This window comes from Cupressus sempervirens, chromosome 7, assembly GCF_028749045.1.
Source record: "Cupressus sempervirens isolate cs-2001-9-10 chromosome 7, ASM2874904v1, whole genome shotgun sequence".
In the NCBI taxonomy this organism is placed as follows: Eukaryota; Viridiplantae; Streptophyta; class Pinopsida; order Cupressales; family Cupressaceae; genus Cupressus; species Cupressus sempervirens.
The window spans coordinates 591603678-591747856 of record NC_143124.1 but is presented as its reverse complement, the minus strand read 5'-3'; positions in this window follow the sequence as shown (position 1 = coordinate 591747856).

The window sequence follows — 144179 nt, the reverse complement described above, 5'->3', positions numbered from 1 at the left end:
CCATAGAAAGGCCAGAAAACAAACAAACTAAAATAGACTACAGAAAGCCTATCCAAAAGCCAAAAGCCAGAAAGACAAAAATACAAAAGACAAGAAAACTAGTCTTCAGTAATCTTCTCCATTTCCTGCATAGTCTGAGCTACCTCGACTATCTTTTGTTGCTCCTTTGCCATTTGATCCTGGACCTTCTCCATGCCTTGATCCATACTAGTGAACGTACTGATTGTGGCCTTGTCATCATCCAGCCTAGCCTTCTCCCTATTCTGTCCTTCCTCCTCCACCAGGAAGCCCCTATCCTTAAGTTTACTAGCAAGGGATTGGATGTTGTGATTCATCGAACTCAGGAGAGAAATCATCTGACTTGCCAGGTTGTGGTTGTAGTTTTCAAGATTTCTAATTCTCCTTTCATTTAAGATTTCTCTATTATCCTGGTCCTCCTGGCTATTAATACCTATAAATTTTATATTGTTACCATACATCTTATGATAGAATGATGGTAAGAAGGTTTTAGGATCTAGGTATGTCATGATTGGCATTTTCCTTATCAATAATGAACATAAGATTTTATTGAGGCTGATATATATTTTAGTTATTGTTGTGCTAAGTACCCTATTTGAAATTACATTAGGTTGATAAGATGAGACCCTATGGAATAAAAGGCTCAAGATGTCATAAATTAGAAACTATATGGATGGGTTCGATATTTTATGGCCTATAAGGATAATTGAATTAGATGGTTATTATGGAAAGATGAATCAACATACCACTCTTGTGAATATTACTAATAGTCATAGATGAAAAACTGTTATCAAATTGGATAAGGGTCTACATGGTAGAACTCAGTACGATGTTATGTAATAAGTTAATTTTTGTGCAAATAATATTAGGTGGATATGCTAATGTTCACGAGGATAGATTTTATGGCCCAATAAAATGTAATTCATTTATTCTATGATTGATTTTAAAACTATGTGACATGACTATGCAAACATCTTGATTACTTGACATGATTGATAAAATTTATGATGTGTTGTGTCATAATGATAACAAGACATTGTTGGTAATCACACTATGTTTAATTGAAACAAAGGATACTATTTGTGATGCTTACATTTTGGTGATTTTCACCTAAGATATGCATCTAGAACTAATTTTCATGGTGTCTGATTTAACAGTTATAGATTTAGTATTTCATCATTATGATAGGAATTGGATAATGATGTGGTTTAGAATGTTTAATTTGATCATGTGATTATATATTAATGTTGATATACAGATTCTGATATTGTAATATTTTAGATGCTTATATCAAAATGATTAGAAAATAAAAGTTGATTATGATGTGAAGGTAAATTATTTAATATGAAATTGTCATGCACATATATACATACATTTTATATGATTTTTCATTGGGCTACTGATGTTCAGGTTTAGTGTGCAGGCAATTGAACCATGGAATTTAATCAAGAAATAAGGTCCAAATTTATGTGAACACAGTACAGCCAAGGTGAATCTTTGGAAGATTCATAGCCTCATTGTGATTTTTTAATTTTTTAAACATGAGTTACATGTGTGTAATCAATTTAAACTCATGAGTAAGTAGGGACATGTCATTGTGATGCGTAACATGTTTTAATGTGTCACTTAACACTTGTAATTATTTTTATGCGTTGATGACATGTCACCTAGGGTTTTGGCCATGGTTACACTTAACCTTAAACTAAGAACCTTTCATAAGATTAAGTAAATATAGTTGGAGAAAGGATAGGATGGGTTTCCATCAATGGAAACTCGAATTCAAACTTGAAAACGATTTTTAAGGGTCAATAAGTGGTCCCAAAGTGCCATTTTTGTAAAAATAAGCCACCCATATGTTAGCACAACATGTTAAGGGCTTAAATTTGACCATTTTAGTGCTTAGCTAGCCTAGGGGACCCCTTAACCAATGCTTTCTTCCACCAATTCGAAAATTTGGGTTTTCCCATGAGTGCACCCTCACAATTCCACTTGGTCAAAGTTTACATTTAGAAGGTACAACAATGTAAGAAATAGTGGGTTGGATGTTTCTACCAAAAAAGGGATAGTAGAGAGTCTTTTTAGAGGATTGGTGGAAAATTAGTGGAGTGTTCACCCACTCTCTAATTTTAGAGACAACTATAAATTTTGGAGGAGAAAGACTAAGGAGAAGGGAGCTCTTCATCAACTATCCTTTGCCTTTATCTTGTATCAAGGTTGGTACCATTGCCATGGCTTTCATTAAACTTGCTTAATGGTGTTGAATTCTTGTTCATATAGTGGTGGAAACATGTATTTTATGTGGTGTTGAGTGGATTGTTATGTGTTATTGTTGTGATGGATTTCTCTTGAAATTTTTTTTTCTTTGTTTTTGTTTGTATTAATTTTAATGGGTGTAAAGGCTACACTCACCCTTGGGAGGGTAGAGAGCCTTGGGTGAAGGGGTTAATTGAGCTCAACATTGAAGTTGAGAGATTTTTCCTCTTGGAGAGGGTTTTGTTGTTCGTGGAGTATGGGCTCCATTGAAGCCATATGCCTTGTTTATTATATGGGAGGTATAAGTGTATTGATGTGATAAAGAGGATGCATTTTGATAGCCTTGAAGAGGTATTATGCAATTGCATATGTATGTGTGTATATGGATATGATATTCTCCTATTTGGAGAGCCCACCTTCACCCATTCTTTCATGATTCTAATGGTAAATCATTGTGTTAAGCCTTGGAAGGGAGTTTATATGTGTTGTAATGATATGTGTATGCATTGTTGGTGCTTGAGTGTAACTTGTTTGAGCCTGGTTTCCCTAGCTTGGTGGGTGGCTTCTTAGAAGCCTAGGATGGGTGGTGAGCCTCCATGGTTCTTGTGTTTATTTTTTGCAAGTTTTGTGCTTTTGGATCCATAGAAAAAAGCTTGGATTGCTCATGGGTGCAAGTAACGTGGAAAAGAAACTTGTCATTTGTGTATTGCATTTTTAATGGAGAAATCTCCATCTTGTTCACTTGTTGTGATGTATGATTGCATGCTAACAATATAGGAATTTGTAGAGATGTAATTGTATCATTGTTAATGATGTGCATTTACAAGTAATCAATGAGGATTTGAATATCATTGGTGATATAGTTGGAATGTGGAGAGAAATCATTTCAAATAGAGAATCCATTGTATTTAATGATCATTGGAAAGCATCAAGTATATATAAAATGTAGTCATTTTCAAGCCATGAAATAATATAAGGAGATGGTATTTCAAATATATTGATCATGAAAAGAAATTTTCATAATGTAATTAGTTCAATGAGAAATATTGTTTAAATTCTCATTGTAGAAGAGATGATTAGAATAAGTAGATTTCAAATAGATTCAATTTGGTCTATTAGTTCATACTTGATATTGTTTCCAAATGCATCACATGTATTAAGACTATTCTTAGAGTGAATTTGATAGATTTTTGATTTGAACAAATACATTAGAATGTTGAGACCACACCAAACTATTGCCAAAACAAGACTAATGTCATAACCTTTGAATAGAGATAAATAGATAAGTAGAAATATAGAACCAAAGAAAATTCATAAGAAAACAAGCCTGTAAGTGGATATCGAATTCTCTAGATTTTTTATGAGGAGTAGTGAAAATAAACTATCTATTATAGGCCAATAAAATATGCAAAAGGATTATGCCTTGGATTTCATTATATAGAATATTCATAAAATAATATGCGCAACTAAGAAATAAGACTCAAAAATAATAAACAAATGCCTAGGAAACTAAGACATACCTACCACTCAAAGATAATAATCCCAATGAAATGTACTTAGTAATTCACATGCATAGAGGAGGGTTCAGTCATTTCATCCAAATATAAAACAAACTAAGATAACACCTTATATTTCCTTTCCCAAAGAAAATTGAACTACTTAAGTGAGAAGGAAACTAGTTTAAAAAATAAAAATAAAAATAATCTACTAAGGTCAATGTGGAAGAGACCACTTTGGGTTGGTGGCCACCTCTTTCCCCAACACTTCCAACCACCCACCTCACTAACATGGCAGGTCTAATGTGGGAAGGACCACCTCCATCATGCCATCTGATGTCTGAGTTGCTCATTATACCAATGGATCACACACTTTCCAAGCAAATCTTACCTCCCCGCCTTCTCATTCCAAGCATCGCCCTCTCCAAACATAATTACCACCCTCATCTCCTGTTGACGTCATGTGATATAATAGATAATCAGAAGGGGTGTAGGCTTAGTTGGATGTTGCACATGGATAGAGGAGAAGGGAGGATAATGGATCTAGGAAACATTGCTTAGGAAGTAGTGCATAGGGTATTAGGGAATGAGAAGGGGTCACAAGGGTAATAGGAATTAAGGCGTGGTTGGTAATAAATGAAATGACGTGTGGTAAAGGGGTTAAGGTTAGTAGTAGTTTGATTTCATAATTTTTTTTGTTGTTGTTGGATATTGTTAGTAGGTGGTTAGTATTAGATTTTAGTTGAAAATTAATTAGTGTTAGTTATGGGTTAGTACAAGTTAAAGGGTAATAGGCTAGTGAATTACTATTGTAAGTTAGCCTTGACTTCATAATTTAATGTGTATATATATACTTATATATAATATATTCTTATATGGGTATATATAAATAATAAATATAATATATAGTCATGAAATGTATATAAGGCTATGTGTAAGTGATTAAATAAAAATTGTAATTGTGCACAAGCATGCATATCAAAATAGATTAACTTAGTATTTGTTATTGGTAGGTATGTCACTTGGAAATTTGATTTAGTTTTATGTATGTTTATTTATGTTATATTAAGGGATTTGTTTTAAAATTAATTAGGTTGTTATTAATTCTTTGGTAGGAAAGTATTGAATCATTCAATTCAATTGACCAATCAACTCATAAATTTTAAAAGATTAAAAGAAACTTCAAATGTTTATATCTTTTTCTAATTTTTCATTATTTTATAAATCACATTTTTCATTCATTCAATTGGACCATACTATTTTTGGTAGGGAGAAAATTCAATTTTCTCCAACAAAAAAATACAAATATTTCTTAACAATTCTATAATAATGAATGCTTTAATTACAACTTTATCTTTTCCACATTTGTAACAAGTGAGTTAACTTTTCAAGTTTAACATTGATGTTTATTTTTTTCATTTGTAAGAAAATACAAATATTTTCTAACAAGTCTATCATGCATTAATTACAACTTTACCTTTTCCACATTTCTGACAAGTGGATTAACTTTTCAAAAAAAATTAATTTTATCTTCCACCTCACAAATGAATGTCTAATCAATATTAATTATCACTATCCACTTTTCTAAATATAGAGTTAGATATTTTATATTTCTTATTTTAAATATATTGATTAGTTTTACATTGATGTTTATTTTTGTCATTTCTAAAATGTCATTTCTTTAAGTTTACACTATATTTTACTAGTCACTATTTTATAATCATATTATAATTTTTTTATACCATTTTACAAATTGTAAAACTCAAGGTATTTTTAAGTGGGTAATATTCATTAAATGACTAATTTTAGAATTTTTTCTATTAATTTGGCTAATAATTTAAGATTTAATGCAACCTAAATCACCACTTTTTTTAATTAAATTTAGTTCTAAAATATTTAAAATCACTCAATAATTTATTTTATTAAAAAAATTAAACTCCAAGACTTGCCACAATATTCGATACATGATTAGATTTGATTAACCTAAATATTATATATTATCAGAGAAATTAAAATTAATTCACCAATAATTATCATAATTATTAGTTACTTTAGGAATATATCACCAATATTTAGTTTTCACTATTGATTTAAAATATAATGTAATCATCCTCATAATTTCACTGAGGTAAAACATGTTGAATTTTGATTTGTAATATTCCATGGTGATTAGCAAACTTCCTATTATTATTGAGATTCACCAATATTTTCTACTCAAAAATTATGATTCTAAAATAATCACCAATGTAAATAATATTTAAAATAAAAAAGTTGAGAGATTCATCAATAAAAATAATTTGATTTTTCAAAATAATGAAAGATTCGCCAATATTTTATATTTTTTTCTAGAGAGGGGTTTCTTAAAGTTTACCTCAATAAAACTAATGCTACCCCTCAAAGTAATTAGATATTTTGGTAGTTTGAATTAAGTAATCAACAATTTATTTATTTTTAAATCAAATATTTCAACTTATAACTGAATTGGTAGAAATGACTAGTTCATTCATATAATATAATTTTTATTGTTATTTATAGATTTCTTAAAATTTATATAATTATTAATATTTTGTAAATTTTCTTCAACTCTCTCTATCATTCTACCTGCTGTCTCTTCATATCCTTCCTTTCTACCTATAAATCTTAATTTCCCTTCTTTTCCAATTATTGGTAGGAATTTTGATGCATTATGTCTCTTGTTAAATAGTGAAGTTTTAGGTAAAATTATTTAGCACATAGAGTAGGGGTATCAATAGTTGGTCAATTTGTGTTTCTATTTATATGAATGGTGATAGGATATTATTCTCAAAAATTATATTATTTTAAGGATTAATTGGCAAGGGCTTAATGCAACATCATGTATTTATAAGTGGGGCCTTTCAAGTAGTGCGCACTTATGATAATGTTAGACATTGTTATGGGTTACAGTTGTATAGATAATTTGATAATAGTTAATGTTTTACTTAGTTCTAATAGGTTATATTAATAATTGGAATTAAGTAGGGTTAACTAAGCTAATATTTAATGTTAGACTTGAATGAGATAGTGTTGAAGTGGTGTCCCCATCCTCAAGTTAGAAGGTGAAACATGTGAACTGAACCTTATTGAGGTATACCCAACCAATCCAAATTAAATCTAAGAACTTGGAGAACACTAAATGCCTTTTGACTAATATAATATCTTGTAACCACAAACCTATAATTGGATCAATCAAACTAAATCAACCTATGTTGAGAGTTCCTATAGCACAATCACTAATGGGGTTGAACTAGTGTAGTAGGTTTCAATAACTAACTCTGCACCCTTATGAATGTAATCAAAAAACTTATTGTGTGCATGAATCTTGAAACAAGAATGAACTCTTTTAGGTGTACCTTAACTACACCTAGTTACCTTTACCTCCATTCAATGATGGCATGTATTAAAATTAGTTGTACTTACCTTTAAAAATTAAAAAAAAAAATTTTGGTGTGTTTTTGCCCCAAATTTTGAGCATGAAACTATAAAATTAGCTAGACCACTTAATTAGAAACAATATGACCACCTACACAAAATTATATCACCAAGCTTTAGTAAACTTTATTATTTCTTTCAAACCAATATATCTCATGGGCCAACACATATGTCTTCCATTCTTTTCTTATTTTAAAACACCTTTTGACTCTCATATATTCAAATTGAACTAAAATAGCTCTGCGAGCCGAACTCAATTAAAAAATAATATTAAACTTCAAATAGTTTTGTCATTTTAATATCCACCATATAATACTTGCAAATATTTTATTACTTAATGGGATTTTTTTGTTATTCAGGTAATCTCACGGCCTAGAAGAAGATAAAACATTTTGGATATTTTTTTATTTTATTTTTTCCCCCAAAACTCTCAAATAATTTTTAGAATGTGAATAAATAATAAAAGAGTCAATTGGAGGCCGACATTTGGTGAAAATATGAATTAATCAAGAAGTTTTGAAGATACAGATGTAGTCAATGATCAATTTAAATAAAGGGACCACATTAGTTATGATCTGATGGTGGAGATTCAATGATGAAAAGAGAAGCTCAAAGTTTAAGGAAAGATTGCATTAACTATCTATATTCAATGCATTTAAGCTAGAAGATGATCACATGGTTGTGATTAAGAGACAAAACATTGGAAAATCTAGTTAAGCAACAAGAATCTTATCTATTTAAGAGATGAATGAGATGTTTATAGATGCTAATTAGAGTTTTTTGTGAAGAAGAAGATAGAAATGGATAGTCTAGCATAATTGCATTACAAGATCATGTAAGTGAAGTGCGTAGTTAATGTTTGTGAGGGGATCAACCAAAGAGAATTAAATTGGGACAAAGTTTTAGTGAAATGGAGATCTAAAATAGAAAACGTAGTTGCATTTTTATCAAATCATTTCACTATTATTCTCTAGCAATTGTAACATAAAATATCTTAACTGAGTGGACTTAATAGTCTTATTTATACATCCTTTTTAAAGTGACATTCCTTTGAATGTTTTTAAGTCCTTTGGAGTAGGCCACTTAATTGAGGAGTGATAAGGTTAGGCCACTCAATTGAGAAGTGATAAGGTCTAGATGATCTTTGGTGTAAATCCACTAACAAGGTCACATTAAAAATGTGCATGTAACCTTTAAATGGGTTGGCTCCTAAGTAAGATCACTTTAGAAGAGTAAAAAAGTTTGGGTTGGCGGTACCAGGTAGTTTTTCCATCAACATGGTTTCAAAGTTAAAATCCGTGTCAAAATGTGTGGATGATTGTGTTGCATCTTATTCCATGTTTATTTGATGCTCATTGTTGAACATTACAAGCTTCTTTATGAAGAATAAAGTTCAGTCATTACAAGAAGTTGGTCTCACTTTTGGGAAAAAATGGAATTGTTATTCTTATTTTTAAAATCCCTTGTAAAAATATGTCATAATTTGAGGCACTTATAGTTTGAATGTCAAAAAGCTCCAGTAATAGAAATTGTAGTGCCCAGAGTCTACTTTTTGAATATATAATATATTTGAATATCCATATGACATTTTTTTTATATGAATCTCTAAAATCCACTTTGTCAAAATGTCTCTTTTAGGACCATACCACACTCATGTACAAATACCATAATTTGACACACATTAATGAATTTGTGTGAATCCTTTGAAAGAAAGTTACCCGATGCACCAAAGATTGATGAAAATATTTTTTCTTAAATTTTAATTGATTATTTTAGTGTATTAATTTATAATTGATGATAAAGTTAATTTTAAAACCTGTCCTATATGGACATCATAATTTGATTAAAATTTTACTATTTTTAATTTTTTAACTTAAAGGAATTGTATGCATATTGATGACATGTAAATTAAATTAAGATATATAATTTTTAAAAAAAAGTTATTAAAGTTTTAGTGAACCTCACTATTTTAAGTTTAGGTGACACTTTTGATTAATAATAATGTAAAATAGAAAATAAAATTAAAAAACTATAAAATATACATTTCTAAAATCAGGATAATAAGAGTTGTAATGAGTTTTTATTTTGTCAAAAAATTCAATCAGGAAGACCCTCTAAATTTTTTGGCCATGTCCAAAATCATCGAATAATTGCCTTAGTAACATTTTGATAGATCAAGGTACATGCTTGGTCCCACCAAGTCTATACCATACCCTTCTCCAAGGAAAAGCTCAATGTCAATAAAAAAATCTCACCCATGCCTTTAGAATCGGGTGCCCAATTATTTAAACAATTAGGCACCTCACTCATAAATTCAGCATCAGATTCTTAGATAGTTTTTGGGGCCCAAAAAATGGCCCACAAGAGAAAAATAAATCATTTCAATAATTATTTGACAATCATGAGCTACAACAACAGAATTCTAGCATATTATTTTGTTTTCTTGTCATGTTTTGCAATTCACAAGCTCTAATTGATTTGAATTCAAAATTGGTGCAAACATGGAATCAAAACAACAAAGAGAGAAGAAAATAAAAGTTCTAACGAATGAGGAGATTGTAGCAAACAAAGAGAAGGAAGCACAACATCAATGAAAGAGAAGGAAAAGAATTAGAGAGTTGAGCAATGTTGGGTCTTTAATTTCAAATATCATTTCAGAAGATAAGGACATTTAGGATATTATGATGGATGAAGAGGTAAAAGAAGAGAACCCAATATATGGAGATTATATTGCATATTTTAATCAAACATTCAATACAAACGTGTGTCCAAGACTTTGAGTTTATTCTCATAATGAATTTGGTAACTTTTTAGAAGTAGGTTACGATTTGAATGATTTAGGTTTCCTTCATGAGAATAGAATGAAAAATGATCATGCACAATAAAATCCAATCAAAATTTAAGCCACAAAATAAATGCAAATAAAAAATTAAAATGAGATTCAAATTCCAATTAACATTGAAAATCAAACACCAATTAAAAAAACAATATGAATGTAGACATGGAAACACCAAGTAATGAAGAAACATATTTGAATGATACTGAAGCACATGATTATTTTCATTTTTCTAATGATGTGCTAGATAATCTTCATGGATTGGTTTTGTGGAGACATATTACAACACATTTTAATAGATTACATAGATAATTTTTTGATAATTAAAAATTTGGGTTTCAATGTCAATTAATGTTGAAACTAATTAAAATGTCTAAAATTCAAAAAGTGATGAAAAGGTTAGGAATGTATGCAAACCAAAGAATAAATATGACTCCTTAAAACAAGTTGTATCTCCACTATTTCTAGTGCCTTTAATGTTATCAAAAAGAGAAGTCACTCTAAATATAAGAATGTGACACAACAAGCAATGGCAATATATTTATTTAACAAATCAACTTCTAACAAAAGATTTATTAGTAAAATAAGTGGATATCTTAATGTAGGTTGTAAAAATCTAGAAAGAATTCTAAAGAGATGGACTAGCTTTCAATTAGATCCAACAAATATTTTGTGGAGTTCTAGTGGTAGACTCTCGAGATCTTAATTTGGAACTTACTAGTGAAGTCAAAAGTTTTCTAGAAATGTTTTGGTATGATAATACAAGAGCATCACTTAACTCAAGAGATGTTCTTAAATTGAGAATTGAGTAAAAAATACATGATTGGCATCCTAAAAACCTTTTGGACATGACTCAAATTGAATTGTTCAAAAAAAAATTAGATGATAAGATGTTAACTATTAGCATTAGTCAAAGATATTTTGAAAAGAATAAACCATGGTATATAAGTATTAATAAGGAAAGAGTCATGTGTTGCTGTAAAACTTATGTTCATTTCATTAACATTATGATGTATTTTTATCTATACATAGTACAACACATACTAATGAAATGTTATAGGAATGTGATATAAATATACCACCTCAAACTATAAAGGATTTCATATTAGGGTTGTTTTGTAAGTCACCTAGTGAGAAATATTTTCTTTTCAATGCATGTATTTTTGGTACATGTGATATATGTGGCAATGTTGCTTTGTTAGATGAATGTTTATATGAAAATTCTTTGACTAATTTTGGACAACAATTAGTTGATGTAAAAAGATTCAAAGCTATTGAATATTTTGGAAACAATTCTTCAATTTTGGGTTGTCATTGATGTTTACATAAATGTTAGTATTAATCAAGAAATGTAGAGTTTGTAGTATTAACCTTGTGTATCTTAATATTAACTAAGTAGTTAGGTAATGAAAACTTTCTAGTATTGACTATACAGTTGATTAATGAATGGATTCCTACTTTTAGTATTGGTCGAGTGGTCGGGCATCGAAGGCTATGATCGAGTGGTCAAGCATTGAAGAGTGCAGTATTGATTGAGTGGTTAGGCACTGAAGAAATCATAATTTCAACCCAATGTTTAGTTTAGTCCTAGTGTTGAATGAGTGACAACATAATATAATTGTCAAATATTTAAATAATTGAGGCCAACTATTTGGATGTTTATTGATATTTTAGAAGTATTCAAGCTAACTTTTCTTACCTTATGATATATAAGTAAGGTCAAGTTACAAGGACAAATGTAAGAAGTGTAATATGAAAAATATGAATATGTGAACAAAATAAATGCAAAGGAAAGTGTAAAAGATAAGCTACAAAGAAACAACTGATCAAGAATGATCTAGAGATCAAGCCAGAACAAAGATATAAATCTGCAAAGAAAGTTGCTTCATAAATCATGTCAAATTGTTATGTCTTTCCAACCATCTTAGTAGTAAATAAATCTCTTAATAGAGTTGACTTAATAGTCATTTTGTAAATCCTCTAACAAGGTGACATTACAAGATTGAAGTGTTTGAAGACCTCTAACTAGGCCATTCCTAATAGGGTGATCTAAATCCTCTAATAGGGTGATACTTAATAGTATGTTTTGTAACCTTTTATATGGTTGGCTCCTAATAGGGCTCACTTTAGAAGAGTGAAAATTATTATGACTAGTTGCAAGGTGGTTCTTCCCAAATTGGGTTTCCATGTTAAATCTTTGGTGTCATCTATGTTCATGTTATTTTCTTATGCTTTATGTTTCTACAACTAAGTTACCAAAGGATAAACAAAATTAATAAATCTTAAGATTACTTTGTTAACTGAGTGATAGTAAAATTATAATGTTAATCGAGCTACATCATTAAATTACAATACATTTAAATCTCTAATTACAACCTTCTAAAACCCAAGTATTTCCTACACCTAACCACCTTCCAAAGAACTAGATAGAATACTGGAGTGCGTGAGTGATGCACAATGAGTAAGATCATACATGCAGTATAGATGTTTGTCTTTGGCATATGGTTTTTGTATCACTCGAGAGATCCTACTATTATATGGGGTAGCATTCACTTGTTGCTTTTGACACATCGCTAATGGTGTGGGAACAGTGATAAAGGAATCTACTAAGCCCCTAGTCCACTTGCATGGCTTTCCTATATGGCCTACATCTTCCACCATCTGAAAAAAATTAAAAAATAAATAAATTCCTAATCCTAAACTATCTTTCTCTAACTCCCAATCTACATGTGGGCTCTCTTTAACCTACATACTAACTCATTGTTTTAATCTAACTACCATCCCATCGATTTTGCATGCTCTCTAATTTCAACCAAAAACCCAAAGACTTCATTTAATGGTGGCATGTGTGAGATAAAATGAGAGGGTTGACCCATGTCCTTGGGTAGCTCCTTTGAGGCATCTTGGGAGAAGGAAAGAGGGAGTGTTGGGAGTCACATGACTCCTCTTTCCCTCTCCCCACCCAAATTTTTCATAGGCATATATATATATATATATATATATATATATATATATATATAAGGAGGGGGAACTTGCTCTGATTATTCTATTTATTATATATATTCATGTCTCCATTGGTAGTTAGGATGTCAAATGGGACATCAACTAGTGGCTAGACAATGGAACTTGGAAGTTGGGGTGGTCATCAATCCCAAGGTCCTTTCTCAAATAGGTATACTATATTATACTTTTACTTATAAAAAGACTCTTTCCCTCATCACGCATTGATTGGGTGCTTGATGAAGGTGTCTAGAAAATGGCGTAGGTCTTGGATGAGTAAGAGTGCCTAGGGAAGAGGTACAAGTTTGGAGGGGACCACTGACAATGATCTTCCATATGTTCCAAGGGTACCATCCTCCATATGAATGGATGAGGTAAGGTTTATAGTATATTTATTTTGAATGTGGCATATGTATGGAATGTTAGTCGCGGGAGGCTCATGATTTATACACAATTCCTATTTGTTTTGAACTTGGCAATCTTAAAGTCTCTTGCCTTCCTAGGACTAATGTTTATTTTTTATTTTTTATCTTCTTCTTCTTCTTCTTCTACATGTCACATTTGATTTGAATAGGTACACCTATATGTCTATTCTTTTTATAATAGGTTTTGGTTAGGGATGTTATTTTATTTATATTCTATAAGGAAGATTTTGGGAATATTCTTCATGAATATAATATTGGTCTATAATATAACTTGACTGAATCTTATTCTTCTCCACTCTCATACAAAATTCAAAGAGTGAAATGTGTATGGCCATGCCTAATTTATTGTGGGGGTATATCTATTTTCTCCATCCTCTTAAATCAATTATATTCCTAAGTATATGGGTTTGGTGGTAGTAAATGACATTATTTATTTGCATGATATTTGTTTTCAATGTATATACCTAATTAAGTGAATCTATTTTAAAATAACTTGAGAGATAAATTTAACTCATGATATACATTTAAAAAAAGATTGAATACAAACTAATAGGTTAAACTATTCTATTATTAATGTAACTTTATATGATATGTTCTATTGAACAATCCTTTGAAATACATTATCTTGATTTGTTTTTTGATTCACATTAACCAAATATAACAATATATGTACGTCACTCAAGTATCAAAATATGTGGCTATCCTTGAATTGAATCCTTTCCATAATTCAAACAATGATACAATAACCTCTCCTTTTTATTACACCTAAATGCATTATCTAGAATTTTGCAATGTAACCACATATGATCATGTCCCCAAAATTCTTCATTCCTTTAATGGATTCATTCTTCACAAAAATGTACATAAGATGATAATCTCACTTTACTATAGTACAATACACAAAAGACACAAGTGAAGGGTTCAACTTGTACAATGCAATATATCATAACATGAAGAAGTATTTCATCCTTTCAAATACATTACAAAATGACATATATCCCTTCTTTGATACCATGCAATCATTCATTGCAACAACATGAATAAGATGGAGAGAGATTCTCCAATACATGTACAATGTACAATGACAAGTCTTCTCCTTCAAGCAACATCTACAAGATGATCATTCCAAGCTTTTTGCATTGCTCCCTTGAGCGCAAAATCTATAAATACATAACAAAGAAAACAAAAAGAACCATGGAAACTCTCAACCTAACTATAGGCCTCCAAAGATACCATTCCCAAGCTAGGGGAACAAGGCTCAACTGGGTTTCATATCCAATCTTATAAATGCATATAGATTACATTACAATACTTGAACAATTCCATTCCAATGATATTTCACAATGGTTCACCAATGGAACTATGCACATAGGGTGAAGGTGTTCTTTTCCAATAGGAAAATTTCTATATCAAACAATATCTGCAATAAAAAATTTACATGCCCTTTCAGGGCTTTCGTAATCAACAATTTATATGCCCTTTCGAGGCTTTCACAACCAAAAAATTTCCATTCCCTTTCAGGGCTTTCACATCATCCTCCTCTTTACAATAAATTTCCAACACACTACCATCAACTATAGTTTTCTTGGATCCCATACTCCATAAACTTCCTCTAACCACCATACTTCCCTTATCTCTCCCAAAGCAAGATATGAATGATTATGGCATACAATGGAGCCCATACTCTAAGGTTCTCAACTACATCGTCAATTCTGACTAAGCCCTTCACCCTAGACTTCTCTTCCCTTCCCAAAGGGTGAGTGAAGTCCTCACACCAATAAACAAAATACATAGAAAAGTGGAGAAACAAGAGAAAATCAAATGCAACAACACATTTCATCTCAACACAACAATGTCATAATCTTCCCACAACATGATTCACCATTCAAACATTTACATTAATACTACATCACAATACAAAACCATGCAATCTACCTACAATATGAACTCACACTCATTCATGCTCATGAATGAAACACCATTATAAAACTTTGAAGAAAAATAATACACGGGAAAGGAAAAATCAACCTTGAATCCTTTTTCAAAATGGTAATGAAAGGTTGTAGAAGAGATCCATCCAAGCTATAAACCCTAAGAGTCTCTAAAGTTAGAGAGTGGGTAGACAACCCACTAATTTCATCCCAAGTCTTCTAAAATGGATCCTAAAACCATAAATATCTATAAATGGTCATAACATAACCATACTTTACTTACACCAGTGTCTCCTTCTAAAAATGTAGCCTTGACCAACTAAGAGGGTGTCTAAGGAGTCTTGAGGGTCTGCAAAGTCATCTAGACTCACTAAAGCTTAAATTTAGACCCCCAAATCATACTAATATCATGTGATCACTTATGTTTCACCAAAATGACCCCCCTAGAACCAATTTTTGATCCCCCTAAAGTTACTAGGAAGTCGAAATTCAAATTTCAATTGGATGGAGATTTCTCATAACGTATTTTTTTTCATGTGAGGTTAAATTGGGTACTACATTGGGGTTAGGTTTAGGTTAGGTTATTTCTTGAAAAACCACCCCTAAATGACATGTCATCTCCACATGAACAACACAAGTGTCAAGTGACACATTAAAATACATTACAATTCACAATGACAGATCTATAATTGATCATGAAATTAAATCCATTACAAACATACAATTCACATTTATGAAATAAAAATCATTACACTAGGTTCAAATATTTACATGGATTCAACCATGGCTATGTCATGTTCACATGGATTTGAGCCTTGATTCCCCAATTAATCCATGGTTAATTTCGTACACACTAACCTTGAGCATCAGTAGTCTAATGAAAATCATATAAAAATACATGTATATATGTTCATGACAATTAAATATTGCATAATTCACATTAATTAACATATTCACTTATCACATTTAACTTTCCTTTTTAAAATAATTTCATATAAAATATTCAAACTATTAAAATACCAAATTCTATACATCAACATTAATCTTTACTTAACATGACCGTATTAACATTTTGAATAACCTCATAATCTATTTTCTATTATACTGATGAAATATTGAATCCATGACTATTGAGTCACCATGCGTGTCAATTAGGTCATAGTGCATATCACAATCTATCCTTTACCACTAGTTTTCTAATTAATTATTGTAATTTGACAAATTTAAGTATTTCTACAATTCAGTTTCTATGGAATCATTAAATATATCAATTAGGTCCTAATGTGTAAACAAAAGGGAAAATCCTTAAAATGTAGATATTAAAATAATATAACCTTATAGTGTCAAAAGTGTATCAAAACATCGAATTAGAAGTATCATAATGCAATTATGCCATCTATGCTATGGTGGATTGGGTGAGGCCTTACACATGTACAACTGCCATAATTTGAGACATAGAAATAAATTTGTGTGAATCCTTTTAAAGGAAGTTACCTAGCACAAAAAAGATTGATGAGAATATTTTTTCTTATAATTTTTAAGGCCCCTTCCCTAGTACCTTAGTTATCTTAATAACATGAGTATGGTTAGGCCTAGGAGGAATAAAGGAGATAAGATGTTATGTGCTATCACTTATGAATGATAGACTATTACCACACACCTTATGATAGAAAAATGGTATGAAGGTCTTGGAATCTAAATCCTTGATTTATAATGAACATGGAATCTTATTGAGATTGATGCATATTATAGTCATTATTGTGCTAAGTATCATTATTTTAATTACATTAGGTTGACAAGCTAAGACGCTATGGAATAAATACTTGAGGTGCCATAACATAGAAAACTATGTTCATAGGTTCTTGGTATTTGATGGTCTATTAGGATAATTAAATTAGATGGCTAATATGGAGAGATGAATCGACACCCACTCTTGGGAATAATATTAATAGTCATAAGATAAAACTATCATCAAATTTTGGATAAAAGTCTACACAGAAGAGCTTGATATGATGTAATGTGATGAGTCAATTAGGTGGATGTCTTGGTATTCATAAGGAAAGATTTTATGAACCAATAAAATATAATCAATTTATTCTATGATTGGATCCTAAAACTACATGACATGGCTATGCAAACGTCCTATCTACCTGACATAATTGATACACTTTATAATTATCTCATAATGACAACAAGATATTGACAACAATCAAATGATATTTTACTAAATCAAAGGATATTATTTGAGATATTTTCATTTGGTGATTTTGACCTAAAATATATATTTGGAACTAATTTTTATGTTGACTGATTTAATAGTATAGATCCAACATTCCATCACTATGATAGGAAATGAATCTTGATTAGATATTAATGTTGATATGCAGATTTTGATATTTTAACATTTTGAATGTTTATATTGAGATGATTAAGTAAAGGAATTCTATTGAATTAGGTTAATATGGATTACATAACATTTAAATTCTTATGCATTTATGATATGTATTTTATATGACCTTGTTGGACTACTGATGCTCAAATTTAGTGTAGGAAGTGGAACCATGGAAATTTTTTGGGGAAGAAAGTTCCAAACCTATGTGAACATAGGTTGGCCAAGGAAAATCTTTGGAAGGTTCAAAAGCCTCATTATGATGTATTTTATTTCATAAATGTAATTTTTCTTGTATGAGGAAATGTTTAATCATAAAGATTCATTAGGGACATGTCATGGTGATGTGGAATGTGCTTTTATGTGTCACTTGATACTTGTGGATTTTGTGTGCAATGACATGTCATTTAGGGTTTTAGGTCTATTGGAAATATTCAAGACTGGCTAGGTTATTGAGAGGGGAGGGTTGAATCAGTAACCTCAAAGTTTTTGACAAATTCAGCACCAAATAACATAATCCAATTATCATTAATAGATCTAATCTATTGTATGCATAAAAACTAAAGCATATAACACTTTTAACACAATATTTGGTGACCCAGAAACCTTCCAAATAGAAAATAAAACTAGGGTGGGGATGATACCCACAAAACTTCAATACTGTAGTATAAAGTTGGCTTGTTAAGGTTACAATGACCACTTTTGATGATCTACCTTGTTAGGAGTAATGAGGACTGCTAGGTCCACCTTGTTAGAGGTTTTACAAACATATAATGAAGTATGCACTTGGTAAAGATATTTAAAGAAAAGACTATTAAGTCTAACCTATTAAAGGATTTGAAGTTGATTCACCTGTTAAGATGAAATAGTAGATCTCTTACTTACAACTGAATTGCTGATTGAGATCTTTGAAATACTAATCACCTCTATGTGATAGATGTAACTTGACTACTTCTAATATGGCCTTCCAATATACTTTTCTCTGCTACTGATTCACATTCGCATGCTTATCATTTTATTCGCATTGTCTCTTATCAAAAATATTACACTTGGGTATGATACAATCCATTAAATATGTATGAACCCAATTCACATAATTACAAGGTCGACCAATACACAAGTTAACGCTAATATTACTGAGTCAGCCCAAATGTAGAAACTCGGGTTCTAAAAATTGACTTGGTGAATTTTTGATACACAACATCCAATGTCATTACTCGACATCATATGCACTCAGTAGAAGTAGAGGCTTAGTCCATACTAATCACTTCAATGTAATTTGAACTTGGTATACACTAGTGACTCAATAGATACAGTGTCACTTGGTAGAAACCAAATTCCATGTTTACCATGCCTGCACTCAGTAAACACTAATCATCTCATCACTTGGTTAACACTATCTTCACTTCACATGAACTGACATCTTGGTAGACACTACAAAGCTTGGTAACCACTAAACTACTCGGTAAGAACTGTTGGACTTCACGCTTCCTGAATTCACTTGGTAACCACTGGAATGCTTGGTAGGAACTATGAAACTTGGTAACCATTGAATTACATGGAAATCATTGGAGACTGATCAAAGAGCTTGGTAACCATACAAAACTGAATAAGTCTTGTCACTACTAAAAAACTTGACTTAATGCCAACAATCTCTCCCTTTGGCATTAGTGACAAAAACACTTATCAGCTGAAACTTATATACAATGTAGTGTGATATTGACTTGATATGGCATGCTGATTTTTTTGAGATTTTTCAAAAATTTTCTTTGTAACTCTATTGTATATACATTTTGCATATATCTTCCCCATACAATATGCATATTGTGTCATACTAAGTATGGAATCTTTCTCTCATGATATATACAAATATCTCTCCTCCTTGTTTATATACAATTCCCTCCCCCTTTTTGACAATAATGCCAAAGATTTATACACAACGTACTTATATATAGACACCAAAATGTGAGAGAAATTCAAAATGTACCTTAAGAATATGAGTTAAGGTCTTGTGCTAGTTTTCTTGCAAAATTTTATAGGTTTGAAGTGCAACTTATACTTCTACAGAGAACTCAATCATATGATTTGTAATTGAAAAATTATTGTCATTGATGAATGTTTTAGAATAAGCAATGTTCTTCTGCATTGTATCCATGATAGGAAGGATCATATTTTGGATGTCTATGAGTGTAGACTAGATCCTTGCTTCCTCTCTCAATATTTTTTCCTGCGTATCTATTAAGAATTTGATCTTCATATGGTGTGCAAAACTTGAACCGGGGTCAAGCTACAACTTCTATGCATTAGTCTTCAGATCTTCATCAATCTTATTCAATTTTCTCTTTATTTCCTTGGTATGCTTGGTACAATGAGAGCCATAATGACATAGTGCATGATAGCCTATCATCCACTATCTATATAGATCACTCGGTGAAAGCTTGTAACTTAGAAACAAAACATAATCATGTTACTCTTGACTTCACTCGGTAGAGTCCATGACCCTAACCTTTCTTGGTAGAGAAGTCAATTCGATGATAACTATTGCCGATATTATAGATGATTCTTCTATATCTTGAATACCAATATGAATCTTTTCTTACATTCAATTGGAATTATTTAAGATGTAACCTTGAAAATATAGTTCTAGTTATTCTTTAAGAACTTAATTGGAAATGGTGGAGTCACCCACTTCTTGAGTGACATGACTATCATCACTTAAACTAGCTTGCTCGATAGATTTAGGAATCCACTACTGTCTCATCTACTTCTTCATGCTATCAACTTTTTCTTTCTTTTACTCTTCAACTCTACCTATATTTATGCAATTCTTAGGTTTATGACCAAGTTTAGTACATGTGTAACATCTTATGGCAGTATGTTTTTTTCTCATGTGATGTCTAACACAATTTATGCCAATGCATCCATATTCTCCATAGTATTGACATCTACACCAAGTATTGTAGTCCCAACCAAACATTTCCTTTACAAATTGTTCAGCTAGATTGGATGGTTTAGATTTGCATTCAGATGCCTCATGACCTTGTTTCTTGCATTTGTGACACTTGCCCTCAAACTTTGGTTTTTCTTTGCTTTCATTAGCTTCATGACCATGCTGACTACAACTGTAGCATTTTCCATTGAAATTCTTCTTTCCATTACTCCAACATTTTGTTTGATGTATGACCTATCTTACCACAGTAATTGCAAGTAGGTCTTTGATTCCTTTGAGCATGTTGTTTGGAGGATTCACCTTCTTCTTTATATCCAAGTCCTGCTTTACCCTTTTTCCTATAAAGATTTTGCTCATTTTGTTGATTCAATTGATCCATGTCTGCTTGGGATTTCATTATCCTTTCATTGAGTTGCTTTTCAAAATTTAGATCAACTTTCAACCTTTCATTGATTTTCCTTTTAGAGTTTAAGTCATTCCTTAACCTTTCATTTTTAGATCTTAGACTCATGATTTCTTCATTTGCGTTGGAAAGCTGATTGATAAGACTTTCTTGCTGAAGGGATTGATTTTTAATTTCATTGTTCCTTACCTCCAAGTCTTCTTTTGCCTTATTTCTCTGTTCTGAGATTTTACATAATCTTATTGACTAAACTTCTTGTTCTCTTTTCAATTTTCTTACTTCGTCTTGCAAGGAGCCATTCTTTTCTAGGAGTTCTTTGATTGCATCATTTGCTTCATCTGAATTTCTTAAGGGGAGAAAATCTTCAATCTTCTCTTCAACATGCTAATGGTCATTCATCTATTTTGCAAGTTTCTTCCTTCTTTTTAGGGATTGAGAAAGATTCTCTTTTTCTTTCTTGAGTTGAGCTATGGCCATCTCTAGATCTAGCTTTCCATTGTCAATAGCTTTGTCAAGTCTTATTATCTCCATTGTCCTTGATCTTTGTGCAAGTTGTCAAACTTTATCTTGAGAACCACAATGATCTGATACCAATTGTTAGAAATATTCAGGACTGGCTAGGTTACTAAGAGGGGAGGGGTGAATCAATAACCTCAAAACTTTTTGACAAATTAAACACCAAATAACATAATCCAATTATCATTAATAGATCTAATCTACTGCATGCATAAAAACTAAAAGCATATAAAACTTTGAACACAATATTTGGTGACCGAGAAACCTTCCAAATAGAAAGTAAAATTGGTGTGGGGATGATACCCACAAAACTTTAATACTACAATATAAAGTTGGTCTGTTAAGGCTTACAATGATCACTTCTGATGATCTACCCTGTTAGGAGAAATGAGGACTACTAGGTCCACCTTGTTAGAGGTTTTACAAACATACAATGAAGTATGCACTTGATAAAGAGATTTAAAGAAAAAATTGTTAAGCCTACCCTGTTAAAGGGTTTGAAGCTGATTCACCTATTAGGATGAAACAATAGATCTCTTACTTACAATTGAATTTTTGATTGAGATCCTTGAAATATTGATCACCACTATGTGATAGATGTAACTTGACTGCTCCTAATATGGCCTTCCAATATACTTTGCTTTGCTACTGATTCACATTCACATGCTTATCATTTCATTCACATTATCTCTTATCAAAAACATTACACTTAGGTATGATAAAATACATTAGATATGTACCAACCCAATTCACATAATTACAAGGTTGGCTAGTACACAAGTTAACACCAATATTACTAAGTTGGCCCAAATATAGAAAGTCAAGTTTGAAAAATAACTTGGTGAATTTATGATACACGATGTCCAGTGTCATTACTTGGCATCATCATGCACTTAGTAGAAGTAGAGGCTCGATCCATACTAATCACTTCAACATAGTTTTGAACTTGGTATACACTGGTGACTCAGTAGATACAGTGTCACTTGGTAGAAACTAAATTCCATGTTTATCATGCTTAGACTCGGTAAACACTAATCATCTCATCACTCAATTAACATCATCTTCACTTCACAAGAACTAATGACTCAATAGACACTATGAAGCTTGGTAACCACTGAATTGCTTGGTAAGAACTACTGGACTTCACATTTCTTGAGTTCACTTGGTAAGCACTAGAACACTTGATAGGAACTGTGAAACTTGGTAACCACTAAATTACATGGCAATCACTGGAGACTGATCAAAAAGCTTGGTAACCATATAGAATCTAAATAAGTCTTGTCACTGATAACTAACTTGACTTAATGCCAATAGGGTCATGGTGACATTTTACCCTAAAACTTATTACCTTGCTAATAAGTAAACCCACTTGACAAGGGGTAGGATGGGTCACAATCAAAGAAAATTAGAATTTGGACTTGGCTAGGGTTTTGAGGGGTCATTAGGTGATCCCAAAGTGTCTTTTATGTGAAAATTAGCTACCCATGTGATAGTCTAACATGTTAGGGACCTAATTTTGACCATGACAGTGACTAGATAGCCTAGGGGGCCCCTTTACCCATGCATTCTTCCTTCAATTCGAAAATAGACTTGTCACATGTGTTTTCTCCCATGTTTTCACTAAGTCAAATATAGAAAACTTAGAGGGAGACAAGTTTGTAAGAGGAAGTGGCTTGATATCTTTACTAAAATAGCTAGTGGGTGTACACTTGATTTGTGTCACACTCTAAACCCTTCTATCCAAACGATTCCACGAGTTTGGAATACTTGGATGCCAGCTTAGAGCTCCCTATCCATGGAGTGCAAGAGAGTATATTTCAAGAATAAGAAAGGTCTCATATGAGCCTTAGAGATACTCTTCTTGGTAGTAAACCATGCGATGGGAGGTTCCAAAGACAAGATGCAAGAATGCAAATGTCCTAGAGAGTTCCTCAAGAATGCAATGCAAATGAAGATTAAGCTAGAATGAGATGCAAAGTGGAGCTATGCTAAAACATGTATGAGAGTGTTGCAATCCAACTATTAGACTATATGATTTAAGTTACATGTAAAAATGAAAGCTAAGCTAAGCTAGAATGCCATGGATGAGAGAATGTAGACAAGAAAGAGAAGTTCTCCACAAAGCTCCAAAGAAACCTATTAAAAAACCTGCAGCATAACAATATTTAAAATGAGGATTCATTGAGGGGGAAAGCTCTCTCCCTTTTAAATATGTATGGATGGAATTCAAAAATAGGAGTGATCCATGTGCACACACAAGTCAACCAATAGAATATAAGTTGACTTGTCATATAAGGCAAAAGTCACAAAGCCTTTTCTTTTAATTGCAAAATAGAAAAAGGACTTTATGTGTGCACTTTAAGTGGGTTAGAAGAATGGGGTCTTTTATTTAATTAAAAGGGGACATGTTCTTTTAATCAAATAATGAACTTAGGATAGCATAGTCAAACTATAGGTTATAATCAAATAAATTGATTATTAGCAATTTGGTCTAGGTAAATGATTGAATTAATTTAGCCAAAATGCTAAGAAGGGGGCTAATAGTCTAGATGACCATTTTTAGGAGATTACAGTGGGAAAACCTTATTATGGAGTCTTGGTCAAATTAGTGGGTTGTTCAACCACTCTCCAAGGTTAGAGATAGTTAGGATTTGGAGAAGGACTAAGGGAGCTCTACAAAAAATATCATTGACTTAGTTTGGACCAAGGTTGGTGCTTTAAACCATGTGCATTTTCTTTCTTCTAGTATTGCATATTAAATCTCCAAGCATGGAACATTTGTTATGGGATCTTGCATTGTATTGTGAATCTTTGGATGGTAGATTTTGGTATTGTGTTGTGCCATTATGAATCTTTGTATTGTGTTGTGGTGTTATGAATGTGCATTATGTTTCATGAAATTTATTGTTTTTTTCTTTCTTGAATATCCTTGTTTTGGAATTGAATGTCAAGTGTTGTTATGGGTGTGAGAGCTTCACTCACCCTTTGGGAAGGGAAGAGAAGTCTAGGGTGAAGGGCTTAGTTGGGCTTGAAATATAGTTGAGAACCTTGGAGTATGGGCTTCATTTTATTCCATATTCATTCATATCTTGCTTTGGGGGTGATAAGGAAAAATGGTGTAGAAAGGAAGTTAATGGAGTATGGGCTTCAAGGAAGCTATAGTTATTGGAAGTATGTTCGGAGGATGTTTGTGGAAGCCCCAAAAGGGCATTAAATTTGTTGATTTGCGAAAAAACTCGAAAGGGCATGAATTTTTTATTATTATAGGTATGGTATGATAGGGTAAGTCTCCTTCTTGAAAGCACACCTTCACCCTATGTTCAAGGTTCTATTGGTGAACCTTTGTGAAATACCATTGGGATGGGATTGTCCAAGTTTGTAATGTGATGCTCATGTAGTTGTAAGGTTGGAATGAAACCCACTTTGGATCTTGTTTCCCTTGCTTGGTGGGTGGCTTCATGGAAGCCTAGGATGGGAGGTGAGCCTCCATGGTTCCTCGTTTGTGTGTGTGTGTGCAAGTTTTGTGAAGATGGATGTCTTGAAGATATTAGGGTTTCACCCTTGAAAAAGTTGAAAATCAAGTGTGTAAAGAGAGACCAATGTTCCATGTCATCTCAAATGTGTTGTGATGTTGTGTCTCCATGATATTTTCATTGTGATGTAAAGAGTGATATTCTTATTATTCTATCTTGTTGATATTGTGTAAGGGGAGATTGAGAAATTGTATATAGTTTATATTCATTGTGAGTTTTCACATTATATAAATTGGTGTAAGATGAAGAATCATGTGAAGGAGACACTTTCCCTTATAATTCAATTAGTGCAAATATTTCATAGTAGTTACAAATTTTTTGAAATAGTTGATTCAATTCAATACATAAGTGGTTGTATTGTAAATGTATATGCTACGCATTCAGTATAATGGAAGAAATATATCATATTTAATAATTCATTCCATGTGTATAAAAATTAGTTCCATTTGATTTTCCAAGTTCTAATAAATTCATAGGTTAGTATCACCATCACATCATCAACCATGTACACCAAAATACTATGGTAGGGATAAAAGAAAATCAACTCAAGAGAATGAATACATAGTCCAAAAGCATAAGAAAACAGTCCTGTAGGTGTATATTATGCCTCTGGAAAATCTATAGGGAAAGAAATTAATTCCTTTCCCAAGATTATAGACCAATAAAATATAAAGGAATATACTTGATACTCCTAGTAAGGACCTATAAGGTTTAGGGGTTATAATATAAAATGGCTAACACTAGTCTCCCAAGTCATCCTTAAAGTAACAACATTTCTAGAAGTGACAAAGAAATATACAAAACAAATATGGTAGAAAGAAAATGAAATAAAAGAAATTAAACATTCAACACACTTGAACCAAGACAAATAAAGAATATTATTTATATATCAATCTTAATGCAAAAAAAAAATTCACCAACCCTTACTACCTAGGCATCACCTTTTTGAGTGGAAAATGCCATATTTTAACAGGGGAGCAGGAGGCTCTAGTCCCACTAGGTGGCCATGCATTGTCACACTTGGAGGTTATGAGAAATGACAATGATGGACATTTGTTTGACATTGCATATGACCTGCATCTCTCCCTAGTTGCCTAATAGATTTGAACTTTGCAAAATATAAAATTTTAATTTCTTTCAACCCCATCATGCCTAGGAAAGAGGAGCCATGCATTTGTAGAGAAGGAAGGAGGGTTTAGGTGTTGGGAACATGACCCATGTCAGATTTATGACACCTTGGGATCCATGTTGCCTAGTCCTTGCTAATAGGTGATTTGGGAAAGATAAAATCATCATTGCCTAATCCTTTAGGAGGGAAAATAAGGGGGGAATGTGACTCTAGATTTGGAGAAGAATAAGTTTGGGAGGATGTGAGGTTTGTTTTTAAATAATGTTTAATTTTGTGGTGGGGTATGTGCAGTTATGTTAGAAGCATATGTTAGGACATAAGATCAGCTAGATTTTGAAACTAAGTCTTTAGAGTTGTGATTGGGTAATAATTAGATTAGTAATGTAATGTAATTTAAAAAAATTGGAATTAGGAGGATTGTTTATGTTGTAGGTTGAATTGAAACACTTTAGGGTTTGGGTTAATATTGAGGTCAAGAAAATATTAGATAGTAGGAATATAAATAAATTTTAGGGTTGAGGAATGTGAGGCACATTATCTTTATTTATTTTTATATATAATTATTTCAATAATTATACTTTATATAAATAATATATATTCAATTTTAGAAGGTAATGAGGGCTTTTGTTATTTTATATATTAAATAATGTATTTAACTTAATCTTTCCCTCAATCTATAACCTATGAGCGTGATATACTTAGATTTAGATGTGGCAGTAAAATAATATGACCTTGAAAAAAAAAAATGCTAGTTAAGCCAAGTAAAAATATTAAATAATTTGTATATCAATGTATGTAAAGGTATATATTGTTTGGAAATAGAAATGGGAAATGTATACTTCTAAGAAGGGGGGGGGGGGTGAATCAAAAGTACTAAACTCTAACCAATAAAAATTTCAATTTTAAAACAATGTATGCATAAAAATATTGAAATAACATGTAAAGTAAATGCATCCACATAAAAACTTGACACCAGATATGATTACCTAGAAACCCTCCAATGAGAAGGTAAAACTGGGGTGGGAATGACACCCATAATTCTTCACTACTGCAACAATAAAGTTCACCTGTTAAGGTTACATGTTTTGACCATTCTCATGATTTGCCTTATGAAAGGCCTACCTTGTTAAAGGCTTACAAAGGATTGTTAGATCCTACCCTATTAAAGGATTTTAACACCCTATTAGAAGTGTTCCTGGCTAAAGGACTTTAGTAACTCACTTAGAATGTCACCCTATTAAAGGATTTCTCAATGACTGTTAAATCAACCTTAATACAAAGGATTTCATCCTACTGATACAGTTTTTAAAAAGTATAGTATAATGTTTGATTTGATACACTCACAATCTGATATTGCTGATTTTAAATCCTAGTTCAATTCATCTCGATCCTCTTTGATCTGATATGAAATTGCTGTAACCTTGATCCTCTATTTTGATAACTGATTCTGCAATCCTATTCTTTTTCTAAGTCACCTTAAATTTTTTTCGATCAATTCACTCCTTTTACTGCTATCATCACCTTCTCGTATGCATTCTCTAATGCTCTCTCTCTCTCTCTCTCTCTCTCTCTCTCTCTCTCTCTCTCTCTCTCTCTCTCTCTCTCTCTCTCTCTCTCTCTCTCTCTCTCTCTCTCTCTCTCTCTCTCTCACATACATACTAAATTATGGGGCTTCATCTCTCTTTAAAAATATTTTGGTGGCTTAGGGTTAGGTATGAATCTATGATTGAGATTCATCCAACTTTCCTTCTCAATCCCTTCCATATTTTTGATTGGTTGTATGCTGATCACATAGGGAATCAAATAGATTCCATCTTATCTTCAAAGCTTCAAGATCTATCCATATGTCAGCTCAAAAATGGTTTACATAGTTGTTTGTTCCATCACAAACAACTAGGTCAATTCTGTGTTACTCGACACTTGTTGATACTGATGTTTGGAACATACTATAATTTTTTCTAGCTCAACACTTGAACTTTCTCAGCCATGTCTATTCACTCAACACATGAAACTTCCTCTGTGCTGTCTATTTTCCTAACACTTAATTGCAACTCGACATCTATACATATTATACTCAACATATGTTACTAGCTCGGCATGAACTTAGTAAATTTCTTAAGTGTGTTGACACTCAATTGTCAAAACCAATCAGAGATCAAAAATATCCCCCTTTGACATGAGTGGCAAAAACACTTACCTATACATGATGAATCTATTCTCCTCGAGTATAATATACATCCAATTTGGCATATATGGAAAACTTCAAAAAGGTGTTCAAAAGTTTGTAAAGAGCTATATACCTCAAAATTTGATAACTCCCCCCAAGTTAATGTATCTTTGCTATATTCATAATCTCTCTAAGTAGATTTTTCTTTGCTGATACTCTTTGTCTAATGTGTTCTAACATACCCTATTTCTGCTTGCCTATTGTGTGCTCCCCCTTTCTTTTCTCTATTTATTTTGTAACTCTCCCTTTCACATGTCTCTCCCTTGCATAGCTATTTCTCCCCCTTTTTGATAGTAATGTCAAAGGGTTTATACACTAAGTGTGTATTTATCCAAGAAGTTCTTGTTAACATCCATTACAATCTTGAGAGTAACATCCCAGTTGTCTATTACAACATCTAGTGATTTGATTTGGATGGCTGTCTCTACTGTAAGGTGAACTAAGCCATCTAAGGTTAAAAGATTAGGATCTTTCTTGAGTACTGTCTTAGCATGGGCTAATTCTTTTTGTAAGATTTCCACGTGTGGGGTTGAGGAAGCTTGAATTTGAACTAAGTTGGCTCGAGTATTAGCCTCTTGTACTATCAATACAACTAGTTCCTTCTATGTATGAAGTGTGGAATGAATTCACTTTGAGCTAGATTTTTTGGTAACTGCATATTATATATCTTCAAGTTTCTCTCAAGAATCATGATTCTTTGGCTTGTTTCTTGTGTGAAGAGTGTGGGGTCACACAATTTAGTGTACAGCGAGAATATATGCTCAAGTACCTTCTTCAATTTTTCTATTTTTGTAGCCAATTCCACTTATGATAGTGCTATTCCACTAGATATTTTCTCATTTACCCTACCTTGAAACTTCTTTTTAGACCATTCTATAAGTTTTGCATTAGTCACTTGGTCTTTATTTGCCACCTGTTCAACAATTTTTGACAATTGTTCCAATATTAGCTTGGTTTCATCAGGTGTTTGCAAGCTGAGTGCATCTAGAAAGATGTCTTTTATCTCATGTATTGATTTCCTTTTTTTATCCTCCTTTCTAAGTATCTCTTGGTTCTTTTTTATTCCAATGCCTCCTGCATCTCATTGATCTATTCAAGGTTCATGGTTGCATAATCATATTTTGGTATGAAAATTTCTTCATCTAATGTTGGGTCTCCATAGTGAAGTACCCTTGTAATGTTTATGGAGCTTGAGCCCGGTGCTGAAATTTAGAGTGGTATTGCATCACTTCTCAGCTTTCAAAGAACTTTTGTAGGAGTTCTAGTAGTTGGTAGATTAACCAATGTTTGAATTTCTTCTTGATCCTTTTCCTTTGGAATTTCCTTCTCTTCTTCTATTCTTCCTTGATCAATTATAATCATTTGTGGTGCACCTTGAGTTTGTGTAGTAGGAATAAATACCTCTGTTTGTCCTATTTGTTCCTTTGTTGGATCTTCTACAGTTTAAGTTTGTTGTTCAATCATGACAAATTTCATTGTGGTATCAACCTTAGCTAATGTATCTTTTGATACTTGCTCTTGAGGTTATACACTAATAGCCATAGGGATGGTAGAAGGTGGTTCTTGTGTTTTCACCTTATCCTTAGTTAGGTCAGCTACTACCTTCTATAACTCATCTATACTGACCAATACTAGATTGTCACACAACTTTTCTTGTAATGTTGATTGGTCAAGGATCTTCTTTATATCCTCTACAGTTAGTGGATTTATGTTCTAAATTGAGTTTTAAGGAACATCCTTTACTTTGATTGTCTCTTTAGGTGTGTTGGTGTCATGTAGAGGGCTTAATGGTGGCAATTGTGTGTCTTGCCCACTTTGATTTGTTTGCTGCTCCTTAGTAGTTGCCATTTCTTCTTCTTTTTGTGGTGCCTCCTCCACTGTTTTGCCTTCCTTTTCTCTCTGAAATTCTCCTTATTTATCATTCTCTTACTCTTCTTCATTGTTTCTTCCCTCAAAGGGATCCTCCTCTCCTTCCTTAATAGTGGTTAGCCCATATATTAGCTTACACATTTGAGTGGACTTCTTTACAAAATCTTCAATCTTTTTTTGAAGAATGTTGAATGCCATGTACTTGGGTGCAAACTTGCTTCCATATTTCTTGTTTGCCTTTGTTATTTTCCCCTTTAATAATTCTAGCATCACTTGTGCCAATGTGGATTCCATTATATCCTTTTCCATGTTAAGGAAATAATGCCATTTATTCTCAAAAATTGAATATAAATCCTTAGGCATAGTAGTGTCAAATTCAAGTGGAGTATTCTTGAATTTTTCCACCATGGGATACAGTGATTCCTCAATCTTATTTTTTTCTTCTCTACTTAATTTATTGAATTCAATGGTTTTCAAACTAGTCAAGTCTACATTATCCCTAATATTATCACAAATATTTTCCATATTGGACTTGGGTGCATGACTTACCACTCTGAACTGGCTATTGTCATCTGACTCGGTCCTCTCTTCATTAGATTCTAGTTGTGCAACATATTTCCTCCTTATTTTCTTCAGCATTAGACTTGGTTTCTCAGTAGCCTTCTTCTTCTCTTTTGTTTGCTCTTTAGCCTTCTGAGTGGTGGCCCTTGTAGTTGCTCTTGTGGCTAGAGCAGTAGGCTTGGCAGGTCCAGGTTTTGCAATATTTTTACCCTTGGGCTAAGCTGTAGGTTGTATCTTAGCCTTTCTCTTCTTTGGCTCATGTACTGTTGATGCTTCCTTAACTTGTTCCTCCTCATTAGCTTCTTCTTCATCTTCTCCCATACCTTGTATTAGGGCAAGAGGTCCTTGTCCCTATTCTTGTTCTTGTTCTTCTTCATCATCTCGTTCAACACTTTCACCAAATTTGGATTTCAACTTTTTCACCAATTTATCTTTCTTCTTTAGAATTGAGGCAGATTTCAACTCCTATTCAACTTTGGATTTTACAACATCATAGTTTCCAAAGATCTTTTATGACTTATCAATGTCCTTTGCAAGTAATATAATGATGGCTATTGATGCTTCATCTATATTAATTTCATATCCCAATAGCCTTCGCCATCTCACTCTAGGTACTCCAACTTGGATAAATGTGTAATCAATGTCTACTAAGAAACATATGTCATTGTAATACTTCTCCACCAAGGAAATTGGGATTCTCAATCTTTGTTTCATGATTTACTTGAAATCCTCAAAATAACTAGTCATTATAGATTCAAAAATGTCTCCCATTTGCTCTATGTACTCATTTATTTGTACAACCATAGACCTATTAGTCTTCCATCCTACCTTACCAAAAGAAGGAAACTCATTCTGAATATAGAAAATGGTACATATCAAAATTGAACCAAATTTGCATTGAGCACCTTTTGATCTCGTTATTGCTCCTAAATTCTCCATGATTTGTTGCATCTATAGCTCTGTTAGATCATAAGTGTGATCTTTCTTTACAATCTTGTACCCTACATCAACAACAATGCATGGCACACTATTTAGTCAGCTTGACTGATAGAATATTTGAGATATGACCCTCATTGCAAATTCCAAAAGTGGATATTTGATGGTATCAATAGTAATTCCCCTCTTATTCCACTTTACCCCTATATTCTTCTCAATTGCTTCTTTAGAATTGCTCCTTAGGGTTTTGGGCCATTCTAGGGTTGGAAATCCTATAATCCTATGCACAATCCTTTTTGAGAATTTGATGAGTCCTCCTTCTAACCATAGGAATCCATCATGGATTCTACTCAAAACAATTCTTATCCATTTAGTCTTAAAGAGGGTGGGGAAATCTAGGGCATGGGTTATGCCCTTCCTCTTAATGATTTGAATTTCTTCCTTCAACACTCCATTCTCACATAGTTTGCCATATGCTTGTCAAATTTCCATATCTCCTACCCCTCCAACCATGCAGTTGTAACATTTCCTTACATCCTAAACCATTACAAACCTGGGTGGAATAATTGATAATGCCCCTACCGGGTCATTCTTATATGCAACTTCAGGAATAATCCTAAAATTTGGTTGCTTAACCTCATTAATGACCAACTAAACTTCAAAAGGATCTTTATCCTTAGGATTTCTAGAGCTAGAGGCCATTTTGCAAAACTAGGGTTTCAATCCATATTAAGCTATGTAACTGCATAACTCAACATGTGAAGAATACCTTTGAATCAATGGAACAATGCTTTGTCTTTGTTGGAATCTATGCAAAAGCTTCAATTTTTGCTTGCCAATCACTTCTTCACTCTTCTCACTCTTGCTCTATGTTTCTAATGATGAAAAATGGGAAAAAAATCTACCTTATACCCTTTTAAAACATCACATTTAATGCATGGTGTATGTACAACTATAAACTCAGCTTCTATGCAATTTCTACTTTACTTGACATCCATTGATTTTCCATCACTTGGTAGCCACTAGAATTATCCTTACTTGGGTTCAATAGAAATTTACTTCATTGAGCAGATACTACTGACTTGACTTCAACTGGCTTTGGCTGTCAACTTGGCATGCACTAAAATTTACTTGGCAATTGAAGAGAACTTTTCACACTTGGAGGTAAGATGAAAACTTAAAGATTTTACTTTTGTTTTTCCTTGTTGACTTGCATCTTTATACATGCTAATTTTTCCTTTTTAGTACTAACTTTATCTTGGAATTGATGTATGATGAGGCATTTAAATACTAGTCCCAAATACCTCCTTTTTCTTACTTTGATGAAGTCTGACCACTTAACCCTTTAGGTGAAGTGATCCCTTCATTTGATGTGCTACATCCATCTTTCTTCTTCCATGTCTTGTTCATCTCTCCTTTGATGTGCTCAATATCTATCTTTCCTTTTTCCTTGTTTGACTCTGAGTTAGGTGCCTTTGTCCTTGTTGGGTAGTGTTGGGTAGTGCTTGCTAATATGACTAGTCTTCAAACAACTAAAAATGTAGTTTGACTTAACCATCTATTGTAGCTACCTCTAGAATGTGTTCTTATGCAATTATTAGGAATGTGTCCATACTCTTGAAAATAATGATAGCTATGTCTTGTATTGTATTCCCAATTATACGAATTTTCATGGCTTCTTCCCTTATTTGATGACCATGTGGACTTGGATTTGCATTCAAAGGATTAGTGTCCACACTTTTGACAATTGTAGCAATGTCCTTCAAATCTTGGTGCATGCATGGTCCTTGTTCTAAATTCATGTGTCTAATGACCTTGTTTGTTACACTTGTAACAATGTGTCATGTTCTTTGGCTTGGCATTCAGACTAACTTTCTTGCTCCTACAAAAATTAGTTGTACGTCCTTTCTTTTCACAATGATGACAAGTAGGTTTAGAGTTTTTAGCTTTATTGTTTCTTTCCTCAGTAGCTTTGGGTGATTCTCCTTCTTTAGTGCTTGTGTAGCCGAATCCTAATGTGTCTTTACTAGATCTAGGAGATTTTAGTAGCTGTGCTCAAAATACTTGATGGCTTCATTTGGCTTGTTGAAACTTTTAGAAAAATCCTTTTCTCTTTTCAAGTCATTCTATAGTTGCTCATTCTACAACTTTAAGGTGGTTATCTCAATGTCCTTGACATTCAACTCATGATGGGCATTCATCATTTGGCTTAGGGTGTCTAATTGCATGTTTGAGATCCTAGACAACTCTGCTGGTTTTTCTTCCAATCTATTTGCCAAAATTCTTTTGTCTTCTTGAATCATGGCCTTGTCTTTTATAGATTTCTTCTTTTGTTCAGTCACCTCACATAACAATATTGCTTGTGATTCTTGCTCCAACTTGAGATTTTTGATCTCCTTAGCTTGTGCTATATTCTTGTCCATGAGATCTACAATTGCTACATCAAATTCACAAGATTTACCATCTATAAATAGATTTTTGGTGTCAATCTCCTTGTATTGAGTGTCATTTTCATTTATAGAAATCTCTTTCCTTTTCTTTATCGAACTTCTCAAGGCATTTCTGGCTTCATCTAGTTGTTGTAGTAAGAGATGTATCTCAATCTCTTGATTCTCAATAGTCTCTCCCAACTTGTAAACTTCCATCTCAATATCTTTTCTCCAACCTCTAAGGCTTCCCCTGATGAGAACTTAGCTCTGATACCAATTGTTGGAAATACAAATGGGAAATGTATACTTTTGAGGGGGGGGGGGGAGGGTGAATCAGAAGTACTAAACTCTAACTAATAAAACTTTCAATTTTAAAATAATGCATGCATAAACATATTGAAATAACATTTAAAGTAAATGCATCCACATAAACACTTGACACCAGATATGATTACCCAGAAACCCTCCAATGAGAAGGTAAAACTAGGTGGGGATGACACCCACAATCTTCACTAGTGTAGCAATAAAGTTCACCTATTAAGGTTACATGTTTTGACTAGTCTCATGATCTAGCCTATTAAAGGCTTACAAAGGATTGTTAGATCCTACCCTATTAAAGGATTTTAACACCCTATTAGAAGTGTACCTGGCTAAAGGACTTTAGAACACTCACTTGGAATGTCACCCTATTAAAGAATTTCTCAATGACTACTAAATCAACCTCAATACAAAGGATTTCATCCTACTAATACAGTTGTTAGAAAGTACAATATAATGTTTGATTGATACACTCACAATTTGATATTGCTGATTTTAGATCCCAATTTAGTTCATCTCGATCCTCTCTAATCTGATATGAAATTGCTGTAACCCCTATGCTCTATTCTGATAACTAATTCTACAATTTTGTTCTTTTTCTAAATCACCTTGAATGAATGCTAATGAATTCACCCCTTTTATTGCTATCATCACCTTCTCACATACATTCTCTAATGCTCTCTCTCTCATACATACTGAACTATGGGGCTTCATCTCTCTTTAAAAAGACTTTGGTGGCTTGGGTTAGGTATGAATCTACAATTGATATTCATCCAATTTTCCTCCTCAATTCCTTCCATTTTTCTGATTGGTTAAATGTTGATCACATAGGGAATCAAACAGATTCAATCTTATCTTCAAAACTTTGAGAACTATCCATATGTAAGCTCAAAAATGGTTTACATAGTTGTTTGTGCCATCACAAACAACTAGGTCAATTCTGTGGTACTCGACACTTGTTGATACTGATGCTTGGCATATACTATAATTCTATCTGGCTTGACACTTGAACTTTCTCAGGATCATCTATTCACTCAGCACTTGAAACTTGCTCAGCTCTATCTATTTTCTTGACACTTACTATTTACTCAGCACTTATTGCAACTCAGCATCTATACATATTATACTCGACATATGTTACTAGCTCTATAGTGCCTCTTGTGTTTGCAGTCTGTACCTTGTTTATTTTGATTCGAGAGATACTTGATACTCTTATTATATGTACTTTGAGATGACCTAAGGGTTGGATGTTGTACTTTGATTTAGTACCATAGATGCTATACTGCTAAGCTATTTAGTTTATCATTTTTGCATGTTGATGCTATTCTGAGATGATAGTAGATCTATGATGATATCTAGTTATATGGGTTATTGGACATATTTATTGATTATGTTATGAGATGGATTCTATTCTATGGTTATTTACTTCATTCTTATTTTTTACGCTTTCTACGAACATGAGTGATGTAAATGGATTAATTAGTTAATTAATATTTTAATTGCTTTGGCTATTATATTATATGCAATTGCACTTGATCGTGTGTTTTAGTTTGCACAAATTATATCCCTAGTAGTGGCCTATGAAGTTAGTGATTTAGTTGTTCATATATTACCAATGTCATCCCTATATGGTCGACATAGCCTTATTTTAATTTTTTAAATTTAACCTTTTAGTGATTAGTGAATCCAAACTCATCGACATTATGTGATTAGACTAGTGAGTGTGTCTATGCATTTAGAAGTTCACATTTGTCGTGAAAGTGTTAAGTTATTTTCTATGATTTGGGGTTTTCAAATTTAATTTCTGGCAGCTTTGCCTTAGGTGAATTTCTATTATGGATAAGAACCTATTTTTTTTTGGGTTGATTCAAAGTTTAGCTACTCCAGCTAGCTATTTTTCATAATCTACTATTCACTTGAAAAGTGAATAAGTATTGGAAAAGTGAATTCATTATTCACCTCTCACATTTTATAAATAGAATTTTGAGAGCTAATTTGGAAATCCTCTTCTAAAGGATTGATTTTTTATTTATTCTACGAGCTATGAGTGTGGGATCTTTGTGAGGTTGGTCTCATTGGATTCGGCTTAGGTAGACCATGCTTTGTCATGAGTTTTGATAGATTCAATGGGTGATTTATTTTATTGTGCGAGTTACAGTTTATGCCCCTTTTGTTGTTAGCTAGGGCTTTCTCATTTTATTATTTTCGTTCTATTTCAGCTTTTGTTTCTTATAGCAGTATGTTAGGAGGTTTTGAACTAGTGTTCCCCTCTATTTCTATTTGCTAGTTCTGCCCGGTGGGTCGGGTATGAACATTTTCCTTATTTTTGAAATGAGGGTTTGGGTTTTTGAGCCATTATGCTAGCTATTTTTGCATATAGTGTCTGATTTCAATTACTTTTGGATTTTTGAGGATTTTTTCACCCTTGGCAAATGGGTTTTAATTTTGGAGAATTTTCAAAATTTGGGGTTTTTGCCTAGTTTTGCGTGCTACCTTATTCTCTCAAGCTTTCTTGGCACAATGTGGATCATGGACCTAGATGATTTGTTTGGATATCTGTCAGACCACTTTAGCACTTTATGTTGCATTGGGATACATGTTGCATCCATCCTCTCTATGTTGTTTATCGATTAAGTGACTTTTTGCTTTATTTTCTCACTCAGTCCTTTTTGTATGATCTTTGTGATGGTGGTGCACCACACATGAGTCCATATGTCGGGTGACCTACAGGGCTCGATCTTCTGTGATACTTTTGGAAGTTGTGATCATTTGGGATGGGTTGGGAATTTGCATTCCTACAAGCACTCATTGTTGGATTAGCATGGGTAGGGTAGGGTAGCATATGGAGGGGGCTTCTACCTTGCAGCCTAATGATCATTGTGCCTAGAGGGTTGGTGAAGGAAGTTTTAATTAAGTGATAATTAAATAAAATACTGGGTCGTAATAAACTAAGATAATAAAAGATGTGGGGTGTTAGAGCCTTTATGTTGAGGGATGTTGAATCTGCACAAGTCTGAGCTTGGGCTTTTCGATGCCAAGCGACTATCCATGATGTTAGCCCCTACTTAGTAGCCAATTGAGATGTCTAACCAAAACTTGTAGTTTTTACATTATCTATGTCTTGGATCTTGTCATCATACTACTTGGTGTGTGTGTTAGCCATGGATGTTTTTTTTGCATGTGTTTGAGGTTGGATCATTATCTCCATCAGCACGACAAGTGTGGACCTATGGGTTCCACATGGTTGAGAGGCATAGCTACCTTCACCACTACTATGGACTGGTGTATAGAGATGGTCTATTGTTCTAGTGTGACCGTGGTTGGATGTGTTCACTTGCTACTTTGGGTTCCAAAGTATGCTTCTTGTGATTTATGCTTTTATTGGGATGTTTATTTATCATGTTAGATGATCTTAGTTTTGATGCATTCCTTATTATGATGATTAGCATGTGATAGGTGATGTTATCTACTTGTAGGTTTATCTTATGCTTTACTACTAGCATGTTAGATTTCCTTATGCTTATGTTGTAGCATGTCATAGTAGTGATGTTCATATTACTATAGTACTGACGATTTGATCAGTGGCTTGGGATGTTATGCGTGGGGGATGGCTAGGGCCCATGATGGTCTTGTGATGCCATTGATAGTTGGGAGGTATTACATACTTAGTTTCATTGCATTGTACATTGTGATGTTATTTTAGTCACTGTCAATGTTTCCTTTTCGTACTTTTACTCTTATTTGTTAGATGTTTTTCTTTCCATATTTCCTACTCAGTTCAAGTATTCTTGCCTCAAAATATGGATTTACTAATCCCAGGTGTGGAAGTTTTATTCTCTTTTTTCTCCTTTTGTGTTCTCCTTAAGTGTTTCTTAAGTTTCCTGGTTGACCATTTATCAGCATGGTAAGATACAATATTGTATGGAACACCTATAGAAATTGTATCATGTGTTCCCTGATTCTATCGCATGCCTTTTGGAGAAATATCATGTGATACTTTCTAATATCACACCTCCTTGTAAGAAATATCATACACTACCCTTAAAGTATCACATGCCTTTCAGAGAAGTATTGCCCAGACCCTAAAAGTGTCATCCTCCTTTAGGAATGTCGCACGATACTTTCCAATGTTGTATTAAAGTATCACCTAGGTTTTGTAAAAACCTGTGTAGGCAGGTAGCAAGCACTTTTTGGTTTGATCCAAACTTTTTGGGAGTTGATTTAGATACCCTCTTTGGTGTTCTTCAACCCTATGGTGTTGCATTTTGAATTTGGGATGTGTTCGATTTGAATTTAGTTATGCATCTTTCATTATTGATCTTTTTGTTAGTAGTGACATTTGAAGATTCATTGGTTGTCAGGATGGTGGTTCAGCCTTCTATTATGATCTTTGTGATCTATGTATGTTTTTTTCATGTACATTTACACTTGTTAATTTTTTTAAAAAATCTTTCTTGCATTTCATCCTTGTTTCCAAGGATCTCCGGGTGAGGTGTTACATCTAGTATCAAAGCCCATGTTGCAACATTGGGATCTTTGTGTTATGTTTCCACTTTGGTTTTGTATCTATGGTGTATTTTTATATTATGTTGATTATTTGATATCTTGTTGGTTCATGTTTTCAACACATATGCTTGTGATCTGACTTTTCTGACATCACCTTGTTGTTCCCACAATGATGCCACCTGCACGTAGACCTAGTGGCCATGGTGGTACCCATAGTGGTAACCATGGAAATGAACACCATGAAGAGGAACATTAGGATGGAGAGGGAGAATGAGGTAATAATGCTAATCAAGATGGCATGGGGATATTGCTGCCAAGGCTCTAGGAGATTCTTCCTTAGTTGGGCCCTCATGTTGAGGAGTGCCAATAGGATCATAGTTAGGAAGAGAGATCTCATCATGGGGATTCCCATCACTCTGAGCATAGAGAGGAGGAACATGAATGTGAGCATTCTCTTACTCCACCAGGTGGTAGAGGGCATGGTCAGGGTGGTTGAGACTGTAATAGTGAGGATTCCATCAGATTGGACATCATGAAGTCCCTTCCGAATTCTAGACGACCACCATATGATGGCAAGGGAAGTGGCATCAAGGATGAGACTTGGTTTTTGGACATGTAGCACTACTTCACCTTGTATCCATATTCAACCAACATGAGGTCCTCTTATGCAATTATGTAGTTGAGGGACCATGCATCCATTTGGTGGAATATTGAGAGTTAGAAGATTCAGGTTAGTGTTGCAGATCTCACCTGGAAGATCTTGGAGGAGAGATTCTAAGAGTGATTTTTATCTCCTTAGCTTAGAGAGGCCCATGGTGATGAGTTCCATGCAATTCAACAAGGAAACATGACGATGAATTAGCATGAAATTTGATTCTTTGAACTTAGGCAGTATTCATGCTACAACAATGATGATTTACTATTAGCTCATCATTTCATCTGAGGCCTTAAGGACTCCCTCATTGGAGAAGTCTATATGCACTAGCCTAGGACCCTTGTTCTCACTATAGAGAAGGCACATATTGCAAAGGAAAATATGACTAGAGGTTTTAGTAGCAAATCTGGTTCTCAAAACTAAGGTGCTAGGAATTTGAGACAAGATGCACAGTTCACTTAGTATTCTAGAAAGGGCCAAGCCCAATTTGAACCCTCTTAGCGTGGTCCCTACCATAAGAATAAGAAGAATTTTTGGGGCAAGGGTGGACAAGATTTTGGTACCTTGAGAAAGAAATGGGATAATCAAAATTAAGGATAGATATCTCAACAAGATTGTCCTACTCAAAATGTTCATCAAAATTTCAGCAGGGGTAGTTCACCATTTTCCAATGCTACTCAAGGTGGTCATGGGATAGATGCTATCTTTTGGGGAAATTTCTACTCTTGTGGCTAGCCTACCCATAAATCTTATGATTGTATGATTAAACCATCCACAGGAGCTAGTAAGGGCACAGTGAGATTTGAGCCTATTGTAGGAGATGTGGGTCAGAATCATAGAGTCTTTGTAGTGGTTGACAACTATTAAGATGAGCATCAAGGTATGGTAGTTGAGGCTATAGGTACGTTGCATGGTATTTCAACTTTAGTTTTGTTTGACTCTAGTGCTTCATATTCTTTCATTTTTCCATCTCTTGTTTAGCGATGTGGACTAGTGGCACTGCATTAGATTGATAGGTGGCAGGTTGAAATAGCCATAGGTTCTAAGGTGGCCATTGAATCGTTGGTTAGGAGTTATTTTTTGAATTTGGGAACCTTCACCACCATAGTGGAGTTATGCATTCTACCTCTGGGATCATATGACATTGTGTTGGGCATGGATTGGCTAGCCACCCATTAGGAAAATATCAATTGCCATCATAAGGTGGTACAATGTGTTGATGACATAGGTGGGCAAGTGAAACTTTTGGGAGTCTAGAGACCAATCTCACTTCATATGATCTTAGCTCATTAGCAGAAGTAGAGTGTGCAAAAGGGTTGCTAGTTGTTTCTTTTTTCTATCAGTGATCTCGAGGAAGCCAAGAGCTGTATGATGACACTTATGATCACCCACTCCTTCATGAGTATACCGATGTGTTTCCTAATGAGATTCTAGGTATGCCACTGTAGCATGACATTGATTTCTAGATTGATCCTGTACTAGGAGTGGAGCCAATTTCTCAAGCTCCTTATCACATGACTACTCAGGAGCCGAGTGAGCTTAAATTATAGTTGGAGGAATTGTTGGCCAAGGGCTATATTCATTCTAGTGTATCCCTATGGGGTGCACCAATTATCATAATGAAGAAGAAGGATGGTTCATTATGTTTGTGCATCAATTACTAGCAGTTGAATAAGGTGATGGTGAAGAATTGTTATCCCTTGCTGAGGATAGATGACTTGTTTGATCAGATGAAGGGAGCATGAGTGTTCTCAAAGATTGACCTAAAGTTGGAATACCATAAACTTTGTATCCACGAGTTTGATATTCATTGAATAGATTTTTGTACATGGTATGGGCATTATGAGTTCATGGTTGTACCCTTTGGGTTAACCAATACACCATCAATGTTTATGAGTTTGATGAATGGCGTATTTCGCACTTACCTTGATTAGTGTTTCATTGTATTCCTAGATGACATATTGATCTATTCAAAAACTATGGAGGAGCATGAAGTCCATTTATGTTAGGTATTATAGTGCTTGAGAGACCATTAGTTGTATGGAAACCTGAGTAAATGTGGGTTCTTCCAGTCTGAGGTGAAGTATTTGGGACATATCATCACTAGTGATGGAATTGTAGTGGATCCAGAGAAGATTTGTGCTATCATGGATTGGCTAATACCCTTTAATGCCCCAGAAATTTGTAGTTTCATGGGATTGGCAGGTTACTACCATCGCTTTTTGAAGAATTTCTCACAAGTAGCTCATTCCATCACCTCTCTTCAGCATAAAGTGAAGAAGTATGTTTAGTTAGACCAGTGTGAGGCAACATTTAATTCTCTTAAGGAGTGTTTGACCAATGCATTAGTCCTTATAGTGCCTAATCTTGTAGGTGACATCATGGTTTGCATAGATGCTTCTTTGGAAGGCATGGGTGTGGTGTTAATGCAAGATGGTTGAGTGATTGTATTTGAGTCTAGAAAAATCAAGGACCATGAGCTTAACTACCCCACTCATGATTTGGAACTCATGGCTGTAGTGGATGCCCTTGTCTGTTGGAGGCATTTTCTTATGGGGCATAGGTTTGAGTTGCATAGTGATCATAGGAGCTTGTAGTATATCTTTACTCAGCCAAACTTGAATGTACAATAGCGTCATTGGATGGAGTTCTTGTGTGAGTATGACTTTGATGTTCATTACATTAAAAGGAAGTAGAATATCATCATGGATGCTTTGAGTAGAAGGCAACATGAGGTATTAGTGTTGTCATTGGGAGTGAATTTGTGAGGCCATATCTTGGAGGCTTTGCTTAATGAAACTTGGTATTAGGAGGTGAAGGCAGAGATCAAGTCCAAACATACCCTTGAGGAGAGAATTTTTGGTTATGTCCTAGAGTCTAATGAACTATTGTGTCACATGGGGCTTATCCATGTACTTGCATTGGGTGATCTTCATACCTTGGTTTTGTCTAAAGAACATCATGTACTATATTCTGCACATCTTGGTGTTAAGAAGATGCATGCTGATCTCAAACAACTATACTTTTGGGTAGGGATGAGGCATGATGTTATAGATTTTGTTGCTAGATGCCTCTAGTGCTAGAGAGTGAAGGCAGAGCATCAGCATCTTGCTGGTCTTTTGCAGCCACATACCATTCCAAAGTGGAAGTGGGATATGATATCTATTGATTTTTTCATAGGGTTGCCTATGTCATCACGGATACATGATTGCATCATGGTGACAGTGGACAAGTTGTCCAAGGTAGCACATTTTTCACTCATGAGAGCATCCTACATAGCTTCTTCAGTAGCACATATTTTCTTGGAAAATATTGTTCATTTGCATGGGATTCCTCATCAAATTATTTCAAATAGAGATCCAATGTTTGCTATTGCACTATGTACGTCTCTCCAGCATGCATTTGGTGTACAACTCAATTTTATTTCAGCCTATCACCCAGAGATTGATGGTCACTTCGAGAGAGTGAATCATGTTCTGGAGGATATGCTTCACATGTATGTTATGGATAGGTAGGTGAAGTGGGAGGACTATTTGTACCTTCTTGAGTTTGCATACAACAATGGGTATCATAGTTCTCTTGGCATGTCACCTTTTCAGGCCTTGTACAATAGGCCATGTCATACCCCTTTGAGTTGGGATCATTTGGAGGATTAAGTTCTTTTGGGTCCAGAGATGCTTTAGGAAATGGAGGAGTAGGTTATTTTCAGTAGGGAGCATTTGGTTGCTACTTAGGATAGGTAGAAGAAGTATGCAGATGCCCATAGGTTGGATTGTCAATTTTTTGTTGGTGATAGGGTGTTTTTGAGAGTGCATCTGAGGAAGAGCCCCATCCATTATGGGAAAGGCTCTAAGTTGGTGCCACATTTTGTCAAACCTTTTGAGATCCTTGAGAGGATTGGTCCTATTTCTTATCAACTAGCATTTCCACCTAGCCTATTGGACATCCATGATATTTTTCATGTTTCTATTTTGCGACAGTATATTCTAGATGTGACCCATATTCTTGATTGGGATGCTTTATAGGTAGCAGATGGGTAGCTTACTTTGGAGCCCATTTGTATCCTATATTAGTAGAGGCTAACCTTATGAGGTTAGGACATTGAGTAGGTAAGGGTCCAATGGGACCCGAGTGATGAGACCTCTATGATTTGGGAAGATGCTACACAACTGAGGGGATTGTACCCTACCTTTTTGCTGGCTTCCAAGAGTAAGCCTATACTAGTGGGGGAGGATGTAGTGCCTCTCATGTTTGTAGTTTGTACCTTATTTATTTTGATTCGAGAGATACTTGATACTCTTATTATATGTACTTCGAGATGACTTGAGGGTTGGGTGTTGTACTTTGATTCAGTACCATAGATGCTATGCTACTATGTTGTTCAGTTTATCATTTTTGCATGTTGATGCTATTATGAGATGATAGTAGATCTATGATGATATCTAGTTATATGGGTTATTGGACATATTTGTTGATTATGTTATGAGATGGATTCTATGCTATGGTTATTTACTTCATTCTTTTTCTTTATGCTTTCTACAAATGCAAGTGATGTAAATGGATTAATTAGTTAATTAATGTTTTAATTTCTTTGGCTATTATATTATATGCAATTTCACTTGATCATATATTTTAGTGTACAAGAATTATATCCTTGGTAGTGACCTATGGAGTTATTGATTCAACTATTCATATATTACCAATGTCATCCTTGTATGGTTGATGTACCCTTATTTTAATTGTTTAAATTAAACCTTTCAGTGATTAGTAAATCCAAACTTATCTGCATTATGTGATTAGATTAGTGAGCATGTTTATGCATTTAGAAGTTCACATTTGTCACAAAAGTGTTAAGTTATTTTCTATGATTTTGGGTTTTCAGGTTTTAAATCTTTTGAGATTTAATTTCTGGCAGCTTTTCCTTAGGTGAATTTCTATTATGGATAATAACCTATTTTTGTTTGGGTCAATTCAAAGTTTAGCTACTCTAGCTGGCTATTTTCCATAATCAACTACTCACTTGAAAAGTGAATAAGTATTGGAAAAGTGAATTCATTATTCACCTCTCACATTTTAGAAATAGAATTTTGAGAGCTAATTTGGAAATCCTCTTTTGAAGGATTGGTTTTTTATTTTTTTTGGGAGCTGTGAGCATGGGATCTTTGCAAGGTTGGTCTTGTTGGATTTGGCTCCGGTAGACTGTGCTTTTCTATGAATTTTGACAGATTTGACGAGTGATTTATTTTATTGTGTGAGTTACAATTTTTGCCCCTTTTGCTATTAGGCAAGGCTTTCTCATTTTATTTTATTTTTCTCCATTTCAGCTTCTGTTTCTTGTAGCAGTATGTTAGGAGGCTATGAACTAGTGTTCCCCTCCATTTCTATTTGCTAGTTCTGCCTAGTGGGTCAGGTATGAACATTTTTCTTGTTTTTGAAATGGAGGTTTGGGTTTTTGAGCCATTATGCTGGCCATTTTTGCATATGGTGTCCGATTTCAATTATTTTATAATTTTTGAGGTTTTTGCACCCAAAGGCCGAATGGGTTTTTGCCTCATTTTGCATGCCACCCTATTTTATTGGGTTTTCTTTGCACAATGTGGGTTGTGAACCTGGATGATTCGTTAAGATATTCGTCAGACCACTTTTGTACTTTATGTTCTATTGGGATACATGTTGCATCCATCCTCTCAATGTTGTTTATTGGTCGAGTGACTTTCTACTTTGCTTTCTCATCCAGTCCTTTTGATATGATCTTTGTGATGTTGGTGCGCCACACACAATTCCATCTATTGGGTGACCTATAGGGCCTGATCTTTCATGGTACTTCAAAAATTTGTGATCATTTGGGATGGGTTAGGAATTTTCATGCCTATGGGCACTCATCATTGGATGAGCATGGGTAGGGTAGGGTAGCATATGGAGGGGGCTTCTACCCTAGAACCTGGTGATCATTGTGCCCAGAGGGTTGGTGAAGGAAGCTATAATTAAGTGATAATTAATTAAAATATTAGGTGGTAATAAACTTAAGATAATAAAAGATGTGGGGTGCTAGAGCCTTTTCGTTGAGGGATGTTGAATCTGCACAAGTTTGAGCTTGGGCTTTTTAATGCCAAGTGACTCTCCATGATGTCAGCCCCTACTTAGTAGCCCATTGAGATGTCTGACTAGGACCTATAGTTTATGCATTGTCTATGTCTTGGATTTAGTCAACATACTACTTGGTGTGTTTGTTAGCCATGGATGTTTATTTTGTGTGTGTTTGAGGTTGGAGCATTATATCCATCAGCACGACGAGTGTGGACCTATAGGTGTCACATAGTTGGGAGGCATAGCTACCTTCACCACTTCTAGGTACCAATGTACATAGATGGTCTATTGTTCTAGCATGACTATGACTGGATGTGTTCACTTGCTACTTCAAGTTCTAGAGTATGCTTCTTATGATTTATGTTTTCCTTGGGATATTTGTTTATCATGTTAGATGATCTTAGTTTTGACACATTCCTTATTATGATGATTAGCATGTGATAGGTGATGTTATCTACTTGCACATTTATCTTATGATTTACTACTAGCATGTTATATTTCCTTATGCTTATGTTGTAGCATGTCGTAGTATTGACATCCCTATTACTACAGTAACAACGATCTGATTAGTGGCTTGGGATGTTATGCATGGGGTATGGCTAGGGCCCATGATGGTCTTATGATGCCATTAATGGTTGGGAGGAACTGCATACTTAGTTTGATTGCACTATACATTGTGATGTTATTTTAGTTACTATGATGTTTCCTTTCCTTACTTTTACTCTTATATGTTAGATGTTGTTCTTTTTGTATTTCATACTCGGTTTGAGTGTTCTTGCCTTGAAATGTGGATCTGGTACTCCCTAGTGTGGAGGTTTTATTCTCTATTTTTCTCCTTTTGTGTTCTCCTTAAGTGTTTCTTAAGTTTCCTAGGTGACAATTTATCAGCATGGTGTGATACAATATTGTATTGCACACCCATAGAAATTGTATCGTTCATTCTCTGATTCTATTGCATGCCTCTTAGAGAAATATCATGCGATACTTTCCAATATCACTCCTCCTTTCAAGAAATGTCTTACGATACCATTAAAGTATCACATGCCTTCAAGAGAAGTATTTCCTAGACGCTGAAAGTGTCACCCTCCTTCTTTAGGAATTTCGTGTGATACTTTCCAGTGATGTATTAAAGTATCACCTAGGTTTTGTAAAAACCTAGGCAGGTGGGCAACAGGCACTTTTTGGTCTAATCTAAACTTTTTGGGAGTTGATTTAGATATCCTCTTCGATGTTCTTCAACCCTATGGTGTTTCATTTTTAATTCAAGATGTGTTCAATTTGAATTTAGTTATGCATCTTTCATTTTTGGTCTTCTAGTCAATAGTGGCGTTTGGAGATTCGTTAGTTACCGGGATGGTGGTTCAGCCTTCCGTTGTGATCTTTGTGATTTGTGTATTTTGTTGTCCTATACACTTACACTTGTTAAATTTTTTTATTATTTTCTTGCTTCCATTTGTCATCCTTGTTTCCAAGGATCTTTGGGTGGGGCATTACAAGCTCGACATGAACTTAGTAAATTTCTTAAGTGTGTTGACACTCAATTGTCAAAACCAATTTGAGATCAACATATATATCTATAATTTGAGTATGCCTCTTATATGGGACATGAGGATTGATAGGGTATCTTTAGTTATTGATTATTCAAGAATTAACAAAATAAGTAATTAAAATGGGAATGCTAATTATGGGTAAATGGTTAATAGAGGGTAACACATTAGAGAAATTTGTTGAATAAATGGTTTAGAAATGATTTAAAATACCTAGGTAGACAACATCAATAAAAGAGAAAATTTATGTGATTAAAATAGTTATAACCATACCCCAATAGTATCGCTCATAGATTGAAATGAGAAAGGTCATATGACTTAAATGCTGGAACATCTAGAATATTTATAAACATAGTCTCATTTGCAAAACTATTGAATTTCCACAACTACATGGATAAGAAAGAATTTTCCTTCTTATCCCTACATGAAATGTCTTACTTCTAGGGATAGGAAGTAGAGCCAAAAAGATTAATCTCCTAGCTCCTATGTTGTAACTCAGAGTCTAAATGAATGTTTGAAAAACAAATTGGACCTCCATGAAAACTTGAAGTACTGACTTTCAAATGAGACAGATTATCCTGTATCAACTAAAATTTATTTATCTTTGAATTAATGATCAATTTGTAACAACCTAACAAATTTGAGGAAAATTGTGAGATGTTACATCTAGACACCTCATAGTTCGATAGAATGTTCATAGAAAGTATGGTTCTAAACACATTATCTTTAGCTTACCTTTCAAAAAAAAAAATTGGTTGTGTTTTGCGTTGTTAAATTTAGGGCATAGCATTCTGGTATCAAAGCTAGGTTTCACAACACTTGGGCATTAATGGGTCCATGTGCAATGTATGATTTTCAAGGAAATTAGAATACTCAATATAAAAAAAAGATTTGCCAAACCAACTTTTCAAATTTATGACTTCTTTATGTGAGCTCAAGTAAAGATTATCACCTTTAGGTGAATGATTCATGATTAATGATTTTAAAAAAAGAAAAAGAAGGGAACCATAAGGACACAGATGACATGCAGATTTAACACAACCATCCAACATTTCTTATTATCCAATGATTATAGTACAAACCCTTGCTGCCCAATACTACCACAAGAACCACCTATTTCATTCTACATCACATTTTCATACAATCCCTAACCCTAAAGCTATCTTACATAATATATTTCTGCTCTAGGGTTACAATATGCCTATCTAAATAAGTTGCGATAAAATAGGAGTACTTCTCTGATCAGTCACCACAAACTAACATACCTATGTATAGTACTTCTCTGATTAGTCACCACAATTAACATACCTATCATAAATCCTTAGTTAAAACCTATTCCTTAGAGAATTCATGATTACACCTTGAATGTCACTTGTTAGAAAAGTGTGCTAGATTAATATAGAGGCATCTCATGTGTCCTTCTAGTCAAGACCTTTTAGTATCATATTCCTAAGTGTGTAACACAAACCTTGATTTTTTTTGTATAGCCAAAGGGCCATTTGTATAGATGGTGTAGAACCTTTACCCTAGAAAACTTTAGGTAGCTTTTGATAATAATAAGGAGAATGGTAAGAAACCATAATCAATAGAAGAATGGGCTCGTAGACTCAAGAACCCCTTCAAAAATAAGAGTTGGATCATAAGCTTGCCTATTGCAGAAAAAGACTATTAAAAAAAATTACTAAAATTAAATTAAAATAAAATAAATTAAAAAGTACAAGAAAGTTTTCTTCGCATGTCATTGATGTTCAATGTAGCTATAAGAAAAATTCCTCTTCTCTCCATTAGGAAACCTTGGTATGGCCCCATCATCATTGAAATTTTAAATTGATGTGAACTATTTTCTATACGTTTACCAACTTTGTGAAGTATTCATTTCATTAATTTTTATTATGGTCCCATTGCCTCAGGGACATCCTTGTTTTATTTGATGATTTACCATTTTGGCCACACTTTTGTTATTCTTTTTTCTAATTGGTTACTTTTATCTTGTATTTAAGTTATTTATGAGGAAATCTCTTGAGAATAGTGTTGATAAGTGTGTTGTACTATGATTTATGGAAACAACCATACCAAGAGGTATTACTAATTATCTATGTAGGATATTGAGACACCATAAGATTATTTTGTTATAAGATACAACGCTTTTAGATAGGGTTCCTAGAATAGTTAGACCTAGACAAGGTTGTGTAATCATTTCAATAATAGAGAAGATGAAATGATCAAAATAAGAGTAAGAAACTTAGGGTAGAAAATAATAGATGTGAATATTGACCAAGCATAGGTGAAACACATGTTCATAATTTTGGTCTTGAAATGATACAAGAGAGTACATTCCAAGTATGACTGTTCATATTGGGGGATATCACTATGTTAGCATTGTTGTATTCTTAAACCCTAAGAGATCATGCAAACATTTAAAAACTTTAATAACTTTAAGAAAATTCTTGTCCCAAGTAAAGGATTATGTAAAGGATACTTATGTCAAATAGTTGAGGATTGTGGTAGGTATACCAATGGTTGGATGATAACTAATCAAGGAAATTGTGAAATAATCCAATTTATGAGGATTTATCCATACCATGAGTTGTGGTCCAAAGTTTATAATTTCTTAAATCAAATTTTGAATACACATAAACCTATTATGAATATTATGGAAAATACCTCTAAAATTTGACCATTTATGCTATGGATAGGTAAGCCTTATATATGAAGATGATGTTCCTAATTTTGGGTGACTTCCAGGAGGAAGTCAAAAGCAAGGTGGGAAGATGTAAATCCCCTTCCCTAGTACCTTAGTTATCTTAATAACATGAATATGGTTAGGCATAGGAGGAATAAATGAGATAAGATGCTAGGTGTTGTCACTTGTGAATGATAGATTGTTACCACACACCTTATGATAGACTGATGGTATGAAGGTCTTGGAATCTAAGTCCTTGATTTATAACAAACTTGAAGACTATGTTGCACATCCTAATCAAACATTCAATATAGAAATGTCTCAAAACTTTGAGTTTATTATCATAATGAAATTGGTAAATTTTTAGTGGTAGGTTATGATTTAAATGATTTAGACTTCCCTCATGAGAATAGAATGACAAATGATCATGCACAATGAAATCCAATCAGAATTCAAGCTACAAAAGAAATACAAATAAAAAGTTAAAATTAGATTCAAATTCCAAATAACATTGAAAATCAAACACCAATTGAAAACAACAATATGAATGCACACATGAAAATACCAAGTAATGAAGAAATATGCTTGAATGATACTGTAGTGCATGATTATTTTCATTTTTCTAATGATGTGCAAGATAACCTTCATGGATTGGTTTTTTTGAGACATATTACCACACATGCTAATAAATTATATAGATAATTTTTTTATAATAAGAAATTTGGGTTTCAATGTCAATTAATGTTGCAACTAATTAAAATGTCTAGAATGCAAAAAATGATGAAGAGGTTTGGAATGTATGTAAACCAAAGAATAAAGATGATTCTTTAAAACAAGTTGTATCCAGTATTTCTAGTGGCTTTGATGCTATAAAAAACATAAGTCCCTCTAAAGACAAGAATGCAACAAGATGAGCAATGACAATATATTTAGTTAACAAATCAACTTCTGACAAAAGATTGATTAGTACCATAAGTAGATATATTAGTGTAGGTTGTAAACTTTAGAAAGAGTTGTAAAGAGATGGATTAACTTTCAATGAGATCCAACAAATATTTTGTGGAATTCTAGTGGTAGACTCCTAGGATCTTATATGAAACTTACTAGTGAAGTTAGAAATTTGGTTGAAATGTTTTGGCATAATAATACAAGAGCATTACTTAATTCAAGAGATGTTCCTAAATTGAGAGTTGGGTCAAATATACATGATCGACATCCTAAACACCTTTTAGACATGACTCAAACTAAATTGTTTAAAAAAAAAAAAGATGATAATATCTTATGTACTAGCATTAGTCAAAGATCTTTTGAAAAATGTAAACTATGGTATATAAGTATTAACAAGGAAAGAGTTACATGTTGTTGTAAAACTCATGTTTAATTTCATTACCATTATGATGTATTTTTATCTATACAATCTACAATGCATACCAATGAAATGTTATAAGAATGTGCTATAAATATACCACCTCAAACTATAAAGGATTTCATATTAGGTTTGTTTTGTAAGCCACCTAATGAGAAATATTTTATTTTCAATACATGTCTTTCTGGTACATGTGATAGATGTGGAAATATTGATTTGTTAAATGAATGTTTGCATGAAAATTCTTTGACTAATTTAGGAAAACAATTAGTTGATGTAAAAAGATTCAAAACCATTGAATATGTTAGAAATAATTCTTCAATTTGAGATTGTCATTGATGTTTACATAAATGTTATTATTAACCAAGCAATGTAGAGTTTTTAATATTAACCTTGCATATCCTAGTATTAACTAAGTAGTTAGGTAATGAAGACTTTACAGTAATAACTATGTAGTCAATTAATGAATAGCTTCATACTTGTAGTACTATCTGAGTGGTTAGAAATCAGAGGCTTGTGGTATTGATTGAGTGGTTAGAAATTGAAGAAGTCATAGTGTCACTCAAGTGTTTAGTCCTTGTGTTTGCTGAGTGATAACAAGAGGCCAACTATTTGGATGTTTATTGATATTTTAGAAGATATTCAAGCTAAATTTTCCTAGCTTATGATATATAAGTAAGGTCAAGTTGTGAGGACAAATGTAAGAAGTGGAATATGAAAAATATGTATATGTAAGCTAAGGAAAGTCAAAGAAGGATAGTGTGAAAGATAAGCTGCAAAGAAACATCTGATTAAGAAGGATCCTAAGGTCAAGCTAGAATAGAGATCTAAATTTGCAAATAAAATTGCTTCATAAATCAGGTCAAATTGTTGTTTCTTTCTAACCATAGTACTAGTAAAGAAATCTCTTAATAGAGTTGACCTAACAGTCATTTCATAAATCCTCTAAGAAGGTGACTTTCAAGATTTACGTCTTTGAAGAACTCTAATGAGGCTACTCCTAATAGGGTGATGAAAACCCTCTAATAGGGTCATACTTAATAGTATGATTTGTAACTTTTAATAGGGTTGGTTCCTAACATAGCTCAATTTAGAAGAGTGAAAATTATTGTGACTAGTTGCAAGGTTGTTTTTCCCAAATTATGTTTCTACATTAAATCTTGGTGTCATCTATGTTCATGTTATTTTTATGCGTTATGTTTCTATAACTAGGTTACTGTAATCACCTAAAAATGGTCATCTAGACTATAAGCCCCCTTTTCAACATTTTGGCTAAATTAATTTAATCATTTACCTAGACCAAATTGCTAATAATCAATTCATTTGATTATAACCTATAGTTTTACTATGCTATCCTAACTTCATTGTTTGATTAAAAGAACATGTCCCCTTTTAATTAAATAAAAGACCCCATTCTTCTAACCCAATTAAAGTGCACACATAAAGTCCTTTTTCTATTTTACAATTAAAAGAAAAGGCTTGTGAGACTTTTGTCTTATGTGACAAGTCAACTTATATTCTATTGGTTGATTTGTGTGTGCACATGGATCACTCCTCTTTTTGAATTCCACCATTGATCATCCACCATCTTCATCTTGATCTCTACCTTCTGTATGACTTTAAAAGGGAGAGAGCTTTCCCCCTCAAAGGATCCATCCATCTTTTAAATATTGTTATGCTGTAGGTTTTCTAACAGGTTTCTTTGGAGCTTTGTGGAGAACTTCTATTTCTTGTCTACATTATCTCATACCATAGCATTTAGCTTAGATTCATGTTGCATGTTAGTTTAGCTTCTATTTTGCAATAATCTATCTCACATAGCTTAATATTTGGATTGTAACACTCTCATCCATGCTTAGAATAGCTGTACTTTTTACATTCATTCTAGTTTAATTTTTAGTTGCACTGCATTCTTGAGGAACTCCTTGAGACATTTGCATTTTTGCATCTTGTCTTTGGAACCTCCCATTGCATGGTTTACTAGCAAGAAGTGTATCTCTAAGGCTCGGCTGAGAGCCTTCAAACTTGAAACATACCTTCTTGTACTCCATGGATAGGGAGCTCTAAGCCGGCATTCAAACATTCCAAACTCATGGAATCATTTGAATAGAAGGGTTTAGAGTGGGACACTTTCGAGTGTACATTTTTGGCGCCCACCGTGGGGCTTGAATCAAGTTTCTAGCTCCATTTGCTTTCATTTCTTATCTCTAAGTTTTTATAGCAGCATATTGGATCTAATTAAGTGCTTTTGTAGAATTATCACTTTGGTTTTAAGGCCAACCCATAAGTAGATTGGTTTGAAGGCCAAAAACTTAGTTGGTTTAAAGATTTGATCATATCTTTTAAACCACTTGAATTTTGGTTCTAAATTTTTTTTTATGCATTGAGTATGTGTTCAAAACATCTCAGTCCAATTTTCAAAGCATTTTGACATGATTTAAGGGAGTTATAATTTTTTTTTTGTTTCTCATAAAAAGCCATTTCTGATCACAAATCAGCGCATTTTTTAGAAAAACTTACATTTTCAGAAGGTTTTTTGAATTCTAAGTGGGGTACTCTCTTTGTGTTTTGACTTTTTTGTCATATTAGGGAGAAAAAATCTGATTTGATAAATTTGGCCTATTTTGACAAAATCTATCTCTAGGGATCAAATGAAGAGATTTTTTTGAATTTCTTGCATTTTTAGAAAGCTCTCTAATTTCTAGTAGGGGTCTCTTCTTTTCATTTTTATTTTTGGATTCAAAATAATAGCAAAAAAGTATAATCTTGTTGACTAGATCAAAATCAAAGAGTAAAAATGAGAGCATTTGTGATTAGTTTGCCCTTTCTTTGCATACACTTGATTGGAAGATAACTTGGATATTTGAGGCAACTAACCACTTTTTATTTTATTTTTTAATGTTATTTCACACTAACTTGTGGTGCTAACAAGTTGTGATTTCAGGTTGCCATCCTTGTGAAAAAAATTGAAACATTGCATAAAAAGAACGCATGTGAAATCTTCAAATGCACAAGGGCTACTAACAATTGTTTGCAGGGCTGCCCAATGCATGAAAACCCAATTTTACATGTGCAACATATACTAGTTGTTTATTTCTAGGCACATTAAAACTTACAATTGAGATCTTTTGGTGATAGGAGAGTACGCTCTTCACCCTTGTGGTGAATCAAAAATCTTGACTTGTTCTTTACTTTTACATGTGCGGCATATACTAGTTGTTTATTTTTAGGCACATTAAAACTTACAATTGGGATCTTTTGGTGATAGGAGAGTATGCTCTTCACCCTTGTGGTGAATCAAAAATCTTGACTTACCATTTGATTTCAAGAGTAAGAGGCAACTGAATCTTTTTGGCATGTTTGGGAGAAAATTATTGGAATAGGAGAGTATGCTCTTCACCCTTGTGGTGAATCAAAAATCTTGACTTCCAAAAGTTGATCCACTCTTTGTGTAGTTTAAAATCCTTTAGAGGGCATGCTCTCAGACAACCTAAGAGGAATGACCCAAGTGGGGACAAGCAGATTACTTAGCTATTCCAACCCACTATAAAGTCAAGGCTATAAGGGACACAAAACCTTGGTAGACATAGTGATTTTCTTCGCCTAGTGTGATCGCTTATGGGATTTTGACCATAGGGAGATCACTAGGCAAGAATGCTTAAGGTACTCTTGTGATCGTGAGATCGATTACTCATTGCAAGGTGAGGTGTCTCGTAATTGGGAGCAAGAGGAAAACTATGAACGGAAGCCCTATCTAAACACCCTAAGTTAGTAACTACCTTTTTTAGCCACTCAACTTCTTGGTGCAAGGATCGATCCTAGTGGACTACCTGGATCACCCCAAGATTTTACACTCACCATTCGTGTTCCCTTGATTATGCTTATGGAATTTCCATGACAAAGCCAATATCTCTTGTGGGAAACCACTTGGTGTGAGGCAAAGGAGAATCAAGCATGGGCCAAGTTGTTGAGTAATGAACCATGTCCTTTAGGTAGATATTGCTTGATGTGTTCTCGAATGTGGTATACCTGTGAAAATCTTTTGAACATACACATGATGATAATTTTAAGGAATTCTTTTGAGACCTTAGATATTCTTGTATCATGCAAGGTTTCTTTGTCCCTTGCTTGATTGTTTGAAGACTACTCCATGTGTCACTATCTTGCTTGGAAAGAAATTGCTTTTGAACATCAAACTTGCTATGCTATCAACTATTGTCAAACTTTGTCAACCAAGTCAAAACATCAAATGCAAACATTTTCTTGTGTTTCTTGCTAAGGGGGGTCTCATCATTTGATTTTTATTTTCTATGTCTCTAGTTCTTAAACATGCTTAAAATGATTCTTTGGTCTTGGTGCTCTTGGTCTTTTTGTCTTCATGGTCTATGTCCGCTTGCTAGTCATCCTTCTGCTGAAATGGTTACCTTGATTTCTTGACTGCACTCTTAGGTTGGGAAAGTTGTTCACTTGTCACCCCACTTGCACTATCTACTTAGCTATTGGCTTCTTGCCTAGCTCTTGACTTGAGTCACTAGTGTCATAAGTAACTTGGACACTTTCTTGACAAGTCACTTTACTCTATCATTACTATATTGGCAAGTGAATAATCTACCTCTCTAGTTTGGACATCAAGTTATCTTGTGTCACCTTATTAGCTTCCCCTAGTCTCCTTCATGCTTGATTATCTATCTATCACTATGGAATTCAAGGCTTATCTTCATATTATCTCCCTTGAGCTTATTGAAAATTGTGAGAAAAGTTCTCTTCATATGCTATCCAAGGCTACTTGTCAAGATCAAAGCATCCCCTCATGTTCTACTTCTCCATATCCACTTCAAAATTGTGCTCAAGCTTCAAGTGCTTCTATTAAAATTTTTGTTCCTATCAAAGGTACTCATGAGTCTATTGATGGATTTTACCATGTTTCTCATTCTAAAGATGTTGATATCCCTTCCCACTATCCCTTTGCATCTTCTAATTCTATCCTTGGTCCTTATCCATCTAAGCTAAAGCATTCAAACTGTCCATCCATTTTGGGGCCTTAGGTTCCTCCATCTCCTACATTCACTCCTAGCTCATTCCCTAGCTCTCCCATCATACCTCAAGATCAAAAAAGACACTCATCCTTGATGACTTTTCACCCATCTATGCATCTAAACCATTCATATCATCCTTATTCATCCACAAATCCCAATTCCTTTGGAAGTGAGAATAAATATAAGAATCCATTGAAAAATAAAGATCACTATGTCCCATATAATCGAGATATGAATGCTAAGAAGGAAAATGCACAAAAGAGACTACAAAGGTCCACTATTAAGAGAGGTAAATCAAAGAAAATGTGGGTTCCTAAATCCATCATTGAAGAAATGCACTCTCAAGCACCCAAAGAATGAGGAAAATCTAAAGCTATGTGGATTCCCAAGTCTCTTTTAAAAGACTTGAATATTGAAAATACTTCAAAGTTGACATTCAAGCTTTCAAAGGCTTCCATTCCATCTTCTTCCAAAAATCTTCCTAAAAATATTCCAATGCCTTCCACTCCACTTTTTTCCAAATCTTTTCTACCACCTCATACATCTAAATCTCAAGCTATTTCATCCATGATTCCTCCATTGTTCCAATACCCTTCAAGGTGTGTGTCAATGTTTATCTTGTCCAATATTTTAGCTACCCACATGAAATCCTCTAAAGCTTACACCTCCTTTCTATACATGAACTCTTATCCTCCATATATTCTTCCTACTTCCATTTCCCTTTCATCACCCTATCAACATCTTTGAGCATACCCTTCTATGGTCTTGGCTTATCATGGCTTATCTTTCTTATAGGAGCACTATCTAAATTCAAAAAGCTTGAGCTCTTTCTAAAAATTCAAAAAATAAAAAATGAAAAATAACTAAATGTGCCTTGGTGAAAACTACTTCTTGTGGCACCTTGGTAGCAAAAGTAAAGAGAAATAAATGCATCCTATGGTGAAAACTACATCTTGTGGTAACTTGGATAAGTACCATGATGAAAACCTAGTAAATAGGCATCATGCATAATTCTTCCATCATCCATCTATCCCCTCTTCTCTCTTTGATCTTGACAATGTTAAGCTATATTTGCATATTGGCTATCTTATCCACGAGATTCTCTATTTGTTCTTTCTCATTCCCTCATAGCCTCCATCTTGAGCTTTATTTTTATTTCTCTATCCCATCGCTATCCTATCTAGTTGACCCCTTGGTCTTGATCATAATAAATGAAACATGGTTCTCATAGGTCTCTTGACATGGCTACTCTTTTGGACTACACACTTCATGCTATCTCACTTGTTGGCTTCATTGCTTATCCTACATGCTATCTTTCTCATTACTTCCATTGCTTATAAAAAGTATGCTTTATATGGCTATTTCACCTCTTTCCCTAGCTTGGGTATTCTTGAGGAGTTAGTCCTTGAGGATCACTTTTACTTGCTTCACATTCCTTTCTTATGCATATTTTCTTATTCATTGGCTTGTTTCTCCATCATGTCCTATACCTTGCTAGACATTGGGAGAAAATGATATGATCTTGTTTGAGAAGTAGTGATCTCTAAATTATTCTAAAAAATCCAAAAAATCATATATGATGCTGAAAAAATCTTAAAAATTAGAAAATGTCTTGAAAAAAAGATCATCTTAGTGAAAACTTGGCAATAGGCACTTTGATGTATCACCAAAAAAATTGAAAAATTCAAAAAATTGAAAAAATCTACCAAGTGGTGAAAACCTGGAAACAAGCACTACTTGAAACCCTTGCACCCATGTCTATCAGTCTCAATCACCTACTTTGCTACACATTTCCTGGCTTGGAATTGTTTCTTGTCCTCATTTTGGTGGCACAACTGCTTAGCCTATTGAGGTATTCTTGTGCATTAAGGTTTCTTTGACAACTCAAAAAATAGTGTTTCTCAACACTACCCCCACCCACTTTGACATCAAGTGTTTCTCAACACTTTTGAGATAGTTTACCTATAGTCTTCGATGTCAAGATATTTTTCACTATTAGAATCAAGTCTTGAGGAAATGGCCAAGTGAATTACACACACACACTTTAACACTTAAACGACTAAGCTATGCTGACCTTTATCTACTTTGTGTGCTATCTATGATGATTTCTTTGCCATGTGTTCCCTCCTCAATAGTCTTTCAAGGATGTCATTGACTAGAAGACTGGGGGCATGGGACATATTTTCTTGATTTCTGCTTGTGGGTATAGTTTGTTTGTCTATAGTGTTGTAAGAATTTATTCTTGACCTATTCAACATGTTGACTTACACATGTATCATCCTTGACTGTTTTGCAAGACCGCACTCAGGGTTTATCCTGGTGCTTATGCCTTGATACAGGTGTAATCTTGCTAAATTAAACTTAGGGAATCTAATCATGTAGTTATCTTGACTTACATTTCTCTGATGCTTAGATTGGATTTCCACATACTTATCTAATATCGATCATATTCATATCCTCATAGTTATACTAGTGATTGTTGTATGATCTCATGATGTCCCTAATAAATGCTCAATGATGAAATTAAGAGTTTAAATGTTATGCACTTCTTGCTAGTAAACCACTTTACATATTAGCTTGCATTTTAGGTTCATTTTTCTAGCTTAATCTTGCATTCTTGCATATGGTGAGAGCTCTCTCTTAATCTTTTTGTGGACATATCAACTAACTCCTTTCATATATTTCTTTACTTTCTTCTTGTTCATGTCTTTTCACCTTCTTAATCTTTAGCTTCATCTCTTTTATATTCTATCATCAAATTATATAAAGTTTTGACCTCTTAAATAATTTTGACATCCTGGATTCATTTTCGGGATCGAAATCCAAATTTGAGTTCATCTTGATGGTCAAAATTGTCTTTTAAATTTCTACTTTCTTCTAAGCAGTTAGCTGACCTTTTGAGGTCTAATCTCTGAATCATCACTAGGGCATCTTCATTTCTTCATGTCTTCATCATTTTGATACTTCATATCTACTTCAATTCACTGTTTCATGTCTAAAATCACCTTTCCACTCGTTTCAAACTAATTTTTGTGCTATATCCTTCAAGGTCAACTCTAGTCAACCTAGGGCATTTTATCACTTTCTTATAGTCATTCTTGGGCTCTAATAATTCATCTGTCATTTTAGACATTGCTATATCTCAATTTTCTCATGTCTAGCTAGTTTTTGCATCCTCTTACCTCATTTCAATTTCGATCCCGAGGGGGCAGAAATACTCTATCATTGATTGCTACAACTATCTATTTCTTAAGAGCATTTGTTTGATCTTCTCACTTGTTCTCAATCCATCTACTTTGCTAAGTGTTAGCATTCTTCTTGAATTCTAACATCATCTTTTCCCAGTATTCCGTACTACCACTATTAGGCTATACATTTAGGTCTTGCTATCTTTTTCTACATTTCATTCTTCAAAATCAGATATCTATATCTATCACTGCCTACTTGGCTTTCTATTTTCTTTGACATAATGTGTTCCCAGATCGATCACACATTAGTCAAAGAGGGGCAAATGTAATCACCTAAAAATGGTCATCTAGACTATTAGCCCCCTTTTGAACATTTTGGCTAAATTAATTTAATCATTTACCTAGACCAAATTGCTAATAATCAATTTATTTGATTATGACCTATTTTGTTTGACATCTCTTGCTCTCTCATCCTGATGATGGATCACGTAGTGTGATTTGAAATGTTGATGGTAAAAATCATCACACAATCTAATCCAGAAACTGATTTACAAAGCTATGATGGATTGTGGAAATTTGATCACATTAATATAACCTATAGTTTGACTATGCTATCCTAAGTTCATTATTTGATTAAAAGAACATGTCCCCTTTTAATTAAATAAAAGACCCCATTCTTCTAACCCACTTAAAGTGCACGCATAACGTCCTTTTTCTATTTTACAATTAAAAGAAAAGGCTTGTGAGACTTTTGTCTTATGTGACAAGTCAACTTATATTCTATTGGTTGACTTGTGTGTGCACATGGATCACTCCTCTTTTTGAATTCCACCATTGATCATCCACCATCTTCATCTTGATCTCTACCATCTGTACAACTTTAAAAGGGAGAGAGCTTTCCCCCTCAAAGGATCCATCCATTTTTTGAATATTGTTATGCTGCAAGTTTTCTAACAGGTTTCTTTGGAGCTTTGTGGAGAACTTCTATTTCTTGTCTACATTCTCTCATACCATAGCATTTTAGCTTAGATTCATGTTGCATGTTAGTTTAGCTTCTATTTTGCAATAATCTATCTCACATAGCTTAATATTTGGATTGTAACACTCTCATCCATGCTTAGAATAGCTGCTTTTTTCATATTCATTCTAGTTTAATCTTTAGTTGCATTGCATTCTTGAGGAACTCCTTGAGACATTTGAATTTTTGCATCTTGTCTTTGGAACCTCCCATTGCATGGTTTACTAGCAAGAAGCGTATCTCTAAGGCTCAGCTAAGAGCCTTCAAACTTGAAACATACCTTCTTGCATTCCATGGATAGGGAGCTCTAAGCCAGCATTCGAACATTCCAAACTCATGGAATTGTTTGAATAGAAGGGTTTAGAGTGGGACACTTTCGAGTGTACAGTTACTAGAAAGGATAAAATAGATTAATAAATCTTAAGATTGCTTTGTTAATTGAGTGACAGTAAAATCCCAATATTAATTGAGGTATGTAGTATTGCATGATAAGAGGAAGTTTGTATTGACATCTAAGGGACAAGAATTTTTTTTTGTGGTATTTGATTCACCCCTCCACTCTCAATTACTCCTCTTACATTTCCAAGAGTTGGTATTAGAGTAGTTGGTTCTTGTAGGAAAAGGTTTTAAGGACCTAAACTAAAGATCATGATGACTTATAGAAGGGAGATCCCTAAGCTAAAATGATAAAACTTTTCAGCATGGCAAGATTTGATGAAGCTACATATATCAAGCATTAGTGATGTTGGTGTGTTCTACTTGGAGAACAAATATGTACCACCACCCAAGCCTATGACATTGGAGAAAATAAAAGAAGTAAAGGATCATAATATTATGATGATTGATATTGTATCCTCTTTGAACGATTCTAAATTTGATAAAGTTAAAGATTGTCCTATTGTGTTTGACATGTGCGAAAAGTTGAAGCCTTTGGAGGTGAAAGAAATGTGAAAAGAGCTAAGGAATAAAGTTTAAGAGGTAAATTTGGTCGATTGAAAATGAAAGAAGGTGAGAACATCACCCCATACAATGAAAGGTCAAAGAAATTGTTAGTGAAATTAGAGCTAAAGGAGGTAAAATTGATGATGAAATAGTAATCAATAAGGAACTAAGAACTCTTCTTCCTATTTATGCACTTAGAGTTTTAGCTATTCAATAGATGAGATGAAATCTGTGTCGCCTCACCCCGACCCATCATAGCATAGATATTTTATTTACATTTTGATATTTGAAACTTTGATATTTTGACAACTATTCAAGACATAGATGGATAGTGGATTGTTTTGTATATTAATTTGATACTTCAGTAGTATTTTAGATTTATAATATGCACTAAGAACTTGATGTTGTGTATGAAATGATCAAACACATATGGATGCAATTTTATGACATGATACTATTAGATTATAATGTGATGCAAAATATTAATATGATTATGATGATTTATGATATGCCAAAAAATATTAATTTGATTATGATGATTTATGATATGAAGATAAATGTTAATTTGATTATGATGATTTATGATATGCAAATAAATGACTATGATATGCAGATTTTGATATTTTAACATTTCGAATGAACAATTTGAAATGACTAGGGAAGGAAATTGAATTTGAATTATGAAATTATATGCATTTATGATATATGTATTTTATACGACCTCCTTGGACTATTGATGCTTGAGTTTAATGTGCAGGAAGTGGAACCATGGAAATTCTTGGGGGAAAGAAGTTCCAAACTTAATGTGAACAAAATTTAACCAAGGTGAATCTTTGGAAGATTCAAAAAGCCTCGTTGTGAAAGTATTGTGTTTTTTAATGTAAGTGTTCTTGTATGAGGAAATGTTTAATCATAAATATGCATTAGGGACATGTCATCTGAAGTGTAATGTATGTCAATGTGTCACTTGATACTTGTAATTGTCCATATGTTTATGACATGTCACCTAGGGTGTTGATCATAAGGTTACTTAATCTGAGTCTTTTTTTTTTCAATAAATGTTTAAGTACACCCACTAGGGAGAGAGTGTTAGGATGGATCACCATCATATTGATTTTCGAGTTCAAATTTGTCAAGGATTTTAGAAGGCCTAAATGTGACCCTAAAGTGTCATTTTATTGAAAATAAGCCACCCATATGGTAGTATAACATGTTAGGGGCCTAAATTCCACCATTTTAGTGCTTAGCTAACTTAAGGGACCCCTTAAACAATGCACTCTTGAACCAATTTGAAATTTGAAGTTTTCCCATGAGTGTACCCTCACTGGCCCACTTGGACAAACTTTCTTATTTTGAAGGGGCAGAAATGTAAGAAATAGGGGGCTTGATGTTCCTACTTAAAAAGGTTACCATAGAGTCTTTTTATAGGAGTGGTGACAAATTAGTGGGTTGTCCATCCACTCTCTAAGTTTAGAGATAGTTTTGTTTTGGAGGGAGATAAGGGAGCTCTACAACAACTATCATTACCTTTAGCTTGGACCAAGGCTAGTGATCCAAACCATGTTCATTTTCTTTCCTCTACTATTGCATAATTAATCTATAAGCATGGAGTATGTGCCATGGAATCATGCATTGTGTGATGAATCTTGTATTTTATATTTTGGTATGGAGTTGTGGCAATGTGAATGTGTAGTGTGCTCATGAATATTTCTTGGCTTTCTTTCTTGATTTTCTTGTTTCGAATTTGAATGTTGAATGTGATCATGGGTGTGAAGGCTTCACTCACCCGTGGGAGGGAAGAGAAGCCTTGGGTGAAGGGGTTAGTTGGGCTCAACATTGTAGGTGAGAAAATTTACCTGATGATGATGAGTTGTTTTCTTTCATGGAGTATGGGCTCCATTGAAGCCATATACCTTATTGTTTTGGGAGATAGAAGGGGTTTTGTGTGTAAGAAGAAGAATATTTTTATGATGGCCTTGAGAGCCAAAATGCAATTGCAATATGATGTTTATGTTTGGTTATGGCATCTCCTCTTTAAAGAGGCCACCTTCACCCAATGTGATAATGATTCCAATGGTGAATCAATGTGTAAACCTTGGAAGGGAGTGTTATGTGTTGTCTTATATGTTCTCATGTATTGTCAGATGTGGTGTGTGTGTGTATCCCATTTGGATCTTGTTTCACCTACTTGGTGGGTTGCTTCATAAAAGGCTAAGATGGGAGGTGAGCCTCCATGGTTCCTAGTTTTTGTATGTATGTGGGTTTTGTGAAGATGAACTTTTTGAAGAAATTAGGGTTTCACCCTTGACAAAGTTAAAAAAATCAAGTGTGTAAAGAGAGACCAATGTTGCATGTCATATCAAACATGTTGTGATTTCAAGTCTCCATTTTTATTTCATTAAGATGTAAAAGAGATTTGTTAATCATTGTATATTGTTAAAATTGTGTAAATAAAGGTTGAGAGATTGTATATGGTTACTTACAAGGAAGCTAATGTTCTAAATTTTTTTCCACATTATGTGACTAGATGTAATAGAGAGAAATTTATGAAATGAAATGCTCCTTCTTTTGATGATCTATAGATGATTTGTTAGAAACATTACATATTTGTTTTGTACAAGATTATCATGGATGTAGTTGACTCAATTCAAAAATATAGGTGATTGATTCATAAGTTAACGTGTTATGTAATGGAAGGAAGTTATCTTACTTGATAGTTCATTGTATGTTTATGAAAATTAGATAACTTGGTTTCCAAGTCTAACTAATTGTGAGGCCTCGCCTCGACCCATCCTAGCACCGAGGATACATTATTATTTTGATGCTCATGCTTTGTTATGTCAGAACATTATTGGATACATTGAACATTGTTAAGCTATTTTTACGATGTGTGATGCTTACTTCAGTTATTTGATTTTGTCAATTAATGCTTATAAATATGTAAAATGATGAAGAAAATGTATGTAACACTAATACATTTGGTTATGCAAGTCGAAAGGTTAGAAATATGAGTAGAATTAGATAAACAACTATTTAATTGAGAGATGGATGCTTCAATTTATATAATTCTTCTAATATATAATTCAAATTATGCATGTGGTTTTGGACCTATTGATGTGTGCAATGAGTGTGCAGGAAAATTAGCTGAGACAACTCAACGGAAAAGCTGAGCTAAACTACTTGTTAATTTTGTGCTAACCTTATATTGTAATTCTTTAAAGGTTGTAATTTGATCTTCTATTATCCTAAGTTTTAATTGTTCCTAATAAGCCTTTAAAGGATTAGAAACATTAAATTTAAGTACCCCTATGGGTAAGGGTATGGGTGGGGGTACTTTCCAACCCTTTAGCCTCCTAGGTTGACTCTTAAGGTCTCTTAAAAACCCTATTATAGGCTGATTTCGAAAATGGGTTGTTCTTTACTTGGGTTAGTAAAACCAAACCTCCATCTTGAGTTACTGGAAGCTTAGTGGAGTCAAGGACCATACTTAGAGGCTTTTTGGGGGGAGTTTAGTTTTTTGTCACCCAATCCTCTAGTTTTAAAGGAAGTCTTGAAGATTGAAGGAAGAAAGGGAAGCTCTTCTCAAACCACCTTTGCCATAACTCTTTTATGAAGGTAGGAGTTCTTCACTCCATGAATGGTTCTTTATGTGTGTTCATGTTTGAATCTTGCTTGAATCATGTTGGAGACATTGTGTAGTTATGCATTTCTTGCTTGTGTGTTAGGGGGTGGATTTGGGAGGGATTTTATCTTGTTTTCTTTGGATGTCATTCATATGCCTTCTTGATGCTTTTTTGTTTTTGAGAAGTTTTCATGGGTATGTTTTTGCAACACTCACCCTTGGATAGGGAAGAAGTGGCCATGTTGGGGAAAGGGCCTTAGTTGGACCTCAATGGTGTAGAGTCTCCTCTCATGGTGAGAGGAGGGAGAAAGGGTAGGGTGTATTGGCCCCTACTTGTCATCCCATACCTTGTTATTGAGAATTCTTGAATGTGAAAAAGAATGAAAATCCTTGTGGATATAGCTTTGAAAGGGCCTTGTGAAAGAATGGAAGTTCTTGAAGTTTTAGCCCCAAAAGGGCTAAGTGAAGGTATGGTGATTGACTTCTCCTATTGAGAAAATCCACCTTTCCCCTATATTGGTCCATTGTTGGACCTATTGTGCAATCGGGTGGGAATGCATGTTCAATTTGCTTATCTCCTTGTGTTGTTATCTCCATGTTGGTTCTTGTCTCTTCCATGCTTACCCTTGATGCAATGTAGATATTTGATAAAAGTTCTCATGTGGAATCCTTGATGAAAACTCAATGAATTATAATATTATGCAAGTTGTGGTTGAATTTGATGTAGTGGCAAAGACATCGGGTTTTCTTACTGGTTCTTTCCTGATGGAGCCTTGAACCAGGATGAATAATAGAGGAAAAAAAAGATTATGAAAAAAAAATATAAATAAAAAAATTAAAAAAATTAAAAATTTTGTGTGTATTTTTTGCCCTTACTTTTTGGGCATGACATTTTGGTATCAGAGCCCATGTTTCAACACTAGGAACCTCAAACCATTATGCTTCTAAACTTAACCAAAACTTTAATTGTGTAGGATGCCTCTTGTTACATGGAGCAACCGATGAGGTAGAGGTCATAGGGCGAGAGGTGGTAGAGCAAGACAGGAGGGTGGATCTCCACCCCCACCACCACCTCCACCTCCACCACCACCAAACCCGAATCAGGACATTATAGATGCACTTCAGAATTTGATCAGTGTAGTTTAGTAGAGAGTAGTACCTGTAGTTCAGCCAGGTCAGCAGATTCCAGTTGTGGAAGCAGAGGGACCCAGAGGAGGCGGACCCAGAGTCCGAGAGAGGACTAGGAGTCCCCCACCGTGATAGTTGGAGGAACAGGGTGAGCACGAGGAAGAGTCAATACACCAGAGAGGACCCCCACATGACAGACCTCCTAGACATATAGGAGATGATATCAGGGAATTGATTTGACTCGAGCCACCTTTATTTATCGGTTCCACTAAGGGGACAGTAGTAGAGGCACGATTACAGAGCCTACAGTGGTGCTTTGGATTACATCTGTATGGGAGTAATCTAAAGGCATGACTAGTAGTTCATCAGTTGAGAGAAGATGCCTCCAATTGGTGGCATCAGGAGGAGACCATTGAAGGAGTGAGCATGGATAGCCTTACTTCGGAGTCATTCCTGGAGAGGTTCAGGGAGAGGTATCTGTCTGAGCATTTCAGGAAGAAGTAGATAGAGGAATTTCATTCACTACATCAAAGGGGTCTCATCGTGGCTCAGTATGAGAGCAAGTTTCTCGAGCTCCTTCCTTATGTTGAGTACATGAAGGATGAGAAACTACGAGTGCATCGATTTATCATGGGCCTAAATTTCTCAATTCAGGGTCTAGTTCGCATGGCCTTTCCTACCACCTTCAGATAGGTTGTTGAGATGGCACTAGTGGTAGAGGACACTCAAGGTAGACAGGAGTCACAGGATTGATCTCAGAACTGAAACTCTACCTAGCAGAAACCCCCTTGGAAAGGGAGTCAGAACTACACAACAAGGTCCTCTAAGGGCCAATAGTCTCAGCAACAGAAACCCCAGTAGCAGCAATAGAAACCCTCATCGGGTTATCAAGGCTCCAAGCCCAAGCAATGACATTCATAGGTTCTAAGGTAGGATCAAAAAGTATAGGCCCCACAGTCATAGCCAGTGAAGACTCAATAGTGGATTTAGTGGATCTAGCAGGTTAGGAGGCCCACAGCAGTCTGGATCACAGGGTGCCCGATCCTATTCACGAGGACCATGTTAAACTTGTGGTGGCATGGGGCATATTGCTAGGGAGTGTTCTCATGGATAGTCCTCTAGTGGTCAGAGAGGGGCATTTTCAAAGCTGATAGTTGGCGATGTAGGTAGATCTCACAAAGTTTTTGTAGCAATTGACAACCACCAGGCTGAGCATCAGGCCACGGTTATTGAGGCTACAGGTAGTATATGAGGTAGCATGGTTACTATTTTATTTGATTCTGGAGCTACTGACTCATTTATATCTCCTTTCATCATTGAGCATTACGGGCTAGTGGCAGTTAGTCAGGATGTCAGCTAGGAGGTAGAGTTAGCCTCAGGAGCTAGAGTGTTAGTTAGTTCCATGGTGCATAGTTGCCCGATTCAGATTGGAGACATGTCCATGATGTCGGATCTACGTATTACCCCTCTAGGTTCTTATGATGTTGTTCTTGGCATGGATTGGCTGTATGCCCATAGCGCCAAGATGGATTGTCGACAAAAGAGAGTGGAATGTGTGGATGAGTATGGTATCTCTAGAGTGATCCTTGGGGTTAAGAGAGCCATATCCCTTCATATGATTTCTACTATGTAGCTTAGATGGTGCATGTGGAAGGGATGTCAGTTGTTCGCTATCACCATCAGCGACAGGGAGGAAGATCCAGAGGGAGAGCCATCCCTTGATGATTTTCCTATTTTACAAGAGTTTGCAGATGTTTTTCCTTCAGAGCTTCCTAGTAGGCCTCCACCTAGAGCAGTGGATTTTCATATTGATCTTATGCCAGGAGCAGAGCCAGTGTCAAGAGCACTATACATGATGACTACTCATGAGCTTAGTGAACTTAAGATTCAGTTGGAGGATCTCTTAGAGAAGGGGCATATTCGACCTAGTGTGTCACCTTGGGGCGCACTAGTGATCTTCGTTAAGAAGAAGGATGGATAACTTAGGTTGTGTATTGATTATTGGTAATTGAATAAAGTAACCATCAGGAACCGATACCCTCTTCCTAGGATTGATGACCTCTTTGATCAGTTGCAGGGCGCTCGAGTATTTTTGAAGATTGATCTCAAGTTAGGCTATCATCAATTGAGGATTGTGGATAGTGATATCCCTAAGACTGAATTTCGTACTTGGTATGGTCACTATGAGTTCACTGTGGTACCATTTGGCCTCACAAATGCTCCAGCTGTATTCATGAGCCTCATGAATGGAGTATTTTGTACCTTTTTGGATAAGTTCATGGTTGTTTTCTTGGATGACATCTTGATTTATTCATGTGATGAGAAGGAGCATGAAGAGCACTTGAGACAGGTATTGCAAAAATTGAGGAAAAACTAGTTGTTTGGTAGCTTGTCAAAGTGTGCATTCTTTAGACCTGAGATACATTATTTGGGTCATGTCATATTAGGTGATGGTGTCTTAGTGGACCCATCGAAGATTAGGGCCATCATGGATTGGCTAACACCCACTAGTGTCACTGAGGTGAGGAGCTTCATGGGACTAGCAGGGTATTATCGACGCTTCATTGTAGGATTCTCCAGATTGGCACATCCCATCACATCTCTTCAAAGGAAGGGAAAGAAGTATGAGTGGATAGAGAAGTGTGATAGAGCTTTTCAAGAGCTCAAGAGAGCCCTCACGAGTGCACTAATTCTTGCAGTACCAGACCCATCTGCGAACTTTGTGGTGTGCACTGATGCATCTTTGGATGGTATAGGGGCAGTCCTTATGCAGGATGGCCGACCCATTTCCTTTGAGTCTAGGAAGTTGAAGACTCATGAACTCAACTACCCTACTCACAACCTAGAGCTTGCGACAATAGTTCATGCCTTAATGAGGTGGCAACACTTTCTACTGGGTCATAGATTTGAGCTTCATTCCAATCACCAAATCTTACAGTACATATTCACACAGTCAAACCTTAATGCTAGGCAGAGAAGATGGATGGAGTTCCTTTGTGAGTATGATTTTGATGTTCATTACATCAAGGGGAAAAAGAATGTAGTTGCAGATGCCTTAAGTAGAAGGTGCCATGAGTTATCATCCATGACTACTTGTACTAATTTGAGGGAAAGGATTCTTCAGCACTTGCCAGTGGATGAGCTTTATTTAGAGGTTAGTCAGGTGGTTCATTCTCAGAGACCCTTAGAAGGGAAGTATTCAGAGTATTCCTTGGAGTCTAATGGACTCTTGCACCATAGAGGATGTATGTATGTACCTTCCACTGGGGGATTGCGTGAGTTCATTATACTTGAGGCTCACAGAGCACCTTATGCAACGCACCCCGGTGTCAAGAAGTTACATGCAAATTTGAGGCAGTTATATCACTGGCCAGACATGAGAGTGTAGATTGCTAACATAGTTGTGAGATGCCTCAAGTGTCAGAGGGTGAAGGCAGAGCATTGGCATCCTGGTGGCCTCCTTCAACCTCACGAGATCGCTGAGTGGAAGTGGGATGTTATATCTATGGACTTTATTGTTGGTCTCCCCTTGTCGTCTCATCGCCATGATGCCATTTTGGTGACAGTTGACATATTGACCAAGGTTGCCCATTTCTCTCCCATGTCTACTACATATACAACACGGAACATAGCGCAAGTATTTCTACGAGATATTGTTAGACTTCATGGAATTCCCTGTAAGATCATCTCTAATAGGGACTCATTATTCACCTCTTCTTTCTAGAGAGAGTTGTAGTTAGCATTGGGCACTAGGCTCAATTTTAGTATAGTGTACCATCCTCAGACTGATGGGCAGACCAAGTGAGTGAATCAAGTTTTGGAGGACATGTTGTGTATGTATGTGATGGACCATCAGGTCAAGTGGGAGGAATACCTACACCTTGTCAAGTTTGCCTATAACAATGGGTACTATTCTTCCATAGGTATGCCACCTTATGAGGCCTTGTATGGAAGACCCTGCAGGATGCTGTTGACTTGGGACAGGATCAAGGATTGAGTATCTATTGGCCCTCAGTTGGTTAAGGAGATGGAGTAGCAGGTGACTCTAATTAGACAATGCCTGAGATAGGAAAAGGATCAACAAAAGAAGTATGCAGATGCGAAGAGGATAGATCGGGAATATCAGGTTGATGATAGAGTTTTCTTGAGGGTGCGGCCACATAAGAGTTCAATTCAATTTGGAAAGGGCTCTAAGTTGGCAACTTAGTTCGTTGGACCATTCAAGATCCTAGAGAGGATAGGACCAGTTGCCTACTGTTTAGCCCTACCACCTAGCCTGTCATGCAACCACGGTGTGTTTCACATTTTTGTACTTAGAGGATACATTTATGATGAGTCTCATATTATAGATTGGGATGCTTTGCAGGTGGAGTCGGATGGCCAGTTAGCACTACAACCCATCTGTATTATTGCCTGACGGATCCTAGCACTTCGAGGTCGAGAGCTGGACCAGGTTAGAGTCTAGTGGGATTGCTATGATGAGGTTACAACTTCTTGGGAGGATGCAACACAGATGCGAGCACGGTACCCTTATCTTTTTGATGAAATCCAGGAGGAAGTTCATGCCTAGTGGGGGAGGATGTGAGGCCTCGCCCCGACCCATCCTAGCACCGAGGATACATTATTATTTTGATGCTCATGCTTTGTTATGTCAGAACATTATTGGATACATTGAACATTGTTAAGCTATTTTTATGATGTGTGATTCTTAATTTAGTTATTTGATTTTGTTAGTTAATGCTTATAAATATGTAAAACGATGAAGAAAATGTATGTAACACTAATACATTTGGTTATGCAAGTTGATAGGTTAGAAATATAAGTAGAACTAGATAAACAACTATTTAATTGAGAAATGGATGCTTCAATTTATATAATTCCTCTAATATGTAATTCACATTATGCATGTGGTTTTGGACCTACTGATGTGTGCAATGAATGTGCAGGAAAATTAGCCAAGACAACTCAACGAAAAAGCGGAGCTAAACTACTTGTTAATTTTGTGCTAACCTTATATTGTAATTCTTTAAAGGTTGTAATTTGATCTTCTATTCTCCTACCTTTTAATTGTTCCTACTAAGCCTTTAAAGGCTTAGAAACATTAAATTTAAGTACCCCTATGGGTAAGGGTATGGGTGGGGGTACTTTCTAACCCTTTAGCCTCCTAGGTTGACTCTTAGGGTCTCTTAAAAACCCTATTATAGGCTGATTTCGAAAATGGGTTGTTCTTTACTTGGGTTAGTAAAACCAAACCTCCATCTTGAGTTACTAGAAGCTTAGTGGAGTCAAGGACCATACTTAGATGCTTTTTGGGGGGAGTTTAGTTTTTTGTCACCCAATCCTCTAGTTTTGGAGGAAGTCTTGAAGATTGAAGGAAGAAAGGGAAGCTCTTCTCAAACCACCTTTGCCATAACTCTTTTGAAAGGTATGAGTTCTTCACTCCATGAATGGTTCTTTATGTGTGTTCATGTTTGAATCTTGCTTGAATCACGTTGGTGACATTGTGTAGTTATGCATTTCTTTCTTGTGTATTGGGGGGTGGATTTGGGAGGGATTTTATCTTGTTTTCTTTGGATGTTATTCATATGCCTTCTTGATGTTTTGTTGTTTTTGAGAAGTTTTCATGGGTATGTTTTGGCAACACTCACCCTTGGATAGGGAAGAAGTGGCCATGTTGGGGAAAGGGACTTAGTTGGACCTCAATGGTGTAGAGTCTCCTCTCATGGTGAGAGGAGGGAGAAAGGGTAGTGCGAATGGGCCCCTACTTGTCATCCCATACCTTGTTGTTATTGAGAATTCTTGAATGTGGAAAAGAATGAAAATCCTTGTGGATATAGCCTCAAAAGGGCCTTGTGAAAGAATGAAATTTCTTGAAGTTTTAGCCCCAAAAGGGCTAAGTGAAGGTATGGTGATTGACTTCTCCTATTGAGAAAATCCACCTTTCCCCTATATTGGTCCATTGTTGGACCTATTGTGCAATTGGGTGGGAATGCATGTTCAATTTGCTTATCTCCTTGTGTTGTTATCTCCATGTTGGTTCTTGTCTCTTCCATCTTTACCCTTGATGCAATGTAGACATTTGATATAAGTTCTCTTGTGGAATCCTTGATGAAAACTCAATGAATTGTAATATTATGCAAGTTGTAGTTGAATTTGATGTAGTGGAAAAGACATTAGGTTTTCTTACTGGTTCTTTTTCGATGGAGCCTTGAACTAGGATGAATAATAGAAGAAAGAAAAGATTATGAAAAAAAAAAAAAAAATTGTGTGTGTATTTTTTGCCCTTACTTTTTGGGCATGACACTAATTCTGAGGTTAAGTAGCCCCATCACATCCTCAAAACATATTCACTAAGATACCATGGTAGGATTAAAGGGAAAATAGCTTGAGAATGAATACATAGTCCAAAACCCATAAGGGGTGGTGCATGTTAAACCTCTAGAAAATGTATGGGAAAAAATTAAATTCCCTCCCCTAGATTACAGAACAATATTTTAATCAAAGAGGATATACTAAGAATGTTGTCCTTGGAGGGTTAACAAAATAATACAAGTACTAATTGTAAGTCTAAAATAATAATAATGATCTACTCCCTAATTTATTCGTATAAAAAGGCCAAATAAATCCCATGACCCTTGGGTCATTATTTTAGAAAATAAAAAACAAAAAATAAATACATAAATGAAAAATAGGGCTATGCCAAATCAAATAGATAATAAACCTAGAAACTCAACACTAAAACTAGGAAGTACTTAAGTGGGAAATCCCCATGACTCAACAATAAAATAAATTTTAAATTAAGAAAATAGAAAAATTTAAAAAGGACATAAACCAAGGTATAAAGTTAGGCACCTTTACCCAAGATGAAAAGGGAAATCAAAAAAATTGAAAAAGTGATGGCCCCATCTAGGCGTTTATGGCTTGGGAGCCCCACCAAACACATGAAATATGGGGTACATACTTACATAGGTTAGAAGACACCCTCCTTAGCTATTCGCACCCTAGGAGAAGGAGAAAATGTGCTAACTAAATCATAGTGCCTGTCATAGTGTGGTCTCCTGGGAATAAGCATTAGGGGACAAAAAGGGCGGGAGCTTGTCTTGTCATGGGAAGTTGGATGCTTAGATTACGTGTGGAGGTTATGTTAAAAGTTAATGTTAGAATTAGATTAATGCATGAGGCATAGGTTAGTGGTAGTTAGCAAGTGGGATTAGGGAGTTACATTTGTGTTTAGATAGAATAGTTTAGTAAAGTATGAAAGGGGTAGTTAGGGTGAGAAGATGGGTTAATAATAGGATATAGGATTAGTTAATTATTTGTCTAAGGCAACCCAAGTTATGATTAAGTGATAATCAAATTTATAATGTATGGGTTAAGTATAAGTATTTTTTTTGTAGTTAATATATTAATTCAAATCCATGTGCTAATAGGAAACATTTATAGCTTTTGGGGTTGTAGTTATGAGAGCATATGATAATTAGTTTTCTTTTTGTTTTTATATCAAAATAATTATATTTAATTTAGCAAGTTGAAAGAATAATTAATAATAGTAATAATAATAAATAAATAAATAAATAAGCAATTAAAATAAAATCATATGAATAATTAATAATTAATCATAGAATAAAATCAAATGAATAATTAATAATACCTAGTTAGTAAGTTATCAATATGATCGAAGTCAAAGAGGGATAAGATGTAAAAAGTTCACTAAAGGGGATGAATTTATACTTAATGAATGGAAATGGAAGATAAATGGATTAGGCACGTAATCAAGTTGCAACTTGTATTTAGAACACTTAGGACCATTGAACATCTCCACATGCACACCCATTAGATCACTACATTAATACAAAATCTATACTTCAGTTGTGTATATGAAGTGTCTCACATTACAGTTTAGAAGATGAAAATTTAGAACAATAAAATCATCTAACTCTATCATTGTGATTTGGAATTTCAATCAATGATAGAAAGCTAGGTGGCCTTTCATGGAAACTTGGAATTGGAGTTTTAGTTCTATTCACATCACCTTTAGTTTACCTTCCAAATTTTTTTTGGGTTGTGTTTTACTTTGTTATATTTAGGGCGTGACATTCTGGTATCAAAGTAATTGGTTATAACACTAGAGCCTAACCCATTATGATTAACTCATTAAAAACTAAAACTTGTGTGTAGGATGCCTGCCATTACCTGTAATGGTTGTTAGAGGGCTAGAGGCCCTAGAGGTGTTCGAGTGGCATCTGGAGGGGTTAGATGTGGAATTGGTGAGCCTCCAACCAAGCAATGTCAAGATCTTAATCAACTCTTTACAACCATTCAAAATCTTATCAAAGTAGTGTAGGAGAGGATGCCACTTGTAATTCCATGGCTCAAGTGGTAAGGGATAGGGGAGAAAATAGTAGATAATAGGGAAAGAAGTAAGAGTCCCCCACCTAGAGATGTAGAGGGACAGGTTGACCAATAAGAGGCCTCTATTCATCAGATCAAACCACCACTAGTAGCAGTGAGGGCACCCAAAGATATAGGGAATGAGATCATGGATTTGATCCAACTCAAACCACCTCTTTTCAATGGAACCATAGATGGTACATAGGCAGAGGCATGGTTATAGAGTTTAGAGAGGTGCTTCGAGTTGCAACAATATGGGAGCAATCTAAAGGCTTGACTTTCTATCCACTTATTATGAGATAATGCTTCCAATTGGTGGAAATAGGAGGAGACCATAGAAAAAGTAAGAGTAGACACACTTACCTAGGAGGCATTTGTGGCTAGATTCAAAGACAAGTATCTTTCAGAGCATTTCAGATAGAGTTAGATTTAGGAGTTCCATGACCTCTAGTAGAGGGGCCTTATTATAGCACAGTATGAGAGTAGATTCCTAGAGCTCCTTCCTTATGTCGAGTGTATGAAGGATGAGAAACTATAGATCTATTGATTTACCAAGGGTCTAAACTTGTTTCTACAAAATTTAGTATGCCTAGCTTTTTCGAGCACCTTCAAGGGGGTAGTTGAGACAAAATTGGTCATGGAAGATCTCCATAACAAATAGGAATCCTGAGATGGGTCTCACAATCATAATTAATTCCAATATTTAGGACAACATAAACCCTTATGGAAGGGTAATTAGGGTTCTTTAGTAGGGTCTTCTAAGGCACCATAGGTACAACAAAAGTCACAATAAGATAATAGGTAGAAGTTAGCATAGGGGTATCAGAGCCATAAGCCCAAGTAGTGGCAATCACAAGGGTCTCAATGAGATTGGAGGTCACAAGCTCCATATGCACAGCTAACTAGGAGTTAAGAGTCATCCCATGGTGGTTATAGTACACCCAATATGATAGGTGGTCAGTAGTATCCTAGGTCATAAGGCATTTAGATTCAAACTCATGGGCCATGTTATGCTTGCAGTGGTATGGGACATATAGCCAGAGAGTGCCCTCAGGGATTGACAACCAGTAATCAATGGGGAGTGATTTTAGAGCCTATGGTAGGAGACATGGGTAGGTCCCACATGGTATTTGTAGTAGTTGATAACCACCAAGATGAGCATCAGGCTATAATTATTGAGGCTATAGGTATGATCAGAGGTATTAAGGTTTTTATATTGTTTAATTCCAAAGCCACTGATTCTTTTGTATCTCCTTTTGTAGTAGAGCATTGTAGGCTAGTGGCAGTTAGGTAGAATGATAATTGGGTAGTTGAATTGACATCTAGGGATAAGGTGGTAGTCAATTTTATTATACATGATTGTTAGATTCAAATTGGAAACTTAAATATGACCTCAGATCATTGAGTTACCCTCCTAGTATCATATGATGTAGTCCTTGGTATGGTTGGCTATGTGCACATAATGCTAAGATGGGCTATAGGTAGAAGAAGGTTGAGTGTTTTGTGATTGTGGTACTTCTATGGTGATTTCAAGTGTGCTAAGGCTAGTGTCTCTTCATATGATCTCTGCCATGCAACTTATATGATGTCTATGAAAGGTATGTTAGTTGTTTATAGTATTTATTAGTAATAAGGAGGAAGATGATGAGAGGGAACCTTCTCTAGATGACTATCTGATATTATAAGAATTCAAGGATGTGTTTCCCTTAGAGTTCCTAGGTATGCCATCACCTAGGATAGTTGATTTCCATATAGATTTGGTGCTAGGAGCCAAGCCCATTTAAAGATCTCCATATAGGATGGCTACCCATGAACTCAATGAACTTAAGATTCAGCTAGAGGAACTCTTTGAGAAGGGATATATCCATCCTAGTGTATCACCTTGGGGTGCACTTGTAATCTTTGTGAAGAAGAAAGATGGATTATGCAGATTGTGTATTGACTACTAACAATTTAGGTAACGATCAAGAATCAATACCTACTCCCTATAATTGATGGCCTATTTGATTAGTTGTAGGGTTCCCAAGTATTCTCCAAGATAGATTTGAAGTTGGGATATCACCAATTGTAGATTCTAGTAAGTGACATTCATAAGACTGCATTTTGTACAAGGTATGGCCTTTATGAGTTCATTGTGGTACCATTTGGTCTTACAAATGCCCCAGCTATATTCATGAGCGTTGTCAACAGGGTGTTTCATAAATTTTTGGTTAAGTTTGTAGGAGTTTTCCTTGATGATATATTGATATATTCACATAATGAGAAGGAACACAAAGAACACTTAATGCAGGTATTATAATGCTTAAGGGAAAATTAGCTATATGGAAGTTTGTCCAATTGTGCCTTCTTCAAGAAGGAAGTGGATTATTTAGGTCGTGTGATATCAGGAGATGGAATCAAAGTGGATCCATCCAAGATCTAAGCCACCATGGATTGGCCTAAATTGACTAATGTTTCAGAAGTTAGAAGCTTCATGGGATTAGCAGGGTATTATAGGAAATTTGTGGTAAGATTCTCTAGAGTAGCTCATCCCATCACCTCACTCTAGAGGAAAGGGAAGAATTTTGAATGGGAAGATAAGTGTGAGAGGGCCTTCTAAGAACTCAAGAGGGTACTCACTAGTGCACCAATCCCAGCAGTGCCTGATCCTTCATCAAATTTTGTAGTATGCACAGATGCTTTAGTGGATGGTATTCGAGTTGTTATCATGTAGAATGGTCATGTCATAGAATATGAGTCTAGGAAACTTAAGACTCATGAGATCAACTATCCCACCTATGATTTGGAGCTTGTAGTAGTAGTTCATACCTTCGAAAGATGACACAACTTTCTTCTAGCACATCACTTTGAGCTTCATTTAGATCATCAAAGTTTGTAGTATATTTTCACACAGCCAAATCTAAATGGCCAACAAAGGAGATGGACAGAGTTCTTATGTGATTATGATTTTGATGTACATTACATTAAGGGAAAGGAGAATGTAATCATAGATGCCTTGAGTAGGAGATAATGTCATGAGATATCTTCTATGATTACTGAGATAGATTTAAGAGAGTGCATACTACATCATCTTCCTAAGATGTATTTTATACAAAAGTTTGTCAGTTAGTCCACTCTTAGAGACCCCTAGAAGAAAAATTTTCTAATTTTTCTTTGGGTCCAGATGGATTACTATGCCATAAAGGGTGCATCTATGTACCATCCTTAGGTGAATTACACGAGTTCATCATTTTTGAGGCTCATAGAGCACCTTATGCAACACCTCTAGGTGTCAAGAAGCTTCATGCAGATTTAAGGCAATTATATCATTGGCCAGGAATGAGAATGCAAATTGTCAACATCATAGCCAAATGCCTAGAGCGTTAGAGAGTTAAGGTAGAACACAAACATCTAGGTGGACTCTTGTAGCCACATGAGATACCTAAGTGGAAGTGGGACACTGTCTCCATGGATTTCACTATTGGTCTTCTAATGCCTTCTCGACATCATGATGCCATCATGGTCATGATTGACACTTTGACCAAAGTTGCTCATTTTTCATCCATTTGCACTACCTTCACAACACCTGTAGTAGCATAGGTTTTCTTGCTAGACATTGTTAGACTCCATGGTATTCCACATAAGATAATCTTGTATCGAGATTCCTTAATTACATCATCCTTTTGGAGGGAGTTATAGAAATCACTGGGTACCAAGCTCACTTTAGCAAAGCCTATCATCCTCAAATAGATGGGAAAATAGAGAGACTTAACAAGATTCTAGAGGATATGTTGTGGATGTATGTGATGGACCACTAGTCCAAGTGGGAAGAGTACATCCCTTGTAGAATTTGCCTATAACAATGGTCATCACACTTCCATAGGCATGCCACCCTATCAAGCCTTGTATGGTAGGCCTTGCAAGATGCCCCTATGTTGGGATAGGATTGAAGAAATGATATCTATAGGGCCATAGTTAGTTAAGGACATGGAGCAATAGGTGGTATTGATTAGATAACACCTTAGAGAATCCCAAGATAGAAAAATTAAATATGCAGATGAGAAGAGGGTGGATAGAGAGTACATGGTTGGTGAGAGAGTATTTTAGAGAGTGCAACTAGATAAGAGCCCAATCCATTTTGGAAAATACTCTAAGTTAGCACCTTGCTTTGTGGGTCCCTTTGAGATTTTGGAGTAGATAGGACTAGTTACTTATAGTTTAGCCCTGCCACCTAGCCTATTGAACATTCATGATGTATTTTGTGTATCTATATTAAGGAAGTATATTTATGGAAAGTCTCACATAATATATTGGGATGCTTTGCAGGTGGAGTCAAATGGATAGATAGCATTGGAGCCCATTCACATTTTGGCTCACTGGACCCTCACACTTCAAGGCAAGGAGCTAGGCTAGGTTAGAGTCTAGTGGTATTGTTATGATGAGGTCATGACTTCATGGGAGGATGCAACTTAGATGAAGACTTAGTACACATATCTTTTTGATGAAATCTAGGAGGAAGTTCATGCCTGGGGAGGTGACCATGTGAGTCCTCACCTCGACCTGTCATAGCATAAATATTTTAATTACATTTTGATATTCGAGACTTTGACATTTTGATAGCTATTCAAGACTTAGATAGATAGTGGATTATTTTATTTACTAATTTTGATACTTCAGTAGTGTTTTACATTTATGATATGCACTAAGAACTTGATATTGTGTATGAAATGATCGAACACATATGGATGCAGTTTTATGACACGATACTGTTAGATTATAATGTGATGCAAAATGTTAATTTGATTATAATGATTCATGATATGCAAATAAATGTCAATTTGATTATGATGATTTGCGATATGCAGATAAATGATTATGATATGCAGATAAATGTTAATTTGATTATGATGACTTATGATATGTAGATTTTGATATTTAAACATTTTAAATGAACTATTTTAAATGACTAGGGAAGGAAATTGAATTTGAATTATGAAATTATATGCATTTATGATATATTTATTTTATACAACCTCCTTGGACTATTGATGCTTAAGTTTAATGTGCAGGAAGTTGAACCATTGAAATTATTAGGGGGAACAAGTTCCAAACCTATGTGAACATAGTTTAACAAAGGAAAATCTTGGAAAGATTCAAAAAGCTTTATTGTGAAAGTATTTTGGTTTGTAATGTAAGTTTTCTTGTATGATGAAATGTTTAATCATAAAGATGCATTAGGGACATGTCATGGTGCAGTGTAATGTATGTCAATGCATCACTTGACACTTGTAATTTTCAATATGTTGATGACATGCCACCTAGAGTGTTGGTCATAAGGTCACTTAATCTTAGTCTTTTTTCTTTTCAATAAATTTTTAAGTACACCCACTAGGGATAGAGTGTTCAGATGGGTCACCATTATATTGGTTTTCGAATTCAAACTTGTTGAGGATTTTAGGGGGCCTAAATGTGACCCTAAAGTGTCATTTTATTGAAAATAAGCCACCCATATGGTAGTATAACATGTTAGGGGCCTAAATTCAACCATTTTAGTGCTTAGCTAACTTAGGGGACCCCTTAAACAATGCACTCTTGAACTAGTTCGAAAGTTGGGGTTTCCCCATGAGTGTACCCGCACTATCCCACTTGGTCAAACTTTCTTATTTTGAAGGAGAAACAATGTAAGAAATAGGGGGCTTGATGTTACTACTAAAAAAGGTTAACAAAAAGTCATTTTAGAGGAGTGGTGGCAAATTAGTGGGTTGTTCACCCGCTTTCTAAGTTTAGAGACAGTTTGGTTTTGGAGAGAGATTAAGAGAGCTCTACAAAAACTATCATTACCATTAGCTTGGACCAAGGTTGGTGATCCAAACCATGTTCATTTTCTTTCCTCTAGTGTTGCATAATTAATCTACAAGCATGGAGTATGTGTCATGCAATCATGAGTTGTGTGATGAATCTTGTATTTTAGATTTTTTATGGAGTTGTGGCAATGTGAATGTGTAGTGTGTTCATGCAAATTTCTTGGATTTATTTCTTTATTTTCTTGTTTTGGATTTGAATGTTGAATTTTATCATGGGTGTGAAGGCTTCAATCACCCTTGGGAGGGAAGATAAGCCTTGGGTGAAGGGATTCATTGGGCTGAACATTGTAGTTGAGAATTGTTACCTCATGATGAGGAGTTGTTTTTCTTTCATGGAGCATGGGCTCCATTGAAGACATATATCTTATTATTTTGAGAGATAAAAGGGGTTCTATGTGTAAGAAGAAGAATATTTTTTATGATGGCCTTGAGAGGAAAAATGCAATTGCAATATGAGGTTTATGTTTTGTTATGGCATCTCCTCTTTGAAGAGTCCACCTTCATCCAATGTGATAATGATTCCAATGGTGAATTAATGTTGAAACCTATGAAGGGAGTGTTATGTGTTGTCTTTTATGTTCTCATGTATTCTCAAATGTGGTGTGTGTGTATCCTATTTGGATCTTGTTTCCCTTGCTATGTGGGTGGCTTCATCAAAGCCCAGGATGGGAGGTGAGCCTCCATAGTTCCTAGTTTGTGTGTATGCAAGTTTTGTGAAGATGGACTTCTTGAAGAAGTTAGGGTTTCACCCTTGATAAATTTGAAAAACTAAAGTGTGTAAAGAGAGACCAATGTTCCATGTCATCTCAAATGTGTTGTATTTTTCAAGTTTCCATTGTTATTTCATTGAGATGTAAAAAAGATTTGTTAATCATTGTATATTGTTGAAATTGTGTAAAGAAAAGTTGAAAGATTTTATATAGTTACTTTGTATATAGTTACTTACAAGGAAATAATTGTTCTAAATTTTTTTCCACATTATGTGACCAGATGTAATAGAGAGAATTTATGAAATGAAACACTCCTTCTTTTGATGATCTATAGATGATTTGTTAGAAATATTGCATAGTTTTTTTGTACAAGATTATCATGGATGTAGTTTACTCAATTCAAAAATATAGGTGATTGGTTTGTAAGCTCACATCTTATGTAATGGAAGGAAGTTATCTTAGTTGATAGTTCATTTTATATTTATGAAAATTAGATCACTTGGTTTCCAAGTCTAACTAATTTTGAGGTTAAGTAGCACCATAACATCCTGAAAACATATTCACTAAGATCCCATGGTAGGATTAAAGGGAAAATAGCTTGAGAATGAATACTTAGTCCAAAACCCATAAGGCGACAAGCCTATATGTGCATATTAAGTGTCTGGAAAATTTATGGGAAAAAAAAAATTCCCTCCCCTAGATTACTGAGCAATATTTTAATCAAAGAGGATATGCTAAGAGTCTTGTGCTTAGAGGGTTACTAAAATAATACAAGTACTAATAGTAAGGCTCAAATAATAATGATGATCTACTCCCTAATTTTTTTGTATGAAAGGGCCAAATAAATCTCGTGACCCTTGTGTCATCATTTTAGAAAAACAACAAAAAAGAAATGAAAAATAGGGCTATGTCAAATCAAATAGATAATAAACCTATAAAATCAACACTAAAACTAGGAAGTACTTAAGTGGGAAATCACCATGGCTCAACAATAAGAGAAATTTAAAATTAAGAAAACAAACAAATTTAAAAAGGACATAAACCAAGGCATAAATTTAGGTACCTTTACCCAACATGAAAAGGGAAATCAACAAACTTGAAAAAAATATGGCCCCACCTAGGTGCCTATGGCTTGGGAACCACACCAAAAACATGAAATATGGGGTAGATAAGGTGGGGAGGTTATGCTAAAATTTAATGTTAAAATTAGATTAATGCATGAGGCAGAGGTTAGTGGTGTAATCACCTAAAAATGGTCATTTAGACTATTAGCCCCCTTTTCAACATTTTGGCTAAATTAATTTAATCATTTACCTAGACCAAATTGCTAATAATCACTTTATTTGATTACAACCTATAGTTTGACTATGCTATCCTAAGTTCATTATTTGATTAAAAGAACATGTCCCCTTTTAATTAAATAAAAGACCCCATTCTTCTAACTCACTTAAAGTGCACACATAAAGTCCTTTTTCTATTTTGCAATTAAAAGAAAAGGCTTTGTGACTTTTTTCTTATGTGACAAGTCAACTTATATTCTATTGGTTGACTTGTGTGTGCACATGGATCACTCCTCTTTTTGAATTCCACTGTTGATCATCTACCATCTTCATCTTGATCTCTACCGTCCATACATCTTTAAAAGGGAGAGAGCTTTCCCCCTCAATTGATCCATCTTTTGAACATTGTTATGCTGTAGGTTTTCTAACAGGTTTCTTTGGAGCTTTGTGGAGAACTTCTATTTCTTCTCTACATTCTCTCATCCATGGCATCATGGCATTCTAGCTTAGCTTAGCTTTCATTTTTACATGTAGCTTAAATCATATAGTCTAATAGTTGGATTGCAACACTCTCATATATATTTTAGCATAGCTCCACTTTGCATCTCATTCTAGCTTAGTCTTCATTTGCATTGCATCCTTGAGGAATTCCTTGGGACATTTTCATTCTTTCTTCTTCTCTTTGGAACCTCCCATTGCATGGTTTACTAGCAAGAAGCACATTTCTAAGGCTTGGCTGAGAGTCTTCATGCTTGAATACTAGCTTCTTGCACTCTGTGGATAGGGAGCTCCAAGCCAGAATCTGAACATTCCAACTCATGGAATCGTTTGGATAGAAGGGTTTAGAGTGTGACACAATTCAAGTGTACATTTTTGGCGCCCACCGTGGGGCTTGAATCAAGTTCTAGCTCCATTTGCTTTCATTTTTTATCTCTGGTTTTTTACAGCAGCATATTGGATCTAATCAAGTGCTTTTGTAGAATTATCACTTTGGTTTTAAGGCCAACCCATAAGTAGATTGGTTTGAAGACCAAAAATCTAGTTGGTTTAAATATTTGATCATATCTTTTAAACCACTTGGAGTTTGGTTTTGAATATTTTTTTACAAGTTGGGTATGTGTTCAAAATGTTTTAGTCCGATTTTTAGAGCATTTTGACATGATTTGCAAAAGTTATGATATTTTAAAAAAAAATTATAAATAGCCATTTATGATCGCAAATCAGTGCATTTTTCAAAAAAATATACATTTTCAGAAATATTTTTGAATTATAATAGGGGTTCTTTCTTTGTTTTTTGAATTTTGAGGTCGTATTAAGGATCAAAAACTCGATTTGATAAATTTGGCCTGTTTTGACAAAATCTATCTCTAGGGAGCAAATGAAAAGATTTTTTTGTATTTCTTAAATTTTTGGAAATCTCTCTAATTTTTAGTAGGGGTCTCTTCTTTTCATTTCTATTTTTGGATGCGAAATCATAGCAAACAAGTCCAATCTTGTTGACTAGGTCAAAATCAAAGAGTAAAAATGAGAGCATTTGTGATTAACTTGCACTTTCTTTGCATGCATTTGGTTGGAAGATAAATTGGATTTTTGAGGAGATTCACCACTTTTTATTTCAGATTTTTATGTTATTTCACACTAACTTTTGGTGCTAACAAGTTGTGATTACAGGGTGCCATCCTTATGAAAAAAAATTGAAACATTGCATAAAAAGAACGCATGTCAAAGCTTCAAATGCACAAGGGCTACTAACATTGTTTGCAGGGCTGCCCAAAGCATGAAAACTCAAAATTTCTTACTTTTTTGTTTTCATGTGTGGCATTGACTAATTTTTCATTTTTCATAGGCACATAAAACTTGTGATTGGAGTCTTTTGGTAATAGGAGAGTATGCTCTTCACCCTTGTGGTGAATCAAAAATCTTGACTTGCCATTTGGTTTCAAAAGCAAGGGGTAACTAAATATTCTTGGCATGTTTGGGAGAAAATGATTGGAATAGGAGAGTATGCTCTTCACCCTTGTGATGAACCAGAAATCTTGACTTCTAAAAGTTTATCCACTTTGTGTAGTTAGAATCCTTTAGAGGTCCTGCTCTCGGATAACCTGAGAGGAATGACCCAAGTGGGAACAAGCCGATTACCTAGCTCTTCCAACCCACTATAAAATCAAGGCTACCAAGGACACAAAACTTTGGTAGAAATAGTGTTTGTCTTCATCTAGTGTGATCGCTTATGAGATTTCAACCATAGGGAGATCACTAGGCAAGAATGCTTAAGGTACTCTTGTGATCGCGAGATCGGTTACTCATCGCAAGGTGAGGTGTCCCATAATTGGGAGCAAGAGGAACGCTATGAATGGAAGCCCGATCTAAAAATCTTAAGTTAGTAACTACCTTTTTTAGCCACTCAACTTCTTGGTGCAAGGATCGATCCTAGTGGACTACCCGGATCACCCCAAGATTTACACTCAATATATGTGTTCCCTTGGTTATGCTTATGGAATTTCCATGACAAAGAAAATATCTCTTGTGGGCAACCACTTGGTGTGAGGTGAAGGAGCATCAAGCATGGGCCAAGTTGTTGAGTAATGAGCCATGTCCTTTAGGTAGATATTGCTTGATGTGTTCTCAAATGTGGTATACTAGTAAAAAAAAATTGAACATACACATGCCGATAATTCTAGGGATTTCTTTTAAGACGTCACATATGCTCTTATCATGCAAGGTTGCTTTTCCCTTGCTTGATTGTTTGAAGACTACTCCATGTGTCACTATCTTGCTTGGAAAGAAATTGCTTTTGAACATCAAACTTGCTATGCTATCAACTATTGTCAAACTTTTTCAACCAATTCAAAACATCAAATGCAAACATTTTCTTGTGTTGTTTGCTAAGGGGAGTCTCATCATTTGATTTTTATTTTCTATGTCTCTAGTGCTTAAACATGCTTAAAGTGGCTCTTTGGTCTTAGTGCTCTTGGTCTTTTCATCTTCATGGTCTATGTCTGCTTGCTAGTTATCCTTTTTCTGAAATGGTTACCTTGATTTCTTGACTACACTCTTGGGTTGGGAAAGTTGTTCACTTGTCACCTTGCTTGCTCTATCTATTTGGCTATTTGGGCATCTTTCCTAGCTATTGACTTGAGTCATTCATGTCGTAAGTTTCTTGGACATATTGTTTGACAAGTCACTTTCATCTCTCTCTGCTATCTTGGCAAGTGAATAATCTACCTCTCTAGTTTGGACATCAAGTTATCTGGTGTCACCTTATTAGCTTCCTCTAGTCTCCTTCATGCTTGATTATCTATCTAACACTATGGAATTCAAAGCTTGTGCTACCAAACCTCAACCAAATCTAGATGATCATGATATCCTCCATGTCACTAAAGAGTTTCAAGATCTATATGCACAATATAAAGAACTAGAAGAGACAAATGATCTTTCTTACCTTCATCTCTCTAAGCACATGATAGAAATGAAGTCTAAACTTGAGAAAAGGTTAGAGGAGAAGATTGCATCATTACATGAATCTTCCTTAAGGTATTTACACACACATGGTTCATCTTCTTTGAGGTCTACATGCTCTACTTCAAGACATCAAATGTCTTCATCTTCTAGATCTAAAGACCTCCTTAGAGAGAAAGAAAGTGATACCTACTTTGAGCCTATTCCAAGATATCATGATGGACCTATCTTTGACCAAGACAATGATGAAGAAATGGATGCATACCATTCACTTGAGAAACAAAAAAAGGACTCTAGACACAATTTTGATAGAACTTTTGCTCCCTTGGAAGATTCTTATGATGACACTTTGCAAAAACTTCTTGGCAATAAGATCATCATGTTGCCTAAGTCTAGCTCCTATGGAAATCCTTTCTTGGATGCTTATTGTGCTTATCATCAATCTAATGATCATGCTACTTTTGATTGTATAGAGCTGAAACATAAAATCCAAGATCTCATTGATGATGAGATTGTTGAGCTTGGAACCTCTAGTGACTCATATGGTGAAGATACTTCTCTTGAGCAAGATTACATTAATGAACCTATGTCTAGTAGCGGCTCTATTACATCTTCCACTTCTTCCAACACTCGTGCATCTCCCAACACTTCAAATCTTTCCAACATGCCTCCATCAAATAAAGAACCTAATTCTTTCCACATTGACTATGTGTATCCTCAAGGGCTATCTCTAAAAGAAACTCAAGCTAACCTTCACTTGGCTGCAAACCTTTTCCATGCTACTAATACTAAACATCCTCAACCTTCATGCACTACTATGCCTAATCCAAACACTAATCCATTCACTCTTCATTCTCCCTTGTCCTTGGAAGTGGCTCCATGTCAAGAGGAATCTCAAAATGAAAAAGCTATAAATTTCAAGAAAGATCAAGATCAAGCACCCTTTCATCTCTTTCAATATTTTCCCCCTCCATATCCTATATCTTGTCCACCCCCCAAGTATGATGAAGATACCACTTCCATTATCTCCCTTGAGCTTACTGAAAATTATGAGAAAATTTCTCTTCATATGCTATCCAAAGCTACTTGTCAAGATCAAAGCATCCCCTCATGTTCTACTTCTCCACATCCACTTCAAAATTGTGCTCAAGCTTCAAGTACTTCTATTAAAAATGTTTTTCCTATCAAAGGTACTTATGAGTCTATTGATGGCTTTGACCATGTTGCTCATTCTAAAGATGTTGATATCCCTTCCCACTATCCCTTTGCATCTTCTAATTCTATCCTTGGTCCTTATCCATCTAAGCTAAAGCATTCAAACCTTCCATCCATATTGGGGCCTTATGTTCCTCCATCTCCTACATTCACTCCTAGCTCATTCCCTAGCTCTCCTATAATACCTCAAGATCAACAAAAACACTCATCCTTGGTGAATTTTCACCCATCTATACATCTAAACCAGTCATATCATCCTTATTCATCCACAAATCCCAAGTCCCTTGGAAGTGAGAATAAATATAAGAATCCATTGAAAAATGAAGATCAATATGTCCCATCTAATCGATATGTGAATGCTAAGAAGGAGAAAGCACAAAAGAGACTGCAAAGGTCCACTATTAAAAAAGATAAATCAAAGAAAATATGGGTTCATAAACTCATTATTAAAGAAATGTGTTTTGAAGTATCCAAAGGAAAATCTAAAGCTATATGGATTCCCAAGTCTCTTTTAAAAGACTTGAATATTGAAAATACTTCAAAGTTGACATTCAAGCTTCCAAAGGCTTCCATTCCATCTTCTTCCAAAAATCTTCCTAAAAATATTCCAAAGCCTTCCACTCCACTTTTTTCCAAATCTCTTCTACCACCTCATACATCTAAGCCTCAAGCTACTTCATCCATTATTCCTCCATTGTTTCAATACCATTCAAGGTGTGTGTCAATGTTGATCTTGTACAATATTTCAACTACCCTCATGAAATCCTCTAAAGCTTACACTAACTTTCTATACATGAACTATTATCCTCCATATACTCTTCCTACTACCATTTCTCTTTCATCACCCTATCAACATCTTTGAGCATACCTTTCTATGGTCTTGGCTTATCATGACTTATTTTTTCTATAGGTGCATTATCTACATTCAAAAAGCTTGAGCTCTTTCTAAAAATTCAAAAAAAATCAAAAAAAAAGAAAAAGAAAAAAAGAAGAAGAGAAAAAGCAAAACAAAAATGAAAAAAAATGAAAATGTGCCTTGGTGAAAACTACTTCTTATGGCACCTTGGTAGCAAAATTAAAGATAAATAAATTCATCCTATGGTGAAAACTATATCTTGTGGCACCTTGGATAAGTACCATGATGAAAACCTGGTAAACAAGCATCATGCATAATTCTTCCATCATCCATCTATCCCCTCTTCTCTCTTTGATCTTGACAATGTTGAGCTATCTTTGCATATTGGCTATCTTATCCACTAGATTTTCTATTGTGCTCTCCCATTCACTCATAGCCTCTATCTTGAGCTTTATTCTTATTGCTCTATCCCATTTCTATACTATCTAGTTGACCCCTTGGTCTTGATCATAATAAATGAAACATGGTTCTCATAGGTCTCTTGATATGGCTACTCTTTTGGACCACACAATTCATGCTATCTCACTTGTTGGATTCATTGCTTATCCTACATGCTATCTTTCTCATTACTTCCATTGCTTATCCAAAACATGCTTCATATGACTATTTCACCTCTTTCCCTAGCTTGGGTACTCTTGAGGAGTCAGTCCTTGAGGATCACTTTTACTTGCTTCATACTCTTTTTTCATCCATCTTTGCTTATCCACTGGCTCATTGCTCCATCATATCCTATACCTTGCTAGACATTGGGAGAAAATGATGTGATCTTGCTTGAGAACTAGTGATATCTAAAACCTTCTAAAAAATCCAAAAAATCATATATGATGCTGAAAAAATCCTAAAAATTAGAAAATGTCCTGAAAAAAAGATCTTCTTAGTGAAAACCTAGCAATAGGAACTTTGATGTATCACCAGAAAAATCAAAAATAAAAAAATACAAAAAAATTGAAAAAAGTCCTGAAAAAATCTGTCAAGTGGTGAAAATCTAGAAACAGGCGCTACTTGAAACCCTCACACCTATGTCTATCAGTCTCAATCATCCACTTCGCTACACATTTCCTAGCTTGGAATTGTTTCTTTTCCTCATCTTGGGCGCACAACTGCTTAGCCTATTGAGGTATTCTTGTGCATTAGGGTTTCTTTGACAACTCACAAAATAGTGTTTCTCAACACTTCCCCCACTTTGACATCAAGTGTTTTTCAACACTTTACAGATAGTTTACCTATGGTCTCCGATGTCTCGATATTTCTCACTATCAGAATCAAGTCTTGAAGAAATGGCCAAGTGACCTGTACACACACACTTTAACACTTAAATGATTGAGCTATGCTGATCTTTATCTACTTTGTGTGCTGTCTATGATGATTTCTTTACTATATGTTCCATCCCTAATAGTCTTTCAAGGATGTCATTGACTAGAAGACTAGGGGCATGGGGCATGTTTTCTTGATTTCTACTTGTGGGTATACTTTGTTTGTTTATAGTGTTGTAAGCATTTATGCTGGTCCTATTCAACACATTGACTTACAAATATATCATCCTTGACTATTTTGCAAGACCACACTTAGGGTTTATCCTGGCACTTATGCCTTGATACAAGTGTAATCTTGCTAAATTAAACTTAGGGAATCTAATCATGTAGTTATCTTGACTTACATGTCTCTGATGCTTAGATTGGATTTCCACATACCTATCTAATATCGATCATATTCAAATTCTCATAGTTATACTAGTGATGGTTGTATGATCTCATGATGTCCCTAATAAATGCTCAATGATAAAATTAAGAGTCTAAATGTTATGCGCTTCTTGCTGGTAAAGCACTTTGCATATTAGCTTGCATTTTAGGTTCATTTTCTAGCTGAGTCTTGCATTCTTTCATATGGGGAGAGCTCTCTTTCTTCATCTTTTTGTGGACATATCAGCTAACTCCTTTCATATATTTCTTTACTTTCTTCTTGTTCATGTCTTTTCACCTTCTTAATCTTTCGCTTCATCTCTTTTCTATCTTGTCATCACATTATATAAAGTTTTGACCTCTTAAATAATTTTGACATCCTAGATTCATTTTCAGGATCAAAATCCAAATTCGAGTTCATCTTGATGGTCAAAATTGTCTTTTAAAATTCTACTTTCTTCTGAGCAGTTAGCTGACCTTTTGAGGTCTAATCTCTGAATCATCACTGGGGCATCTTCATTTCTTCATGTCTTCATCATTTCTATGCTTCATATCTACTTCAATTCAACATTTCATGTCTAAAATCACTTTTCTACTCATTTTGACCTAATTTTTATGCTATATCTTTCAAGGTCAACTCTAGTCAAACTGGGGCATTTTATCAATTTTTTTATATAGTCATTCTTGGGTTCTAATCATCTATTTGTCATCTTGGACATTGTTATATTCTAATTTTCTCATTTCTAGCCAATTTTTGCATCCCCTTACCTCACTTCAATTTTGATCCCGAGGGGGCAGAAATACTCTATCACTGCTTAGGAGCATTTGTTTGATCTTCTCACTTGCTCTCACTCTATCTGCTTTTCTATGTGTTAGTATTCTTCTTGAGTTCTAACATCATCTCTTTCTAGTGTTCAGTACTACCGCTATCAGGCTGTGCATTCAGGACTTGCCATCTATTTCTGCATTTCATTCTTTGAAATCAGATATCTATATCTATCACCACCTACTTGGCTTTCTATTTTCTTTGACATAATATGTTCCAGATCGATCACACATTAGTCAAAGAGGGGCAAATGTAATCACCTAAAAATGGTCATCTAGACTATTAGCCCCCTTTTCAACATTTTGGCTAAATTAATTTAATCATTTACCTAGACCAAATTGCTAATAATCAATTTATTTGATTATAACCTATAGTTTGACTATGCTATCCTAAGTTCATTATTTGATTAAAAGAACATGTCCCCTTTTAATTAAATAAAAGACCCCTTTCTTCTAACCCACTTAAAGTGCACACATAAAGTCCTTTTTCTATTTTGCAATTAAAAGAAAAGGCTTTGTGACTTTTTTCTTATGTGACAAGTCAACTTATATTCTATTGGTTGACTTGTGTGTGCATATGGATCACTCCTCTTTTTGAATTCCACCGTTGATCATCCACCATCTTCATCTTGATCTCTACCGTCCATACATCTTTAAAAGGGATAGAGCTTTCCCCCTCAATCGATCCATCTTTTGAACATTGTTATGATGTAGGTTTTCTAACAGGTTTCTTTGGAGCTTTGTGGAGAACTTCTATTTCTTCTCTACATTCTCTCATCCATGGCATCATGGCATTCTAGCTTAGCTTAGCTTTCATTTTTACATGTAGCTTAAATCATATAGTTTAATAGTTGGATTGAAACACTCTCATACATGTTTTAGCATAGCTCCACGTTGCATCTCATTCTAGCTTAATCTTTATTTGAATTGCATCCTTGAGGAACTCCTTGGGACATTTGCATTCTTGTATCTTGTCTTTGGAACCTTCCATTGCATGGTTTACTAGCAAGAAGCACATTTCTAAGGCTTGGCTGAGATTCTTCATGCTTGAATACTAGCTTCTTGTACTCTGTGGATAAGGAGCTCTAAGCTGGCATCTGAACATTCCAACTCATGGAATCGTTTGGATAGAAGGGTTTAGAGTGTGACACAATTCGAGTGTACAAGTGGTAGTTAGCAAGTGGGCTTAGGGAGTTACATTTGTGTTTAGATAGAATAGTTTAGGAAAGTATGAAAGGGGTAGTTAGTAGGTTAGCATTTAGGTCAGCTGATGGGTTAATGATAGGATATAGGATTAGTTAAATATTGGTCTAAGGCAACCCAAGTTACGATTAAGTGATAATCAAATTTATAATGTATGGGTTATGTATAAGTATTTTTTTTGTAGTTAAAATATTAATTAAAAGCCATTTGCTAATAGGAAACATGTATAGCTTTTGGGGTGGTAGTTATGGGAGCATATGATAATTAGTTTTCTTTTTGTTTATATTCCAAAATAATTATATGTTAGCAAGTCAAAAGAATAATTAATAATAGTAATAATAATACATAAATAAATAAGCAATTAAAATAAAATCATATGAATAATTAATAATTAATCTCAGAATAAAATCAAATGAATTATTAATAATACCTAATTAGTAAGGTATTAGTATAATCAAATTCGAAGAGGGATAAGATGTAAAACATTCATGAAAAGGGATGTATTCATACTCAATAAATGGAAATGGAAGATAAATGGACTAGGCACATAATTGAGTTGCGACTTGTATTCAGAACACTTAGGACCACTGAACATCTCCACATTTGCACCCATTAGATCATTGCAAGTACATTAATACAAAATCTATACTTCACTTGTATATAAGAAGTGTCTCACTTGGGGTTTATAAGATAAGAATTTATAACAATAACATAATCTAACTCTGTCATTATGATTTACAATTTCAATAAATGATAGAAAACTTGGTGGCCTTTCATGGAAACTTGAAATCTGAGTTTTAGTTCTATGCATGCCACCTTTAGTTTACCTTTCAATTTTTTTTTGGGTTGTGTTTTACCTTGTTAAATTTAGGGCATGACAAAATACAACACATGATCTAACCCTAGATACTCTTATGGTAAGATTGACTTCTTTTGAGTTGGATAACTTTGATAACTATACTCTATCTTCTAACAATCTTGAATCGACATTCAAAGAAAATTAACCCTTGGTAGAAAGGAAGGAACTCAAAAAGAAAATGAGTTGACAATGAAGAAGAAGAAGATTCAGATGAAGCTCTTGAAGTTGTTGAAGCCCTTCTAGCAAAAAGAGTAGCAAAAGGGAAAGGAAAATTTAGAGGTACAATTTCATTGATTTTTATCTCATGTGAAGAGTTTAGTCACATTGCTGCAAGGTGTCCAAATAAGGAAGATAAAGATGAGAAAAGTCTCAGCAATTTGAAAGAAAACAAAGACTTCAAAATATAGAAGAACTACAAAGGAAAAGGTATGTAATCATGTTACATTGTGAAATATTCTAATAGTGATAATGATGAAGATGAAGTAGTTTATATTTTTGTTAAGGATGAATCTAATGATAAGGAAAATGAAAAGATGACACTTATATCTCATGTTATAAAAAATGATACATGGATCATAGATAGTGGTTGTTACAGCCATATTAGGTAAAGGATCCCAAGAAAAAGGATGAAGATATTAGAGAACCAAGTGAACCAAGTACAGAATCAAGTAAGAAAGATCCAAGACTTGCTAAAGTTTTTAGAAGGCATCATACACCTGATCAAATAATTGGAGGAGAAACAAAAGACATACTAACAAGGAACAAATTAAAAGGTACATGTTTACTTAGTGAATTAAAGCCTAGATCTATAAAATATGCTTGAGAAAATAAAATTTGGATAGAGGAAATGAATGAAGAGATTGAGAAAATAGAAAAGAATAAAATTTGGTCTCTTGTTCCTAGACCAAAGGATAAAAATGTGATTGGTACAAAATGGATATTCAGAAATAAGCTGAATGAGAAAGGAGATGTGACAAGAAACAAGGAAAGACTTGCATGTAAAGGTTATTCTCAAGAAGAAGGTATTGATTATGCAGAAACATTCACCCCTATTGAAAGAGTTAGAATACTTCTAGTTTATGCAACACAAAAAGGATTCAAAGTATATTAGATGGATGTTAAATCAACTTTGTCGAATGGAGTCTTAGAAGAAGTCTACATTGAATAGCCTAAAAGTTTCATTGGTTTTAAACAAAGAAACATGGTATGTAAACTTCATAAATCTTTATATGGATTAAAGCAAGTTCCTAGAGCATGATATGGAAAACTACATGGATATCTAGTAAAAATTGGTTTTGAAAAGACAAATGATAATAGAAATTTGTATATTAAGGAAGGACCATAGGACAAGATATTGCTTGCATTAATATTTGTGGATGATATCATATTTAGTGGAAATGAAATATTAGGCAAGGAATTTTTTGAAGCAATGCGGAAAGAATTTGAAATGTCTATTTTTGGAGAAATTAATTTTTTTTGTGGGCCTAAAAGTTCATTAGATGAAGGAAGGCATATTCATCACTCAATCAAAATACATAATGGAAACATTGAAAGTATTCTGAATGGAAGATTCAAAATCGATTGGGAAACCTATGTCTATGATACATAAGCTCTCAAAGAATGATGATTCAAAAGAGATAAATCATACCACTTATAGATCAATGATTGGGAAACTTCAGTATGTGGTTCACACAAGGCCTAATATTGCATTGGTAGTTGGCATAGTTGCAAGATTTTATACTAATCCTAAAGAAATTCACATGATGGAAGTCAAAAGGATTTTGAGATATCTAAAAGGAATTGAAAATTATGGGTTATGGTATAAGAAAGGAGGAGCATTCTTTATTTCAAAGAGGCTAGTGTTTTGGACAAGCAAGAAGCAAAATTGTATTTCTCAATCCACTATAGAAGCAAAGTATGTTGCTATAGTATTTAATTATTCTAACATAATGTGGATCAAGAAATTGATGTTAGGAATGAAGGAAGAAATCAAGGAACCAATGTTATCTATCTTGATAATACAACTAGAATTAATATATCCAAAAATCTAGTGATGCACTCAAAGACAAAACACATTGCAATCAAGTATAATTTCATAAGGGAATTGGTTCAAGATAAAGAGGATAAATTGGAATATGTGAACACCAAGGAGTAGATAACATATATATTTACTAAGACTTTACCTAAGGATGCATCTATGTATCTAAGAGGTAAAGTAGGGGCCATTCCCCTATCTAATGCTCACTAAAGAAAAAGATAGTAAGGCATCAACCAATCTCTATCAAAGATCATTCAAGTTGATGTAGTGTAATACATAACATATTGCATATGAATTATTACAAAAGGTACATTATTATTGCAAAGTTTGTATCCTTTGAAAATTAATATCAAAGAGGGAGATTTTAGTGTCAACATGAAAGATTTTGAAAATATCAATATTAATGAGAAAGAGGGAGAGTCTTGATATTTAGATAATAGATTGTACAACTAAGAGGGAGAAAATGACAACAAAGTATTGACAGGAAAGTAATAGAATCTTAGAGGGAGATAGTATGGATGAGAATCAAAATGAAATCATAGATATTATTCATTTTTTCATACTTCTATTAGTTTATGTTGATATATTGTGTTTCCATCAATGCCAAAGAGGGAGTTTGTTGGAAACAATTCTTCAATTGTATTTTGTCATTGATGTTTACACAAATGTCAGTATTAACCTAGTGATGTAGATTTTTTAGTATTAACCTTGTGTATCTCATTATTAACCAAGCAGTTGGGTAATGAAGAATCTCTAGTACTAACCAAGTAGTCAATTGATGAATGAATTCATGTTTGAAATATTGATTGAGTGGTCAAGAATTGAAGGCTTGTAGTATTGACTGAATGGTTCAACATCAAAGGCTTGTACCATTGACTGAGTACGCGGACATCAAAGGCATACAATATTACCAAGTGGTTGAGCATCGAAGAAGTCACAGTGTCAACTGAGTGTTCAATCCTAGTGTTGACTGAGTGACAAAAAAATGTAATTTTCAAATATTTAATTAATTGAGGCCAACTACTTGGATGTTGATTGATATTTTAGAAGGGTATTCAAGCCTATGTTTCCTAGCTTATGATATATAAGTAAGGTCAAGTTGTGATCACAAACATAAGATGTGGAATGTGATCAATATGGATATGTGAGCAAAGGAAAGGTAGAACAAGATAGTATGAAAGATAAGAGGCAAAGAAAAATTTAATTAGGAAGGATCTAAAGGTCAAGCCAGAACAAAGATCTAAATATGAAAAGAAAGTTTCTTCTTAAATTAGGTAAAATTATTGTTTCTTTATAACCATTGTAGTACTAAACAAATTTCTTAATAGAGTTGACTTAACAATAATTTTTAAAATCCTTTGACAAGGTGATATTTCAAGATTGAAGTGTTTGAAGACCTCTAACTAGGAAACTCCTAATAGGGTGATCTAAATCCTCTAATAGGGTCATACTTAACAATATGTTTTGTAACCTTTAATAGGGTTGGCTCCTAATAGGGCTCACTTTAGGAGAGTAAAAATTATTGTGACTAGTTGCAAGGTAGTTTTTCTCAAATAGGGTTTCCACGTTAAATCTTGGTGTCATTTGAGTTCATGATATTTTCTTATGCTTTATGTTTTTGTAACTAAGTTACTAAAGGTTAAAATAGATTAATAAATCTTAAGATTAATTTGTTGAATGAGTTTTTGTGGAAATTGATTCACCCCTCCCCTCTCAATTACTCCTCTTACATTTCCAATAGAATATCTATTAAAGGATGGGAAGGTTGGAAGAAGGTGTGACCTAGTTATAGAAAAATTTAGTTGTCATACATTTATGCATGAGTTTAAGAGTATGATCATACAAAAACATCTTAAACACTATTAATATGCTAGATGGCTTGATGGGAAATATTACATATGTAAGAATAAGTTTCCAATTGGTAGAATACTTTTAGTTGTTGATTTTGCAAAGAACTACACAATTACACCACAAGATAAACTACACTCACAATATTACAATTTAGTAAAAGTACCAATTTTGGTTCATATATTTTATAGGCATGCACCTAATAGTACATGAGAGGATCAAAAAATTCTATGTGAGTGATAATTAACTACATTCATATCAGCTTGTCTAGCATTTCTTCAAGTTATCTTATGATAACTTAACATAGAGACAAATTCAAATGATAAAACATTTAATATGGTTAGATAATTGTATAGACAATTCAAGAATTCTAGAATGTTCTATTGGTTAAGTAGGACACATAGGAAAACTAATATCCAACATATGTGGATTTTTTTTAAGACTAGACATGCTAAAGGAGAGTATGATGGTGTTGGTGCATGTGTGAAGAGAGCTCATTGTAGAGAGCAATTAAAATTTTAGGAAAAGACAAAATTAAGAAATGCACATGATATTGTGGAAGGGTATAAGAAATATTTATATATAGGATCAAGTCAAAACTCTACAATCAAATGTTTCTTCTAGATATTTTAAGAGAAGAATATCCTTTCAAGTTATGATTGTGATACAATTAGCAGTTTACCTAAATGCCATTCTTTTGGGAGTTTAGATTTTAACACTTCGACTATATGGACTAGGGAACCTGCATATTTTTGTCAATTGTGTCTTGCAAGTGAATGGGAAGAATGTGAGAATATGGAATGGGTTGAAGAATGACAATAGAAATCATTAACACCTACTAACACACACATTTAAGATGATATGATAAATGAAGGACCAAATGTTACATTTGCATCAAAGGACTATGGTCATGTTTCAGGCCTCATACAACCTAGAATGTACAATTTAATTCAATTTGTTGGTATTGTAGTTCAATTTATATTATTTATTTATGTATATCATAAATATAATTCAAATACATGCACGTATACTTTATATTATCTTGTATGAAATGTTAATGTTGTTATTATAGCTGATGATAATGATGAAAAATTTAAGTACTAGCTAGCTAGATGTGTGGAACCTAAGAAAAAATTGATATGGCATCGAGTAGATGATGATGGTTTTGAGTATCAAATTGGATCTATTGTTGCAGCTAGCATGTGGCTATGCAAATACCTAACAAAAGTAAATGGTTTACTAGCACTTGAAGACTATCAATCATAAAAGAATGCTTTACACTATTCTCATTTAGTGGTGGCAATGAATATAAAATTAAAAAGATAAAGAGAGAGATTTGAACCAATAAGGCACTATGGATAATTTCAATGGAAGAGCATGAGATAATCATAGATACATTCCAAAAGAGAGAGGATGTTGATGATACACTAGCTTGACTATCATCTTTACACACATGTCAATTTTTTTATTGTGCTCTTTTTATATGTACTTGTATAATAAATGTATGTACACCTTGTCAATAATATTAATTTGTGTACTTCTTAGTTAGGCCTCAAGTACAAATTACAAAATTTTTGACAATGTCATGGATCCAACATGAACATCTTATGCAATTGCACATGGTCAGTGCACATTAAAGATATTTACATTATATGCATAGGACTTATAAAATTATGTTTTTACTAATATTTCAACAAATTCATTTTTATTTTGTAGGACCTCATTTGAAAAATATGTCCATCCAATTTTTTTATATGAAATGAAACATGTTGTAAACATTTAAAAATATGAGTTCACTTCTATTTATGTCCTTTATATTATTTTAAATATATGAGTTCACTTGTTTTAAATATATGAGTTCATTTATTTTGAATATATGAATTCAATTGTTTAAAATATGCGAGCTCACTTCTATTTGAAAGTTATTGGTGTCCACTTGATCTCCTATATGTTTCCATTAATTTTAAGCTTAAACATTTATAAACTATTGTTCCTATGTTTCAATTAAATATATGTGTACACTAGATATGCTTGTTCAAATATGTCAATTAAAAATGACAACAAAATGTATGAAATCTAAAAGTTCATCATACTATTTATAAAATGTGTTGTAAAAATTTAATATAGCATGATATAATGTATGATAACATTCAATCTAAGATAAGATAATAACATAAGAAGATACCATATACTAATGTGATAACATGTTGTAAAAATATAAGATGGCCTAATGTATGATAACATGATATAAAGTCATAAAATATAATGGAGATAAGTGTCTAAATACAAAGTGTATCATAAAAAAAAAATATAAAGATGTCCTTGTAACAAGTCCTAAAATGAAAATCTAATACCTAATCTATCTCATTTTTAGTTCTCTTAACTCCATGTATAGAGGATTAAGATGGATCATCTTGTGTACAATCATGTGTGCCATCATGTGTGACATTGTCTGTGGCATCCTATGTGACATTGTCTATGGCATACTATGGAGCATATGTTTAATTGAAATAGTTTTCATAATCTAGCTCACAAATAAAATAAAATAATGAACTTATTTAATAAATTTCCATGTGATCATGATGTTGCTTTATGATGGGAAGAGGTGCACTCTCATAGCCACCAAATGTTGCAGTGGTCAAAATCTACAAAAGAATACATAAATTATAAACATTTGATAAAGATAACACTAACTTATACAAATAACAATACTAACCTCAAAGGAGGATGTGTGTACCTCCATCTGGCTCAGTCCTATACTCCCACCAAAACTCATGGTGATATCCTCCTAAATTCATGAATACATAAATATTGAGCCAAAATTATATATACATCAATTATATAGTATATAATTTACACGAGTACAAATTTATGAAATAAAAACATATATATCATGCCTGATTATTGGCCAATGTCATAGATGGGTCTAGAGATATGCTTGTAGCACGATGACCATGTACTCCAATGGCCCACAATTGCAATATGTAGAGATGAATAAGGGTTGTAGATATAAGTTAGTAAGCATGTATATATATAAATAGTTAAAAAAAATCTTTAAAAAGTACATACAATAGGTATTTGAGGCATAGCCTCACTAGTAGATACACCAACATGTGCAAAACTGCAAATAGCTAAAGGTCTCAAAAACTATATCAAGGCCTAGATGGAATAGTAGAATCCATTCTCTATTCATATAATGAATGTATTATTATTCATGAATCAAATTTAAAGATAAGTTAATAATAATATACAAAAAAATAGTAAACAACAATTTTCTTAAGAAGTTCATAACATAGGTATTTTAGATTGTGTCTCTCTAGTGGATGGATTGAGACCTGTAGAAAAACCTAATTATGTAACAAATGAAAATCCCTAAAAAATTAGACAAAATGAATTCATCAACACATGTTATTAAATTCAAGTTCCAATTTACATTATTTTAAATGTAATTCAAAGTACATACTGTATGAGAGTTTCCAAAATATAAAGGCGTAAAAAAAAAAGCTACACTATCTCTTAGGAGGAACAATATCATCCATCCTCTGTTCATTCAAAATCAACATATATTATGGGTCATACAAATATATATATATATATATATATATATATATATATATATATATATATATAGAATATAAATAATTATAATTGTACATGTTTCTCCTGGTTATCTTCCTCCATACAAAGAAGGTCAACATATGATGATACATCAAAACTATCATCACCACCAGCATTAGCAACATAAGCCTCATCATCAAAATGACCACTTTGGTCCTTAGGTATCTTGGGCATCCTATGCAATATTTGGATCACTTTGGGGGACTCTACATATATCCCCATAACTAGTACAAATGTGTTCAAGGCTAGGAATAACTCTTGTTCGTGTCCATTGCACTGATAAATTTCTTTAAATGACACTCAATGAAATTAGATAAGATGACATTGATTGATGATGGACATGCACTAGAAAAAAATTATAGGAAGAGGAATAAGAGGATGAGAGCATTGATAATTTATGGTATTATCATTAAGCTTCTCCCTAAGCCTATCTTGAGGCATCCCTCCACTGACCCCTTGAAATAGTTTCATATAAAAATAATTAGGTTTTGAGCCAAATTTGAACTCTTCCCATAATTTCATAAGAAAGTACATGGGGACCTCATGATTAGTCTATGGTGGATGTTCAAATACCATCCACCACCACTCCCAAAAATACTTTGATATCTGGGGTTGTGTACACAATCTAATAGAACTGCAAGGCTTCTTGTCATCGATATCTTTACCTATCTTTAGGTTCACAAAATATCTTCTTAAATTACTTTTTTAAATTTTTATTGAAATAGCTGAACCAACATCAAGAATGAAACCACATAACACATCATAGGCCAACAACCAACACTCATAAATATATATAATTACAAAACTGAGAAAGGTGGCCTAAAAGAAAAAAGACTTAGCCCTATCAAACTATACAAAGACCAAACATAAGTGCCTTATACAATTTAGTACATAAACCAAATATGACCAAATTTTGAAGTTGTTTTGACTGAATTAATATCTTTGCACACCACACCATTGCTGAAAAAAATACTTTTTAGGGTCCACAACAAGGTCTAGATAAATAGGAATATTTATCACCAATCCTTGCATGCCCCCATTAGAAAAATTGACTATGATCACCACTTTTGTTGACTAAATCTAGACAACAATTTTCCATGAGAAAGTTGAGATTTTCTATCTCTATTTGGGTAAGAAAACTTTGGTACTACATAACATATTCAGTGGCCTTCATTTCATCTTTATAAATCTGCAAAGCTCCATCATGCATAAGCTTCATGAATCTAGACTTTGGAATCTCCAAGAAAAAAAAACCTAAGAAATAATGTAAAAATGGATGAGTTTAAGATTAAACTCAGTAGGACATATTCTGTCATTTTGAAAGAAAAATCCTTGTTCCTATCTTTCCAAAGATTCCATAGGATTTCACTGATTATTGTAAACCAAAATCTATTAAGATATAGATCAAAAGATTTAACATAGGAACTAGGTTTAGTATGCCAATCAATAAGAGACCAAAAGAAAATATCCCACATCTTTTTGGCATAAATAGATTCAAAGAAAACATGCTCAAAGTTTATGGGTTTTTTAGACAAACTACAAACAACAGGTTCAACATTAATGGAGAATAAAATAGAACCAATAGAAAGCTTCTTAATCAATGATAAACATCTAAAGTGAGAAATTTTAGGTTCACAAGGCCCACTCCAAAAATACCCAAACAAAGGTGCCCATTTGTGAAAGGACATTCAAAACCCCAACACTTGGACACATGAATAAGCATAGAGTGATTGTTGGAAGCATGAATGTTGATGATACTTATATGGGTGAGTATTGTATAAACATGATTAGATGATTATCATGGTGCTATGTTACATTCATTACTCCCTTTGTCATTTATGTCAACATAGCAATTTTCTTTGGTATCTGACAAAAGAATAATAGTAAAGATCAAGTTGGTACGAATAGAGTGTTGAGTATTTTCACTAAGTGAGGTTAAAGGGAGATGCTACTAAATGTCTAGTATATGTATCTAACCTTGGAAGCATAAGATATTAAGTTTGGAAGAAGTTATGAAAGATTTGGTGAAGACTATTATGAGATAGAGTTTACAGAAGCATGTTCTATTAAACTTGTTATATCTCTTAGCATAGTTGTTATTCTGCGAAGCAAGATTAAAGACATGTAGAAGAGATATTGGAGATGACATGGCTAAGCTCACTCATCATGATATTACACATATGGAAAGTTATTCATGTTACAAGGTGACAAATTAGTGTTATTACTAAGTAGAACATGTTCTTAATGAAGTCCTATAATAATTAATTGAGAAGGTGCAATAGCAAACTCAGGGAATTTTTTTATGGATTCAATATAAAGGAAGGATATTTTACTTTATAATGTATGAATTTATGAATTATTTAAAGAATTACAAAGAGAAGAAAATAAGAGAAATAAATTGATATGCAAGGATAAGAAGAGGAGAGTGAAGTTGGAGAAAACTTCATTACCAAGGTTTTATTGTGAGATTCAAGGTTTGATATTTGGATTTGTGGTTTGTGGCCTTGTTTAAAAGGTCCAACAATGATTGATCTAGTTGATAGGACAAAGGAAAGAGGTTAAAGCATAGTACAAATAATTATTCTAGAAGGAATAATTGAGAGATTAGTTGGATAATGAATTTTAGTGGTCTTGTCCTAGAAGCTATTGGGATAGTGGCTCCTTCTACCTTTTACAACTCCTTATAGGGTTGGCACAACTCCTGATAGGGTTGGAATCTCCTAATAGGGATTAAAAATCTCCTAGTAGGGACTCTTATGTAATGAATGTATTTATAGACTCCTAATAGGGTCCATCCTGTAACAAGGAATATATATATTAGTATATTTTGTGGGCATCATTCCCATTAGGGGTTTACCCTCTGATCAAGGGTTTCCCTAGTTAACAAATTTTGTGTAATTGTGTATGTGCATCTTGTTATGGTTGTTTTTTACTTTGATGGAGTGGTTAAGATTAATTAAGGTTGATAATTTTTTTAATTGGATAATTGATTCACCCTCCTCCTCTCAGTTATCATGGTGGACTATCATTTCTAACAATTGGTATCAGAGCATCATGTCCTTGAAGATAAAGTTTATCAACTTTGGGAGATCCATGGAGAACATATTTAGAAAGGATAGTTTGAAGTTTGATGAAAAAATTTATGATAGTTGGAAGGAAAAGGTGAAGACACATCTATTGTGTATGGGTCTAGGATATTGGATCTTGAAAAAATCAAAAAAGACAATTATTGCTGAAAGTGCTTTGGAGATTTGTATTCAGGATGAGAGAAAACTTTTCATGTGTGACATGAGAGCTAGAGAAGCACTATTGTCTACACTTCTTGAAATTGAGTACAACTAGGTAAAAACACTTGATACTTCTTATAAGATTTGGAAAGCTTAGGAAAATAGTTTTGAAGGTGATGAACATTCTAAGAAATTAAGGATACATAAAGTTGGATTTTTGCATTTCAAGATGCTAAAATGATGGAAGATGAATCTATAAGACTACATGTAGGTAGACAATTAGAAATTATTGCAAGTATGAGATCTCAAGGAGGATCCAAGGAATGATGAGGTGATCTAGAAGATATTGAGGAGATTAACACCACAATTTAAGTAATCAATTTAAATAATATAGTTGTTGATCTCTTGCACCAAATATTTCACAAATGAAAATTTACTTGGGTGATTATAAGTAGTTAAGAATGAGCTTAGACAGTCTAGAGAATTATTTAGAATAGAGACAACTTTTAATTCCCTAAACATTCGACCTAGTTTATCAAGGAGCACAAGTGTTGGAGGAGATTTTGCTAGTAGTAGAATATCTAATGAGGATAGAAAGATAGAAGGAGTAGCCTTTTTGATAAGAAGAGAAAAAGATGGTTAGAAAATCTTTAAATGTTGGACTTGTAATGAGTTTGGTCATTATGCATTTAAGTGTCCTAAAAGAGAGAAAAAGATATAAAGGAAAGTTCAAACCTAGAAGAGATAGAGATTATTTGTATGCAAGTGAAGAAGATGATTCTAATGAAAAAGTAGTAAGTGCTAGTGATGAAAAAATAGGATTTGTAGCTATTAAAGAAAAAAAATCCAGAGAAAATGGCTTTGGTATCATAGGTTGAAAAGAAATTTGATTGGATAATTGATAGTGGTTGTTCACATCATATGACTAGTGATGTGAATAGGTTTTTTGAATTCAAAATTTATGATGGAGGCATTATCAGAGTTGAAAAAAATGGAGCTTTCCACATGAAAGGTATTGGATCTATAACTCTTGATGGTAAGACTAAAACTAAGGATGTATATATTGTTGATGGTTTGAAACAAAATATTTTGAGTGTTGAACAACTAATGGATAAAGGTTATCAGTTATAGTTCACAGAGAAGACATGCATGATTAGAGATAAATATGGGAAGGTAATTGGAACATGAAAGAGATCTAGAGGTAATGTATTGTAGCTAAATATCACTAAAATGACATGTTTGGTTGCAAAGGTAGATGACACTTGGTTATGGCATAAGAGATTTTGTCATATAAACTTTGATAGCATTGTTGAAAAATAGTAGTGTGTTTGCAGAAGAGATGAATAAGTAATTTGAAATAAGCATGATAGGATAGATGAAATACTTCCTAGGATTATAGATTATGTAGGATAAAGAAGGAATCTTTATTTCATAGACTAAGTATTTGAAAGATCTATTGAAAAGGTTTTGTTTGGAAACATGTAAAGTAGTTTGAACACCTATGATAATTAGACAAAAATTATCTACAAAGGGTTAGACACCTACTATTGAGCATAAGAAGTATAGATCTATGATTGGAGGATTGCAATATATGACTCACACATTTCTAGATATAGAAAATGTAGTTGGAATTTTTGCAAGATTTCAAGTTGATCCCAGAGAAGTACATTATATAGCAGTTAAAATGATATTTAGATATCTAAAGGGAACACTAGAGTTCGGATTGTGGTATGAGAGATCTAATGATTTTATTTTATATGCTTATAATGATGTTGATTGGGAAGGAAGTATGGATGAAAGATAGAGCACTAGTGGTGGAGCTTTCTTTCTTGAAGGAAGATTGGTTTCTTGGTTAAGCAAGAAGCAAGACTATACCTCACAAAGTACAACTGAGGACAAATATGTTGTAGCAAAAAAAAATTGTAATTAATTTTTTTGGATGAAGAAAATATTGAAGGATGTAAGGATAGAATTTAGTGAACCTTTTGTCATACATTGTGATAACACAAGTATGGCGAATATTTTGAAGAATGTAGTGTTGAATTCTAAGACTAAGCACATTTCTATCAAATATCACATGTTGAGAGAGAAAGTTGTAGAAAAGGAAATCAAATTGGAGTATGTAAGCACCAAAGAGTAAATTGTAGATATTTTCACAAAGCCTTTTCTAAAAGAGACTTTTGAGTATTTACAAGGTATGATAGGGTTTATGCCCCTACCTACATTAGAGTTGAAAATGCAAGAATGCATCAATCCAGTGTTATAGAGCACTATTTTTTGTTTGGACTAAATGTTGACACTTCGTATATGGGGGAGTATTAGTGATGGATGGAATCAACTAGGACTCTTGAGAGATGTTTTTTTGAATAGTGTCTTTGGAAACTTGAGCAAGTTAGAGATAGTTGTTACAATGATAGATGGTTACTGAAACATTTGATATTGATGTCAATGGGGGAGAGATTATAACATGAAAAATAGTTTGATATAGAGAGCTATATCAATGGGGGAGAATGATTGATGAAAAGGATTTGAAAAGAAAGGATAGTATAATCTTTAATGTTGGTATTCTTAGAACTAGATGTTTTTTTATCATTGTTTCCATTAATGCCAAAGGACGAGATTGTTGGAAGCATGAATGCTACTGATACTTCTGTGGAGAAGTATTGTAGAAACATTATTAGATCATTATCATGGTGATATGTTATACTCATGACTATATTTTTCATTGATGTCAACATAGCAGTTTTCTATGGTACCTGATAGAAGAACAACAGTAAAGATCAAGTTGGTGCAAAAAAATTGTTGACCATTTTCACTAAGTGAGGTTAAAGGGAGATAATACTAAGTGTATAGTATATGAATATAACCTTGAAAGCATAAGATATTAAGTTTGGAATAATTTATGCTAGTTTTGGTAAAAACTGTTCTGAGATAGAGTTTATAGAAGAATGTTTGGGTAAACTTGTTATATCTCTTAGTAAAGTTGTTATTTTGAGAAACAAGGTTAAAGGCATGTATAAGACATGTTGGAGATGATGTGGCTAAGCTTGTTCATCATGATATTACACATACAAAAAGTTATTCAAGTTACAAGGTAACAAATTAGTGTTATCACTAAGTATAACATGTTCTTAATAAGGACCTATAATAATTAATTGAGGTGTAATAGCCAACTTAGTGAATTTTTTATAGATTTAGTATAAAAGAAGGACACTTTCCTTTTTTATGTATGAATGATTACAAGAAGCATATATAATGGAGTAGAAGAGAAACTAATTGATATGTGAGGATAAGCAGAGTAGAATGAAGTTGGAGAGAACTTCATTGTTGAGGTTTTATTGTGAGATCCAAGGTTTGATATTTGGATCTAAGGTTGGTGACATGGTCTACAACATTTGATAGTGATTGGTCTAGTTGACAAGATAGAGGAAAGAGGTTAAATAATAGTACAAATAATTATTTTGCAAGGAACAGTTGAGAGATCATTTGGACAGTGAAGTTCAATGGTCTTGCCTTAGAATTTGTTTGGCCAATGGGTCCTTCTAACTTCAACAACTCATAATAGGGTTGGCACAACTCCTAATAGGGTTAGAATCTCCTAATAAGGATTCAAAATCTCCTAACATGGATTCTTATATATTGAATGTATTTATAGACTCCGAACAAGGTCCATCCTCTAATAAGGAATATGTATATCAGTATAATTTGTGGGCATAATTCCCAATAGGATTTTCCCTTTGATCAAGGGTTTCCCTAGTTAACAAATTTAGTGTAACTGTGTATGTGCATCTTGTTATGGTTGTTTTTTACTTTGATTGAATGGTTAAGATTAATTAAGGTTAATAATTATTTTAATTGGATAACTAATTCATCCCCCTATCTTAGTTATCTTGGTGGACTATTGTTTCTAAAAATGATCACTAAACTGGCTTTTGAAGTGGGAATAACTAAACTTTGGTTATAAGGGGACTCTAATAATATCATTAATTGTATAAATTGCAAAACTCTTCCATCTTGGTCAATTTCCAATTTAATTGAAGAGATATGTGATACACTTGCTAAATTTGAAAGTGTCCATGCCACACATGTGTTCAGGGAAGCAAATCTTGTAGTGGATTGGTTTGCCAACAAAGGTGTGGGATTTGACAAGTTGATGACATGGCAACCAGGAAAGTATATTCCAATAGAAGCCAAGACCCTTATCAACCTAGAAAAAATCTAGGGGTGTACAGTGGAGATCTAATAGAAAGAATGACTATTTACAGAATTTGGGGAGTGAGTACGAGTCATAAAGGCTTTTTTTGAAATTGCAAGTAGATAAGGTTATCATTGTCTTTTTGACATGTTTTGTGGGTTGAAATCTTCATTTGTTGCCTATGTTTCTGTAAGGTAAAATATTTTGGTGCTCTTTATAGAAACAGAGCCCATTTTTTGTCTATGAAGGAGTTGTAGAGCTCTAAGTATATGAGAATTGTAGGAGTTGAAAGTGTATAGATAGTAGGAGAACATTGTAGAAAGGAGTTGGTGGGGGAAGTAGAGAAATGGAGAAATAGAGGAAAAGTTTGGAAGAAATTGGAAAAGGAAGGAGTTGCAAAATACATTGCAAAACTTCATGGGTTTGCTCCTAAGGTCACCAACAACATGGTGAATTCATGGAAGGATGGAAAGGTTAAGGTGAATGGTGTTTCTTTTATGATCATAGAGGAGGTTGTTGATACAGTTACTAAGATTTTGATGGAGGGTTTTAAGTTTTTCAGGGATAAAAAAATCTCAACCAATCCAGTGAAGGATTTTGTGAAGAGCACTAAAGAAATGAATGAATTGGTTAAAAGCAAGATTTTTTGTGAAATGGAATCCATCAAGAAGCTTTGGAGGTATGTTTTGTGTATCATCATTGAATATATTACTCTAGATACTAGGTTTGATCAAGTAAGAACTTATCATTTTGTTCCTCTAAATCATTTTCATCATGATAGCAAAATCTCTATCCCTTTCTATTTATTTACCTCTATGAGTAAGGCAACATCTAGTTTTAAGAAGAAACCTATTGTCAACCCTACTCTGCACAAGGGATTGTTACTACTAATTCATGATCACTTTAAAGCTTAGATGATTAGCAACAATCCCTTGCTGAAGGTAGAGGTTGATAATGGTAGCTCTAGCTACTCTTTTGATTCTAATGACATTTAGAGCATAAGCTAGGAGGGGGAGGGGAATAATTCATTAGGAAAGAATATTAAGGGTCAAGAAAAGAAGTTTCCCTCTCCAATAACCCCAAGTAGAAAGAGTCCAAGGAGTCATGGCCAAAAAATTTCTAGTCAAGATGAGATGGACTATAAAGAAGATGAGGAGGACATGGCTTCAGATTAAGAGAGTAAGGAGAAAGAATAGGAAAAAATGGTAGAACATATTGGGAAGAAAAGGAAGCAGGATGGTACAGATGATGAGAGGGTTTCAAATTAGGGGCCAAAAGTGATGACTCTCCCTCTTTCCCCTATCCATCCCCATTCCCATCCCGATGAGAAGGCAAAGGCTGATATCAGTGGTAAAGAGGGGGAAGTGCTAGTGAAAGATAGGAGAAAAGCATGGAGGAATTTCAATGCTAAGAATACAAAGATGGGAATTTTTAGAGAAGCTATGAATCCTCATATTCTAGTGGCTAACTAGGAACAACCCTAGCTTGAAGATCTCATTGACCCAACTATTGTAGCTATCACTAATAATGCTAGGAAGAAGAGAATGAATCTTTTGAACAACACTCATAATAGCATGATTGATAATTTTAGATCAATCAAGTGGCTATATCATGAGCTGGAGGAGGTTAGAGAGAAGGTTGGACAGTTGGAGGGCAACAAGAAAAATATAGATCATGAGAACTTGGAGGACTAGGAGGAAAGATTTAGTTTGGCTGAGAAAAGAATTCAAAATCTATAAAACTACAACCATAACTTGGCTAATCAGATGATAAATCTCCTCAATTCGATCAATGACAACATTCTCTCCTTAACTTGTGTGCTTAAAGATAGAGGCCTACTAGTTGGTGAGGATGGTAAGGATAGAGGTAAAGCCAAGTCTGATGATGATATGGCCATTGATATCACCTACACTAGTTTGGACTAGGAAATGCAAAAGAACCAAGAGTAGCTGGTTGAGGAGAAAAATAAGGCTTATGAGGCATCCTAGACCATGTAGGAACTCAAGAGGAAGAATGAAGAGTGGCCCTCTTATTCTGTCTTGTTGTATCTTTTTTTGGCTATTGGTTTTGGTTTTTTCTAAGTTCTATAATAGACAAGTTGTTTTTATAGCCTTTTCGTTGGCCTATGTTTTTGGCTGGGCCTTGTGCTTATTATCAGCTGTTAGACTTGTTTTTCTCTAGCTGGGCTTCTATTGCTTATTATCAGCCATGTCATCATAGTTACTTTTAGGTTTTAGGGTCCCTATAAAACCTATTTATCTTATAAAAAACAATGATCACTTTTAAGCATTCTAGATAATTTCTTAATAGAAGTATTAGCAATATAGGTACCATATTTCCATTTTGCATTTCTAGCATATGGATCACAGTTTATGATTTTTCCAATCTTTTCTTTACTAATCACTTTGGACAAAAGAGTATATGTCTTCTTTTGAGATCTAGGAATACCATATTTCTTGGAATTCTCATCCCATGACCCTAGCTTATTGTTTACTTGTAGATCTCGAATAAAAGAAATTCCTTTTTCATTCTATTTCTTAGTAGAACAACTTTGAGTTAGAGCAAGAGGTTTTTTCTTCAAATACAAACCCTGCCAGCTTGACTTGTCAGCAACAACATATTTAGGAGGCCCCTAATAGCGTCCCTAGAGGAAATGAACTCCCTCACTTGAGTCTAAGAAATCTAAGAAGAGTTGAACACTTTAGACCCAAAAAAATCATCTTAAAATAACCATGATTGTATCCTAGAAAGGAATGTTTGACCATTGTTTTCCTTTTTAAATCACAACTTGCTCAATGTTATTTCTCACAAGAATCTTCTAGGGGTCATTACCCCAAAAATTCTTATAAATTCATGTTACTATAAGGGAGATCCCTTGGGCCTTGATATCTTTTATCCCAAGACCCCCTATCTTTTTTGGGAGGCAAGACCATTCCCATTTAACACAATGCTTATTTTTCAAACCCATACCATTAGACCACAAAAAGTACCTTAGGATCTTTTCAAGAAAATTGGACTAAAATTTTGCAAACAACCAAGTGGAAGAAAAGTAAAGATGATGAGAAGAAAGAACCTTTTGGACAACTTGCACTCTTTGAATAAGAGATAGGAAATGAGTTTTCCATCTAATATGCTTCCCACTAATCTTATCATATATCCACTCCCACATATTAGAAAAAGAGGGATCTAAAGAAAAAGGAATACCTAAGTACCTAACAATAGTTTTAGGCCCACACCAGATCCAAACCATACTTCTCAACCAACTAGGGGTGAAATCAAACCGACTAAGGACAAAATATTTGTGTGGGGCTACTTTATCTCCAAAGGAAACGCAAAAAAAATTCAATTTTGCTGAGGGCCAGAGAGAAATTCACTTTTGATAATTCTAGATAAAGAGAAATATAATCAACAAATTAAGCATTAATCAATTCGTTAAAGTTTGAGAGAATAATTCCTTTGATAGGCAGGCCCCAGATAAGTATCTCTCATAATGTAGATTAAAACATCTACAACAATCACAAAAAGGGAAGAGGCAATAGGGAAACATCGTCTAATAGATCTATGCTAAAAAATAAGATTAGATATCTCACCATTCACATCAATAATAGTAGAAGAATCCTAAAATAAGATCTCAATCCATTTATGGATGTAAATTAGGAATCAAAGCACTTTAGGCATACCTTCGATAAAGGGCCACTCAACTCTAACATAGGCTTTCTCAAAGTCTAAAAGAATCATAGCCACATTATGTCCTTTCATCGTAGCCTAGTTCATAGCTTCTAAACTAGTGATGAGATTCTCTAGAATATATCTCCCTTTTATGGAAGTAGTTTGGGTAACTAAAAAAAAGATCTTAGTAATATCTGTAATTCTTGTAGCCAAAACTTTTGCAATAATTTTATAAGATAGATTAAATAGAGTGATAGGATTCCAATTCTTGACTAGGGACTTATCACCACTTTTGGGAAGTAATTTTATGAACCATTTTCTCACATTATTTCCAAGAGATCCATATTTGAAAGCATCATTATAGAAGATTAGGAGCTATTCACCAATCCACTCCAAATTATCTTTGTAAAATTCAGCTAGGAGCTCATCAAGTCCCAGAGACTTGTCATTAGCCATAATTTTGATGGCTTCATGAATCTCATCTACTGATATGTTTCTACTAAGTTTCTCCCTTCCACTATTGAAATATTATTAGGAATCATATTCAAACATTTGTACAAAGCCTGTTGTTGATACTAGCCTAACTCTGTGGAAAAAAAATCAGAATAGAATTTAAAGAAAGCTTCTTTAATTAAAATAGTTTTAGAAGTTTTCCCTCCCTCCACTTGGATATCTTCAATAACTTCTTCATTATTTTTTCCCCTAATAATAGTAAAGAAATATTTAGAGCCTATATCCCCTTCTTTTAGCTGGTTCATTTTGTCTCAAACCCTTTATCCTTGGATCAAATATCTTTGCACATATCTTAATTGGTTCTTAGTAGAAAAAGCTTCATGTTGTAAAGTAGGATCTCTCCCTTTCTGTTGAATTTCAAATTATGTTTCATTCAGTGTATTTTTGAGGTCATCTGCCTCCTTATTCCTTTCCTTGGCTTTCTTTTTCCCAAAAAATTGGTAGATTTTCCTCCATGTCTTCACCAATTGAGTCCATTTATTGATCAACCTCTATGATGTATTGCAAATTTTGGACAATAGTGTCACCATTATAATAAAATCCTTAGTATCAAGGTCTGTTAGAAAATATGTATTCAATTTAAACACTTTATCCCTAGAAGTAGAACTATTGTTGAGCCCATTGTGATTGAAAAAAATCTTTTTGTGTATGGTAGAGTGGTCAAAGATAGAAGTAGGTGAAACTTCCATAGGAGAGTGCCCCAAAGCAGAATGAAAGGGGAAAAAAAAAGAGTCACCATACATTCTATCTAGTGTGAAAAAGACTCTATTATTGGCTCTTGGTTTATTACACTAGGTTAACCATATATCCTTGAAATCATTCGTCTTCTTCTCAAGAGGATCAAGAAGGTTAAAAAATATTTTGAATCTTATCCAAAAGTATTTCTCATTACCTTTCCAAGAGTGCTCTAACCCTCCATATTTATCACAACTATATTCCATCATATTGAAATCACCCAAAAAAATCTAGTAAGCCATAGATAGTTCAATGGAGCACCATTTTCAAAATTTAGCCCTCTCCCTATAATCACTAGGAGCATAGATTTTACATAACCCAATTAATTCCTCATTTTGTTTAAAGATCACCCAAATTACTCTTTGACATGGTGAGAATCCATACTACACAATAAATTCAGCCCACCTAGGACTCAGAAGAATGAGAAGACCACCTTTCCTTGTATCATGATTTGATTAAAATCCTATGGCTTTATGAAAAATAAATATCAGCATACAAGATCCCTAAAAATCAACCACCTTAATCTCTTGTAGACAAATAATGTATTTGTGATGAAGTTTATTGCACCATATTCTAACAGTGAATTTTTTATCTGCCATTTCCAATCTTGTAACATTCCAATTATGAAGGTTTATCATCACATATTCTATTAAAGTAATTAGGAATAACATTCTTATTACTATCATTATTAGGATGAGACCTCCTCTCATCTTTTTTTCTCTTTTTCCTAACAACTTTAGTAAACTAGCCCCTCGAGTCTAAGTTCAAGGCCTTTTGGGCCACAAGTGAGGAAGCATTTCTCTCTATTGGGTTAACAATAGTACTCCTAAGAGTACTATCCATCTCATTAATAAACCTAATAAAAAGTTTCTAGGCATTCAATTGAATGAGGTTCTTACCATTATTAATCTAATTAGGAACTGCTAGATCCACCATACTTAGGATCATGGGATGAACCCCACAAGAAATAGAACAAGATTGACTAGCTAGAACAACCTAAAAAAAATATCATATAGAGGGTTATCCAAAGAGATAAAACCACCTTTATCAACAATATCCACATCTAAAGGAACCTTCAAAGGCTTAATTGGTAAATAATTTTCATCAATATTAACATTATCTTTTTTATTCTTATTATCAAGAATGGCCTTCTTATTGTCTACTATAGATTAGCCTTATCAAAATGAGCTTTGAAAATTGGGAAATACTTCTTAATATGTCCATTACATTTGCAAAGAAAATAGGCATGGAGATTACCCAACATAGACACATCTCATTAGAAATTTTCTCCTTCTAGGTCAAGAGAGATAATATCAAGTGAAAGGGAAACTAAAATACATCCATTAAGATGTAACAGGGTGACCCTAGATTCCTCAATCTACAACACTAAACCTAGAGGACTTAGGATATGCAAGATAAAAGGCCAAAACTCAGTGTGAAGATTCTTGATTTCCACCCAACTCAGAGTGGATCTTTCTAACACTTTATCAAAGTTTCCATTTTGCGACCGAGCATATTCTTGGAATAGGGAATGACCAACATTCCAAAACCCTTTCTTGAGAATTATTTCTTACATACTATGAATTTTCAAGAAAATAAAAAAAAAGATCCTTTTTACCATTCTACAAAAATACTTACATGTAATCTAATTTTATTTTCCCAAATCAAGTTCAACCAATCATTAAGAAATTTATGAGATGGTAAAGCCATAATATCTAAAAAAAAAAAAAAAATAGCAATATTTTTTAAATAACTTTATTTTGCCCTAATAACTTTAACCATATCTTCATTAGGAGACATGGTTAGGGTTTTTAAATTGACAAAAGAAGTCCTATCATCTCTATCTTTGGAATCCTGTCTATCTCCATTAGTTGAGGATCATCCACCTCCACTAAGATCTTCTAAAACCATTTCCCTTTTAGATCTTCCATCAAAACTAGTAGCGGTTGATCAAATTGGGATTGGATCTTTAGTTAGAATAGCTCTATATGAAGATTTATTAGACTTATTTTCATTGCATGACTTACCATCACACTTCTCAATAATATTAGTGATGCCATCATTTTTAGAACCCTCTAGATTATCATTTCTCAATAGGCTAGGATCACACAACATTTCATCATTAGGCTACACATCATCCCCCAAAAAATCACATAATGGATTTGTATTATCATCCATCACCTCTATATAGCTCACATGCATGAGCCAATGAAGGGGCCAAACAACATAGCCCAAATGACTATGACATATCGTAGAAGAGAAAAAAAGGAAACATAGATGAAGGACAAGAAAATAAAAGTGACTCACAAACACACCCAAGTGACAAAAAAGAACACAACAGAAATGCATAAAAATGGAAGGACTAAGCCACACAAAGACACATAGGGCCATCACGACTAGTCAACACTCCCACACAAACTCTAATGAATTACAACCATACCTCTTAAATTACTTTTTGATGTTATATAGACCATCAAAATAAGCTATCGACATGGATTCCCTCCACAATTGAAAGCTATCTATCTCAACATCCAAGCTATGTTATCTACAAGCTGAAGTAGTTGTTGTTGGGGGGGGGGGGGGGGGGGAGGATGTGTCTCATGCCTAAGACTATCAATGTCTTGAACGAGATCACATCTCTTGCACCTTATGCTCACTTACAACTCCTTAGGAGTAGGTGGTGGATGAAGACTAGGTGATCATGGAGGTGGCAGTGAAGTGGGAGGATGTGAAGGTGGAGGTAGAGATGGAGATGGAGGAGATGGGGGTGAGTCCTCACCAAATAAGTCATCCATGGATATATATATATATATGTTGGATACAATTTTTCAATTGTGTGTTGTCTTTGATGTCACACAAATGTCATATCAGTCATCAGATAGAGTCTAGTGAGCTTAGAAAGTTAGCAAGGCAAAGGATAGTGTCTACCAAGTTCAAAAGGTCAGCGGGGCAAAGGATAGAGTCTACCAAGCTCAAAAGGTCAACAAGGAAAAGGAAAATGTCTACCAAGCTCAGAAGCTCAACAAGGCAAAAGGACAAAATCTACCAAGCCTAGGAGGTTAGTAAAGAAAACTTGTAGTATCTACCAAGTAAACAGTTCTTACCAAGCTAACTTGGTCATCAAAGGAAATGTGGTAGAGACAGTTCTTACTGAGCTCACTTGATCATCAAACGAAATGTGACAAAAATAGTTCTTACCAAGCTCACTTGGTCATCAAAGGAAATGTGGTAGAAGCAATTCTTACCGAGCTCTCATGAAGGAATTCAGTTCTTACCGAGTAAACTCGATAGCCAAAGGATTTTATAGATATTGCAATGTTAACCGAGTCAAGAAGGTTAACTTAGGAAATTTTTGGAAGCATTATTTACTGAGCAAGGTCGGCCAGTAAAGGATTTCATTGTTTTATGAAATAACATTTATTTCTTTAGAGTAATATTTGTAGTCGGCTGATGTATGGTTTATTGGTAAATATAACATGTAAATGGGCTAACTTGACAATCTGAATGGTATAATTAATAGGTCAAGTTGAAAATTCTAAGTGTGAAGTGAAAATGTGTGTGGAATTAATGTGATATGAAGACTGATTATTGTGGAAGAAAATTTGAAGGATGATCAGAGATTATTGAGGAACAAAAAAGCTATACTTGATCAGGAGGATCTAATAATGTTGAACAAAGACCTATAGTTAGGAAATTCAGTTGCATCTTGCTTAGGTCAATTCATTGTTTCTTTCTAACCATTGTAGTAGTGATTTCAAATCTCTTAATAGAGTTGGTTTAACAACCATTTGGTAAATCCTCTAACAAGGTGACAATTCAGTTGAATTGTTCTAAAGACCTCTAGCAAGGCCACTCCTAATAGGGTGATTAAATCTTCTAACAAGGTCAAACCTAACAATGTGTATTGTAACCTTTAACAGGGTTGGCTCCTAATAGGGCTCACTTTAGAAGAGTAAAAAATTGGTGACTAGTTACTTGGTGGTTTTTTCCATATTGGCTTTCCACGTTAACTCTGGTGTCTCTTGTGTTCATCTTGTTTTCAATTGCATGCATGTTTCTTGAAGATAAGTAACAATTTAATTTACCGAGTTACAACATTTTTTGTTATGTTTATTGAGTATCAGTAGTAACTAGATCTTTAAGACATCTAAGGGATTTGTGGATTAATTCTTGTAACTAATTCACCCCCCCTCTTAGTTACTCTACCTTTAATTCGAACAATTGGTATCAGAGTTTTTGGTGCTTACAGGAAAATATTTCAAGGTTCTAAGCTAAAGATCATGATGTCTTACAAAAGGGAGATTTCAAGACTTAATAGGACAAATTCTCAGCATGGCAAGGATTGATGAGGCTTCATCTAGCTTCTATTGGTGATATAGGGCTAACGTACCTCAATGAAAAATATGAAGAACCTTCTCATACATTATCTGTCAATGATATTACTGAAAAGAAGTCTCACAACAACATGATGATAGATATAGCATCTGCTCTAAGTTATGAAGAATTTGATGACATCAAGGATTGCAAAACTACCATTGAAATGTGGAACAACCTAAAAGAGATATATGGAGGAGATGATAATGTGATAAGAGCCAAAGCAAAAAGTTTGAGAGGACAATTTGATCAAATGAGGATGAGAGAGGATGAAAACATTGCAAAGTATGTTGAAAGAGTTAAAGCATGTGTTAGTGCAATCAAAGCATTTGGAGGAGATATCAATGATGAGATAGTTATAAGTAAAGTTCTTAGAACTTTACTTCCCATTTATGCAATCAGAGTCTCTGCAATTCAAGAAAGAAGATGTGAGGCAAATCATAAAATAGATTTAGAGGCCATAGTTAGAAGATTGACTACATTTGAGCTAGACAACTATGAAAATTATGTTCTAGATGTCAAGAACATTGAATCAAAATTTGAAGCCAAGCTTTCACTCAAAGAAAAAGGGAAAAAGATGAAGGATCTACAATCAAATAGTGATGAAGAATCAGAACAAAGTTCAGACAGTGATCTTGAGGTGGTTGAAGCTCTACTAGCAAGAAAATATTCAAGAGGCAAAGGGAAATAGAAAGGTAAGGTTCCTCTAATCTTCTTTTCTTGTGAAAAAATTGGACATATTGTAGCTAGGTGCCCAAATAAGTAGAAAAAAGATGAGAAGAAAGGTCATAAGTACAATGGCAAGAAAGACTTCAAATAATTCAAGGATGAAGGTAAGAAAACATGTTTTATGGAAAAAGATTCTAATGATTCTGATGATGAAGAAGAAGATTAAATTTTCTACATTTCTATGAAAGATGAATCTGATAATGATGAAGAAATAGAACTCATTTCTCATATGAGTAGAAATGATACATGAATCATAGATAGTGGTTGTTCTCATCACATGACTGGTGATAAAACTAAGTTTGAATACTTTAAAGACTATGATGGTGGCAGTGTACGATTTGGTAACAATGAACCTTGTTGTATAAGAGGAAAAGGAAGAATCTCACTAACCAAGGAACTTGTATGTGATAATGCATATTGGGTAGAAGGACTAAATCATAATTTTTTGAGTGTGGCATAACTACTCAATAATGGATTCAAAGTAGAATTTATGCATCAAAAAGTAAGATTGTTGGATGGCAAAGGAAAGCTGATTGGATCAGGCACTCAACCAAAAGGTAACTTATTTTATCTTGAACTTGGTGAATGTTCATGTTTCATTGCTCAAATTGAAGAAAGTTGGTTATGGCATAAGAGGTTATGTCATGTAAACTTTGACAACTTGATAAAGATAAGTAAATTCAAGAAAGTAAGAGGTATTCCTAACATAAAGAAACTTAAGGTTGGTCTATGCAAGAATTGTCAAATTGGTAAAATGGGAAAGACTAGTTTTAGAAGCAAGAACTATTAGACTGAAGAAGTTCTAGAAATTATGCATACTAATTTGTGTGGACCTATTGGCATTGAAAGTTATACTGGTGAAAAATTCTTCATTTTGTTTGTTGATGATTATTCAAGAATAATGACTGTCATGTACCTAAGAGAGAAATCAGAAGAATTTGAAAAGTTCAAATGGTATTTGGCTAGAGTAGAAAAGGAAATAGAAAAAAGACTAAAATGCTTAAGGTTTGACAAAGGTGGTGAATTCATTTCACATGAGTTCAATAACTTTTACATTGAAAGGGGAATCAAAAGATAGATTTCAACACCTAGAACTCCTAAACAAAATGGAATAGTAGAAAGAAGGAATAGATCTATCATGGATTGTGCAATAACCTTAATGATTGAGAAAGGCATTGCTATCAAATACTGGAAGGAAGCTATCAACACTACAGTTCATACCTTGAACTGAGTATAGCTGAAAAAGGACTCATTCAAAACACCCTATGAGTTGTGGTATGGCTACAAACCCAATGTAAGTTATCTAAAAGTATTTGGAAGCAAATGTTACATTTTGAAGGAATCTAGAAAAGGTAAATTTGATGTAAAAAGTGATGAAGGAATATTTTTGGGATACTCTTGCAAAAGCAAAGCATATAGATGTTTGAACTTATCTACTCACAAAGTCATAGAAAGTGCACATGTGAAAGTTGATGAGTTTGCAGAAAGAACAGAAGAAGAAAGCAAAAAGGAACCTAAAGACTACAGAAGATTTGTTTACATGGAACCTGATACAATGCCAAGTATACCTATTAATTAGGAATCTTTAACTCCAGAGTCTTCATTAACCAAGTCACAAGAAGTTCAAACTGAGTCAGCACCTACCAAGCTGCAAGAATCTAACTTGCAAATAGAAGCTACTGAGTTAGCATCTACTGAGCTTGAGCAACTAGAATCTGAACTAGAAGTTGAGACACAAAAGGATAACAATGCAAGTCATTCAAAAGGCAAGGAGCCCGTGTTAGCCAAGTATGTCAGAAAGCATCATGCATCAGATCAAATCGTTGGAGATAAATCAGAAGGAACAATGGTAAGAAGTAAGTTGAAAGGCACTTGTTTACCTGCTGATTTTGAACCTAGAAATTTCAAATATGCACTAGACAATTGAGAGTTGGATTGAAGCTATGAATGAAGAGATAGAATAGATAGAGAAAAATAAAACATGGACTCTTGTACCTAGACCCAAAGACAAAAATGTGATTGGAACAAAGTGGGTATTCGGAAACAAACTATATGAAGATGGTAAGGTATCAAGGAAAAAAGCTAGACTGGTATGCAAAGGATACTCTCAAGAAGAAGGTGTAGAATATGGAGAAACTTTTGCTCCTATTGCAAGATTGGAAGGTGTCAGAACCTTACTTGCATATGCTGTATTCAAAGGATTCAAAGTTTATCAGATGGATGTCAAATCAACATTTCTCAATGGCATATTGGATGAAGAGGTTTACATTGAATAGCCTGAAGGTTTTGTTGATCCAGACAAGATGGACATGGTCTAGAAAATGCATAAAGCATTATAGGGTCTGAAACAAGCCCCTAGAGCATGGTATGAAAGATTGCATAACTATCTTATTCAGATTGGTTTTCAAAGAACTAATGACAACAATAGTTTGTACATAAAGGAAGGACCAAATAATAAGATTTTTTTGGCAGAAATATTTGTAGATGATACTTTGTTCACAAGAAATGATGATCTTTGCAAAGAACTTTTAGAACAAATAAACAAGGAATTTGAAATGTCAATGTTTGGTGAAATAAAATTCTTTGTTGGTCTTCAAATTCAACAGAATAAGAATGGCATCTACATCACTCAATCTAAATATATCAAGGAGATACTAAAAATGTTTGGTATGGAAGATTGCAAACCAGTTGGGACTCCTATGTGTACTGGATTAAAACTTACCAAGGATGATGAATCAAAGGAAGTAGATCAGACATTGTATAGATCTATGATTGGAAAGTTGCAATATGTAGTGCACACAAGACCAGACATTGCCCTTGCAGTAGGAATTGTAGCAAGATTCTTAGCAAAACCAAAAGAAAATGATATGATGAAAATCAAAAGGATCATGAGATACTTAAAAGGAATTGAAGAATATGAATTATGGTATAAACTTGAGGAAATCTAGATTTAAAGGTGTTCACTGATGTAGATTGGGCAGGAAATATTGATAACAGAAAGAGCACAAGTGGAGGAGCTTTATTTCTTGGAAAAAGGTTGGTTTCTTGGACAAGCTAAAAGTATAATTGTACATCTCAATCCACGATAGAGGCTAAATATGTTACAGCAGTAGTAAATTGCTCAAACATTGTGTGATTCAAACAATTATTGGAAGGTATGAAGCAAGAAATCAAAGAACCTATTGTTATGTTTTGTGATAACACAAGTGCAATTAACATCTCCAAGAATCTAGTGATGCATTCAAAAACCAAGCATATTGCCATAAAGTATGACTTTGTTAGAGAATTGGTGCAAGAAAATGAAATAAACTTGGGATATGTCCATACAAAGGAACAAATTGCTAACATATTCACAAAGCTTTTACCTAAGGATGAATTCTTGTATCTAAGAGGTAATTTAGGGGTCATTCCCCTATCTAAAGCTCACTAAAATACAGTTCTAGTGATGCATCAACAAAAATAGAATTGAAGATCTATCAGTTGATGTAGAAAACCAATAAAGACATTGCATATGAATTAGTACATCAAGTATAATGCTATTCAGTTTTTTTGAGTTGTCTTTGGCATGTGTTGTCAAAGAGGGAGAGTATACTATTATATATTTCTAAAATTTTCAAAATAATAAGAGTTTGTGTAAGAGGGAGAGATTATTATGAAAGAGGGAATTTTTTGTATTTGAAGAAGAAAGTGAAGGATTCTTTTAGTAAAAGACTTGATTTCAAATTTCATTCTGCTATCATATTGTGGAAGTGAATTTGAAGGATGATCAAATATCATTTAGGAAAAGCAAAGCTATACTTGATCAAGGAGGATCTAATAATGCTGAATAGAGACCTGTAGTAAGCAAATTCAGTTGCATCTTGCTCGGGTCAGTTCATTTTTGCTTTCTAACCATTGTAGCAGTGATTTCAAATCTCTTAATGGAGTTGGTTTAACAGCCATTTTGTAAATCCTCTAACAAGGTGACAGTTCAGTTGAATTGTTCTAAAGACCTCTAGCAAGGCTACTCCTAATAGGGTGATTAAATCCTCTAACAGGGTCACACATAATAGTGTGTATTGTAACCTTTAACAAGGTTGGCTCCTAACAAAGCTCACTTCAGAAGAGTGAAAAATTGGTGACTAGTTACTTGGTGGTTTTTCCCATATTGGATTTCCACATTAAATCTGGTGTCTCTTGTGTTCATCTCTTTTTCAATTGCATGCATGTTTTCTTGAAGATAAGTAACAGTTTAATTTACCAAGTTACAACATTTTTTGTTATGTTTACCGAGTATTAGTAGTAATTGGATCTTTAAGACATCTAAGGGATCTGTGAATTAATTTTTGTAAGTAATTGATTCACCCCCGTCTCAGTTACTCTACGTTTAATTCCAACTATATGTGTGTGTGTGTGTGTCTATATATATATATATATATATATATATATATATATATATATATATATATATATATATATATATATATATATCTACAACATATAAAATCATAATAAATATTTAATTAAAAAATCTAAAACATAAATCTAATTACATATCTTTAAAACTAGTTAAAGATCATAATACATGTCTTTAACTTCGAATACAACTTTAATGTTAGGGTATTGATATTAGTTTAAATAGTTCCTGATTTTTATGTACATTTAGAATTTAGCATCTATGATAGGGTTAAGAATATAAGGTTTGAACTTTATGTTATGGTCTAGTTAGGAATTTGAAGTTTTGGATTAATTTTAGAAATAGGGTAAGGGTTTGGGATTATGCATTAATTAGAGTTTAAACTAGTAATGTAACTCTAGTTAGGATTGGATTATGGTTAAGGTTTAAAATATGATAAATTTATATAATACAACTTGAAACCTAAAACCTAAATATAATTACATCTTTAAAACCATCTAACACATCTTTAACTACAAATATATCAAAAAGGGGAGGAGAGAGATTAGACTATAATTAACTATAATTAAATAAACATGTAAAACATAAATTTAAATGAACATCTAAAAAATAAAAATTTAATACACACGGATAAATATCAAAAAAGGGAGGAGAAAAAGAGGAGAGATAAATAAGAAGGGAGGATAAGGAAAGATGATGGTAGGAGAGAAAAATAGAGGAGAGAGAAAGAGTAAGGAAGGAGAGAGCATATAAAGCTCATTTGTCATCTAGGTTGGTACTAATTTTAAAAATGAAAACCTATTTTATATTCAAAACAAAGATATTAGGTACTTATTATGAGTTACATAGATAGACCTTTTGTGAAAAAGATAAAAAAGAAAAAATTTAAGTCATTACCATTCATTAAATAGTTCACGTAATATGGATATAAAAATGTAATCTCTTAACACCTATTATTTCTAATATAAGCTCATCTTGAGAATTTTTGGCATGCTTAAATTTATCTTAATATAAGCCATATATGTATATATGAAATCATTTGAACTTATACACCTACATGAACTAATCCTTATTGAGTTTTAGTGAATGCTAATGTGAACCATCTTGAGAATTTTATGCATCATCACCAAACTCAAAAACCATATCATATTGTTCTATATTTTTTAGTTTACATAATTATACAACTTTCACTAAGTTGACTTACAACTACATGTCATAAGTTAAAATTAAATTAAAAAGGATTTGGTAAAGATGATAAAAAAGTTGAGAAATTTTAAATTTATCTAATTTTTTTAAGGCTTATAATATAATCTAATCTTATAATGTAATCTAATGTTATAAGGTGCTATGAGATCAAACCTAATCTTGACTCAACAATAATTCATTGACGTAATCAGATTATCATTAGACTAGACCTAAATTTTTTTATACAAAATCTTGAAAAGGAAACCTAAGATGATCAAATGAACAAAAGAAGTAGGATACACCTGATAAGTAAATTCAACTTTTTTTCAATCTTGTATTCTTATTATTATATTATTTAAACAAAAATTATTATATTATTTAATTTAAAAGCTAATAAATTGTTGGATAAATTTATCATAATGGATAGTTATGAAAAGTAAATTTGTTTGTTTGTATATCCTTATATTATAAGTTCATCACTCATATATGGGAGGAGAGAGAAAGAGATATGGAAGAGAGAGAAAAAGATAGAGAGTCCATAGAAAAAAGAGATGGAGGAGAAAGAAAGGTGTTGGTTCTTAAAATTATTGGGTGAATTCCTATAAGCCTTTCTTGCTCAATGGCTTGGAATTTCAACACAATCTTGGCCAACAAATAAAACTAAATCAAAATTGTTCAATCTCCATACTTTAGACTCTACAAAACCTAGTTGGTTGTATCTATATTTATTCTTCTTGAGACAAGATAAACAATTAATAATGGAGACTGTATAACTGATATTCTTGAGTTGGCAGGTGTCTTCATAAGAAGAAATCAAATGTATGAATGCTTTTAATGTATAAAGAATATTATCAAGTAATGAAGAGTAATAAGATATTTATGTAGATGGATAAGATAGAGAATATCACCTTCCAAAAACTATACTTTTCTTTAGAATAAACAAAAGACCAGTCCTTTTTTTATTGGGAGAATAGGGTCAATTTTAATATTCACTATATAAATCAAACTACTTGGAGATGGGCATACTAATATCAATTTCTAGATACAGAAATTGAAGTCACAAAATCCTAGTTAATTGTATTTAACTTCAAAAGATGAAGACCAATTACACAAAACATACACATGCATGTGAGTTTTTCTTGTTCAAGGGTTTTCCCTAATTTTAATCTATCAACAATGATATGAATCCAAGAGGATAATTTAGAGACAATAACATTGATGATCAATTCTTGGACTTTGGAACATAAATATTGTATTTTTTATTAATTCTTCATAAAGAGTACAATTGGGTTGTTACTAGTTGCAATATCTATCCTATGATGCATATATACATCTATTAGTATCTTTAGTAAATTTTTAATCTTTTGTTGTATATCCTATTTCTATTCTAAGGTCTTGGTACCCTTTCTTATAAGAAATGAAAGGGTGAAAAAAGCTTCAAACCTTTTCAACAAGAAACTAACTTAATAACTAATTGCATCCATTCACCAAAATTTACAATAAAAAACTTTAAAAATTTAAAGAAAAGTATAATTCTTTCATCATGTCAAGAATCTCATAAAAATGTTGGTTCCTCTGAAGATGTTGAAACTTTGCAATAATAGCGCACACTTTGGCCTTGTCATCCTCGAGCTCTAATTCATAGTAGTCTCTAGAAAAGTGTGCCTAACTGGTTTGTAGTTCCTAAGAAAAAGCATAAATTCTTTTGAGCACATCCAACAAGTCTTCTTGGTCCAAAGTCAAATATTTTTGCATGATAGGCCTTGGGTCATCCTCTACATTATAAGCTTGAATTGAAAATCTAGTGGTTATGTATCCTCAAAACCTACACACAAAAACAAAAAAATTGTACTACAAGAATTTTTTTTGTGAGTGACCTCATGGTGTCCTTTTAATAATGGTCAAAAATATGTTAATTTCAGCCATCCTTTTATACACACTAGCATAAGTTTATTGTCACATCTAATTTAGTATGAATTAAAGACCAACAAATAAACTTGTCTATTTTGCATGCATTTCCTATTATGAGGTTGAAGAAATAATTTTACATATTTTCCTTTTAACATTAATTTTTGCAATTGCAATCTTGAAGAAATATCCATCCCACAAAGTCATTAAATTATTACAACACTATTTCATGACTTAAGAAATCATAAAATTAGGTTGTCAAGAAATAATAACCTATGAAATTGGATAAAAAATATTGTGCCTTGTGCAAAACCAAAAAATTAGAAGGTTGAAATTTGATTTTCAAAGAAATCACAAAATTAGACATACAAGGCTCCATCATCTCCAAAATTGTGAAATTGAAGCTAACTTTTATTACTTTCTCAGTATTTTGAATTTTGGATTTTTGATACCCTACAAATGTTGCTCTTCCAAAATAACAAAAAATTGTTGTATCAAAAGCCTTCCAAATTCAAGGCTCTAAAAATGAGAAATAACTCACATTTGAAGAAAAAATATTTAGAGTACCATCAGTGGCTCTTTCCAAGGATGCATACTACATTAGAATATAATGAGAATCTAGTTATCTATGTAGTAAAAAATAACAAAAATATGTAAAATTAGTCATATCCTAATAATGTACAAGTGATGAATATGCCATATTAAAAGAAAAAGGGTTTAAGATACCGACCATGAATATGAAACTTATGTATGTTCCCATTGGTATCTTATAAAAAGAATGAATGCTCTCCTTTTTTAGATATTATAAAAGGAACCAGCCATAGAGCATCAAAATTTCCATGCTTTCCTTTATCTCAATCCCTAACATTCTATTTCAACCACCAATCACCAATATTAAATGTTATGTCCATTGATCTTTTGTCATAAATATATTTGACCCTTTTCTTCTTTTCAATATTATGTTCTAATGTTATTCTCTAGTTCTCTTCTAATTCTACCAATGCATTAATCCTTACGTCCATAAATTCTATGTCCTTTATTTTCTCTTACTCGATGAATCTATGAACTAGTAATAAGTTATTCTCAAGAAGCCTAGCTTCTTTTCCATACACAAGTTCAAATGGTGAACCTTTGGTGGCCATTTTTCTTTTAATCTTGTATGCCCATACTACAAGATGCAATTTTGTATCCTAGGCCCTTTTTTTATTACCTAACATACACTTAATGATTTTAAGTATAATCTTATTATTAAATTCAACTTGGCCATTACCTTGGGGATGGTAAGGAGAAGAGTAGGAGACACAAATGCCATATTTACTACAAAATGTTGAACACCCCTCTGATCTAAAGCACATGTCATTATCAACAATAATATTTTGAGGGACTACAAATTTGGTCATTATATTATTCATTAGAAATTCTATAACAACCATGCTAGTGGAGTGTCTATTTGGTATAGCTTCTACCCATTTGGTAAAGTAATTTATGGCAACCATAATCCATCTATGCCCACTTCTTAATTTATTGTTCATCTCACCTATAAGGTCAATTCCCCACATTTGGAATGGTTCTTCTTCTTGTAAGGTTCTAAGAGGAAAAGCTCCATTATATTTCAACTTTCTTGAATTTTTTTGGCATGCTTTACACTTTGTATTATAAGCACAATAGTCACTAAAGAGATTAGATCCATGATATACTACCTATAGAATATTATGACTAATTGTCTTGGTAGAAAAATGTCCTTCATAGACCCCTTCATGCATCTCTTTTAGAATTACATATTCTTGATCAATATCTAAGAAAAAATTTAGAACACCATCTTTATTTTTCCAATAAAGATCACCTTGGTTAAGGACTTCATAGTTTCTAATATAAGCACACCAGTCACTAAAGAGATGATGCCAATAATGTACTACCTATAGAATCTTGTGAGAAGTTGTCTTGGTAGAAAAATATCCTCTCTAGACCTCTTCATGTGTCTCTTTCAGAATTAAAGATGCTCGATCCATATCTAAGAAAAATAATAAAACACCATCTATATTTTTCCAATAAAGATCACCTTGGATAAGGATTTATTTTTCTACCTACAACTTTATAGTTTTGATTCTTATTCAAAACCTCATGATAACTCATACACCTTAGGTAATATACAATATCTGAATACCAAGAGAACCTTTCAATACTTGAGAATATGAACTTTTTTCACTTGATTCACTTTCATTTCTTCCAAGTTAGAATCATCCATGAGCTTAGCTAATCCTTGAAATCTTACTAACTTGGTTATTTGAATATTGATATTGAATTCCTGAATTTGATTAATCCACTGGTACCTTCTTCCAGTATTCTCTTCCTATCTAAAGATACCTTTAACTATAGGATTAGGTACATGTGGTATAACATCAACACCTACCAAATATGATCTGAAAGGCTTTACCTTTACCAAAGTATATGCTTGTTTCTCGTTGATGTCATAATTGAACTGTGAGCTTTATAAACATCTTCTAGAAAATGCAATTGGTTGTTCGTGTTCTTCTTCATTTTTCTTGAGCACGATTGCAACAATTATATATATTATATGATGTAAGGGAGAATATTTGAAAATTATTCTTGAAATTCAATACCTTGAGATCTAGGGCTTCTTTTATTACTTTCATTATATTTTTAAAATCCTATAAAGCTTCACCATCCCAAACCAAATTCACCCCTTTCTATAACATTTTGGACATGGGCTTAATAGTTTCTAAAAAATTGCATACAAATCTTCTTACAAAATTAATTTATCCAAAAATTAATTTAACAACTTTAACAATTTTAAGAATTTTTATGTTATCAATAGGAGATACCATTTTAGGGTCTATTTTTACACCTTATTTGGATACAATATGTCTGAATAATTTTGCTTCAATGACCCCAAACTAACACTTTTTTTATTAAGTGATATCACATATTCAAGGGATTTCCTAACGATTTTTTCCATATGGTTGCAATGATCATCATATTTTTTTCAATAGGCAGTAAGGTCATCTTGATATTGTTGAGAATGGATTGAAGAAGCTAATCAAAGAGGGAGATTGTAAAGAGAGATTGCCTAGAACATACAAGTATAACCAATATGCTTCAATCATTGTTTTGTCACTAATTTCAAACCTATTATTTTCTGGTACTATCACTTAGATGATTGATGAAGAGGATTTGATCAAAATATGTAACAATAGCACCTAGAGGAAAGGTTGAGTTATGATTATTTAATGAAGTACAAGAATCAATTAAGATAGTGATGACATGATGTATTGATAATATACTTAAGGTTACAAATGTTGGTTACACTAAGAAAGTTTAGAAGAACAAGTTACACAAAGTTTTTTTGCCAAGCTTGACCAAGTGAATAGTAGGTGCCGAAAAAAGTCAGTGCAAGCCAAGTAGAAAAGTAATTGGAGCCAAGTAAAAGTTCATTCTAGTGTATGTTGAGTATAATAGTGGATGTCAAGTGAAAGTTTAGTTGATGCCAAGCACTAGTAAACTTTAGTTTAGGTCAAGTAATTTCATAGTGGATGTCGAGGAACGCAATATGTGCTAAACATTAGAAGCAAGATAATGCTGAGCTACTGCATTATTTAAAAGCTCATGAATTTAATGAATTTGAGCTAACAAGATTATTTTCTTAGATTATGTAAACCAAGTGGAAGATAAGGATGATGAAATGGTGGCATAGACTTTAAGGTAAACCATTTTGAGGAAAATTCAAAGTGGATTTTAGGAGAAGTTTCTAGAAGAGATATGGAATGTGGGATAGATACATTGTATCCTACCTAATACATCCTAACTATAAATTGTATGATGGAGAATGAGTGGAAAAATATCTTAATTCCTACTTATAGGAATGGTTGGTCATGAAGCAAAGTTGTCATGTGCGAGAACCTAAGGAAGACAAGGAGTCAAGTGTTTTGCTTCATCAAGTGACCTAAGAGAAGAGTCTAGATTGGCATGTTAAGCAAGAAGGCTTAAGGAGATTAATGATTGAAGGGTGAACAAGGTATCAGAGCTGAAAAGTATGAAGGCCAATCAGAATTGAAGACTAAACAATGATATATAATCTACAAATGAAGTTGTAAGTTGTATTAGATCAAGCCTTACTATTACTATCTAACAATTGTACTAGTCTAGGGTGAATCATTTGGATTAAGGTTGACCTAATATTCATTTGTAAATCCTTTAACTGGGTGACATTTCGAGTGAATGGTTTAAATTCCTCTAACAAGGCTCACTTCTAACAAAGTGATTGAAATCATTTAACAGGGTCTCATTTAATAGTGTTTATTGTAACCTTTAATAGGGTTGGCCTTTCACAGGGAATCACTTTAGAAGAGTAAAAAAGAGTAGCATGTTACTAGTGGTTTTTCTTAAATTGGGTTTCCACATAACTCATTGTGTCAAGACTGTTGATGAATATATTATTTTTCATTTTTACATTTTCGCAAGTTGATTTGATAGTAACCTAGAAGTTTTAAGTTATTGCATAATCTTATGGATGAATGCATATTAGAGATAAATGTTTTATGTGTTCACTAAGCTATGAAAAGTTTTATTTATACATTTAGACCTTGGATAACTGATTCACCCCCCCAATTATTCTAAAGTATTCCAAAAATTTGTATCAGAGCCATCTAGTGAAAAGAACTAGTTCAAAGGTACTAGAAGCACAAAGATCAAGATGTAAGAAAGAGATGTACCCAAGCTCAATAGAGATAACTTTCCTACATGAAATTTTTTGATGAAGCTACACCTTGGAGGACTTAGAGAACATGCACAATCCTGCATTACCATTGAGCATGTTGATCCTATTGGAGCCCCAACTATAGAGGATATGAGAAAGAAGAAAGAACACAACTAGGCAATGTTGGAGATTCCATCTACCCTAGGTTATGCTAAATTTGATAATATCAAAGGTCTTGACTATGCAAAGAAAATGTGAGATGTGCTAGATACCATCTATGGAGGAGAAACCAATGTTCTTAGGCCAAAGATGAATGTCTCAAAGGTAAGTTTGATGAAATGAGAATGGAAGAAGGTGAAAATATTGCTCAATATGTTGCAAGGATAAAAGAAGTAGTTAATACAATAAGAGGAGCTGATGGAAAATTATATGATGATACTATGTTAAGCAAATTTTTAAGAACATTACTACCTATTTATGCTATTAGAGTCTCTATAATTTAAGAACCAAGATGTATACTAGGGAATGATCTATCACTTGAAGGACTAGTAGGTAGATTTATTGCTTTTGAGCTATCTAACTTTGATAATTACAAACCTGAGAACATTGAATCTACTTTCAAAGACAAAGTGTCATTGAAAGAACTTGATGAGAAGAAGAAAAAGATAAAATATGTGTCCAGTGAAAGTGATACAGACGAGGAGGATGTTGAATAGCTTGAAGCACTACTGGCAAGAAGGTTCCATAAAAGTAAAGGAAAGTTTGAAGGTAAAATACCTATCATTTATTTCAATTGCAATGAAGTTGGTCATATTGTTTCTAGATTTCTAGAGAAGAAAAATTACAGAGGTGGTGACAGATACAAAAGTAGAAGAGATGAAGATAGAAAAGATTACGAAGACAAAGGAAAAAAGTTGTGACATTGCTAAAGAGGAAACATTTGATGAACATGATGATGAAGTAGTATATGTTACAATGAAGGATGAATCTGATGAAGATGAGGCAACTGCACTTATGACATGTTTGAGCAAGAATAATAGGTGGATCATTGATAGTGGATGTTCACATCACATGAATGGAGACAAAAGTAAGTTCATTATCCTAAATTGTTATGATGGAAATATTGTAAGATTTGTTAATGATGCACCATGTTTGATAAAAGGAAAAGGTTCTATCAAGCTCACAAATAAGATTTTATGTGACAATGCTTACTATGTTGAAGGACTTAACTATACTTTGTTGAGTGTATCACAACTAAATAATTTGGGATGTAAGGTTGAATTTGAAAACAAGGTTGCTAAGATATATGACACAAATGGGAAATTTATTGGAAAAGGTGATCAAACCAGAAGTAATCTATTCTATCTTGACATAGAGGATGTTACTTGTCTTGTTGTAAAGTTTGATGATGGATGGCTATTGTAAAAGAGGTTATGTCATGTTAATTTTGATAGCTTGGTTAGTATTAGTAACATGAAAAAGGCTAGAAATTTTCCCAAGTTGAAGAAGCTTGATAATATAATGTGTAAACAATATCAGTTAGGAAAAATGAAAAATTCAAGTTTTAAAAGTAAAACATATACCTCTAAAGGAATACTAGAGATTGTTCACACTAACTTGTTTGGACCAATTGATGTGCAAAGCTACAAAGAAGATAAGTACATTATGCTACTTGTTGATGACTATTCTAGTATGATGAAAGTTATGTTTATCAAATATTAATCTAATTCTTTTCAAATGTTTAAGTGGTCCTTAGCAAGAGTTGAGAAGGAAATAGGTAAAAGCCTGAAGTGTTTGAGATTTGACAAAGGAGGAGAATTCACATCAAATGAGTTTGAGATGTTCTATAATGATAGAGGAATCAAAAGGTAGACATTTGCACCTAGAACCCCTCCACAAAATGGGATTTTTGAAAGGAGAAACAAATCTATAATGGATTGTGCTAGAACACTCATGATGGAGAAGAATGTTGCTTTGAAATTCTAGAGAGAAGTTGTAAGTACAACTATCTATACCTTGAACCATGTAAAAATCAAGAAAGGTTCTCATTCAACACCTTTTGAACTATGGTATGGATACTCACCAAATGTGAAATATTTAAAAGTATTTGGAAGCAAGCGTTACATTCTTAAAGCTTTGAGGAATGGTAAACTTGATGTAAAAAGTAAAGAAGGTATTTTCCTAGGCTATTCCACAAGAAGTAAATCTGATAAGTGTTTGAATACTAACACTAACAAAGCTGTGGAAAGTGAAAATGTAAATTTTGATGAATATGAAGAAGTGTACGAGGCTAAAAATATGAAAGAACTAGAAGAATACAAATCATTTGTATAATCTTATGAAGGTATTCATGCTAAAGAAGATGCTAAATCAAGCTACAAATCAATAGCAAGTTTCAATGACTGTCAAGTCATAGACTATGAATGTCGCATTGCATTTAGGAACCGAGTCACATTCAGATGCCAAGTTACAGAATGAAGTTGAGGCACATTCTAATTTTGAGATTGGTGGAAATGCTGAGTTACCTAATAGAGATGCACATGGTGATTTTGAAATTGAAAGAGAAAGTGAATAAACTAGAGCGAAACCAAGATTGTCAAATTATGTGAAGAGACATCATCCTACTGCATAAATCATTGGAGATAAAGATGCTAGACCAATGACAAGAAACAAATTTTAAAATGATACATGTTTGTTGAGCATGGAGGAACCCAACTGAGTGAGAGATGCATTAGAAGATATAGATTGGAGTAAAGCCATGGAAGAAGAGATTGAACAAATTGAGAAAAACAAAACATGGAGTCTAGTTCTTAGACCAAAAGACAAAAATGTGATTGGCACCAAGTGGGTATTCAAAAACAAGTTAGATGAAAATGGTGAAGTCACAAAGAACAAAGCAAGACTAGTTTGCAAGGGATATGCACAAGAAGAAGGAATTGACTATGGAGAGACATTTTCCCCTGTTGCTAGATTGGAAGTAGTAAGAACTCTACTTGCTTATTCTACATATAGAGGTTTCAAAATTTATCAAATGGATGCTAAATCTACATTTTTGAATGGCATATTAGAGGAAGAAGTTTTCATAGAATAGAGATAAGTTTTTGTTAACAATAAGAACATGGTATGTAGATTACATAAGGCTTTATATGGTTTGAAACAAGCACCAAGAGCATGGTATGAGAGACTTCATAACTATCTTGTAAAGATTGGATTTGAAAGGACTGATGATAACAAAAATCTATAGATGAAGACAAAGAAAAGAAAATGTATTTTATTATCTAAAATTTTGTTGATGATATCATATTTGGAGGTCAATATGCTTTACGTAAGGATTTGCAAATCAAATGAAGTAAGAATTTGAAATGTCTATGTTTGAAGAGATCAAATTCTTTATGGGTTTGCAAGTTTATTAGATGAAATATGGTATATACATTAGTCATTCAAAGTATGTCAAGGAAATATTGAAATTTTTTGGATTGGAGGATTCAAAACTAGTAAGTACACCTATGGTGATAGGACTTAGGTTGTCAAAGAATGATGATTTAGCTAAAGTGAACCAAACACTATATAGGTCTATGATTAGAAAATTACAATATGTGCTACATAGTAGACCTGGCATTGTATTATCTATAGGGATAGTTGCAAGATTCTTTGCTAATCCTAGGGAGAATCATTTAATGACTATGAAGAGAATAATGAGATATCTGAAAGGAACATAAGAGTTTGGTCTATACTATAAGAAGAATGAAAAATTTAAATTAAGAGCCTACATTGATGTTGATTGGGCTAGAAACATTGATGATAGAAAGAGCACCAGTGGGGGAGCATTTTTAATGAGGACACAACCCAAAACAAAAATGAATACCACAGGAAAAGGGGGATGTTATTATCAAAAGTGATTTGCTACTACATTCAGTATAATGAAAATAGACTCCATGGCATGCCCTATGGGCTTACAATGTTATCAAATTCTAGAGAAAACCCTTTTCATATTACCTTCTTCCAAACTCCACCAAAAACTACCTTTACAATGCTAGAAAGGTCTTTAAGTAAACCAAATTAGGTTTAGGATTAGGAATAAGTTTTAGAATATGTCACTTGGTATCCACTACCAAAATAGAAGGTTCTAGAAAACACATCAGAAGTTGGTGTAAAATTTGAAGAATCCAGAAATGGTAGCCCAACTTTTGAGAGGCACAACTTTTGATTTGGGACTCTAATTGATGAACTGTTTATATTTTTGGAAAGATCTCCAAGATCTCTATAACCCAATGGATTAGCTTAGCTCATACCCCATTTTTGGGCTCATAAAAGGCCATTTAGTGCCTGTAATCTGACTTTGAAGTACTCTTAGAAGGTCTCCAAGCAACTTAAAACTGCAATAACTTTCAAATCGTAAAGCTTTTGACCTAATTCTTTTTTTGGAGTGCTTTAAATTACAATTATAATCATCCATCCAACTAACACCCTCTAACTCATTATAATTATGACTCAATTCCAAAATAACCTATTTTTTTCATTGGCATGTGTCCCAAGGTGCTCAAAAAATCTAACCCTAAAAACCAATAGTGGAACTATGAGAGCTGGAATCTTAATTTGACCCAAATGGGTATCCAAAAATGATAACACTTTAAACAAAAACTAAAACTAAGCATATTTTTGGGTGCTACAAGATTGCCTTTACACCACTAGATGCTCCTACATCAAATTTTCTTAGCCAAGAAGCTAGTTACATGGACTAGCAAGAAAAAAAATTGGACCTCATAGTCTACTATTGAAGTTAAATATGTTGCTATCACTATGAATTGCACAAACATTGTATGGATCAAACAACTAATCAAAGGTATGAAGGAAGATATCATAGATTCAGTGATACTTTATTGTGAGAATACAAGTGCTATCAATATATCAAAGAATCCAGTGATGCATAGAAAGTATAAACACATTACAATGAAGTATCATTATTTCAGAGAGTTAGTTCAAGATAAAGAAGTGAAGATGGAATATGTTAACACAAAAGAGAGAATTGCTAATATCTTCACAAAAACATTACCTAAGGATGCTCATGAGTATCTAAGAGGTAAACTAGGGGTGATACCCCTATCAAAGGCTATCTAAGTAACAAGAGGAGTGCCTGACATCAAACAAGATGATGTTCATATGTTACAAATTGATGTAAACGATCTTACTTTAGGAGATTCCTAAAGTAATCAAAGAGCTAAAAATTCAAATCAATCATGAGCAAGGTGACAAAGAGAGAAACTGAAGAAAATAAAAAGCTTATTTTTTTAATGATTAAAGATCACAAGTCTTTGGCATTGTTATCAAAGAGGGAGATAATATTGCTAATAAACAATATGATTACTAATTAAGAGAGATAATTATTGAGGGAGATAATTTCTGATATTACTGATCAGAGGAGAACACAAGTATGATGAGAGAGAAATCCTAATATCTACCTTGTAAGAGGGAGATATAGTAAACAGGGAGATATAAGATGAAACTTAGAGGGAGTTATAAAGAGTTTTGTAACCTATTTAGAAGATGGAAGTTACTAATAGAGGGAGAGATTTCAATATAAGGAATTACTTTCTTTTTGGTATTGGTATTGTCTTACTATTTTAACCTAGTCAGTTTGGTTGAAGAAGGTGTTTACCATTTGGTTGATTTGGTTAATTAGTTTGGTTTGCCATCAATGACAAAGAGGGAGATTATTGAGAATGGATTGAAGAAGCTAATCAAAGAGGGAGATTGCTAAGAACATACAAGTATGACCAATATGCTTCAATCATTATTTTGTCATTGATGTCAAACCAATTATTTTATGGTAAGACATTTTATTGTAAGATTTAAGTACTATAACTTAGATGATTGATGAAGAGGATTTGATCAAAACATGTAACAATAGCACCTAGAGGAAAGGTTGAGTTATGATTATGTAATGAAGTACAAGAATCATTTAAGACAGTGATGATATGATGTATTGATAATCTACTTAAGGTTACAAAGGCTGGTTACACTAAGAAAGTTTAAAAGAACAAGTTACACAAAGTTTTTCTGTCAAGATTGACCAAGTGGATAGTAGGTGTTGAGAAAAGTTAGTGCAAGCTATGTAGAAAATTAGTTGGAGCCGAGTAAAAGTTTATTCTAGTGTATCTTAGAAGAATAGTAGATGTTGAGTAAAATTTTAGTTGATGTTGAGAACTATTAAACTTTAGTTTATGCTAAGTAATTTCATAGTGAATGCTGAGCACTGCAGTATGTGTCGAGCATCAGAAGAAAGATAATGCCAAGCTACTGTATTATTTAAAAGATCATGAATATAATGAATCTAAGTTAACAAGTTTGATTTCTTGGATTATATAAACTAGGTGGAAGCTAAGGATGATGATTTGGTGGCACAAACTTCAAGGTAAACCTTTTTGAGGTGAATTCAAAGTGGATTCTAGGAGAATTTTCTAGAAGAGATATGGAATGTGGGATAGATGCATTATATCCTACCTAATCCATCCTAACCCTAAATTGGATGATGGAGAATAAGTGGCAACATATCTTAATTTCCTATTTATAGAAATGACTGGTCATTAATAAAAGTTGTCATGTGCGAGACCCTAAGGAAGACAAGGAGTCAAGGGTTTTGCTTCATCAAGTGACTTAAGAGAAAAGTTTGCATCAACATGTTAACAAAGAAGGCTTAATGAAATGAATGTTTGAAGGGTGAACAAGCTATTAGAGTTGTAAAGTATGAAAGCCATGAAAAAATAAGGATGGAACAATGATTTGTAATATGCCAATGAAGTTGTAAGTTGTATCAGATCAAGCCTTACTATTAGTCTCTAACAATTCTATTAGTCTAGGGTAAATCCTTTGGATTAAGGTTGACCTAAAAATCATTTGTAAATCCTTTAACCAAGTGACATTCCAAGTGAATGGTCTAAAGTCCTCTAACAAGGCTTACTTCTAATAAGTTGATTGAAATCCTTTAATAGGGTCACATTTAACTGTGTGTATTGTAATCTTTAACATGGTTGGCCTTTCATAGGGCATCACTTCAGAAGAGTGAAAAAGAGTAGCATGTTATCGGTGGTTTTTCCCAAATTGGGTTTCCACATAAATCATTGTGTCAATAGTATCGATGAATCTCTTACATTTCATGTTTACATTTTTGCAAGTTGATTTGATAGTAACCTACAAATTTTAAGTTATTACAAAATCCTATGGATGCATGCATGGTGAAGATAAATTTTTTATGGGTTCACTAAGCTATGAAAATTTTTATTTATAAATTTATACCTTGGATAACTAATTCTCCCCCCTCCCCCCCCACCCTAAGTTATTATAAAGTATTCCAACAGATATAATGTAAGGATATGATCAATAAGTCCTTCAAATGTGACATCCATCGATCTTTAAAAATTTGCTCCAATATTTGTCAATCCAAATTACATTCTAACATAGAAATATGTTCTAGATGGGGTAGTAAATGTTATTTAATATTGGTTTTTTCCTTTGAGTTGCACTTGGTTGTAACCAGAAAAACCATCCATCATAGACAAGAGTAAATTTCTTGCAACCCCTTTTATAAAATCTCCATGTTTAGAAAAACATAATTATCCCTAAATGATAATATATTCAACTTTATGAAATCAACATACAATCTTATATCAGTACTCTTCTTTCAAACAAAGCAAATTAGAAACTCATGTGGAATATTTGATGGGTTTAACCATACCAATATCCCTCATTTTAATTAGTTCTTGTTTCATTTTAGGGGCTTGCATGGGGTTTATTGGTCTTTGTTTTATCCTAAAAGGCTTGGCATCTAGTGTAAAAAGTACTTCATGTTGGAACATGTCTTTTCTATATGCTTTTAAGTCATCATGTGACTATACAAACACATGCCTATGTTTCATTAATAAAGAAAATAATTTGGATATTATTTTTTTTGACAAAAAAATTTCAATAAGAACTTCCCTAGGAGTATGCTCATTCCCAAGATTAAGTTTCTCAATCTGCTCTTGCATAGCAAAAGGGGTCTGAGTGTTGATTTTTTCATGTTCATCAAAGATACACTTTAGAACCACAAATCCTTTTGCTATTTTGTTTGACTTAAGCTACAAAAAATCTTCTCCAAAAATAGTATCCTTGTCATCTTGATTTTCAACAAGACCACTCCAATAAAGACCACTATCTTGATAATCTTCTTCCCATGTCAAAAATTGCACAATTTTTTTTGTCATCTCTAAAAACTTGCCAATTATGTACATTATAAAAAATAAATGATCTATTTTCATGTGAACCTACACCACTTCTTGTAATTAATTGTCATTTTGTTTGATGGCTAAACTTTCCATCGTATTAACCATTAAATTATCCATTTTATCAATTTAATTAATTGAAAATGCATAAAAAAACTCTAGTAAATCTCATACATAATTTATGTACCTTTTTAGCCTTGAATTTTTTTTGATGAATTTATCTTTAATATCATATACTATTAATTCAAAGTCTCCAAATACTAAAAAAATAAATTATTTTATGAAATTTTTCCATATTTAGTCCTAGGATTAGAGATTCATATTCACTAATATTATTTGTGCACTCAAAACTCAACAAAAAGGAGTACCTGAACATTTTACCTAATGGTGATGTAACGATTACCTTTGATCCACTATATTCCTTACTATAGGCTCCATCAAAATGCATCTACCATAGCTCATTGTTCTCTTCTTATGTAGGAACCTTATTAGTATCTTCTATAATTTTAATGGGTTTATTTATATTTATTGGGAACTTATCAATATCTATTTGGCAAAAATTGATTCTAATATTAGGATGAAATCTTTCAACAAGGTATTCAAACCTTGATTCCTTATCAATTATAATTTTTTGTCCATTTATTGAAAGTGTTGCATAGGAAAAATCTAATTATATGTGTCCTCCCACTAAATTTGACCATTGTCTTAAAAGTATCATGACATAACAAGCAGGAACTTCCACCATAGTTATATTTTTTTATAGGAGACTTCAGGACAAGCTAGGAATCTGAAGTCAACATTTTTTATTATGCCCACTACATGCACTGATCTATTGTCCATAGAAAATCAATTCTCATATGGAATATCTACTTGTAATCCTAGTTCTTTAATAACCTCTATAGGAATTATATTCATAGCTTCTCTTGAATCCACCATGCAATTTCTCACTAATTTATTATTAATTTAAAAAGTTAGATAAAAAGGGTCTAGCTATGGGGCACTCTCATTAATATTTGTCCCAAGATAAATAATTGGTGTTTCTTCAACATTTTGATCTTTAACATACCCTTGTTCATTAGTTTTAGACAAAATATTCAAAACCTCTCTTCTATTTTGACAATTCTAAAAATGGAACTAAAACTTTCAACTATGATAAAGAAATAGAAATGAATGATATATTACTTGCCAATTTCTTACTCATTGAAGGACGAGTTACCCATTGCTTAGTCTATTGTTGATCATTGGGTGTCACCTTCTCTTTATATTTCTTATGTAAAGTGGGCATTTCAATCTTTCTTCTTATATCTACATTTATAGTTCTATTTCTTAGCTCGTAATTACTCATTTCTTTTTCAACTACTACAATTGTACGAGCCCTTCTTCTTCAGTTGATAACTTCATTATAGATTTTTCATGATTATCAAAAAATACATGTTGGGTATATTATTATCTTTTCTTTCTATGTGAACATCAAGAATGATGTTTTCTTCAAAAAAATCATCTTCCCTCTAAAAGGGTTCAGATGATAATGTATCCACTATTTGTTGATCATCTCTTGGGTGAGTTTCTTCTTCTAATATGATTCTTGCTACTAAACATAGGTTTGACATATGAGGTAGCTTGCAATCTTCACACTAAGGACCATTTTCAACATAATCACTATTTTTCTTTAGAGAATAAGGAGTTTCATTGTTCCTTATTAGTTTTCCATTTTTGCAAGATGTGTTATTTGACATATAATGCAAGCTATATCTATAATCTTTGCAGTACAATTTAGCATTCCTATTATACCTGATTCCCTAATTCTTATTATATCTTATATGAAGATCCTTAATCATAGCCAAAAGTTTTTCAATCTCATTTTCATTTTTATTTTGGTTAGGGGCTTTAGGATCAAAAAATATTGGATCATCTCTCTTACCAAATTTACTAGCTGGTAAAAGCACAAACTTATGTCACCTTTTATAAAGGAAAATGATATTAGAACTTAAATTGTTCAACTTTAATGACATAAAGTGAATTTTTTTTTTAGAATTTGAAGATGATGTAAACTAATGAAATGTGTAAAATTGGATGAATTTATAGTTTCTCTATATATATTTTTTAAATTGAGAAATACTTTTTGCATTTTAAAAAAATTTTAAGTCCATTTTTTTAAATGTTGAAAATATAGAGTTTTGTTCCCACCAAACAAATATATGCAAATAATCATATTTTTCTCTAATTTTGTAAAAACTAATAGTTGACATGTATATCTAGTGGAAAAAAACAAAAATTTTGATTTGTGATGTATAGTTTTTAAGTTATAAGTGTTCAAAGTCAAACTTATTAGAAATTGATAGTTTTTTTTTTTCTGCCAAACTTTTCCTATCAAATCTACATATTTTTGAAAACAAGTTACATATTCTTGAAAAGGACTCTCTCCTCTAGAGGCACGTATAATTTTTAAATTTTTTTAACATGATTTACTATTTTTTCCCTTTCCTGAAGTGACATCTTCTTGAATCTACAAATACCCACTTGTAATATTTTAAAAGTATAACATATTATAACTATTCAAAACACTATAAAATTTATATTATCATAATCTTGACTCCATGATCTAAAAAAAGGGTATTTTTTATTTTTTTGAATAAACTTTATTTTTAATGGAGACATTGTAAGGTCCCTTCCCTAGCACCTTATTACAAACCCAAAATGTTATGGATATGGTTAGGATTTAGAAAGAGCAAGGACATTAGATGATATGTTTTAGTTTCTTGTGAAGAGGATGTGAATTATATCTAAATCTTATGATAAAAGGAAGGGTAAGAAGATTTTAGAATTTATGTATGTCACAAGCAATAATTTTTTTATCAATAATGAGCTACAAGATGTTGCTTAAGATGGATATAGATTTTAGCTATTGCTAGGTTAAATAACTTATTTAGTTGCATTAGGTTGATGAGTTAAGACTATATGGAATAAAGGTTCAAAATTTCATAACCTAGAAACTATGTTAGTGGATTCATGGTATTTTATTATCTATTAGGATAAAGAATTATTTAAGAAAGATGAATCAACATACACCCTTGTGAACATTACTAATAGTTACAAATGAAAATTGTTATCAAAATTGGATAAGGGTCTACACAATAGAACTTAGTATGATCTAATGCAATAAGCTAATTATTGTGCAAGTAGTATTAGGTGGATAAGTTGATATTAATGAGGGCATATTTTATGGTCCAATAAAATGTACTTGATTTATTCTATGATTGATTTTGAAAACTATATGACTATGCACACATCCTAATTTCTTGACATAATTGATACACCTTATAATGTAATTATTTCATAATGATAATGAGATACTATTAATAATTAAACTATATTTAATTGAATCAAAGGATGCTAGTTTTTGTGTCTACATTTAGGAGATTTTGATCTAAGACATGTATTTGAAACTAATTTTCATCTTGCCTGACTTAAGAATATAAATTCAACATTTCACCACCATGATAACAAATGGAACATAATGTGATTCTGAATATTAAATTTATTGTGATAGGGAAAGATTAATTTTGACATGAAGATTTTGACATCTTAATGTTTTTAATGTTTTTCATATGAAAATGATTAGAAAAAGAAAGGTTAATTATGGAAATTTGAATATGTTGATTTTGAAATGTTAAAATAGTCATGTATTTATACACATGCATCTTATATGATTTTTTTCATTGGGCTTCTCATGTTCGAGTTTAGTGTGCAGGTAATTAAACCATGGAATTTTATTGGGGAAATAACGTCTAGACTCATGTTAACACAATTAGCTAAGGGGAATCTCTGGGAGATTCAAAAGCCTCATTGTGATGTGTTTCATTTTGTAAATGTAAGCTTGCATGTGTATGGTAAATTTAAATTCATGAGTAAGTAGGGACATATCATTTTGATGTATAATATATTTTAATGTGTCACTTGACACTTGTAATTATTTATGTGTTGATGACATGTCACCTAGGGTTTTGGTCATGGTTATGCTTAACCTTAAACTAATTACCTTTCATAAGATAAAGGAAATCCACTTGGAGAAAGGATAGGATGGGTCACCATCAAGGGGAAACTTCGAATTTAAACTTGACAAGGACTTTAGAGGGTCAATAGGTGGTCCAAAAGCACCCTTTTTGTGAAAATAAGCTACCCATATGTTAGCATAACATGTTAGGGGTCTAAATTTGACCATTTCAATTCTTAGTTGGCGTAGTGGGCCCCTTAACCAATGAATTCTTCCACCAATTCGAAAATTGAGTTGCTCCATGAGTTCATCCCTATTTTCCCACTTAGTCAAAAGTAAAAAAATTGGTAGGGACAAAGTTGTAAGAGACAGTGGCTTGATGTTTTTGCCAAAAGAGATAGTGGACGAGTCTTTTTTAGTGGACTTGGACAAACTAGTGAAGTGTTCACCCACTCTCTAATTTTAGAGACAGATAGGGTTTTTAAGGATGAATCTAAGGGGAAGGGATCTCTTCATCAACTATTATTGCCTTTGGCTTGGACCAAGGTTGGTGCTCAAACCATGACCATGTTTTGAATTTGTATAATGATGTTGAAAGCATGTATTGTTGTTGTGGATTGATATATTGTCATTTTCAATCCTTGTATTGTGTTGTGATGGTGGGATTGTGATATGTGTTACATGTATTTTTCTTGGTTTCTTTCTTGATCTCCTTATTTTTTTTTTTTTGGGATGTTGAATTCTAAATGGGTGTAAAGGCTTCACTCACCCTTGGGAGGGAAGAGATACCTTACGTGAAGGGGTTACTTAGGCTCAACATTGAAGTTGAGAGATTTCCCTCTTGGAGAGGGTTTTGTTTTTCATGGAGTATGGGCTCCATTGAAGCCATATGCCTTGGTTGTTATAATGGGAGGTATAAGTGTATTGATGCGATGAGAAGGATGTTTTTTGATAGCCTTGAAGAGACATTATGCAATTGCAAATGTATATGTGCATATGGATATGGCATTCTCCTCTTTGGAGAGCCCACCTTCACCCATTGTTTCATGATTCCAATCATGAACCATTGTGTTAAACCTTGGAGGGTTATAAATGTCTTGTGATATTGTTCTTGCATGTATTGTGAAATATTTGAGTGCAACCTAGTTTGAGCCTTGTTTCCCCTGCTTGGTGGTGGCTTCTTAGAAGCCTAGGATGGGAGGTGAGCCTCCATGGTTCTTGTGTAAATATTTTTGTAGGTCTTGTGCTCTTGGATCCATGAAGAAATTAGGATTTCTTCCGTGAATTAATGAAGAAAGAAAAGATATGTTAATTATGTTATGTATTTGGAAGGATTAAATCTTCTTCCATGCCTTGAGCATTATATTTGCAAAGTCAAAATCCCCATTTTTTTTCCTTGTATTTTATTGTGTAAGAAGTTCATCATGTCATGTACACTATTGTGTAGTATGGAGTTATGAAAAGAATCAAGAACTTTGGTTATTTATTTTGTAAGATTTAAAGTCATCCATTTAGTGCATTTAATTGGAATAATGGCTTTAGTACCATAAGGGACATAAATGAAATATAAAAGAGATTCATGGCAATAGTCATTCTATCGATATTTAAGGAATGTATATGTTTTTCTACATTCTATATATTTGAGTAAAGAATCAATTCAAGGAAATGTTTTCAATAGATTGATCATGTAAATAAATTTTACTATGCATCTAAAACATTATTTAAGTTCCACTAATGATAGGAATGGTGAATCCAATAGTTATCAAGACTATGTTCTATTATATTGCTCAATTTAATGATGTGATAATCAAATGATTTTAATAACTAAACTAAACCCATCACATCATAGTTGATTAAAAGAACAAGAAAATAGATAAATTCCATAAGAAAAAAAGTCAGTACATGTGCATTAGCTCTCCAGAAATTTTATGGGAAGTGGAAAATAATTCCC